This window comes from Sus scrofa, chromosome 1 (assembly GCF_000003025.6).
Source record: "Sus scrofa isolate TJ Tabasco breed Duroc chromosome 1, Sscrofa11.1, whole genome shotgun sequence".
Lineage (NCBI taxonomy): Eukaryota > Metazoa > Chordata > Mammalia > Artiodactyla > Suidae > Sus > Sus scrofa.
In genome coordinates this window covers 81,593,091-81,714,986 of record NC_010443.5, presented here as the reverse complement: position 1 = coordinate 81,714,986, position 121,896 = coordinate 81,593,091, and the positions used below count along the sequence as shown (strand labels likewise).

Below are 121,896 nucleotides of genomic sequence, written 5' to 3'. Positions count from 1 at the left end.
TAGTAAGAATTAGTGTAGATCTGGAGGTCAAAGTTGAACAGAGAGAGCCTTCACAGCAGCTCACACATAGCCCTTCCACTCTCTGCTTGTCACCTAGTATATGTGTGTGTGTGTGTGTGTGTGTGTTTTAGAAACAGTACACGATGGATAGAAAATTGAATATCTCTGTGGGAAAATGCATCGTTTCAGGTTCCCAGCATTTTAGTCAGCTGCTCTTGTATTTTTCCAGACTGTAAATGTACTTTGAGGCTTTTAACATCTATTCATGGTGATGAAAAAAGGTCGGGACTCAATGGTTCTTTCCCAATTGCCCTTTGTCCAGTAACAAATACCCAGCCACTTTAATTTTCCTTCTTATTCCTCTTTGTGGTGGCAAAATGATCCAACTCATCTTTATGGAAGAAAAACATTTCTGCCTTTAGTTTCTCTGCTGGTAGCACAGCAGGATAAAATGCTCCCCGGGGCTAGCGGTACAGTCCAGGAGCATGGATTTTGGCAGCTGCTTTAAGAGTTTGGCTCCCTGGTGAGGGCGCTGGTCTCTTGGTGTGGGAAAAGGGAGAGGTAGAGAGGACTGCTGGCCGGCGGGGAATCCCATTTAGCTCACAAAGAAACCAGGAAGTAAGAAGAAATTATTACAGTCTGTTCATTGCTCAGGATGTTAAAGGCAATAGCCTGGGCAGCTTGGTTACTCATTAGCAAAAGAGAAAGAGCACTGCGGGTCTGGACTGGCCAAACCGCAGACACGGACTTGAAGCTGGAAGACAGCTGCTGGCTAGAGGCAAGAATCCCTGGGGATCCTACCTGGAGTCCATCTCTTTGTCTGAATAACTTTTTCTTGGGACAAGAGACCAGATGACTCTTTTCTCTTCTCAGACTTTGGTCTAAATCAAGCCCTCTGCATTTTACTTTTGTTGTGGACGAGAGGAAAAAGGCACCTTTCCCACCCACCGAGTGGCTGCCTGGTTCTCACACGTTTCACTCTGGGGCAGCAGCTACGACCACAGAAATCCAGCTGGTGACCTCAGAGCAGGTCTGCTGTTGTGAAACAGGGCTTGGCACCCTCTCCAGAGCCTGGTGGATTGGTGCTGATTGCAAACTTTCTCAGTGGAGGAAGAGAAAGTGGATCTGCAAAGAGCAAGGGGAGAGGGAGGAGCCCCTCTCCCCGACTCTCCACTGGGCCGCCATGGGTAACTTTTGCCTGAGGCTCCGGGCATACCTGGAGCCCTATCTGCCCTGCTTGTCCCGGGAGGGAGCAGACAAGCCTTTGGGGATTAGAAATCCAGGGGCTGTTTGCCCCCCTGACCCTCCCCCTCCAGCTCCAAAGCCTGTGACAAGCCAGGGCCACTACTTTGTGGCTCTGTTTGATTACCAGGCTCGGACCGCTGAGGACCTTAGCTTCCGAGCAGGCGACAAGCTCCAGGTCCTGGATACTTCCCACGAGGGCTGGTGGTTGGCAAGGCACTTGGAGAAAAGGGCAGACGGCTCTGGCCAGCTGCTGCAGGGCTATATCCCTTCTAACTATGTGGCCGAGGACAGGAGCCTCCAGGCAGAGCCGTGAGTAGTACACATTTTATTTCTCAACTCTCCCAGGGCGGGTCATGAATTTTCCTTCTCACGTATCTGCAAAACACTAATTTTCAAAGAGCTGCCTAGAAAGTATGAGGAAGTCCCGGCAAGGACCTTCTAATTGAAACATACCTCCCCTGATAGGTGAGAGTGAAACTGGAAGGTAATTGTTGTTGAGATGATTTCTATTACAGTTTGTATACCCGCAGGTCCTGGGTACCTTTCCATCAACAGAAACAAGTGGTGCATTTAATATTCTATCTTTTCTTTAACTGTAAAATAAGTCATGCCTTGCTTCAACACAAAACTGTGTTTCATTTGCAGGTGTAGCTTAGATCTTCCTGAAACCACACTTTCAAATCTAAAGTCCAGCTCTCTCTTTTTTCAATTTAAACTTTGAAGCATCAACTCCTGTCCTGATAGGCACACACATTTAGAAGATGCTACATGTTCCCAGTGACATCATGGCGAGATATTTTTCTTTGAGTCCTAGACATGGAGTTATGCTACCCAAATTATGATATCTTTTTGTTTTTGCTATGATTAGAAACTGGCTGGCTACAGGTATTTAGGAGGTTTTAACAAGAAAAATAATGGTATTATTTCCCCAGAGGAGGAGATAAAGACTTTACCCTTATATTTGAATAAATCTTGTGAATTGTAGTAGAACCAAGGAAGAAAATTTTATGTACTTATGCATTTATCTATCCAGCTGTCCATCCATGCAAGTGTCTGGTGTTATGGTGGAATGGTGAGCGGGGAAGGGCAAGGTTATGCTAGTGGTGGTTGAATATAAAATAAAGTCAAGTCTTGACCGTGGCTGCTTGAGGTCTGACAGATTGAGAAGCAAGCTCAGACTGTTACTTGCTCTAACCTTGTTCTTGCCTGGCTCCAGTGAAACCCAGGACTCATTTTATTTTATAGATTGGATCCTTAGTCCAGGAACCTCTGGGGATTCACTCATTTTTCTAATGTGTTTCTTCTTTTGATGTGAGCTGTAGCATCCTTTACTGACCCAGGAAATTAAATGATGGGAAGAGCCGTGGTGCATTGTTGCCGCTTTCCAAACTTAAATTCAAATACAACTTGGGGGACTTTGGAAATTCTTTCCAGCACCAAGTGCCTGTAAATATTAAGAAGCATCCTATTTTATCTAGATAGAAATGAATTGAAATATAGACTTTTGGAGTTCCTGTCATGGTTCAGTGGTTAACAAACCTGACTAGCATTGATGAGGATGCGGGTTTGATCCCTGGCCTCGCTCAGTCGGTTAAGGATCTGTCGTTGCTGTGAGCTGTGGTGTAGGTTGCAGACTAGGCTCAGATCCCATGTTGCTGTGGCTGTGGCATAGGCCGACAGCTGCAGCTCCAATTTGACCCCTAGCATGGGTACCTCCGTATGCCTCAGGTGCAGCCCTAAAAAAAAAAAAAAGACTTTTGACAGCTGGAATTGATCAGTTCTCAAATGAGAAAAATCACCTGTATGAACATTTGTTTTTATGATAATCTATAGGAAATGTCTATATTTATTCACTTAGTTATGTGCATTTTATGATATGATTTTCTCTACTACATGATTGCCATGTAAGGCATGGTGTTATTTGTGTTCTATGTTCAGTATTACACATGTAAACTATTACATAAATACTATTAATACTAGTACCTTCAAATCAGTCTACTAGTTTGAAATATATCCAATTGATTTAATTGCTGCAGTCCTGGTCTCTGGGGTTTTCTAGACCCCTGGATGCTTTGATTATCTGGCTACATGACCTCCTATGTTGCAAATGTGTTTTTTCAGCTATATTCATACTTGACAGAACAGCAAATGCTGAAGAAAGCAGGTGAATTGAAACAAAGCAAGCAATTCGAAAGGGGTAATGTTTTGGGTAACAGCATCCAGCACAGTGTACTTAACTTATTTAGATTCTTTTTTTCCTAACCAGCACAAGGCAACTAGATATTGTGGCTATTTTTTAATTCTCAGGGGCTGTCTGGAGCCAAGAATACTCTTTTCCTTTCTGTATTTAACTCCTGACCTTTCCTCTTGGAATTGGTTTCAGCAGTGTTCCCATGTGGCACCACCATCCTATATGGCTGTAGTGGGCTTTTCTTGGGATCTTCGCATCCACTGGGCTATAAACTTGATGCTCAGGTGCTGCTACTCCCCCTGGTTAGCATGAGGTTCTTGTTTCTTTTTAACTGAGCACCGTGGCCTTCACCTGTGAACCTAGGTTGCTAATGAGTGTTCTTGCCACTAAATGGTTGGTGCAGGTGACTAGAATTTCACCCCATATTAAGTAGAAGCGATGTTAACAGTCTCCTGAGTGAAGGTGTCCAAGTGGCCCACACAGTGCCTTAATACCTATGCAAAAAAACTTCTTTCAATATCTTTCTAATGTGTTTTCAAACTTAAAATTCATTTTTTTTCCTTTTCAAAACTATAAAAGTTAATGTTTATTTTACAATGAGCTGGTATATAGTATTAAGTAAAGATTATTGTTGATATTCACATGTGTGAGATGAGAGGCAATGGGAAACCAAAGTTGAGTTATCTAATTTATTATTTGCCTAGTTTAGTGGATTGCATTTTAGTATTCATCTTTTCGTGTTTTTAGTGTTTACTTGCGTTAATAAGAAGACAGTGAAAATACTTTTGGAGTTTTTGGTGACAGGGAAAATCAGTTTCAGTATTTTGTTTCTCCTTTTTAATACTAGGAGGTAAAGATGTTAAAAAAGACTAATGGTTATTAAAAGATAAACCAATTTTATAGTTGATTATTAAATCTACTTAGACATGCTTTACCTTTTCTGAATATTTTGCAATGGGTGATGTAATAAACTGATTCTTAATTATTTGCCTCTAGGAAAAATCATTATTTTATGTTATCTTATTTGAATTCCTCGATCTTTTCATAGAGATGTTTTTCTTCTATATCTTCAACATAGAAATCCTCAAAAACCTTACTCTTAGGGTCTGATTATTCAGAAGCCTCTGTACATTTTTTTTAATTCACAGTGTTTTTAGAGATATAAAGTTGACCCAGAAAATAATGGTATGGAAATTACATATGAATCTTGGAGTCACTGGAACTTTAAATTCCATTGCATTTATTATGAAAAAATTCAGGTAATGCAATACATTGATGAAAAGCAGAATGATCATCAGTTGTATAATTTACACAATGCATCTCTCATCAACAAAGAGTTTAAAAGTTATTTGCCTGGGAGTTCCTGTTGTGGTTTAGTGGTAATGAACCTGACTAGTATCCATGAGGACTTAGGTTCGATCTCTGGCCTTGATCAGTGTGTTAAGGATCCAGCATTTCCGTGAGCTCTGGTGCAGGTTGCAGACACAGTTTGGATCCGGCTTTGCCATGGATGTGACGTAGGGTGGCAGCTAGAGCTCTGATTTGACCCCTAGCCTGGGTACTTCCATATACCCTGGGTGACGCCCTTTTTTAAAAAAAAAAAAAGATAAAAGTTGTTTGTCTAATTGTTTAAGTGTGCTTTAGGTGGTTCCATGGCTTTTATGCTAAATTGGAGTAGGCTCAGAAGTACTTTGTGGAAAGATTTTCCTACTCCCGTATTCACCATTTTATGTGCTGTGCTGAAAAAGAGCCCATGAATAAATATTTGTAGCTTGTAATTTTATCAGTAGTTTATGCTTATGGCATAAAAGAATTTTATAAAATTTAGAGATAATGGAGTTTCTATTTGTTTAGGAGTATTTTCCTAATTATGCTTCTCTTTAATGTGTAAGTCTACTATTCTATCAAGATTTTATCTAATTTAAGGTCATTGTCTGGTTTGAAGAATGTAGCATGGAGAAATAAAGTGATATATACTCAGAAAGAGAATTCCCTTACACTACCATCTAAAAATAGAACTGCAGCTTTACTATTCGGTGATCTGAATACTGGTGACTTTAATAATTATCCAATATAATTTACACACAGTGTTCCTAGTTATTTTCAATGTAGATGTGAGTACATTTCTTTCTGTGCTGGGATATGAAGCCAGCTTTTGAATCTCAAGTCAGGTAAAGATAATGGAACCACGTGGTTAAAATTACTATTAATAAATAAAGAAAAAAGCATCAGAATATTCACAGCCCAGTCTCACATATCTGCTTTGAATAGTTTAAATCACTAGAAAATCACCTACGGGTAAGCTGTCCCATAAGTTTTTTTTTTGTTTTGTTTTCTTTGTTTTTTGGCCTGCAGCATGCAGTAGCTTAATTTGGGATGTCAGTTCCCAGACCAGGGATTGAACCTGGGCTGTAGCAGTGAAAAGTGCTGAGTCATAACAGCTAGGCCACCAGGGAACTCCATGCCATAAATATTCTTAATCTAGATCATTTATTTCTTTTCCTTTGTTTTCAGGGAAGACTAAATACATATACGTATAAATTGAAAATAATTCATTTCCAATTTCTCCCCTTTAAGACAAGGTGTACTTAGATTCACAGTTTTAAAAACTAAGTAAAAAAGGCATTTATGTATATAACTAAGTGCATTATAAGAATACATATCACTGCATATCAAATTAAATTGTTTGGATAAACCCAAGATAAGAATTTTAAGACAAATAATATAAATCAACAGAAGCGCATTTATATGCCATGAGATTAGTTAGAATATTCTATGATTAAATGACTGCATTACTTATAGAATTATGACATATAATTTTTTCTTTATCCTTTGATATAAAATAATATGACAAATATGTAGCTAAAATAATTTATAAAAAAATTACATCTCAGATGCAATGTTATATGATTAAGTGATTACATTTATTTATTTATTTATTCACTTTTTAGGCCTGCACTGGTGGCATATGGAGGTTCCCAGGCTGGGGGTGGAATCAGAGCTACAGCTGCCGGCCTACACCACAGCCATAGCAACACAGGATCCAAGCCACGTCTGCAACCTACACCACAGCTCACGGCAATGCCAGATCCTTAACCCACCTCATGGTTCCTAGGCAGATTCATTTCTGATTCACCACAATGGGAACTCCTTTTTTTTTCATATAATGCATTTTTATATAGTCACCATTTGTAAGAAAATGATAATTAACTGCTAAATTTAATACATTTTATAAGAATAATGATAAAGTCACAGAAGTGAGGAAAAGTGGAACCAACTGAACTTCATTAAAATCACAAAGTATAAGTGTAATTAATTGTGGTTTAAAATAGTTGATTAATAGCAGTAAAACTTGACTACATGCATCTCAAAATACCTTTGAGAAGAAATGAAGTACCATAGTATGGAGTCAGTAAAATGAGCTAGGAGTTATGTCATTCTTGATTTTTTCTAGGAAAATTGATAAAATTGATAATACTTTGGAAGTTTCAATTGCATTATGCCATTCAGAGCCACTCTTTCTTAGTAAAAGTATTGATTTTTTTTTCTTTTCAAGTTTTCGATAAATTACCACTGATAGAAAAAAATTTATGTGACTGAATCAACTCTATTATGCTTCAGTCCTAAAGATCAGAACCTAAATCCCAACTTGGCTGAATTCTCTCTTTGTGGAAAAAAAAAAAAAAGAAGTGAGAGAGATAAAGAAAGGTCTATTGGTTTGTTTCTCCAACTTGGTTTGTTTTCGTCTAGGTGGATTTATTTACATGTTTGTTTTCTCTCTGTAGACACATCCTGCTGTTACTTTTTAAAGGATTTCACCAAACTGATGTCAAAATAGACACAACATTCTCTGTAGTAATGCAGGACTGACTTTTATTAAGCAACTACTGTGTTCTATGCACTAGGTCTCCAGGCTCCCCAAAGACAAACAAATAAGACTTTGCCTCAATGAACTGTCTGGTTATAAGCTCTGAAAACTCCATGTTTTCCAGTTGCCAATACCACAGTGAGAATCTGCGAGGTAAATAAAACCAGAGAAATTTTTGGTCTCTTCTGGTGGATATTGAACTAGGTCCCCACATTAGTGGTATATAGTTTTGATTGAGATGTAATGCTGGTCACCCTTTTTGATCCGTCCTGTGTTGTGCTTAAAAATACAGGCTTTGAACCCCAAAGATCTGAATTTGAATCTAGCTCTGTCATGACTTAGCTGTGTGATCTTGAACAATTTATATTAACTAGGAATAAAAATGACCCCTATCTCCTAGGATTGATATGAGACATAAATGAGATTATTTGTGCAGAAATCATGCTCCGTAGAGAATCTGATACATAGTAAGACCTTAAGAAATATTATTGGCTATTTAGGCTGGACAGCTCTTCTTTTATCTCTGCCTAAATGGATCATGCTTTGGAGTTGGCATATGCACACTGAGGTATAGGAAATAATTGGCCAACGGGGACCTACTGTATAGCACAGAGAACTCTACCCAATATTCTGTGATCATCTATGTGGAAAGAGAATCTGAAAGAGAATTGACGTGTATACATGTATAACTGAATCACTTTGTTGTACAGCAGAAATAATCACAACCTTGTAAATCAACTTCATTAAATTACTTCAACAACACTTAAAAAAGGGATCATACTTTGCAACCCCCCACCGCAGCCTCAGCTCACAATATTCTTCCCTTGTAACAATTGTCTCACACGCTGAGCATCTTTCTGACTTTCTTTTGCCCCCTCTTCACCTGCAGTCTTGGGCTTCAGGGGAGTAGGCTCTTCACCTGCTCACAAACCTCTCTCCTGCTTTTCCTGACCAACTCTCATTCATTCTTCAGGTCTGACTTTGTTGGTTCCTCTCTCTCTGAAGTCTTTCTTGACATTCTCAACTACATTTGGTCCTCCTGCTCAGAGCTTGCAGCATCATTTGTCATCATTGCTTGTTTATATTCCGGATGTGGGAGGTGGGAAGAGGGGCTATTTCCTTGGGGTCCCAGAGCCTAGGGTGGTGCCTGTGTATAACAAGCACTCATAAATGTCAGTTGGATAAATGGATAATTAAATGATGATTGTTTAATTGACACATTTCAGGTCAGTTTGTTTATTTATTTATTTATTTATTTATTTATTTATTCCTGTCTTTTTAGGGCTGTACCCATGGCATATGGAAGCTCCCAGGGTAGGGGTCAAATTAGGGCTGTCACTGCTGACTTATGCCACAGCCACACCAGATCTGAGCTGCATCTGTGACCTACACCACAGCTGACAGCATCGAACCTGAGCAAGGCCAGGATTCGAACCTGCATCCTCATGGATACTAGTCAGGTTTGTTACCACTGAGACACAAAGGGAACTCCTCTCAGGTCTTTTAGAGAAGAGCCGTCAGAGCCACCTCTTTTCTTCAACTTTTCCTCTCTGAGTTGCTTTTCTGCCTACGAGGAAAATCTACTCAGTGTCCTCATTAAATGTATGGGCTGTTTTGCATTCTTGTCTCAATAAGTTGTTATGCTATTGTGACTATGGGTTAGACTCATAGTCACAATAGAATAATTTCCAGGAATTAGTGGCTCTCATTCACCCCAAAGGGAAAAATACTTAGAGGTCACAGACGATTTGAATATTCTTTGTACTGTACAATGAATATCAAGCCAGGAGCTAATTGTGAATCTCGTTGAAGTGATACCTGAAAATCACATATATACATATTAAACTATCCTATGATTATATTTAAAGTAAAGGAGATCACTGGCCTGAGTTTTTCAATGGATAGAAAACCAAAATCCAATTTACAAAATTAATACTGTGGGGCCAACGTTGTTATGCTGAACAGACATAATTTCAAATTAGCATGTATATGAAATATTTTTCAGTTTGTGTGTGCTGGAAGTTTGACTCTTTCTGAATATTAGTAGATTTTCACTCTTACATTTTAAAACATTACCAAACCAAATAATGACATCTTCTTACTAGTTTTCTTACTAATTAGCTGCTATTTTTTCTGCAGCATTCTTTGACTCCCATTTTTAGTGGAGGCTCTCAGCTCTTCTTAGTACTGGAAGGACTGGGCCAGTTTCTCTGGGGAAGGTTGTTTTGCAGGTTAATAGCAGCTCGAGTAATATTTCAGACCTCCTTGTGGTTATTTTCCCGAAGCCTGCAACTTCAGCAGTTAATTTATGTGAATGATTCTTTCAAGATTCAAGTAACAGAAGAATTTTGCTAAAATGCATAGACGCAAATTAAAACATGTGAACTGTATTTCCCAACTTCTTGCTTATTTGGCTAATTTCGGAAGCTATCATTGACTATCCCTTGTGTCATATCTTTTTGTCATGTCACTTTTTTCTACAAAGTTTTTCAGTTAGATTTTTTCCTATATAAAAATTGAATTAATTTGAGTGTGAAATTCTGTAATTTTTTTCCTTCATGTTTTATTTCTTCTCATGGCCATGCCTGTGACATATGGAAGTTCTTGGGCCCTGGGTCGGTCAAACTGGAGCTGCAGCTGTGACTACACCACAGCCACGGCAACACCAGATTCAAGCTGCACCCGTGGCAATGCCGGCTCCTTAACCCACTGAGTGAGGCCAGGAATTGAACCCACATCTTCACAGAGACAACATCAGGTCCTTAATCCGCTAAGCCACAATGGTAACTCCTTTTTTAGTTATATAGCATGTTTTATACTTCCTTTAATTTCAGACTCAATTTCTCAATTAGACTTTTTTTTCCATTAATTTTGTGCCTTAAGGGTAATAAGAGAATGCAATTCAAGAAATGTTATTACTGATAATTTTTAAGCCTTATATTAGGTTTCCGATTTGAAAGGCATTTAGAAGCCTATTTCAAAATAAATGTTTCCATTAACACAAATGCTGCATATCACATTGGCAGCATGATTTAGATGATTCAGAAGAATCTTATCTAGTTCCAACGAAAGGCCAGCATTTCAATAGATTTAAAGTCAGTCTAGTGCTATTCCAATATTACACACATCTCTTAGTCATTTCTGAATATGAATCAATTATGACATACCAAGATTCCCATTACAGGAGGGCCATGACTCAGCAAGTCCTGGAATTGTTCTGCTTGCAAAGTCACGACCAAGGAGTCATCTCTAGAGGGTTCCTGTGTCATTTCCGTGAAGTAGGTCTCTGGATACTTTCTCCAAAAATCTTTTCATCATTTCTACTCATTGGAGAAGATAGTCTGTGGGATTCAATAAACTTTTTGTATATATTCACTACATTGAAAGTACTGTTTTTTGAACAGTGGGAGACACCAGAATGAATAAGACAGTGCTTTTTCTCTAGAGAATTTTACAGTTTCTGGAGGTAAGACTAGTAGACCCAGAGTGTGCCTATTAGACAAAGGCTATGAGGAACACAACTGCAGTAAATTATTACTCATTTTGGAGAAGAACACACACCATGGACTACAGTGGGCCATCTCAGTAAGAGCATGCTGGAAAGGATGCATTATAGGATTAGGGGCAGTGACTTTGGGGGAGAATTTCAGGAAGCAAGGCTTTGCTCTGAAGTAAGGGTAATTGGATTGATCTTAATCAATTTTGTTGATAAGGATGGAAGGGCAGTTACAGCAGTCACTTATGTTCACCAGGATAGGAAGATGTTTGGTCATTTTTGTGGTTGGACAATGTCCCTGTTTTTGTGAGTGTTCAGACATGATTAAGAGTGACCTGTCTGGAGTTACTGTTTTGGCACAGCAGAAACAAATTTGACTAGTATCCATGAGGATGTGGGTTCGATGCCTGGCCTCGCTCAGTGGATTAAGGATCTGCCATTACCATGAACTGTGGTATAGATTGCAGACATGGCTTGCATCTGTTGTGTGCCTATAGTGTAGCCCAGCAGCTGCAGCTCCAATTCAAACTGTAGCCTGGAAACCTCCATAGCTGCAGGATTGGCCCTAAAAAGCAAAAAACAAACAAGTATACAAACAAAAAGACAGTGACCTGATCTTGTTTTTGTCTTGATCCTCATGGTCACAGAGTGGCCTTGTCTGATGTTGGTGTTTGATGAGGTGTTGTATGTTCAACAGGAGAACACCCAGGTCTAGTCATAAGCACCAGGCCAACTCCTGGATGCCAGGGACTGCTTTTCTCTTTGTCAGCCAGCATGAGACAGATGTTGATGAATGTCATAGAGTAGCACAACTGCCTGCCATATAGCATGCCCTTAAACATAACAGTTTAATTGATGAGTGAAGAAACAAACACATGGGTGAATGTGTGTAGAGAGAGAATAGCTCAGGCTGGGTTTGGGGAAAATCACAGCTTGCTGTCAGGATTCAGCATGCATGACGCCCTTCCAAGAAGGTTTTCCTAACCTTCCTAGAAAGAATTCATAATTTGTTTTCCCAGTGATTTTGTATATTGTAGTAGAGCAATGGTTAACAGAAACTGATGTTTGCTGAGAGCTTACTGCTCTGCTACTTGTCACACAAATGATTGCACTTGCATTATCTTATCTATTACAACCTGCTGAGGTAGATAATTTTATTATCTCTACTTACAGATGAGGAGACTGAAGCTGTAAGAGTTGAAACTGCTCAAAGCTACACAGCTAATAAATGGTGGAACTGAGACTTACTTGCTTCCAGCCTGCCTCTGGAACTTGTACTTTTATCATATAATGGCTAGTTGTAAAACTTTTACCTTTCATATCAGACTGGGAAGTTTTTGAGGGCAAGAGATTTGTGTTTCCTGTATCAGGCCTGGAAAACCTAAATAAGACAGTGTTTCTGCTCCAGAGAATTTATCATCTCAGGAGGTGAGACATCTATTTCCTTCTGAAATAAATTCTCTGCAGTATAAGCACTGTCTTATTCAGTTTTACTCAATGCTTATTGATGGGACAATTAAGTACAAGTTGGCTGTAAGAGAAGGGAAGTAAGAGTGTATTCAGGGAGTGGGATGTTGCATAGTGTAGTGGAAGCATTTACAGAGAGAGCAATGAGAAATCTGGAAAAAGAGATTGGGATGAGGTTTTGGAAAAGACGGTGTGTGCAAGGCTATAGAGGGTGGGTTTTGGAAATAGACGGGAAGGAGAACTTTGAGGAGAAGTGATAATGTGGGAATGGAATGGAGAGAGAAAGGATAGGCAGGGTAGGGAAGTGATACCAAATGTCCCTGGCAGGAGGTTATCAGGGTTTAATTTCTCTTTGCAGTACTATTAAAAAAAGTAAGAGTAGGTATATGAGCAACCTCATGAATGAAAAGACAAGAGGACTTAGGGGAAGGGAAATAATATTTTAAAGTACCTTCAATGTGCCAAACACACAAAACTACATACATGAGCTAATTTAATCTTTGTAATAGCCCCACAAGGCAAGTTTTCTTTCTTTGTCGTTGTCATTGTTCTTCTTTTTTTGGTCACACTCACAGCATGTGGAATTTCCTGGGCCTGGGATCAAACCCATGCTACCGCAGTGACAATGCAAGATCCTTAATCACTAGGCCACCAGGGAACTCCAAAGCAAATTTTCTTATCACTGTTTTTAGGCTGAGAAAGTTAAAACTCAAATTTAAATAAATCCAAGGGAATTCGTATCTGATAAATTGTTGAGGCAAAACTACAAATTAGATGTAGGAGAAGAGAGAGAGAAGATTAAAAAAATATGTTATTTGGGAACCATGTGAAATATTAGGAGAAATATACATTTCATAAAATACTTTTTATTGGAGGGTGTGGTTGAAGCAGAAAGGAAGACAATGCATTTACTTTTAGGCATGCTGAATGTGAAGTACTGATAGGCCATCCTAACAGAAATGTCCAGAAGTATGGAAATATAGAACTCTGGCAAGAAAGACAAATCTGTTTTGTAAGGATGGATTTTTAGAGGCATTCACACTGAGGTGTTACAGATATTACAGGAATATAAGAACTGCAGGGCGCTGTAGGCTTTATAAGGATTATGAGAACCATAGTGTGAGAGTGTAAGAAACAGGAGAAGGGGCCAAAGATCACCTCCTTTTTCCCCCCTATTTTTTAAAGTTTTATTGAAGTATAGTTGATTTACAATACTGTGATAATTTCTGCTTGTTCAATACACATATACATGCATCCCAAAGATCAGCTATTTAGGAATGCCTGTAGTTTAGGTGAGTAGGTGCAGTGAGTAGATTGTACTAATGGCCCTGTTGTTCACACTTCCTTGCAGTTGGCTGAGTAACTTGCTCTGGCCAAGGGGACGATTGTAAAAGTGACAAAAATAGACAGTGAGAAGGCCTTGCATGCTGGGGCTTGCTTTCTCATTGCTCTTGGGTTCTGTAACTACTATGAAAAAGCTCAAGTTTCAGACCTCTTGGAGGATGGAAGACCATGTGAAGAGAGGCCCTATTTGTCCCAGCTGACTTACCAGCCCAGTGGAGACTCCTGATCAAGCTCAGCTAAAATCAGAGGAGCCCATCCCACATTGCTCACCTTTATATTCCTAAGTTAACCAAACACAGTCAGCTATTCCATTTATCAATAGGTTCTATATCTGTGCAGTCAGTCAAATGTGATAGAAAATATTTGAAAAAATTCAGAAAGTTCCAAAAAGCAAACCTCTAATTTGAACCACGTTGGCAACAGTTTTCATAGCATTTACATTAGGTCTCATAAGTAATCTAGAGATGATTTAAATTAAAGGATGCGTGTAGGTTATATGCAAATAACACACAATTTAATGTAGGAAACTTGAGCATCTACAGATATTTGTGTCTTGAACCAATCCTCCTAAGATACAGGGAAGATGGTAGTTGTTACAAAGCAAAACCTAACTAATACAAAGAAGGAGAGACCTTGAAGGAAACAATGAAGAATATATAAAGTAGAAGAAAACAAAGAACATTTTTTTTTTTTTACATTTTTGGGTTTTTTTTATTAACGTATAGTTGATTTACAATATTGTGCCAATATCTGATGTACGGCAAAGTGACCCAGTCATACATATATGTACATTCTTTTTCTCATATCATCCCCCATCATGTTCTATCACAAGAGGTTGGACACAGTTCCCTGTGCTATTCAGTAGAACCTCATTGCCCACTCTTTCTAAATGTAATAGTTTGCATCTCAAAGAGAGTCTTATTCAAAATAAGAAGATAAAATGTCAAGAGGGTCAAATGCTAAAGAAAAGTCAAAGTCATGAGGAAATGAGTTTTGCTGGAAGATTACTGGTGACACTAAAAAAGCAGTTTTATGATGTAATTATGGATGATGTTATGCAGTAATGATAGAGAGTTATAATGAGGAGCCTCATGCTCTGTCTAGGACTCTGCACTGGGATGTTTAGGCTGGGTTGAGCCACAGAAGAACTGTGTGATAGGGTTCTACACATGGGGTTTGGGTCCATCCTGAGAATCAGAGTGGAGGAAAAGCACAATCAAAAGAGGTCACGGAACTTAGTTGCCTCCATCTCTCAGCAGAGCATTTAGGATCCTAAGGACTGTGTCTGTTGGATGGGAGTTAACAAAAGTTTCACCTTCTCTAAGAATCAAGGCTGGTGATTTTTCAACATTCTCTGGTAGGTTTAGATACATGGATTTGGAGTGAGAATAAGTCAAGAGCTTCAACTTTATCGCAGTTTGACCTTCCCAAAATTGTTGGAAAAAATAAAGAGTTTTTCTCTTGGGTGCTATACTCCCAATTTTGGGGTCATGTGGAAAGACTGAGTTTAGTTCAAGGTCTTAAAGTAGAGGCAGCAAATACATATAACTTTTAAAGAAGTTAGTCTGTGAAGGACAAGAGAGGTATAGGACCATGGAGACGGCCCCTAACTTTACAATGGTTTGACTTTATGATTTTTCAACTTCACGCTTGTATGAAAGTGATATGCATTCAGTAGAAACTGTACTTCAAGTTTCGAATTTTAGTCTTTTCCTGGGCTGGCGATATGCTGTCCTAGCCTGGCTTGTGATGCTGGACTGTGGCAGGGAGCTGCAGCTCCCAATCAACGATGCCATCATGAGGTTATAAACCATGTGTTTTTCATTCACAATACAATATTCAAAAATTACATGAGATATTCAACACTTTATTATAAAATAGTCTTATTAGATGATTTCACCCAACTGTAAGCTAATGTAAATGGTATGAGCACAGAAAAGAAAGGCTAGGCTAAGCTGTGGTGTTCAGTAGGATATATGTATTAAATGCAGTTTTATAGTTATAGGATATTCCTCAATTTAACTTCAGGCTATTATAATACAATGAATACAATGATGTTTCAGATAAAAACAGTACAAAAGTGACTCAATATCTTGTATCTGTGTTATGCAGTAGTTTGTAGGAAAACAGGCATATACTGATTTTGATGCCGAATCACTTCAATCTTCTGTACTACCTCTTATCAAAAGCCTTACTTAAAAAAGCAGTAGTTTAGAGAAATGGAAAATCATGCTATTGATTTAGTAAGTCCTGTTAAAATGGTAGAAAACAAAATAGTTACCTGGTAATTAATGAGCATCAAACGATCCCCACAGATGATTTTTTCCTTATGATAATTTTGGTGCCTAGTGAAACCCTTGATATCTTTTAAAGCATAATTGTCCATTTTCCAAAAAAATTCATATTATTAAATATTCTAATTTACCGATGGCTTTTAAAAAACTTTATTTTTTAAAAAAACATGTTTGGTAAATACAGGGGAATATGTGCAACTTTAAGGTTAGATTTAAAACATGATGATTAATGAGCATCCATTTAACCAGCTAGCTTATGACCTAGACTGTTACTAGTAATGATCCTATGAGTTCTTCCCCTCCCCCATCTCCATAGTAAAACCTTTTCCTGAAAGATACTGATAGCAATTCAATATGCAATAGAAAAAGACTGGAATCAATCCAAATGTCCATTAATAGGAGGGGGATAAATTGTGGTTTATTTATTCAATGATATATTATACAATAATGAAAATGATGAATCGAGTGGCATGCAATAGCATGGGTATATTTTGGAAGTATAATGTTGAATAGAAAGAAAATTTCAAGAGATTGTACAGAAAATATAATTCAATTTTATGAAGTCTACAAATAAAACCAAATAATATACTGTTGGCCATGTGTGTTAGTAAACTATAGAATAAAATAAGGGAATGATAAACAGGTATTTGATTTACTTAGCTGAGTATTGTGGATTCTATGCTTCTGTTGAACCTTTAAAGAACTGATTAGAAGAATGATTTTCATGATTCATCATGAACAGTAAAGGTTACAAATATGCTGGCCAAAAGCTATTGTGATTAATCATATATAGTTCATGACTCTATCTTCCTCACAAAACTATTTTCACTGAATTATCCTCACACAAATCCTCCTCACATAAATGAGACGTACAAACATAGCTTTCGCAATTACCATTGTCACTATTCGCTGTGACTTTTGAGATACCCCTTCCCCAAATTCCAATGACTTGTAGACCATGGCCTCTTAAAGGTTCCAGAGATGGCTTGAGACAGCCCATGAACCCTCCAAAATTGTATATAAAATTTGTATGATGTATATTTGTGCATTTTTTAGGTAAGAGGTTACAGGTTTTATGATATTCTAAAAAGAGTCATCTTTAAAAAGTGTAAGAACATGTTGTAAAATTAGCACAGGCAAAGTTTGTTTCTCTTGAAAACTTAATGTACTTCCTTATAGCAGATAATAAATTCTTAATTTATTACGTATCACATTTTCATTCTTAGCTACCAGGAAGCTCAAAGTCCAGTTAAACGCTTTTCCATAATAACCATATTTGACCTTAAGTCTGGCTTATTTTCTTCTTTCTGTCTCTCTTTCTTCTTTTTGAATTCTTTTTTATTTCTATCCTACAGAACATGTGTTGGGTTCTGCAGGGATCTGTTGTTACAACCTACTTTAATATGTAAATAACAATCAGTCTAGACATGCTTTATGTTTCAGGATCTTAAATGATAAAGAAAAATAAATTTATATTTTAATCTATATACTAATTAAAGAGTACTTTGAAAAACTGTCTTTCTGAATATGGTTGAGGACCTAATTCTAAGCCAAATTAACGGGTTATTTATTAGACAGAATGCGATTAATGACTATTGGCCAAAAACGCAGACGTGGCTCGGATCCCGCATTTCTGTGGCTCTGATGTAGGCTGGTAGCTACAGCTCCGATTAGACCCCTAGCCTGGGAACCTCCCATATGCCGCGGGAGTGGCCCAAGAAATGGCAAAAAGACAAAAAAAAAAAAAAAAAGGCAGATGAATTTTTAGTAAACATCAAAAAAGAGAGTAAGGAACAAGCAGAATATACATAATTAAAAATAAAATAAATCTGATGGCATCCCATTGTGACTCAGTGGGTTAAGAATAGTGTCCATGAGGATGTGGGTCCCATCCCTGGCCTCGCTCAGTGGGTTAAGGATCTGGCACAAGCTGCAGGGTAGGCCGCAGATGCAGCTCGGATCTGGTGTTGCTGCGGCTGTGGTGTAGGCCTGCAGCTGCAGCTCTGATTTGACCACTAGCCTGGGAACTTCCATATGCTGTAGGTGTGGCCATAAAAAGAAAAAAGAAAAAAAAACCCGTGGATATTTAAGGAAAGCAAATTAAGTGAATGTGTGAAAAATTAGAGAAATAGCAAGAGGGATTGGTGAGCAGATAGTAGCATGGCTTGATTTGTATTTGAGGGAAGACTAGGTAAGGATACTATGCTGAGAATGGAAATAAGTGAGACAAATGCGGGTGTGTAGAGAAGTTCACGATTATAAGCTTATATTATTTTAAACTGTATTTTAAAAACTATCCCTAGAGTTTTTGCATTTGTGTTACATAACATTTTTACTAAGGAGACTTTAAACTGATGCAACTTTCCTAACTCAGGCTTTCTGTTGCGTCCATGGTGAAGAAAATTAAATGCTCATTGTTGTCCTTGAAAGTTAAATCCTTTTCTCCTCTCATTCTACCATCTTTCTCTCACCCAAACGATATGTTACATGTTAGTGTTGATGATCATCTTTCACGATGTCAGAGGAAAAGAACCCACAAAGATTCATATACTCATCGTTATAGAGAATGAGACCAAGCAAATGATTTCAGGGACCTGTGAATGACTTGACCTCCTGCCTGTACTGTGGACAAACAGGGTTGAAGCAATTTGATAGTGATATAAGAAGCCTTTTACATCACTGATGAAAAACTGGCTGTACAGGAAAGGTAGTAAAACAAAAGACTTCTGTAGCAGTGAGAGGAAGCTGATAGCTTTGCTTGCTCCCATTGATTCAGAAGGTCTCACAGAGAATGTGCTGACGTTTTCAGGTGTGTCTGACATTCTCCATTAGGGCAAACATGAAGGATTAATTATTTGCCGACTTAATAGTCAAAGAAATACTGTGTCCATAATAGTAAAAGCAACTTTTGTTCTGATGACATGTTCACAGGTAGACTATGAAATCTTTGAATAATTAAAAGAATTTATAATTGGGAGTTCCCGTCGTGGCGCAGTGGTTAACGAATCCGACTAGGAACCATGAGGTTGCGGGTTCGTTCCCTGCCCTTGCTCAGTGGGTTAACGATCCGGTGTTGCCGTGAGCTGTGGTGTAGGTTGCAGACGCGGCTCAGATCCTGCGTTGCTGTGGCTCTGGCATAGGCTGGTGGCTACAGCTCCAATTAGACCCCTAGCCTGGGAACCTCCATATGCTGCGGGAGCAGCCCAAGAAATAGCAAAAAAAAAAAAAAAAAAAAAAAAAAAAAAAAAAAAAGACAAAGAAGAATTTATAACTGAACATTTATCCCAGCAAGTTTATATAAGTTTCTGCACAGTTCCAATGATGGTTTTTCCTAGGACAGAACTCACTTCGCTCACCTTATCTGTACATTTACATTTGCAGTTAAGAAAACTGATATTTATCTTGTAAAGCCATGTCATTTATTTAATGGACAAAATACTATTTTTTCCTTTTCAAAGGGACGTTTTCAGTTGATTTGACTTTGAACTTAATAGAAGCCAATTTTCAAATGCAAAGGAAGAACCTCTCTCAGGAATCTTTGTTCAGCAGTTCTGAGAAGATAAAATATTTCAAAAAGCATTTTAACATTCTAATTGCATTATTGCAGCTTAAAGAGATAATTGAACACAATAAATTAGTTTTGTACAGGGGATATTGTGAGAAAAATGATCCCAACTTGTTTTTCAAACTTCTTTTTTTTATCCATTCGATATATTTAAGCAAATTTTGGTTGCTATAATTTTGTGCCACTATAAAGAAGTAGGAGTATAAAGAATAGATGGTTTCGTTTGAGCCAGTTGAAGAAAGTTAAGCATGTTTGCAGAGGGCAACCCAAGTAGTTGGCACGGTTTGCTGCATTCCTGGAGCTTACCTTATCTGGTGGATTTCATCCCTGCTGAAAGAGGGGAGCAAATTGTCCTTGTTACCTGAGGATTTGTCATGGGGAGAGGCTTTGTCCAAGTAAAGAAGGAAACTTTGTCTTTTCTTCTTAAATTGCTGATCTACTTTTAGAAACCAAGTATTTGGTCAAACTTATTAAAAAGAGCAGACAGGGAAGTTCCCTTCGTGGCTTCGTAGTTAATGAACTAGACTAGGATCCATGAGACCTTCCATATGTTGCAGGTGCAGCCCTAAAAAGCAAAAAAAAAAAAAAAAAAAGGGCAGATAGCTCTCCTACTGCATGTCCCTGAGTGGACAATTGAAGTGAAATCAAGTTTAATGGAACTTGGAGGGAATAGTCATTGAGAAAGAGAGCCAAGTGAAGAGAAAGGAAATAGACAGAATGAAGACAAGGGGGAGGAGATGAAGGAGAGGAATAAGGAAGGAGAAGGCAGTATTTAAATTTCTACTACAAAGGAAAATAAATGTCAATCACAGTGAATGTTCTTCTCTACTGTAAATAGAAACCATAGAAACAGAGGTTCACCTGCTCACTGTTTATTCATGAGAAGTTGTTGCAACACAAAAACTCAGTTCCTGTGAGTTTAGCCACCAATATTGCAGAAAAAAAAAATCAGTACAGTGGAGTAATAAGGAAAAACTTTAATAAAAACTCTACTAAGAGGTCACTAATTTGGAGAGCTTGATTTTAAGGAGTAGCTACATAAATTGTATGAAAATATTCCTTGCTTCTACCTTTGGTGATTTAGTCATTTGTTACATTTAATTCAAATTCATTAACTATCATGCACAATATTTTGCTACTCAAATATGTTAGCAGATTAGAACTTTGAAATGGAAGTTTTGCTCAATGTTATTAGGTAGAAGGTTTCTGGAAGTATGTTTCTGATGCATGGATAGGAGTGAATAATGGCTGTGTGCCTATTGGAAAAGAATAAGCAAGTTGAGAACGTGCCTGAATCTTAAGCAGCCTGTTCAACTGAAATTGAATCTATAGATATTGACTTATAAAAATTCTTGACTTCTCAAGCTTGACACTATAATTTAAATCCTAATTAGTAAAGAATTAAGTTATTTTTCAGAATAAATTTTCTCTTGGAAAGCCATGTAGCAGCAAGCAAATAAAATCAACATTTTTGACTCCTAAAAATAATTTGTAACTCCTCTTTCCCTCTGACTATTGCACATTAACCTCCTCTCTTACACAGCAAATCTGAAAAGTTGACTTTACTCTGGGTCTGTTTCTCTGTCTCTCAACTCACCCCCCCATACACCTAAACACACAGTTAATTTTTTTTTTTTTTTTTACTGTGGACATTTTCAAGTATTTACAAACTATAGAAAACAGTACTCCATGTCTCATCATTCAGCTTCAACACATATCCTTATACTCCTTCTTCCCACCCATACCCCCACCCTACCACTGGGTTATTTTGAAGCAAATCCTAGACATCATGTAATTCTATCCCTAAGTTCTTTGGTAGGTATCTCTAAAATACATGAAATACTCTTCACAAACAAATAAACATAATTACAATATAACGATCACCCCTAAAAAATTAAAATAACCCTCATATCACCAAACATGTCGTAATTCCCATAGTTTTAGAAACCTTTTTTAAACTTTGTTTGAGCTGAATTTTTGTGGTTTTTCTTTGTGGTTTGTGAATTGGTCGATTGTAATCTCCAATTGGTCGATTACAATTGGTCGATTGTAATCTCTTTTTTAATCTCTTTTAACATGGATCCCTCCTCTGTGTTTATTCCTTGAAATGTATTTCCTTTGCCTGTAGAGTTTCCCACAAAAGGATTTTGCTGACTGATTCTCCCTTGAACTGACTGCAGTTGGAATTTTACCACTCCAGGAAGCTGCTCTTGCTAAAGGTCATCAAGGAAATGCCACTTTGCAAAATCCATTGGTCAGGTCTTTGTCTTTACCTTAGTTATCTTACAAAACTACTTAACGCCCTTGGTAACTCCATCATCCTTTTTTTTTTTTTTTTTTGCATTTTAGGGCTGCACCCGTAGCATATGGAGGTGCCCAGGCTAGGGGTGTAATCAGAGCTACACTGCCGACCTACACCACAGCTACAGCAACGCCAGATCTGAGCCGCATCTGCGAACTACACCACAGCTCATGGCAATGCCGGAGCCTTAACCCACTAAACGTGGCCAGGGATTGAACCCTCACCCTCATGGTTCCTAGTTGGATTTGTTTCTGTTGTGCCAGGGTGGCAACTCCAGCTCCACCATTCTTAATATACCTCTTTTCATCGATCTTCAGGACATCCACTCACCTGTTTCCTCCTGCATCACAGACTGAGACATTTGTGTTGGCTCCATCTCATCTCACTGTCCGCTGAGTATCAGAGTGCCCTGTCCCCATCCTCTAAGCTTGATCCTCTTTTCTGTCTGGCCTCATTTTTTTGGTTGTTGAGTTCAACTTGGGACATGTATATTCAGTGATCTCTTTGACATCACTCCATCCCCATGGAAGTTTCCAAATGCCAGGCATTTCTAATACTTCCAAAACTGAGCCCCAACATTCCTCCTCTGAACCTCTTCTACAGTCTTGCCCGGCTCTGTCAGTAGCAACTACACCTCCACCAGCTCAGGCCAAATAGCTGGGAATCTCCTTGTCTGCCATTTTCCTTTCATAACTTGTAGTCAATCATAACTTGTCTGCCATTTTCCTTTCATAACTTGTAGTCATCATTCGGTCTCCACCTTCAATAAATAGTCTCAAATCAGTATCTCACCAGCTCCTGTCATCATCTGGTCCAACCCACCTTGATCTTTCTTTTGTTTGTTTTTTTCTTTTTTGGCTGCCTCCCTCCCAGCATTTGGAGTTCCAAGGATGAGATCCGGAGTGTCTGAACCACAGCTGTAGCAACATGGATCCTCCAACTTACTGGGCTGGGCTGGAAATTGAACCTGCCTTCCTGGAGCTGCAGAGACACTGCCAATCCCATTGCACCACAGCAAGAACTCCTTAAGCTGATTTTTTTAATCTGATTTACTGGGATTAGCATCGTAACTGGCCTTTCTGATTTAACCATTGCCTTAAATATAATCTGAGCTCAATCCAACAGGCAGTGACTCTGTTAAAGTGCCAGGAAATTAAAATGACAACTGTGCTTGCAATTCTCCAGCAGCTTCCCATCTCACTTAAAGTTAACTCCCAGTCTCCCTCCAGTGACACCCCCCAGCCCCATCTTCACCATTACATCACTGACTTCATTCCTTACTTCTCCTTCTCCCTTTGGCTTCTACTGCTGCCACAGGACTTGTCTTGAGGGTGGGGGTGGGGTGGGGAAGGGTGGGTCTAGCCAAAAATGATTTTGTAAAACTTTTTTTAGAGTTTGGAATTTGAATTGTTCTGACTCCTTAAACCTGTAAGACATAGGGAGAAATGAAGAATTTTGCAGGTGGTCTCACAGATGCAATACCTTACTCTACTCTGAACCTTTGATATATGAGTGTGGCGAAATTACTCCTAAATTATCTATTTTGATACTAATGGAGAAGAAGTTTTCCGTGGTCCATGAAAATGTACATTCATTCGAAGATTATTGGAGCACATAATCGTTTTAGGTCTGTTGATGGTTGGGAAAGACTATTATTTTCGCTGAGATATTGGAATTGAAGATAGCTTTTTAATTAGCTTGTGCTGATGTTTTCTCTGTGTCTGGCATTTCAAACTGATTCTTATCAATAAGGGGCAGCCTATGTTCCATTGTACAGGTTTAAGAGCATAGTCTTTCTTGCTCCCAACGCTGAGGGCAAGAAGGAAAATCTAGGAGTTGAACAAATTGGTTTCTTGTATGTATAACATCAATAAAAAGCTGTGTTATTAATAAACAGGTATCTAGATTTCAGTCTTAGGCGTTTCAAAATCCTTGACATTGCATTTGCTTTTCTCTTACTTATGTCTTTACAGAAGGATTTTTCTTAATGAATTCAGTGCAGTGTAGGCACATCTAAAAATAGCTCTAAACAGGAGTTCCCATCCTGGTGCAGCAGAAACGAATCCGACTAGGAACCGTGAGGTTGCAGGTTTGATCTCTGCTCAGTGGGTTAAGGATCCGGCATTGCTGTGAGCTGTGGTGTAGGTCCCAGAGGTGGCTTGGATCCTGCATTGCTGTGGCTGTGGCTTAGGCTGGCAGCTAGACCTCTAGCCTCGGAACATCCATATGCTGGAAGTGTGGTTCTAAAAAGAAAAAAGACACACACACACACACACAAAAGAAGAAGGTACCTGAGCCTCTGATGACCTCTCAGCCCAGAGCTGCCACATCAGCTGGGAGTTTCATAAGAGAGAGAAATAAACTTCTGTCTAAAAAAAAAAAGCTCTAAACATAAAAATAATATGAGTCAATTCTGTGTTGTCATCATGTAAAATTACCCTCTGCTTCTCAAATATGTTCTGCCTTCCCCTAAGAAATTAAACACAGGCATGAAATATAAATGAAGATGTGTTTGCTGTGATGCTCCTTGACATTTTAGGGATAATTAACAGGACTTCGAATATTAACCAACATTAATTAACAATGTAAAGTGCCTTAAACGTGAAATGTAATAACAATGCTGAGTAGATTAGCCACATTCATCAATACACCTCATGCTTAAAGATTTGTTTTTGAATGCTGCATTATTAAACAAGTTGATTGTGCCTACCTCATGAACCAGGGGTTTCTGCTGTATTCACTGTAGATATTACTCTGTTGAGTCTGTTGTGGTGCTGAGAACAGGCTCCAGGGTCTGAGTAGGCAGGGTGACAGGATGATGGAGGTGTGGTTCTGGGAAAAGCAAGAGGGGGATGGGAGCGGGGAGCAGAAAGGAGAGAGAATAGTCCTTCGGGTATCCCACAAAATGCAGTTTCTTGTGGCATGGAAATCCTGGCCACTCTATGATATTGCTGACTTACTTCCCATGAATCCAAGAACTCAGCCAAAAGCATGCCCCTGGTGGTGCTATTTGTGGATTCTCTTCACTCATAATATCTATACCATTCATTTTCATGCAAGCAACTTGTGGCCAGAATGGCTTTTTGCCTTAGCAGCCCATCCTCTCATGACAGTGTTGCATGGTTCCTGCCTTGGACACTTTTTATAAATACTACTACGATGATTTTCAGGTTTCCTTCCTTGTAGATAGTGGCTGGCTCCTTCTGTAAGCCCTGATCCTACCTCTGAATAGTTCTTTTTTTTTGTCTTTTTTGTCCTTTTAGGGCCGCACCCACGACATATGGAGGTTCCCAGGCTAGGGGCCTAATTGGAGCTGTTTGCTGCTGGCCTACACAGCAGCCACAGCAATGCGGGATCCGAGCCGCATCTGCGAGCTACACCATGGCTCAAGGCAATGCTGGATCCTTAACCCACTGAGCGAGGCCAGGGATCAAACCCACAACCTCATGGTTCCTAGTCAGATTCATTTCTGCTGCACCACAATGGGAACTCCTGAATGGTTCTTTTTGACCATTGTCTCTCACTACCCTGCCTCATTCCTGTACATTAGCATTTCTTAAAAAAACCCTCAAAGTTCTTAATTCATTTTGGTTTTATTCTAATGTTTTTTATCTTAATCTTTTGAATCATTTTTAAAATCCATTAACTTTTTTTTGTTTATTGAATCTGTTGTCGACCTATATGACACTGGATTAAAAATCTTTTCTTTTCCCTTTCAATTTCAGATAGTTCTCGTTTTATGTTACTTTCATCTATCCTATTTTATATATATGAACATACTTTAATTTTTTAGTGGGAATGTATTATACCTTTATTCAACATTCAAATGATCTCTGTGAGTGAATAGAGCAGCATGCTTTTATTTATTTTTTTAGAGTGCAGTTGATTTATAGTGTTGTGTCAATTTCTGCTGTACAGCACAGTGACCCAGTCATACAAGTATATACATTCTTTTTCTAATGTATCTTCCATCATGTTCTGTTCCTAGAGATTGGACATAGTTCCCTGTGCCGTACAGTAGGACCCCACTGCTTATCCATTTTAAATATAATAGTTTGCATCTACCAACCCCAAGCTTCCTGTTCATCCCACTCCTTTCTACCTCCCCACTGGCAACCACAAGTCTGCTCTCCATGTCCATGATCTGTTTCTGTTTTGTAGATAGGATCAATTGTGCATATTTTAGATATCACGTATAAGTGATATCATGTGGTATTTGCCTTTTTCTTTCTCACTTCGTTCAGTTAGTATGAGAATCTCTAATTGCATCCACGTTGCTGCAAATGGCATTATTTTGTCCTTTTTTATTCCATTATATTTATGTACCATATCTTCTGAATTCATTCATCTCTCGGTAGACATTTAGGTTGCTTGTTATAATTGTCAATTACAATGACTTTTTCTTTTTTGTCCTTTTAGGGCCACACCCACAGCTTATGTAAGTTCCCAGGCTAGGGATTGAATAGGAGGTGCAGCTACAGGCCTATGCCACGGCCACAGCAAGGCCAGATCCAAGCCACATCTGTGACCTATGTCACAGCTTGCAGCAATGCTGGATCTTCTTCCCAGTGAGCGAGGACAGGGATCCAACCTGCATCCTCATGGATACTAGGTGGGTTATTAACCTGCTGAACCACAACAGGAACTCCTACAATGACCAAATTTTTTATTTTGATGTTTTAAAAAAACTCCAAATGCCAATTTTTCTAAATTAATATTGTTTTTTCTAGATTAAAAAATTAAATGGATAAGTACCTATCTAATATTTTACTTTTATTATTTCTGTATCTTTCTACCTTTGTGCCCCAAATAATAAAACATGCACATAAATTTGATCTTTTAAACCAGTCTTAAATTCTATGACTTGATGGCCCATTTAGGCTGCTGAATATCCGTTATTCATTATATAACATTCATTTGCTTATATGGTATTTACTGTTATAAGTATTCTCCTTTATCATCCTATTTGATACTTCAAAAATTATGGCTCCTTGTCTTTTCTATAGCGGCTCTTTATTTGGGACTTTTTGTTTTGCTCTACTACTATGATGTACGCTTGTGGGAGCACATGCATAAAGCAAATGGCCATATCCAAGACTTTTTGGGATTTATTATGAACTCCTCATCATTGCTTCCCTACTCCATACCCTTATTCCTTGCCCTATTTTGACATAGTTTCTCTGTTTCTCAAGGTCCCAAGTCATGACTTCATTTACTTACAGGCTGCATGTCTTTCCTTCTGATAAATCATTCCTGAGGATTATCTCTATAAAAATTCATGTTTTGTCTTCTCAAAACCTTTTCTTCTCTATCTTGAATCCCTAAGAACTTGGCTCCTTGACAGACAGCTTATCCACATTCCTGACACTTTTTCATCAGTGAAAACAAATCTATCTATCTATCTATCTATCTATCTATCTATCTATCTATCTATCTATCTATCTATCTATCTATATCTATCTATCTATCTATCTATCTATCTATCTATCTATCATCTATTATGTTCTTATATTAGCTGATGTTTGAACTACTTTAGCCCCTATAATTGCCCCTATTATGCTGTGGGAACGTGGAATTTACTTAAACAACAACAACAATAACAACATTAAATTTCTGGGCACTGTAACTGAAGAATTACTCTAGGTGCATCTCTTCAGTCACTTAGCATTTCCTTACTAATCAGTATGGTTTTTTTTCATCATCTCACTGACTTCAAACAATTTACTGTAAACCTAGGGTACAGGACTTTGTGCCCTGTGGCTTGGTTCTCTGTCATCTTTCTAGAAGTGATTGTTTGTCTTCTCTTTGTTCCTTTTTTCACTTTATCAATATATGCTATTTTGCTTGCTATTCAAATTTGGTTCATTGAGAATTGTAGCAACTAAAATACAGCTAATAATTTGGATACTTTTAAGTACATGATACAATTGATATTTTGGCATCTAGTGCCACAGTAACTTGTTACTGCTACAACCATTAATGCTTACAGCATAGATAAAATAAACTTGAGCTTCTTCTTTCTAGTGCTATTATTTTTTAAACAAGAAAGCATATTAAATTATAAGCAAGTGGGATAACTGAATTTTAAGAGAGTGTGCAATTTGTAAGTGTCAGTTTTTTAAATAAAGATTTTATTTTGAGATAATGGTAGGTTTACATGGAGTTAATAGAGATAATATAGGGAGATTCAGTGTATCTTTTACCCCATCTTTCAAAACTACACTGCAGAGTAACAATTTCAGAACCAAGATTTTTGCTTTTCAGGACCACACCAATGGCATATGGAAGTTCCCAGGCTAGGGGTCGAATTGGAGCTACAGCCTACACATAGCCACAGCAATGCGGGATCCACACTGCAACTGTGACCTATATCACAGCTCATGGCAACGCTGGATCCTTAACCCAATGAGCGAGGCCAGGGATCGAACCTGCCTCCTCATGGATACTAGTCAGGTTTGTTACACTGAGTCACAAAGGAAACTACCCAGAACAAAGATATTGATATGAATGTAGCTTTAGATGCAAGCAATCCCATCACCAACTTCTTACTCTTTACCAAGAATCCCTCTTCTCACTCTTCCAATCAGCCACTGCCCTGCTTCTCACCACCCTAGCTCTGGTCCCTCCAACCCTTGGCCCTGACCCTTGAAAAGTACTAACTGCCATTTCTTCAGTTTTATTTCAAGAATGTTACACAAATGCAATTATGCCTTTGGAGACTGGATTTATTTTCTCAGTTAGTATAGTTCCCTGGCAGTTCATGCAGGTTGTTATAGGAATTGAAAGTTTGCTTCTTTTCATTGTTGCATAGGATCCCACGATGTATGTGCACACAGTTTGTTTAACCATTCACACACTGAAGGGTATTTGAGTTATTTCCATTTTTTGGCTCTAATAAGTAAAGCTTCTATAAACATTCTTATTCAGGTTTTTGTGTGAATATCAGTTTCATTCCTCTAAGATGAATGCCCAAGAGTATAACTGCTAAGTATATAGTAGTTGCGTTGCAGTTTTATAAAAATCTGCCAAGCTGTTATCCAGAGTGGCCACAACATTTATATTCCCACCAGCAATGTATGAGTGATCCAGCTGCTCTACATCCTCACCAACATTTAGTATTGCCATTCTGGTTTATTTTAGCCATTCTGATAAATGGTAATGGTATCTTTTAATCTGCATTTCCCTGGTGGCTAACATTGAACGTCTTTTTATGTGTTTATTTACCTTTGGCATATCCACTTCTGTGATGTGTCTCTTTACGTCTTTTGTTCATTTCCTAAAAGGACTTTTTTCCCTTCTGTTGAGTTTTAAGAATTCTTTCTATATTCTAGACACTAATCCCTTGCCAGGTATGTGGTTGGCATTATTATTCATGTTTTCTTTCAGTCTGTCGGTTGTCTTTTTGTCTCCTTAATGATGTCTTTCACAGAGCAAAAGTTTTTAATTTTGCTGAGCTTCATTTTGGCATTTCCTATTACGTATCATACTTTTGAGGAAAATTTAAGATCTCTTTGCCTAGCCCTAGATTTAGAAGATTTTCTCTTTGATTTTACATTAGTGCCTTTTAAAGAGACTTACTTGCTTCACTCTTCTGAACTGAAATCAGTAGTCTTGATTCCAGGGTCAAAATCTATTTAAATGAATACATGGGTGAATTAGCCAGAGTCTATATAGCTGGAGTCTTTCAAAAATATTGTTGATGGCCCTAGCATTTTGAAGAACACGTAAATGTCTCTACTGTAGTACTGTCATGAAGAAGGAAGAGCATGGAAAATTAGACCCCTGCTCTCTATGCCTTTTCGAGTTACTGGTAGATTATTCAAATGACGGGCATCTACTGGGAAAGGCCAAGAAGACAGCTGAGGTCAGAGGTCAGGCAGCAGTTGGAACATATTCATTTCTAGGGAGTAAATGGCAGACTTTGGAGTCAAGCATAAACCTAGAAATTTAGCCTGTTCTCCTAAGTGTGTTTACCACCCTGGATTACAGAATCAATGCTACATGACTCACAGTATTAACAAAGGATTATAACACATGGAAGATTAGTAATAGGTAAGAACATTGCTGAGAAATTGACTGTCAGAGAAAGATGCAGTTGCATACCTTGGGTGTCTAATAGGCTTGGTCTTCTAAAAGATCAAAATTATAAAGGTATGGCTTCAAGCTTTACTATTTCTAGAAAGGGTTTGAGTACTTTGAGAATATGTTCATGATTCAGGCATAAGTTCACCATGACTTCATTAGAAGTGGTAGTTTCCTTTGGGAACTGAAATTCAAAATGATTTTTTGTTGTTAAATACATATAGCATAAAATTCACATACAGATGTTAAGACAGTTGAAGGTCATTTTTCAAATAAATGCAAACATGAGTTTTTGTTTACTTCCTGGTCTTGATATTTCCTCAAACAAACAAACAAACAAACAAACAAAACTAGCTAACCAGAAGCATAGCTTTGCATAACACATTGAAGATAAGAATATTTACTTTCCTGACTTCAGGCTTTGAGCACCAGTTAGTCCTCTCAAAATTGTGAGTATGTCTATACTGTTATAATCAAAGAAACTGTGGCTGTCTTTGTGGTAATGTCTGACAGATGTTATGGGGCTGTACTAAACCCAATTTCTCCTTTTCATGGAAGCTGGAATTTTTGCTATCTTTTGAGTTCATGAAAGCCTTCTCTCCAGGTCTTTTTTCAAAAGCTAAATATCTTACCAGGAAAACAGTTTTTTTTTTTTTTTTTTTTTTTTTTCCCTGCCGTATCTTCAGCATGTGAAATTTCCTGGGCCAGGAATTGAACCTGTGCCACAGGAGTGGTTTGAGCCTCTGCAGTGACAATGCTGGATCCTTAACCCACTGCGCCACAAGGGAACTCTGGGAAGCAGACATTAATATCCACAAGTGACTCATATTTCTATCTCCCACCCCTTACCTGAGAATAGTATCCTGAGGAAGTAGAAGCCAGGACAGTTATATTCACACAGGGCATCTAAGAAGGCAGGTGCTTTACTTTATTTATTTTAATAAGGTAAATAAATGCAATTTGTTAAAGAGAGATTTCTGAACAGGACCAACTTTCTAAGTGCATCTTTTCCACAAACATCAACCTAGTTATTTTCAAGTTATTTCCTGTCTTGTCAGCATTTGATATTCTCAGTCTTTTTATTTTAGCCCTTCTACTGGATATAAATATCTCATTGTACTTTAAATTTGCGTTTCCTTAATGACCCATGATTTTAAGTACCTCTTCCTGTGGGGCTGGCCAGTCTTATGTCTCCTTTTGTGGAGTTTGCTCATATCTTTTGCCCACTTTTAAACCCAATACCTGGACCTACTTGGGGTTAATTTTTATTGACTGTATTTTTTTCTTGAGTGTGGATCACATTTTCCTGTTTCTTTGCAATAATGCTAATTTTTGGCTGAATAAAGGACATTTTTGTAGCTACTCTAGATTCTGTCAGATTCTTCTGAGTATTATTGGCTTTATTTTCTTTTTTTCTTTTTAATGGCCTCACCCACAGCATATGGAAATTCCTAGGTGGTGATTAAATCTGAGCCACAAATGTGACCTACACCACAGCTGTGGCAATGGCAGATCCTTTAACTCACTGTGCCTGGCCAGTATGGAAACTACACCTCTGCAGTGACCCAAGCCACTGCATTTGGATGCTTAACCAACAGCCACGGTGTGAACTCCGACTTTCTCTTTTAGCAGACAGTTAAACTGACCAGGCTCTAGCTCAAACTTTGCTTCCCGCAAGGTGTATAATTGCTTGTATCTCTGTCCTATTCTTATTTTACCATTGAGTGTGATAATAGGTTAGGTTATATTGGTCTTGTTTTTCTCCATTAACATGTTCAATTACATTGACTTTATATATATCAGCTTTCTTCCTGGTATAAACCCCACTTGATTGTGATATACATATATTTTATTCCAGGATTTAATTTACTAGTATATTTTGCATCTGGGCTTATGAGGGATATTTATCTGTAGTTTTCTTTTCTTGAAATGTCCTTGATTTTGATATCAGGGTAATTCTGGCCTCATAAAATAAATGGGAAAATATTCTTCTTATATTTTCTGACAGAGTTTGTCTGTAAGATTTCTTACTTAAATTTTGGTAGAATTCACCCATAAAGACCTGGGGGCATGGAGTTTTCTTTTGGAAGGTTTTAAATTACAATTTCTTTAATGACTGTAAAGGTTATTAAGATTTTATAATTCTCCTTGTTGTTTGGGTAAGATGTATTTATCAAGGGACATGTCTGTTTCATCCAAGTTGTCAAATTTATTGGTGTGTAGTTGTTAACAATACTCCTTTATTGTTATTTTAATGTTTGTGAGAATCTATGATGGTCTTTAATTGCAGATATTTATAATTAGTTTTTGATTTTTTTCTTGAACAATATTGCTAGAGGCTTATACCTTTTATTAATCTTTGTAAAAAAATCAATTTTTGTCTTGTGGGTTTTTTTCCTATGTTTTGTTCTTTCCACTGTTGTTTTTATTATTTCTTTCCTTTTATATCTTTAAAGTTTAATTTGTTCTTCCTTTTTTCTACTATTTTAAAGGGAATATTTGGTATAGTTTTGAAAAATCACTAGAAAGATATGTAGATATATGCTTAGAAAATCATATTAAACAGATTTTGCAATCTTATTTTTGTTATCAGTGATTTTTTCCAAGTGAGATGACTATTGCTGTAAGTTTAATTCCAGTTAATTATTTACAATGGGCATGAAGGTTATTGGTAGCATAGAGAAATCATAAAGCAGAAAATTCCTGTTTTTCATTTATCAACTAAATTCCTAAATATAGCACTTTAATTTGAAGGTAGAAATATAGTTATATATTTCAGGCAAGTATACTGCATAGGCCTTTTTTTTTTTTTTTTTTTTTTAAATGGTCTCTGCCTTGTCAGCCATTATATGTAAATTTTGTCTGCACCATTGACAGTATTGGCCATATGTGTCAATTATGAAACATTCCCTCACAATATCTTTCTTTTAAAATGTATTTCTCCAAACATCAGAGTAATGCATGATATGGTTAGGTATCATATATTTTTTTGACTTTTTTCCTTGTTTATGCTGGTCTACATGTGTGTTTTTCCAATAGTAATGTAATCTTATAAGCAAGTGTAGTCTCAGAATAGGCCTCAATAAACATTTACTTGTTTTAATGTTTTTCCTTTAAGATATTTCTCAGCATTTAAAACATGTTAAAAATCTCTTTTCATTTCTAAAGAACAAGAACAATCTGATTTCAAAAGTTAGTTGATCATAAAATGTCACTTTAAAAAACTAACATAAAACCGTTGAAATTTTCGTAGCTCCTTTTTTTTTTTACTCCAACCTTCCAACCAAATTTTGGACACTGTTTGTATTCAGATCAGTTAGATATATACAGCATGCCTCATTTCATTTTGCTTTGAAGATATCACATTTTTCACAGATTGGAGGTTTGTGGAAACCCTGTGTCAACCAAGTCTATCAGTACTATTTTTCCAAAAGCATTTGCTCATTTTGTGTCTCTGTCACATTCTGGTCATTCATGCCCTATTTCATACTTTATTATTATTGTTTCATTTGATATGGTGATCTGTGATCAGTGACCTTTGATGTTACTATTATAATTGTTTTTGGGGCTCCATGAACCACATATAAAAGCAGAGAATTTAATTGATAAGTGTTGTGTCAGTGACCTTTGATGTTACTATTATAATTGTTTTTGGGGCTCCATGAACCACATATAAAAGCAGAGAATTTAATTGATAAGTGTTGTGTGTATTCTGACTGCTCCACCAGCCAGCTGCTGTTCCCCCGTCTCTCTCCGTCCCCTCTGGCAGGTCTCGCTCTTCCTTCAGACATGACAGTATTGAAGTTAGGCCAGTTAATAACCCTGCAATAACCTCTACATGTTTAAGTAAAAGGAAGAGTCACAGGTCTCTTGCTTTAAATCAAAAGCTAGAAATGATTAAGCTTAGTAAGGGAGGCAAGTTGAAAGCCAAGGGAGACTGAAAGCTAGGCCTCTTCTGCCAAACAGCCAAGTCATGAATACAAAGAAAAAATTCCTGAAGGAAATTAGAAGTGCTGCTTCAGTGAACACATGAATGATAAGAAAGTGAAACAGGGGAGTTCCCATTGTGGCTCAGCAGGTTAAGAGCCCGACTAGTATCCATGAGGGTGCAGGTCCGATCCCTGGCCTTTCTTAGTGGGTTAAGGATCTGGCATTGTCATGAGTTGTTGTGTAGGTCGCAGACATGGCTCGGATCCCATGTAGCTGTGGCTGTGGCGTAGGCCAGCAGCTACAGCTCTAATTTTACCCCTAGCCTGGGAACCTCCATATGCTGCAGGTGTGGCCCTAAAAAGCGAAAAAAAAAAAAATGTGAAACAGCCTTATTGCTCATGTGGAGAAAGTTTTTGTGGTCTGAATGGAAGGTCAAATAAGCCACAACCTTTCCTTGAACCTTCCCTTGAAGCCTAATCCAGAGCCAGGATTGAACCTGTTCAATTCCATCAAAGTTGAGAGAGGTAAGGAAGTAGGAGAAGAAAAGTTGGAAGCTGGCAGAGGTTGGATTGTGAGGCTTAAGGAAAGAAGCCATCTTCATAGCAGCAAGGTGAAGCAGCAAGTACAGATGTAGAAGCTGCAGCAGATTATCCAGAAGGTCTAGCTGACATCACTAATGAAGGTGGTGACACTAAACAACAGATTTTCAATGTAGATGAAACAAAACGGGGATACTGAAGCACCTGTTCTGACTCCCCCAGATTTGTCATGAGAACGAGTGCCCTGATGTAGGTGATGACACTGTGAATTGAAAAGTGAAATCCAAATGTTATCCTTATCACGATCGGTATTACTATCCCCTTATTTATGGGACTATGATCATCTGATTGGCTAGGAGGATATTCATGACTGGTAAAATCTGACTTGTTTTGCTCTCTGTTCCAAAACTTCAGATGATTTTTTTCTATATTAAAGTCCTCTTTTTGTCAGTTATTTAGTCAGCTTTCACTTTTAACTGACTCACATCTCCAAATAATCCTTTGTTCATTCATTCATTTATTTCATTATTGAGCATCTATTTAATTCCAGGTGCTATGCTCGGCTCTGAGCATTGCAGTGATGATCAGAAAGATAGGGCTTTGTTCTCTTGGCAGTTACAAGGATAATGGGGAAGTAGGAATGAAATAATATATACATATATATTTTTGTCTTTTTGCCATTTCTTGGGCCACTCCCACGGCATATGAGGGTTTCCAGGCTAGGGGTCGAATCGGAGAGATAGCCGCCGGCCTACACCAGAGCCACAGCAACGTGGGATCTGAGCCGCGTCTGCGACCTACACCACAGCTCACAGCAACGCCGGATCCTTAACCCACTGAGCAAGGCCAGGGATCAAACCTGCAACCTCATGGTTCCTAGTCGGATTCATTAACCACTGAGCCACGATGGGAACTCCATGAAATAATATTTTTAAAAAAGACAAGGCAAGGGATTGTGATATGATGTCACTTATATCTGGAATCTAATAAACGGCATAAATGAAATTTTTCACAGAAAAGAAAATCATGGACTTGGAGAACAGACTTGTGGTTGCCAAGGGGGAGGGGGAGGGATTGGGATGGACTGTGAGTCTGAAGTTAACAGATGCAAACTATTGCCTTTGGAATGGATAAGCAATGAGATCCTGCTGTATAGCACTGGGGACTATGTCTAGTCACTTATGATGGAGCATGATGGAGGATAATGTGAGAAAAAGAATATACATATATATTATATATATATATGTATATGACTGGGTCTCTTTGCTGTATTGTAGAAAACTGACAGAACACTGTAAACTAGTTATAATGGAAAAAATAAAAATCATTAAAAAAAAAGACAGGGAAAGGGATTGTGAAGGAAAGGAATGTGATACTTCAACTGACTTGGTCTGGAGGTAAGTTTTCCTAGCCGGAGACATCTGAGTTGCAATCCAAAGGATGAGTTGGACTTAAGTGGGAAGGAAGTGTCTTATATAGTAAATCTACCATCACTCAGCCATGCAAAGACCTGATCCTCATGCCTACTGAGGGTCCTAGTCCTGAAGCTCTGGACTATTTCTGTCTTGTGCTCTCATTCCAACAGCAGGTCTTTTCAAATCTATACTATTTAAAATCTCTTTCCTGGGTTACAACTGACAGACCAGAGTTTACCATACTTTGTATTTCACTGAGTCCTTCAGTTAATCCCAGGCTAAGAGGTTAGCATAGTGTTTAGTAGCTGGAAGTCTTTGTATCACCAAAGTGATGAAACAAAACCTGCTTTAATTGCACTTAGTTAATCAGTCAGGTGGCGCCCCAGGCAGGGCATGTTTTAGTTTCTTAGAACACAAGCTTGCATACAAAGAGCTTCCATGCTCTTTACAAGCAACATTTATTTACATTGTGTATTGTTAGTTTATCCCCTTATGAGACATTTTGAGAGCGCAAATATTTTAACCTAGTTCAAGAAATTCCTTGTTTTAATAAAATTGTGTTTAAGGCATAAATGTAACTGGAAAGAAACTCGGCCCCTTCACCCTTATGCTTGGGTGTGTCCTTCTCCTTGACAGCAAGAATATGCATAACTGTGTTGCCACCCTCTGCTGTGGACTGTGGTGTGCCCAGCTTGAGGATTTGATGTGCTGAAAAAAATTCTGTTCAAGTTTTGTCTGTTGATACTGCTGAGAATCAAGACCTGGAGTGGATAGCCTTTATTAGACAGAATTATGTCTGCTGGTGTATACAGAAGGAATCCCAGAACTGAATTGCCTTGCATACAAAAGCTGGGGTATTTTATTGTAAAAGCATGTAAAAAGCAGGGTGCCCTGGACCTGTGGGGTGTTGGGAAATTCTCTCTTCAAGGAAAGGGATATTGACTTTCTAAGAACAGAGATTTCTGATATGTGTTTGATGCTCATTTCCTATTCTAGATTGTCCTCAGATCTTTATTCGTTGCAAATTTGCACAAAATTTGGACTGACTTTATAACTTGTTGGATGGGTTGAAAATAAGAGAGCAAGGTCCCCCATGGAGCAGAGTGGACCCAAGAGAACAAGGGTTTGGGGTCAATGACAGAGAGAGAGAGAGAGAGGGGCTCTCTGCCCTCAGAAAACAGGGCTGTACCTTTCAGACTGAGGTACCCAGTTCCCTGTCTCCAAAGTCTGTGCTGCACTAGGGGAACTGCAGCATCCCCAGCCCCACCTCCAGTCTGGGGTCATTTACCTTGACACACCCTTTGGCTTTCTTAGGCAAAGTGGGGTTGGAAACAGGCCCTGGAGGAAGTTAAGTGGCCCAGGTGTGTTTGCACCAGGGTGGGTGGCTGGTGAGTGACACTTTTCCTTCTCTCAGACAGTCTTTCCTCATAACTGTTCCCAAGGGTGAGACTTTAATATATTCATGCAACTACCTTTCCTCCAACTCTAAACAAAAACAAGCTGAAAACCAATTTTCAGGTTCAGAGCAATCTACCAGGACTAGCAGAGCCTTCCTTTTTGTTTCCTGACAAATAGCTTGTTGACACTGAAAACAAAAGGTGTATTTTCTGGCAGTGCTTCTGGCTTTCATTTCAATAAGAACCAGCTGCTTCGTGGACGTGTCCAACATCTACTATTTCAAAGTCCAGTGCGTGGCGTTTATGTGGGTTATAAACTTCAGTGATTCATGCTGGTGTTATTATTGGTAATTATTAATGATAGCCATCTTTAGTGGGTAGCTGGGTACCCAGGGTCAAATTATTAGAAGATTAAAAAAATAAGAGAATGTGTGTGCCTATTGTGACTTTTAGCGAACTCTCTGTTGCACTCCTTATATGCCTGGGAACACCTGCTTCATTTAAACTTCTAAAAAGGCAGTGAAATTAGTGCACATTTGTGATGGTAGCTGCAGACCCACACTCATACATCCACACCCACACATGTGTGTGTCTCTGTCACTCTTATGATTAAGATTAGACAGAGAGATTTTATTCTTCATTTTATGTTTGCCAAATGTGAAAGACAGTTTCACCTAAACCTTTTGATTTTTATATGGACTTAAGAGATACCTATGGAGAAATCCTATCTTATTTATCCCATTAGAATCATAAATATTATTTCTATTTTACATACAGTTATTTTTTCATAGAATATTACATTTCCTGTTAAATGGATTGCTCATTTTTCTTTGGCTAAAGAATCATTGCCCCCAAGGAGACCCTTGGAGGATACTCCTAGCTTTCTGTGTTTTGCGTTTCCTTAAATGTCAGTGATAGAAATGAGTGAAATTGATGGACATTGTTTATTCCTTAATAATAATAATAATAAACTGCTGATAGATCTGGGCCAAACTGCAGTTGAAAAATCTGGATGTTGGCCTCAATCCTAGAGCGGGTTATGAATCTCACTTAAGGGATTACTCTGCTCAAAAATTCTACCCATTTCCTCCACGGCTCTATTTATTCTGATTACTTTGACTTTAGGAACATTTAGGAAAACCCTCTGGGATTCCACCTGCCACTTCCTGCTGCTTGTTAACAGTCATTTTTAAAATGCACTTTCCCAGAGTTCCCATTGTGGTGCAGCGGAAACGAATCCAGCTAAGAACCATGAGGTTGTGGGTTCTATCCCTGGCCTTGCTCAGTGGGTTAGGGATCTGACACTGCTGGGAGCTGTGGTGTAGGTCAAAGATGAGGCTCAGATCCCAAGTTGCTGTGGCTGTGGCAAAGGCTGGCAGCAGTAGCTCGGATTGGACACCTAGCTTCCATATGCCACAGGTGTGGCCATAAAAAGCAAAATAAATAAATAAATAAGATAAAATGCACTTTTCCTCCTTACTTTGCTTCTTTACTCTTTCTCCTTTGTGCTTATCACCTTCAAACTCATTGAACTCAGTGACTTACTCATTTGTTTGCTGTCTGTGTTTCCTCATTATTATGTGAGCTTCACAAAGGCAGGGTTTTTGTTTCCTTCCTTCACTGCTGTAATTCTACCAACCAGATCTGTGCCTGGCGCAGAGTAGGTGCTTGAATGAATCATTTCATTCAACGTCATTGCTGAATGAAAAATGAATGAGCGACTGTATTTTATGGTGGTAGGCTGTGGTTACATACAGCTTTGTCACCAGTTCTTGTGTGAACCTGGAACAAAAACACTTAGCCTTACTGAAGAAGATGAGTATTTTCTGTCACAGGCATCATTGAGAATTTAATGAAACAATGGATTCTCTTCCCAGAAAAATGTATGTACTCATTAAAACACACTTACAGTAAGTTTCAGAGATTTACCCACGGATCACATAAAAATTTCTTTCCAGCTCTAAAATTCCGATCAGCTCTCCTGTGTTCCTCCCAGAGAAGAATTCTTCCTTGCCCCCACTCTCTCCTTACTTTTATCTCTTAAATTTGTTCATTAAACAGTTTTTAAAGAACAAGTCAAATTTTTAGGTCTTTTTTGCTGATGTAGCCAGAACTTAATATTCTCTAATGTGTTAAATTTTAAATGGAAGCTCCTAATATACTTTTTTTTCTTTTTTCTTTTTTTTTTTTTTTTTGTCCTTTTAGGTTCTCACCCATAGCATATGGAGGTTCCCAGGCTAGGGGTCTAATAGGAGCTATAGCTGCTGGCCTACACCACAGCCATAGCAACGCCAGATCTGAGCCGTGTCTTCCACCTACACCACAGCTCACGGCAATGCCGGATCCTTAACCCACTGAGTGAGGCCAGGGATCGAACCCACATCCTCATGGTCCCTAGTCAGATTTGTTTCCGCTGAGCCACCATGGGAACTCCTAATGCATTTTTTAAATTTTGCTGAAAACCTGCTTCTTCTATGGAGTTAGTGGTTTCCCACATGGAATTACCTGTAAACATTGAAGAACTTGTTTTTTTTTTTTTTTTCCTTCTTTCTTTAATGGCCCTTCTTCACTCACTGTTGCTCACCAAACCAGTCTGCTCTAAGACACCTTGTTGGTCCTTCCCCTGTGCCTGTACCCTTGTCTTTCATTTCTTTGGATTTCTCATCTTTTCCAAATCCTTATTGAAAATGTCTTTTCTTTAAGAGGCGTCCATCATTGACGCACTGTTAGCTGTTCATATCTCTGATGGTACATCCTTGAGATTAAATACTCTTTCTGTTTTATCACTTTCTTTTGGATTTATTCCTCAGTTAATATGGTCTCTTGTTCCTCCCTTGATACTCTAAGATACTCAAAAGGAAAAGAAGTAGATCTTCTTTTTCCTCTTTTGGTTTTTCATCTGTTATTAGGAAATAAATATTACTGATATTTTCAAGCACGTAGAAAATTATATTGGTATTACCCTGTAGGGTCATAAGAAGGTTAAGGTACTTTTAAGATGTTTACTATCTTTTATTTGGGATAAAGGATTTAATGAAGGGAAGTGATGACGTGGTGCATCACTTAGTGTTAAAATGCTAAGTACCACGGCTGAAACTTAGACACGAGCCTCTGGTTTCATTGGTGTCCATTCTAATAGTGGATACAATGCTGTTATCAGTCATAAAATGCTTATCACCGCTGGTATTAGCAGAAAAGAAGACAGATACTCCTCCTTTTTCCTTTTTTTGCATGAGAAAGCTGTATCTAACCAATGCAGACTGGACTGCCAAGTCCAAAGCATGGTATTATTAACCCATCTAGAGCAGGTGCATATAGGGACTCCCAGTTGACTAGACTAAATGTTTGGTCTTGTTTATTTCATGAAGATAGTTCCCAAAGAACAAGTTATTTTGTAGATTCTAAAAGAATACTCAGTGGTTTAAATAAAGTGGGAAGGAAATAATATCATTCATAACACCGAGAATAAAATTCTTTAAAATTAAGTGAATTAAAAAGCTCCTTGGGAGTCGTGGCGCAGTGGTAACGAATCGACTAGGACCATGAGTGCGGTTCGATCCCTTGCTCAGTGGTTAACGATCGGCGTTGCGTGAGTGTGGTGTAGGTTGCAGACACGGCTCGGATCCGCGTTGCTGTGGCTTGCATGGCTGGTGGCTACAGTCGATTGACCCTAGCTGGAACTCCATATGGGACGAAAAATGCAACAACAACAAAAAAAAAAAAAAAAAAAAAAAAAAAAAAAAAAAAAGCTCCTTGGGAGTTCCCATTATATATGTATACAGTGTTTCTTATCTTAAAAAGAGAAATCAGTTTTAGCTTCTATTTCCTTTTACACAAGTGGGGATGGTTGTGAAGCAAAATCACTGCCTTGAGATTGAACCCCTAGTGGAACTTTGTTGTATTTTTCGTTAACTTTTTATCAAGAGTTGTATACTTCTGATGACTAGACTCAGGGAAGTGGATTCGGGTTACAGTCAGATTCTTTCACAAACACACAGCACTTCACCTTCCTCGTGGGGAAAGTACCAATTACTTCACCTTACTTCCTTTTCTTGAGAAAATTCCTTCAAAAGTCCCCTTTAATGATGACTACAAAGGTGAACAACAAAAGAGCTTTATCGAGTGACCCAAGCAAGTAGCTTCCTGGTACCTCTGTGACTGCAAGTCCTACCTCAGATACTGGATGTGACAGTGACACTTTATCACACATGCTTTTTGTGTGCACAGCCCTGATTGGCTTGTGTTTTGAAGGACAGACAAGTCAGCCTCATTTTTGATTTCTACGTTCCTGTGGAAGCATTCTATTTGGCAGAAGATAGTGGTCAGATTGGAATCTGTTGTCTGAAGCCAATTAACATTCAAATCTGTGCTGCAACTGGCCCGGAACAGATAAAGGATCCCCACAAGAGCTTTTCAGTCTGAGCTATGCGGCAAGCACAAAGAACAGATTACATGAGAAGGCATGTGTTATCTAAAGTCCAACGTTCAGTATAAACCAAAAGACTATATAAAATGCCCATGGTGACGTACAACGTGTTAACCATTTCATGGACATGAATTGCTTGAACTGCTCCAAAAGGCATGTGTGGTGTTATCAGACTCGGTCTTTGTTCCAGGGAGGACTGCAGCCTCCAGTGAATACAGGGAGCAATTTAAAATTAAAAAGTAAGATGACACAGCACTAGCTTTGGTGTGTGTGCAGAGGGGGTAGTGGCTGAGTACTATGAGAATTCTAGGAGGCAGGCTTAAATAATGCTACTGCCAATAGCAGTAAGAGGATGTGTGTAGCTAAAAGAGAGTTGATGTAGGGAAGATAAGCTTGTAGAAATGGCTAGTGTCCAGAGGGGAACCTGTAATTCCAGATCAATGAGGGTTTTATTCCATAAGCAAAAGGAACCCTTAAAGCTTTTTTATGTGTATGTACTGGTGAGATGTACCAGGCCATATTTTCAGATGATTAATCTAGGGGCAGTGGTGTGAGCAAGGGGGAGAGAGACTTAGATGATGCTTATACAACTTGCAGCAGCACTGCCTGGCTCCATGTAGGTGATCAGGAAGCAGAAGCTATTAAGGCTAAAGAGAATAAATAGTAAAATATTGCCATAGTCCAAATGGCAATGATGCAACGGACAAAGATTATGGTGGGGGAAGTGGAAAAGAAGGAAAGAATAAGAAAATACAGATGTGCTTTATTATTATTACTTCCTTTGTCCTTATCATGCTAGAAGAGTGGGGAAAAGTGGCAGGATTCATATACTGCGAGCCAAGGCGGATGCTGAGCCTCAGGAGATTTTATAGAAGGGGAGTGTCCTGATGACCTGGACCACAGGAATTTTGATAGAGGTTCTCCGGGCTGTGTTGCTGAAACATGAATCAATGCAGGTGTCCTACAGAACCTTCAGAGCTCTAGGGGCTATGATGCCAAGCCTTGCATTTAGACACGACAAATGGCTAACTGTGATGTGATGATGAGTGTTCCCTGAAAACCATAGGTCTTTTGCAAAAAGGTTAGTGTCAATGATAATCCAAAACCACACTGGTGAGGACACCAGGTGGTTTTATCCATTATGGCCCATGTAACTGTGATGATAATGATAAAATACCTGTCACCTGGCATTAGGCCAGGGGAGTCAACCCCGGGGACTTTCTGCATGGTGACTATGCCAGGTTGACCTACCCACTTTCCTTTTTGCCATTCCTGGGAGGATGTAAGTGTTTTTCTGGGACCGTTTTTAGGAGCTTATTTTTTTAGGGTCTCTCGTCTGTGGTTTAAGACCAGCTGTCTCGGTTTTTGGGGAGACACTGAAAAAATAAATTATTCATTAAACCATGTTAAATTTTAGTCAGCAGTTACTGAGGATGGGTTTTCTCTTAAAAAAAAAAAAAAAAAGGCTCAGGAAATGACCTCCATCTGATTGGGATTATGAGTGTCCTACCTTGTACCTGTCAGTGAGGTAGCAGCAGAGTGGATAGAAGACTCTAATACATAAAATGGGGAAATGTTAATGGAGATGCCACATCTATTAATGTGTTGATTTCCCTAAATTTTGATTGTCGTCTATATTATTTAAATGTTGATATTCAGTAGTGCTGCATACACTTTGCTGCTTTTTAAATTTTTTTATGTATTTTCTCTTTTTACAGACACACCTACAGCATATGGAAGTTTCCAGGTTAGGGGTCACATCAGAGCTGCAGCTGCTGGCCAACACCACAGCCATTGGAACTTTGGATCTGAGTGGAATCTGTGACTTATGCCACAGCTTGAGGCAACGTCAGATTCTTCACCCACTGAGCAAGCCCAGGGATTGAACCTGCATCCACATGTACACTGTGTTGGGTGTTTTTAACCCACTGAGCCACAATGGGAACTCCATTTTTTTTTTTTTTAATTTTTTTTTTTTTTTTTGGTAAAGAACATCCAGTTAATCACAGGGCAGCATTTGTTTGCCTTTTGGAATGAGTAAAATGGCCTACTGCCACCTGGTGGCAGCATGACCTAGTCCAGACTGGCAGGCACGACAGCCAGCAGTCACCTGGGGAGAAACCTTCAAAATAAACACAGTCAGAGAAGTGAGATCATGCTCCCACATTCATTCTTCTTCTATCATTACCTTAAATCTACCATGTCTAAAACCATGCTGCTCCCTCAAAGCAGTTCTCTTAAAATAGATGCTACTTACTGAATGTGTGTGTGGCCAGGGATCAAGCACTTTACATACTTATTTTTCTTAATCTCCAAACAAGCCTACGGGTAATGATTATGAGTTCCACTTACACATGAGGAAATCCAGGCATAACTTTACCAATGAGAGGATGCAGCTCTTACTTCTTACTACACTCTGTCTTCTGATGTGCTGCCAAGCACAGTCTCCTTCAGTCTGCAGACTTGAAACTCTGGTGTTATGTTTACTCTTCCATCTGTTTCACTGCTTATCCATAATCACCAGTCCCATGTTCCTTTGAGATTTTCCTTGTATCTATCAACTCCTTTTTTTTTTTGGAATTGCATCTTTAGTTTAATAAGGCAATTAAAACATATGAAAAATTACACAAATGCAAATACTTTAGAGCATAATTTATCAAATTAAAATAAAGTCTTTGTTATATGGATAATTTATTATGTATGATTTATTTTTCATTTGCAGAAATGTGTATCTATTTTTTTTCTTTTTCTTTTTTTTTTTTTAGGGCTGCACCCATGGCATATGGAGGTTCCCAGGCTAGGGGTCAAATTGGAACTAAGCTGTCGGCGTGCACCACAGCCACAGCAATGCCAGATCTGAGCCTCATCTGTAACCTACACCACAGCTCACAGCAACGCCGGATCCTTAACCCACTGAGCGAGGCCAGGGATTGAACCTGTGTCCTCATGGATACTAGTCAGATTCGTTTCCGCTGAGCCACGATGGGAACTCTGTAGCTATCTATTCTAACTGCTGGAGTTTCTAGTCCACATCTTTGTAACAGGTAGAATTTTGGAACATATACCTTATTGATTTCTTTTAATTTTTTCGTTTAAATAAATTTTCCAGTAATCCAAAGCTACATCTTATTGTCAACATCCAAATTAGAGAGAAGAATGTAGGCTGAGAAGGGGAAGTCCTTTGTCATCATTTTTGTCATCTCTCCCTAATCTCCAGAGAAGTAAGCACATATAATTTTTGGTTTTTTGTTTTTTAAGATATAAATAAAACTAATATTCCTGGTATTCTGCACTTTACCCTTTTTCATCCAGCAATATGTCTTGTAGACCTTTCTATGTCTATGCAGAATTTATACACAGGGGACACTCAAATGTTTGCAAACTCAGACTTCATTTGTATGCTCCTTTCATCTAAAACAGACATTGTACCTTTTGATCCATTTTCATCTAACTGAAGCATTTCTTTCTCCAAGGTTATAACTTATTATGGTATCCTCTCCTTTTTGGTTTTTCTTAAGATTTCTTTTATGGCAGCTATGGCATAGCAAGAATATTTTCATTATCAATAAAATGTACGTGTGTGTGTGTGTTAGGGTCATTTTATTGGATATTTTTTCACAAGTGCCGAACTAACTTATTCTCAGATGTCTTCTATAAATTTCTACCTTCTTTACTATTTCTATACCTCAGTAACTCAAACTGTGGTGTGCCTCAGATTTACCTGGGGACTTACTGAAACCCAAATTGCTCAGTTCCACCCCCAGGGTTTCTGATGAGGTAGATAAGGCATGAAGCCTGAAAATTTCCACTATGGTTCTCATGTGATGCTGATACTCCTGGTCCAGGGAACACACTCTGAGGATCACTGACCCATAAGACTCTCCCCTGATGCTTTCTGCCTCCTAAGACACCCTAATCCCTCCCCAGTGCTCACTTTACAGCACTTTAATCTTAGAGAGAGCATTAAAAATGGCTGTTGACAACCAGCCCTGGGGCGTGTGTGCCCTTCCAAAACAGGGTCGACAGGAACTCTAAAAGGCAGAACAGAGGAGAGGTTTGCCTGCCACTCAAACCACAAATTAAGGAAAAATTTTCACGGTGCAGAGGGTGGAATGAACTATCAGTTGCCCATTAGTCTGTACAGCAGCATCTGCTCTGGTGAACACAGTCTATAGCAGATGCATCATCTGTGAGTATGAAAGATGGCATCATAAATGCCACTACATCTAGAAAACAATTTTTTATTGATTTTCTTCATTTGTTGATGATAGCTCAGCTAGGTAAAATTTCAGGCATTAAGGGAGCTGATGCATCCAGTCCAATAGTTACATGTATTTTATTGTTACTATAGATTCAATATTGGTGAGATTAGCCTGGTGAAGTGATTGTACCAATATATTATGCAAGAATCCAAAATTGGTGAGATGAAATAATTTTTAAAAAAATTCACCAAGGAGTTCTTCTCTGCAAATGCAGTGAAATTACTATATCTTTATCATTTGATTTTTAAAAATGGCTTGCTTATACATATATCAGATGAAAAAATTACAAAATTAATAGACAATTATTTAAAATACAAATATATGTATGTGAAACATATAATAAAGTATTTATTCTTTAGAATAATGAGATATAAGAGATATAAATATACTTCTAAGAATTTAATTTGCTAGATAAATTGTAATTTTTGTAAAGGTTTAATATTTACATTTGGACCAAACATTTTAATTTTGTTGCATAATTAATGCACTGGAAATCAGGAACATCCATGGGTTGATCAGTATATTTGATCTGTGCTGCTTCTTTGCTTGAAATATTTGTGCAAAGGAATTTTGCCATTGCTGGAAATGGAGTCTAGAAAAATTGCCTGAGCAGTTTGACAATTAGTTTTCACTAAGCATGCATGCATTCATAAAAATGTACAATATTTTCTATGTTTGCTTAAACTATATAAATGACATTATAGTAGCATGTATCATTCTTTGACTTCCTTTTGTCCCTCAACGATTTGTTTTAGCTGCCATATAGTATTCCACTTTTTATCTATAATTATGTTTGTTTATCTATTTCCCTATGATGGACATTTAGGCTGTTTATAGTTTTTCAATACTAGAATTTTTCAGTGAATGATCTTGTGATATATATCCTTAAGCAATGTAGTATATGATCTAGAAATGAAATCGAGTCATATACCAATATTCAGTTTTACCGGATATTGACAAATGCTCTTTGAAATAATTGTACCCAATTACAGTACTATCAGTATTGCATAAATGTTCTTGTTTCACATTTGTCCCAGTGCCTGAACGTGAGGGTTTTAAATTTTGTCTAGCTTGAAAAGTGTAAAATTGCATTTCATTGTTTTTATATTTATTATTCTTAGTATTCCTAATCACTGGCAATAGATAGAGGCTGTAATTCTTTCCTTATTTTTATTAATTATTTGGTTTTTGTTTCTGTGATCTGTCCAGTTATACACTATGTCAATCATTATACTGTGTTGTCTTTTTTAAAATTGATTATAGGTCTCTATAATCTGAATACTAGTTTTATTCTTGGTTATATGGTCTGCAAGTACTTCCCCCAGGTCTGTGGCTTTTGGTTTAATTTTTTTTTCTTGATAATTTTTGTGTTGCAAATTTTTAATTGTGGTATAATAAATATTATCAGTCTTCCTCTTTAAGGCTTGTCTTTTTCTTTTTGTCTTGTTGAAGAAACTTTTCCTAATCCAATATCATCAGACATTTTTAAAGTTTGCCTTTTACATTAAATCTCTAATCAATGTAAAATTATTATTGTGCATGCTATAAGTAGCATCCATTAACTTTTTTTCATATGGATTATGAATGGTACCAGAATCATTTATTGTCTGACCCATCCTTTCATCGCTAATTTGTGTATTGGGTCTGTTTGAGTTTTTTATTATGTGCCATTCTTATATTTACTTATTTCTGCAGGAGGAGAAAACACATATTTCTGTCTTTCTGTGAATGTATTACATGGTCACCTTGGAATGTTTCCAAGCCTTCCATAATTTCGGTTGGATAAACAATGGTCTATGGGCATCAATTTGGCCCTGATATTGAATCAGTGTGGCAGTCACTAGTGCACTTTTTATATTTTAATGTCTCTTTTCAGTTTCTTCCCCATCTTCCTTCCAACTGTGTCACCCTTACTGAATTCATATTCCCCAATTCCTACCCCCTGTCAAACTAATTGGAACCAATTAAAAAACTTTAAAAAAATTTTTTTTTATTTTTTTGGAGCCAATGTTGGATGGCCTTTCCTAGCCTGAAGTTCTTCACCTGGCCTATATATCTTCTCTCAAACCTACATTTCTTCTCTTTGAGTATTTACATCTTATTTTCTTTCTTTCTCTCTCTTTCCTCCCTCCCTCCCTTCTTTCTTTCTTTCTTTCTTTCTTTCTTTCTTTCTTTCTTTCTTTCTTTCTTTCTTTCTTTCTTTCTTTCTTTCTTTCTTTCTTTCTTTCTTTCTTTTCTTTTCTTTTCTTTTCTTTCAGGGCTGCATCTGAGGCATGTGGAGCTTCCCAGGCTAGGGGTCTAATCGGTCCTGTAGCTGTTGGCCTACACCACAGCCACAGCAAAGCCAGATCCCAGCTGCATCTGTGACCTACACCACAGCTCACGGCAATGCTGGATCCTCAACCCACTGAGCCAGGCCAGGGATCAAACCCACAACCTCATGGTTCCTAGTTGGATTCATTTCTGCTGCACTACGAGGGAACTCCCGAGTATTTACATTCTTAAAGTTGATACCTGAAAGAGAAATGTTTTACCTAAAGCCTTTAAGGGTGAAGATCAACCTTATGACCCTCTGGTGAAAGGTCTTTTTAGTGAAAAGCTGGCTGCCTCAGTTTCCTCTGATTATCACATTAGTGTCTGATATTTGTTCCAGACTGGCTTTGATATTAAAATCCATACTTCTTTGTTGGAGTTGGCCATATTCATGTTAACTGACTTGTAGAGTTCTGGAATGTTAAGGATAATGTGTGAAGATAGGAAGTGGAGGGAACACTAAGAAGATACATCCCGGGCAGAAGCATCCTTTTTTCACATAATCTCTCCAGTGATGAAAATTTCCTTCTAAACATACACAATCATCTGGGAGTGAGGAGGGGACTGGATAGGGATAGAGGTGGGGAAAGATGGGAATTGAGGCCCAGAGAACTGCATTTGTAGTCACGTTCACACTGTTTTTTTCTTTCTTTTTTTACAGCCACACCTGCAGCATATGGAAGTTCCCAGGCTAGGGGTTGAATCGGAGCTGCAGCTGCTGGCCTACACCACCGCCACAGCAATGCGGGATCCTTAACCCACATCTGTGACTGATGCCACAGCTCATGGCAGCACTGGATCCTTAACCCACTGAGTGAGGCCAGGGATCGAACCCACATCCTCATGGATCCTAGTCAGATCCTTAACCCATGGAGCCACAATCAGAATTCCCTGTAGTCATTCACACTTTGATGTGAAATATATGAATCCTTGGATTGGAATATTTGCTCCCTAACACTTAGAAGGTGCTAGGGAGGCAGCAGACAGTCTGATGGCGAGTAGTTTTAAAGTATGGAACACAGCAGACTCACCTTGTGGTGCTATGCCCAGCCCGGAAGCCTTGGATTTGACAAAAGGAGAACACAGGATTTCCCAGAGAGAATGTGGGAGTGAGAAGGGATGTGGCAGCGGGCATCAGCCAAATTCCTATTTTGCAATATTTTAAGACTCCTGGAGTGTTGCAGACATCCAGAAAAATCCTGCCAAGTATCAAAAACTACCATTCATACCTGTTATCCTGTCACTAAGGACTATCAAACCTTTCCGGTCCTGGATCCTTTCTGGCCAAACTTCTTTCTCCTTAAAAAAAAAAAAAAAAAAAAAAAAAAAAAAAAAAAAAGAATGTTGACTTGTTAATTAAAGTTTGTATCTCTCTCTTTACAGGTGGTTCTTCGGAGCAATCAAGAGAGCAGATGCAGAAAAACAACTATTATATCCAGAAAATCAGGAGGGTGCTTTTCTAATCAGAGAAAGTGAAAGTCAGAAAGGCGATTTCTCCCTTTCAGGTATGGGCATTGTTTGGTGTGATTTAAGTATGAATTTGAGAGTCTGTAGTCATGAACCTACTGGGGGAACATACGAATTTTAAATTTGCCTTTTTTGTTATCCTCACAATAGTACCAAAATTAAGTCTACTGAGCTGCCCAAGAGTAATAGAAAATTAGCAAAAAACTTCATTCTATGGCTAGAAATATCTATAAATAGTTTCAAACACTTGCACTCTAGATATGAAATGAAAAATATATGGATCTGCCTGTGTTTTCTCACCTTTGCATTGTCTAGGAGTCTGTCCTTCTAGGGAAGTGAAAAGCAAGAAGCAAAATCTAAGCTGCTGTCAAAATCGATCTTGCTATAATACTTTTTTAAAAATTTAATTTGTCTTCACCTGGTAAATAGAAAATGAATTGAAATGCTGAATGCAAATGTGCTTAATTAATCCATGAGATGTAACATTTGGTCAAGTGTAGTTTTCTAGCTGAGGGTCAGGTACATACTTATGATACCCTACGAAAGAAGGACAGGGGACCTGAGAATTACCTTTGAGAGTCACAGGTGGTTCTATGCATGACTCTGCTTTGGAGAATCTGTTTCTTGGTGCATGCTGCAATGTTGCAGAATACCCTTTCTTAGACTCCAGTCCTGTCCATCTCTCATGTGAGACCTTCTCCTTGGTCTTGCTCTGGTCTTTATATTGTCCAGGCTCATCACTGGTGTTATTGTCCCCTTTAAAGCATGTGCCCTGTTTCTCCAACCAGATGTAAACTTCTCAGGGGAAGAGTTTTGCCTCCTTTATCCCTGGAATAAACATTGCTTACACATCATGCCCTGTGCCACATTGCATCTGCCTGGCTCAATGGCATCATGTCAAATCCTGGTCCTGAGCCCACATGTACCAGAAACTTTGCCTGGCCTGAACTCAGACTGAATTTGGTACCATATTCCTTCCTCATACTTAGTGGTCCCAAATATTAGGGAAGATGGATTGGAGCTGGAAAGAATGAAGGGCAGTGGTGTTGAGGCAGGTTTTCAGAGGGTTTATCTTTCAGCTCCTGGTTATTCTGGCACTGAGTCAACACAGTATTCAAGAACCATTTGGCTTCAACTCCATTCCTACCCAGTTAGAAAATGCCGTTCCAATTATCATTCTTGAAATGTGCTCAAGATGATGACCCCTGACCTTTCTTATTTATACTCAGGGTGATAATCAAAATACTTAATGACTGATAGAGGATGGGCATCAGCTGCTCCGAACTGATGCCCCCCCAGGCTGTGACTTCACACGGGTGCATATGCAGGTGACGTGTGTGAATATTTTTTTATGCATAATAACTTTTTTCTGATAGGAAAGTAATCAACATTTTTATATAAACAGAAAAGCTCAAAGAAGAATGACTTGGGAAGTCACTTTTTGAAGACACACTTTTAATATTGAAATACCTTTCCTGGCAAGCTTTGTTCTATGCTTAACCTATTACATATATTTATTTAAACAAACACACATAGAAAAGAAAGTTGACATCATCTTATAAATTAAATATGTGTATTACTATATATGTGTGTATATATACACACACACATATAAATATATTCACATGCATACACACATACACGTGTGTGTGTGTGTGTATCTCGGCTCCATTTTTTTTTTTTTTTTTTGCCTTTTAGGGCCATACCTGCAGCATATGGAGGTTCCTAGGCTAGGGGTCAAATCGGAGCTGTAGCTGCGGGCCTACATGACAGCCACAGCAACGCAAGATCTGAGCTATGTCTCCAACCTACACCACAGCTCACAGCAATGATGGATCCTTAACCCACTAAGTAAGGCCAGGGATCGAACCCACAACCTCATGGTTCCTAGTCGGATGCGTTTCTGCTGCACCATGATGGGAACTCCCCTCTGGACTCCACTTTTCTTATTCTGTCTTTCAGTATCCTGTGAACGTCTTTGCATGTCCTTTAATGTACTTCTACATCATTATTTTAGAAGACACATAACTCTCCATTGTATGGGTGTATCATTATTAACCTATTTCATATTTTGTACATTTTCACTCTTTTTAGCAAATTTTCTGTTATAAAATATAATGTGGTAGATATCCTTATAGATAAATATTTGAAGATTTCCCTAAGAATATTACATGCAGAGGAAGAGAAGTGAAGCTTTTGGATATTGATATGCTTAATGATAAGAAGGCACGTACGAGAACTCTTTGTTTAAATGCACCCACATTTGTTTATTTGCCTTCACCGATATTTATACATAACATTAGGTACTCACTAGTTAGTCAAACGCTAGATTAAATGTTTTAGATACTAGCATTAACAATACAGAAGAATAATTCCAGGAGGAAAACAAACTAAAAGTAGAATTACCCGAGTCATATCTTTGAATAATTCCCAGGCTACAGTAACTATTCTGAACACTTTCTAAGTAGAACATTATGCAACAAAACAGCTTTGCAGGCTTAGAAGAGAATTACAAGGATATTCGCTGTTATGAGCTGAGAATACTCTAGAGCTTTTTTATGGATTTAGGAAGCTTTGTAGGCGCTACTTGGAGACCCACATGTCGCTATAGATTCTTTTTCAATGAACCCAACGCATTTAGAGTCTTTCAAACAAATTATCGGATGGCTGTGTGTTCACTGGGGGACCAGGTAAATGCAGACTGTTATGTTCTCCTGAGAGGAAAAATTTCTTATTTGCCAGAAGGATGGATGTGTAGGAGAAAAATGGAAAGAAAAGGGTCTTCGATATTTCTCCATTCAAACAAACAAACGAACAACCCAGTTGCTGACTGTTGACTACCACTAAGGATCTTCAGGTATACCACTAATGGATTTATTTCTTAGTACGGTTGTTCTCTAATCAGCCTGAATTGATGGTCTTCAGTTTTGCTGACTGTTGCGCTGCCAAAGGGAGGCGAGTGATCTCTCTTCTCTCTCTCTCTCTCTCTGCCACATGAGTTTCCTGAGAAGTATTGTCTCTATTCCTCAGGCAGCAATGGCTTGCAGTCGTCAGGGAAGCATTCCTGAGGAAGCGTGATTTATTGATGCCAGGGTGGGCTCAGCAAAGCAGCAGCCTGTGGTTGGGGTGGATGCTAATTGGCTTTTTGTGATCCTTGCAGGGCTGTCAGCTCTTGTGAGGTCTGAGTAGATCTGGAGAGAGAGTTAGGGCCATGACACCTCTCATAACGGCAAGACACTAATTAGCTGTGAATTACAGCAGTGCTTTTGGATATTACATGCTATATGTGGTAGCCAGAGGATCTGTCTTCATTAGATGCGTGACAGGTAGTTTTTGTGGCCCTACGCTTATTTGTCATGGGTAGAGACTTGTTTTTCTGATGAAAAACATAAAATTCTGAAGGAATGTCAACTGGTTTGGCTATTTCTGGATTTCAATCAATGACTTTAAAGAAAATTATTGTTGTTGCCATTGATATTAATTTCATGTTTGGTGTCCCATAAACATTTATATTATTGCTTAAAGTGTACCTTAAGCAAAATACACCTTGAGGGCTAAAGGTGAGTTTCAGGGGAGTTTTTTCAGAAGAGATTCTGCATTGAACATTGTGATTTTACTTTAGGCAGCTCTACATAAAACAATCTCCAGAGTCGTAGAGGGAATTCCAGATTCATCCTCAGCAAAACATTTTGAAGAGCAAATGATAAGGAGTTCCTGTTGTGGCTCAGTGGGTTAAGGCCCCGACACTGTCTTTGTGAGGATGTGGGTTTGATCCCTGGCCTTGCTCAGTGGGTTAAGGATTTGGTGTTGCCACAAGCTGTGGCATAGGTCACAGATCTGGTGTGGTTCCAGCATTGCTGTGGCTGTGGAATTGGCCCTCAGCTACAGCTCTGATTCAACCCCTAGCCTGTGAACTTCCATATGCTGCAAAAAAGAAAAAAAAAAAAGAGCAAATGATAAAAGACTGAAGATAGTTGAAAAATGACTACACTGAGGACATGAGGCCAAAAAGTCCATCATTGTAGTCAGGGTGATTCATCTCATAGCTGACACCACTTATTTATGCAGCTGTTTATTTCTTGAACAAACATTTGAGTGCCTACTCTGTGCCAGGCTCTGCTAGGTCAAGGGCAGCAAGGTGAGCAAGGCACAGTCCTGGCCCAAGTCTTCCAGGGAGACTGTCTTGTTGTGAGACCAGAGCCGGCAGGGGCTGAGTCACCGGAGTGGGGGTCGAGTCACTGGGGCGGGGGTATCAGGAAGGTTTCATGGAGGAGGCAGGACTTGTGTTGAGTTTGTGTCACAATGTAGCCATGTGGGAACAATAATTCCTGCAAGGCAAGGGCACAGAGTTGTGAGTGTGTCAGGTGTTTTGTGAAGTGTAGGTGTGTGTGTGTCGGGTTCAGGGATAGAGGTGAAGAGGATTGACCCACAATGAGCCTGGGAAGGGAAGTTGGAGCTAGACTGTTCGGTGCCTTGTATCCCATGCTGGGGAATTTGGACTGTATCCTATAGGTCCATTAAAAAAGGGAGTTTGAGGCAGAAAATGACCTTTTCTGACCTTTGATGGCAGTGTGGAGAACGGATAAGAGATGTATAGATGCCAGTCTGAGGAGGAGTGACAGGGACAAATACAGAGGCGTTACGTGCTGCAGCCTGAAATTGCAGGTGAGAGACAGCAGAGTTTGTCAGCAGTTCTGTGGAGCGGGGCTCAAGGGGATAGCACTCACCTGACTGTGCTAGGGCTCTGCTGGTTCTAGAAGCAACAGGGCCCCCTGCTTCACTCCTTTCTTCTTTTTCTTTCTTTCCTTCTTCCTTCCTTCCTTCCTTTCGCTCCATGGCACATGGAGTTCCCAGGCCAGGGCCTGCAACCCAAGACACAGCTATGGCAACACGGAGTCCCCAACCCACTGTGCGGGGCTAGGGACTCGAACCCACATCCCAGTGTTTCCAAGAGGATGCTGATCCTGTTGTGCCACAGCAGGAATTCTTCTCTCCCTCTCTTATGGGGCAAATGTGGGAGTGGCCTTAGGATTTGGGGTAGCAGTCTTTGCTTTGGTAGCAGTCTGCTGCTCTTCTCAGTAGCAGACTAAGCAGCCTGAGTCTGGCTACCAACTGTTTGCAGGGTGGTTTGGAGAGCCCAGCACCTCAGGGTTGGGCACGCACCCCCGCCACCCCTAAACTGCAGCTCCTCTTTAGGGGAAGAGGAAACTAGAGGAAAGCAAAAGTGAGTTCAGCTGCAGCCCTTCTTGGCAGGTGTAGGGGGCAATGGTGAACCAAACCCAGGGGGCCCCTTGCCAGGTAGTCTAGAAAGAGCTCCCGGGATTCTTTACTAGTGAGGTCTGTTTTTCTCTGCAGTGGCAGCCTCAACCAGGACAGAGGTTTGGCAAATAGACATTAGGGCAGGGAGGTGAGAAATATTTAGAAGATAGAACCAACAGGGATTTGTGGCTGCTCAGAAGTGGGATAAAGTAAGGGAAGATGCAGCATCTAGGATGGCTCGGATCTCTGACTTGAGTGATTTGGTTTAGCAATGCCTGTCGCCAAGGTCCTGTTGGCGACAGGCATTGCTAAGGAAGAGATACTTCCAGGGACAGAGGGGAAGAGACCAAAGTAAATAAGCTCAGAGGTGTTTGAAGCACTTGCAGGAGGACATACAAGTGGCCATTATCTCTTTTTTGACATGTGTGCTGATTTTGAGCTCTTGCTATCGAAAGTGAGGTCTGATTGCTTGCCGATCTAAAGCCAAGAAAGAGGCAATGTTGGTGGGAAGGAAAGCTTGCTTTATTTTGGAGGTCAGCAACTGGGGCGGGGGAGGAAGGGTGGGTTAGGGTGAGGAGTGAACAACCAGTGGGCAAGAACTTTAAAAGAGTGTTTCAGGGGGTGTGTAGGTAGAAGGAGGGGGCTACATGCAGAAATAGTGCAGTCAGCTCTGTCAGTCCTGTTGAAAGTGGTTATCAGTGGTCTGATCAGCGTCACTTTGATTGTTTTAAGTACAGTTAATTTTCAGTTTCAGGGTCAGTTTATTCCCATTTCTTTGAGGCCATTTCTCAGAATTGGGGTGGCTTATGTCATGGCTACAGTCTGGTTACCATGTAGTTAACTTCTTCCACCTGGAGGGGGTTTCAAGTCTCCACAAGACAGCTCTTAGGATACTACTCAGAATGTTACCTATAGCCATTGAGGAGGAACTAAAGACCCTTGACTTTGCTCAATGACTCAACTATTATTATTTGGTCTTGTTGGATTGTTTTCCTTTGCTTCTGCATTTTCCCACTTCTCTGGGGAAACATTCTTTGACAAAAGTTTTTCTATAGACAAAAGTCAGGTAGAGGACATGGGTGAGGGAGGAACCATAGGGTCCCGCTTTGTTTCACTCACTATGGTACATTTCCAATATGGTGAACACAAATGAATATGGGAGCATGGAATATGCAAGATTTTCAAAACAGTACTTTGTGATGGCTATGAAGTCCTTTCTTGAGAATATACGATAGATCTCAGTAGCAACATAATTTAATTTTGAAATAAATATGCTAAAACTTTTAGAACCAAAGAAATGTTTTATCCTTCAGAGGAATAGATTGCTGCTGTTCAAAGGATTGTACAAATGGTAGAACCATCTTAATAGAACAGACATCACTTTATGCTAAGGCCTTAGCGGGGGCAATTATGTATTTACTAAGGGCAACTTTGATACTTGGAAGTGGCTAGAATTATCTGAAGCAACTTTTTGAATAATATGGATGATTAACCTGAGTGATGCCATGAGGCTTATAACTTGGTAAATATTTCTGCATGCCTTATAAATTAATTCCAAAGGCAATTCAATGAGTAATGAGAACAAGAGCAGCTTTGTTAAGGAAGATGTGTACACTTTCATATTGACCTTGTGTGTATCTTTCATGTTGAACTTTCATAATCAAAGAATCATTTATATTTAGGACTAACACTTTCACAGTAGGTACAAATGTGCTTTTCAAACTAGGTTATACACTCCTTGAGAAGAATCCTACTTGTATTTCTTATATTTCTTATTTCTTCTCTATATCCATAGTTTCAAGAACTATTTGTAAAGACTGTAGATGCTCAAACACTCATATCTTTACCCTGTTTGCCTACCAGGAGCAAAGCTAAGTGAGGCCATGGTTTCTTTCTTAAACCTCTAATGTCTGGACCATGTAAGATCACAAATAATCCTATTTTCTGGGTTTCAGACTTGTTTTAGAAAGACAGTTTGTCACCTTGTCAGGTTAGTTGTTTCTGGTAATAAGAAGAGGTGTCAAAATTGGGTGTCTTACATTCGGGGGCGGGGGGGATGTCCAAGGCATGCAGAAGTTCACAGGCCAGGGATCAACACAGGCTAGGGATCAAATTTACATCACAGCAGAAATCAGAGCCACAGCAGTGACAATGCCAGATCCTTAACCCACTGAGCTACTGGAGAACTCCAGGAGGAGACAAAATTGGACTTGGAGTGTGGCTCTTTATCCTTCTGCCTGGCACAGGGTTCAGACCCAACTCACTTTATACCAACTGCTGAGAGTTTTTAAGACATGCTGATTCATTCCGATCTGATGCTGACCAATGGCAAAAAGCTGTGTGTTTCATTATCAGTCCCCTGGGCCTCCATTTATTCTCCATTTAAAATTAATGTGAACATAGTGGCCACAAGAGTGTGTCAGGAATTCCATTACTACTAACCATGAACATAAATACAATTATACATACCAAGGAAGGGCAAGTATTAAAGGGTTGGAAGAAACTGCTCCATGAATTTATTATGCAATGAAACGTCTATGGATTCTGGGAGCATTTTGATATTGGTTAAAGCTGTTTTGCTTTTTAAAAAGTGCCCATGCTGCAGAAAGAAATTTTTATGTTAATAACTCCAGTATCTCATATAAAATGTATTAAATTTTAAACATGTTGGTGCCATCTTAGAAAATGCCTTTTAATTAAAGTCATAATTTAGTCGTGTTTAACTTAATTGCAAATATCATTGCCTATAATAGCAAGTGGCTTTTTGGGTGAGTTATAGTATATTCTGGCTTTTTTATAATGTTACTATTGATAGATTATATTTCAGATGTTTTAAATACTCTATAAAGTTAAATTAACATTTTATGACATAGTGTCTATAGCTGTGTTTGTGTCTATACACACGCATACATACAAAGATGCACAGGTAAAGAACTTGTTACTCTAGGGCACTGGGTCATGGAGAAATCTTCTATCTTGTCAGCCCATGACTAGCATTTCTTGAAGTTGCAGTGTTGTTTAGGGGGCTTGCATTCTTTTTTTTTTCTTCTTTTTTCTTTTTTTGCTTGTCCATGAACACCACATATTGACTCAGCTAACTTTTCTCTTCTGGTTTGGCTTACTTTATTTTGTTTATGAAAAAAATCTTTTTTTTTTTTTTTTGGCATCAGTTAGTTTGAGCTATTTGGAAGAAAGTGTAACAAATTAAGGATGCATGTTATTGGCCTTTGAATATACCTTTATAATAATCGATTCCAGATATTGAATAAATAAGAGGAAAGTTGATAAGTTATGTGGTGGTTGATGAAACTGCTACCTTTTTGCAATTCATGACATATTCCATTCCGTTATTTGCTTTTCATTTTCTTAGCTGCGGAATTAAATTGATCCTTTGTTTACATTTTGTCCCCTGTGGTCCTCCTAGATGAAGATGGTGGCAGGCAAACAATCATTTGAGTTAGCATCCTCCTACATTCCATTTAAGAATGTACTTAAGAGTTTGTGGCTCAGTGGTTAACAAATCTGACTAGTATCCATGGGAATGTGGGTTTGATCCCTGGCCTCGCTCAGTGGGTTAAGGATCCGGCGTTGCTGTGAGCTGTGGTGTAGGTTGCAGATTTGGCTCCGATCCCAAGTTGCTGTGGCTGTGGTATAGGCCGGTAGCTGTAGCTCTGATTCGACCCCTAGACTGGGAACCTCCACATGCCGTGGGTGCAGCCCTAAAAAGAGAAAAAGATAAAAGAAACAAACAAAACAAACTAAGAGATACAGAAACAGAGTAGCCCTGTCAACAGAATCTATCAATTAATGAATGATTTGTTAGACTCTAGGTAAGTATCCTCCAACTTCAGTGTGAATGTAGGTGAATTGACACATGGGTGGCTGGTGTAGCCTTTGACTTTGGCATCAGGCTGGGGCTGGTCATAAAGAAGGTGGGAGGTGGCTTTGACTCCTGCTCAATGGATACCAGGAAACCAGGCAGCCACTGCCCTCCTGTGTAGAACCACCTTAGTGATTTGGGTCTTCCTTGGGCATCCGCGTATGATCCCCTTCTTTTCTACATCCAAGTGAGACAGCAGCTTCCAACAGAGTAAATGTTATGAGGGTGGAAGTTGACAGGTGATGATGGTGTGTCGCAAACTAGGTGAACTTAACAGGATAGAGAGAAGGAGATAAGAACTTTGTTTTCTTGCAATTGTGTTTTTTCCTACCTTCCTCTGATTAAACAAACTCAGCATTACTATCTTAGTCACTTTGGGCTGCTGTAATGAAATAACATTAAGCTGGGTGGCTTAAACATTTATTTCTCATGATTCTGGAGTCTGGGAAGTCCAAGATCAAGGTGCCAGCCGACTTGGTATCTGGAGAGGGTTCTCTTCCCCACGTGCCTCCTTGCTGTGTCCTCATGTGATAGAGAGAGAGAGCTCTGGTCTCTTCCTCTTCTTATAGTGGGTTGGGTACCATTCCTATCATGAGGACTTCACCCTTGTGACCTCATCAAAGCCTAAGTATCTCCCAAAGGCCCACTCTTAATAGCATCCCATGGTGGTTTCTGGCTTCAGCATAGGAATGTGAGAGGGAATACAGACGTTCAGTCCATAACAATGACTGAGGACTTAATTCTGTTTCCTACTGTCAGCGGGCATGCTAGGTGAGTAGGAGAAGGTCCACCTTTCCTCTGGCAAAGCCACGGGGGCTGAGCACGCGCCAGACTTTGGCAGTATGTTTAGAGGCTTGGTGCATTAGCAGCCCTACCATGCATGTGCTAAAAAAGAGAAAGGCCAGGTACATGTGATTTTTTTTCTTGAACATCAAATTTCCTTTCATTCAAGGATGAGTATAATAAAAGAAAAAAGTCATGAGACTCTGGATGCTCAATAACAAAATTTTCCAACTTATGGTCTAGAACATGAAATCTTCGATAAGACAGAAGCATTCCATAGAACCAAGGGTTCAGGAGTTCAATGCATTTGAAAAAGACTTCATATTACATCCTTTCTGCTCTGACTTAGCAAAAACATAATGATGTCTCAGAAGTCCTAGAGCAAAGAAACTTAGCTTTTCAACTCAGAGTTTTCTAAATTACTTGAATCATTTATTTTTCTATAAAGTGGTTTGGGAAAATAATAGTATAATAGATGATAAACAAAAATCTGAAGATGAAAACTCATGCTTTTGAGAGAGTCATAAAAGGCACAGAAGAAAAAAGTTGAACACATTTGATTTGAAATGTTATAGAACAAGAAAACACAAATTCCAAGAAAACAAATATAAGCAGCAGCATGAAAAGGCAATATATGGGAAATAGAAAAATTGTCACTCTAGGGCTGTAAAGAGTAGACTTGGAAGCTCGCTGGAGAGAGAAGAAAAATAGGTGAAAATATGTGAGGGCAGATAATGCACGATCAGGAGACATTTGTTTGAAATTTATTATAATAATTAAATGCAAGCAACAGTTAAATATGTTGTAGAAGAAAACTTCCCTCAGCTAAAAAAAAAAAAAATCTGTCCTTGTAGATTAAAAGGACTTCTATTTGTTCCAAGTAAAATGAATGAAATACAATATTAACTAGGATAAAGGAAAAATTCTGTGAATATCCAGGAAAAAAAGTAAATGCAAAAGAATGAAAACTGAATGGTCTCAGAATTCGCCACACCATTAAAAAGCAAACTAGTATAAACATATAGTCTTTTTTTGTTTCCCCTCTCTTTACTGATAAAGTTGAAAAGATAACTACCTTCACCTAATTCATCAACTGTCAACACTTTACGACTTTTCCTTTCTCTCTCCATCCCACATATCTATATATGTCTCATATACATAATTTATATGTAAATGCAGATATGATGTCACTTCACTGTTAAAAACTTTAGTATTACTATATATGTCCCAGGAATAAGGACCCTACATTATTACAATACCGTTATTTATACCAGATTTCACACTAATGCAATAATGTTATTTATCATAGAGTGCCCACTCAAATCTCTCCAAATGTCCATGGTAATTCTTTATTTATTTGCTTTTTGATACAATAAGGTATTATGCATTGCATTTGGTTTTTGTATATAAAAAAGCAATTTTCTAAAATACTGGGAGGAATATTTTGAATTATTTTTTGATCTTTCATTTATTAACTGATTCATTCATTCACGCATTCATCACAGAACTTTCATTTGTGTTTGCTATATGGTACAATTCTGTAAACACTGAACAGCTCACACTATAACAATTATTTGGTTATTATGCATATAAAGCCCTTATGTGTAAAGTGCTTTAAGAATCCAGAAAAGAGAACAATGATTTTCTGAAAGGGACAAATAAAGGAAGGCATTAGAGGGAAATGGGATAACAGTTAATATTATCCCAAATAGTGAGTAAAAGTAAATGGAAAATAGTGTGCATAATACTTATAGTTTTCTGTTCAAATAATGTTCATTCTTAAGAATCTTCTTACTTTGAAAAAAATCAGGTGATACTCCTTGGATTAAAAATGAATAATTTTCTGTGATGCATTTTTGAACCCTTTAAAAAATAAGGTGGAGATCTGTAAATTGTTCATTCATTGCCACTAATATGCTTGAATAATTTACAAGTTCTATTCTTGATTGCATATGTTATAAGTCATGATAAATTCAATATGGGTTATATTTTTGGATAACATGACATTGCCAGATCCGAGATTTAAACACAATTCTGTCTGGATCTTGGGCTCTGATAATATAAAACTCGATGATCTCAAACTGGGAAGAGGGGTAAGGAGGAAGAGCTGATCCGTGAAAGACAGAAGAAGGCAGAGCTAGGAAGAACACTAGAGCATTGTGAAGTTTTGGATTGAATGGGAAACTAAGACATCTTGGCTCTGGAACTGAAAGTCGGAGACCCGCATCCCTTCCAAATCCTTCTCCTTTGCAGGAGCCTTGAGCAATTTAGTCCAGTTTATACTTCATAGAAATAGTATCCAAAGAAATATTTATATTTCAATGTCACCTGATCCTTAAAGTATCTAATCAATTTCTTTTTGTTACTCTAAGAGGCAAAAATGTGATACAAAAAAAAAAAAAAAAATACTGTAAAATTAAGCCTCACCAGAATATTTCACATGGTGTTTATATAAACGGGGGGGAATTGTTTATAATGTTGAATGCTATATGTGTACCTTATTTTAAAAACAAAACATCATGCTGTCTTCTGGTTTCTGCTCTCCACTCTACAACTGCAGCCATCGAGGGCTTTCAGTCAAACATGCGGTCCCTCTAGTGGCAAGTCAAGAAATAGCATGCCATTATGGAAACCATACGGGGGGGGGGGGGGTTGTTTTATTTAGCTTTTTGTTTTCACGACCCATTAATTTATAGGAAGGGGAAAAATATCTGATTTTAGTTGAAAAAAGTTTATAATTTTAAAATATCTCTAGCAACTTGTGCTATAAAGAAAAACACACTGGCAGTAATTTTACTTTGTTAATGTCAAAATTGATCAAGGTTTACATTTTCTTAGTGAGACAAATATCTGGTTTATTTATGGTTATATAAGATGTGTTCATGATGTAAAAGGTGAATGAAATAAATACAATCAAATTTAATAAATGAGTAGCTCTAACTTTAAACCATGAATTTAAAATGATATGTGCATGTTAGCTACTTTATAACTATTTGTCAGCATTGCATCAATCATGAAGTCATTTCTAATGCATTTTAGAAATGTGATTTGCATTAAGTTATTAGACACTTTGGCACAGGAACTAGAATCTAACAAAGTATTCTGTTGTCTTAAAAGCCTGGGTGTGGCAGGGACTAAATTTATTTTCCTATTTGTTTCACTGGGGACTTTCCTTAAATCCTTTCTCTGCACAGCTATCTCCTTGTCACCTGCAGATGCTTTTAACATGTTTTGCCAGAAGTAAAATGTGGAGGAAGCAAAAACATAAAAGAAGAGAAAAAGCAAAAATTATATTCCTATTTTCATATAATTTTAGTAAGCATTATTTTCTGTATATCTCTTATGTGTACAATCCTGAACAAAATGAGGCTACTTATTCATCAAATTCTTATTTAATGCCTACCATGTGCAGTTAGTATTCAGAAGGCTGGGTTACAGTGGTAAACAAGACAGTTCCTGCCCTCATGAACTATACATTCTTGTTGGCAGAGGAGGGAAGATGCCAACTAAATAGAAAAGACACACTCAAATAGGAAAGATACCTACTTATTCACTGTATTAGTCTGGTTTTCACAAGAGTAAGCAAATAGTTGAAATCAAGGAAAACACTTTGATTTTCTGTATAGAATAATGACAGATTAGAGTAGAAATGAGGATTGCTGTCTTGCATTGGAAATGTGAGAGAAATCTGGAAGCAGAAGTTTATGTTAATTATGTTCAGAAGATGAGGTCATCAGTGCTTCAGCTGGATTCTCCCATTTATAATATTAAACTCTGGGAATTCCTGTCGTGGCTCAGTGGTAATGAACCCAACTAGTATTCATGAGGACGTGGATTTGATCCTGGCCTCGCTCAGTGGGTTAGGATCTGGCATTGCTGTGGCTATGGTGTAGGATGGCAGCTGCAGCTCTGACTGGACCCCTAGCAGAACTCTGCAGCCTGGTTGCTTGGGTCTGGCTTCTTCCTCTTACTAACAGTGTGGCTTTGGACTCATCACTTAGCCTCTTCTTGCCTCAGTTTCCTCTGTTGCAAAATGGAGATTAAAAAGTGTCTACCTCCTGGTGGTATTGTTTGCATTCAATGATATAATAAATGAAAAGGGGCTTAGAACCCTGCCTGGCACAAAGTAAGCAATATAAATATTTGCTCTTGTCACTAGCATTCAAATCTGAGCAGTAGTGAGCCTTTGGAGAGCTTGTCCCATGATCCTAGCTTGGTATCACAGCATAATGATGGGGCTCTGGGTCTATGATAAATTTCTGTGTGGGATGGAAGAAAAAAGACACTGGTTTTGTTCTTTTCTCTTTGAGCTTGGTGGCATAGCTTCAGCATTTTGCTGTGTTTGTGTTGGTAATTTAGGTCACAGAAAATGAGGTTTAGGTACATTAATAGACCTGCTATTGGGGCAGGAGGGGTGCCCAGCCCACAGGGCAGAATTCTAGGTGTCAAGCATGTAACTCTGTGTCTAACCCACCATGTTCCTCAGGAGGTGTCTGTGTCACAGTGATGAGGCTCCAGAATGTTCAGGTTCCCTCTAAATGTTTAAGTTTGTGTCTTAGTTTTTTACTTTGGAAAGCCAGAGTCGTAATTTTTCTCTCCTTCATTTGAATGTTATGATAACTATATTTATTTCCTTGCTAGAAGAGTAGAACTAGAGCATCTGAACTGGAAAGGACTTTCTAAAAATTTAGTTTATAATTGAAGGAATTGAAGATTAGTCAAGGTCAGTTGCTCATCCAAGGTAACACAACTAGATGTAAGCTAGCACCAAAACTGGATCTTTTGACATCTTTTAAATCTCATTCACAAGTCACATGGCTTCCTTTAAAATGTCTGTTATTAATCAGTTTTTGCCTCTAAATCTCAGTGATTTACTCATGTGACATGTTGCTTGGTTGGGCTCAACTTGACTCTACCTAAGGCAGTAATCCTGGGTTCATCTCTGTGTGTCTTTCATTTTGGGACCCAGACCAGAGGGGCAGCCACTGTCCCAGGTATGGTACTCTCCTAGTGGGGAACAAAAGACTGTGAGGGGCATCAGGGGAAAGGGAGCACTTACTCTTCAGACTTTTTAAGGCTTCTGCTAGGATGTGCTGTTGTGTTTGTACTCATCCAAAGCAAGTCACATAGCCGCATCCTAAGTCAGTGGGGTGGGGAAGGATGATCCACCTACTGGAGGCCGTGGCAAAGGCGGAGAGAGAATGATTCACTGACCTCATGTCTCACATGAGTAAATGCTATCGAAGGGCTCAAAATCCAGGAGGAGAGAAATGGTGTAAATACATGGAGCAATGTGGTGGACTGATTTCAACAGCACAAGTCCACGTACAGTGAGATGTGAAGGACCAAGTAAGTTGCTCACTTGCATAGGTCCCGAGGCTTACGGAGGAGGAGAGCCTGAGCTGGGCCTTAATAGGGGAATGTGTCTATAACATGTCAATAGAATGAGGTTCTAGTTGGAGTAGATGGTTTGTGCAGGTGCCCAGAAACAGGAAATATCACGGTGCATTCTGGGAACGATGGATAAGCATTTGAACCTTGAGGGTTGGGCGCAGCAGAGAATTCTGTTAAGGTCCATGAACGTTAGGCAGTGGGGTGCATGTGAAGAGCTTTAAAAAGGAGAATGACATTTTCAGATGTGTGTTTTAGAGGATAGCTCTGGTGACTGTGGAAGATAGACAGTGATGCTGTGGACAGGAAAACAGAGCTGATAGGGTGGCACAGGTCAGAAGCATTATTAGGGAAAGAGCAGATGGAGAGAGAAGCCTGACACCTAGTATGGTTAAGAAAAGCAGAATCATGTTGTTAGATGGAGGAAGGTTCAAACTATGTTTCTATTGAAAGGTGTCCGTTGCAGAAATAGACCTTCTCTGCAGCATTATCCTCATCTCAGTGAGCCTACTTGCTCCCAGAGCTGTGAGCACTATCTTGTGAGAGTTGCCTAAAAATACTTGCTGTTTGGCAATAGGAGGAGACAGTTGGTGGAGGGATTAAGAGTGTGGTATGACATTCGGAGTCTCATTGCCTGGCTTTGAATCATAGATTGAATCTTCACCTGCTTCGTATCCAGGGGAAAATTCCTTAATATCTCTCTCTACTTTAGTTTCTCCTCTTTAAGATGATGAAAATAATATCTCTATGGCTTAGGTTTGGTATTATAATTAAGTAAAATGCTACACTAAAAAAGCACTTAGTGCAGTGCTTGCTTATGTTGAGGCACACAGAGCACAACTTTTTGCACAGAAAGTTGGAGGTATGGGCACATCTTGCATTGGAACATGTGCTTTGAACTGTTTTATTGGGGGGTAGTGATGACTCGTGCTGAATAGCCACAGCTGTTCACCTCGTTCACCCCTGAACTAGTAAGAGTCATTAAGAAGATGGTTAGCCAGCCTTCAAAGTGCAGCCTGTGACTAGGGGATTACTTGTCTTTATGTGTTTACCTGAACATGCCCTAAACTATGTGTGCCATAAGCTAAGACAAACGAAACCAACTCTAAACAGACTTGGGTAAACTTCATCTAATACTTGTCTGGAAGAAACAACAGGAACATATCTTATATCAAGGGTTCTCCTTCAATAGGAAGATATTTCTCATGGCTTTCATGTTCACTCTGTTTAACATGTCTGCTAATTACTGAAATGGGGATGCAGAGGAGGAGAGGAATTCAATTCTCCTTTGTCACGGGAAGAGAGTTTGGGGAGACTTTGACAGGGAAGGGAGAGATGGCATTTGAAAAGATCTAAAACATTATGCTGAGATATTAGTAAATTACTATGTGAAAAAAAACCCAAAAAACAAAACAGGAAGCAGGAAATAAGTGTTTAAAGGTGTCTACTGTTTCTACTGTCAATCACAGGAGACCCTGGATGACAAGGCTGGGACTCCAGCCCTGCAAACAACTAGAGTTGGTTTTGAAACTCCAGACTTATCAGGAAAAGAGGCATTTAGACTAAGGCATCTTTAACATTTCTTGTCATCGACTGTATATGTATATACATAGTCTTTCTGTTGATAGAAGAGTAGAATTGGCATAAACCGCCTAGTCTAATAGTCCTCTTTATGAGAAACCTTTTTATAATATGAACCACCTCAGGGGGAGCATCAAACCTCCCATGAACAGAAAGCCCAGAGAACCAGCTTATTGTCTTCCAGGATAAGGCAGTTCATTTCACTTCATTTCTTTTTTTTTTTTTAACAATGATTTTTATTTTTTCCATTATAGCTGATTTACAGTGTACTGTCAATTTTCTGCTGCACGGCAAGGTGACCCAGTCACACATACATGTACACATTCTTTTTTCTCACATTATCATGCTCCATCACAAGTGATCAGACATAGTTCCCAGTGCTATACAGCAGGATCTCTTTGGTAATCTCTTTGGTAGTTTGCATCTATTAACCCCAAATTCCCACTCCCTCCTACTCCCTCCCCTCTTGGCAACCACAAGTCTGTTCTCCATGTCCACAATTTTCTTTTCTGTGGAAAAGTTCATTTGTGCCTTATATTAGATTCCAGACATAAGTGAGATCATATGGTATTTGTCTTTCTCTTTCTGACTTACTTCACTCAGTATGAGAGTCTCTAGTTCCATTCATGTTGCTGCAAATGGCATTATTTTGTTCTTTTTTATAGCTGAGTAATATTCCGTTGTGTATATATACCATATCTTCTTAATCCAATCATCTGTCGATAGGCTTTTAGGGCATTTCCATGTCTTGGCTATTGTGAATAGTGCTGCAGTGAACATGCGGGTGGATGTGTCTTTTTCAAGGAAAATTTTGTCTGGGTATATGCCCAAGAGTGGGATTGCTGAGTCATATGGTAGTTCTATGTATAGTTTTCAAAGGTACCTCCATACTGTTCTCCGTAGTGGTTGTACCAGCTTGCATTCCCACCAACAGTGCAGGAGGGTTCCCTTTTATCCACACCCCTTCCAGCATTTGTTATTTGTGGACTTATTAATGATGGCCATTCTGACTGGTGTGAGGTGGTACCTCATAGTGGTTTTGATTTACATTTCTCTAATAATCAGTGATGTTGAGCATTTTTTCATGTGCTTGTTGGCCATCTGCAAATCTTCCTTGGGAAATGTCTATTCAGGTCGTTTGCCCATTTTTCAATTGGGTTGTTGGCTTTTTTGCTGTTGAGTTGTATAAGTTGTTTGTATATTTTAGAGATGAAGCCCTTGTCAGTTGCATCATTTGAAACTATTTTCTCCCATTCCGTAAGTTGTCTTTTTTTTTTTTTTTTTAATGGTTTCCTTTGCTGTGCAAAAGCTTGTTAGTTTGATTAGGTCCCACTGGCTTATTTTTGCTTTTATTTCTGATGCTTTGGGAGTCTGACCTGAGAAAACATTTGTAAGATCGATATCAGAGAATGTGTTGTCTATGTTCTCTTCCAGGAGTTTGATGGTGTCTTGTCTTACATTTAAGTCTTTAAGCCATTTTGAGTTTATTTTTGTGCATGGTGTGAGGGTGTGTTCCAGTTTCATTGATTTACATGTAGCTGTCCAGTTTTCCCAGTACTACATGCTGAAAAGACTGTCTTTTTCCCTATTTTATGTCCTTGCCTCCTTTGTTGAAGATTAATTGACCATAGGTGTCTGGGTTTATTTCTGGGTTCTCTATTCTGTTCCATTGGTGTGTATGTCTGTTTTGGTACCAGTACCACATTGTCTTGATGACTGTGGCTCTGTAATATTGCCTGAAATATGGAAGAGTTATGCCTCCTACTTGTTTTTTTTGTTCCTCAGGTTTGCTTTGGCAATTCTGGCTCTTTTGTGGTTCCATATAAATTTTTGGATTGTTTGTTCTAGTTCTGTGAAAAATGTCATGGGTAATTTGACAGGGATTGCATTGAATCTGTAGATTGCTTTGGAGGTATGACCATTTTTACAATACTAATTTTTCCAACCCAGGGGCATAGAATATCTTTCCATTTCTTTTAATCCTCTTTAATTTCCTTGATTAATATTTTATACTTCTCAGCATATAAGCCTTTCACCTCCTTGGTGAGGTGTATTCCCAGGTATTTGATTTTTTGGGATGCAATTTTAAAAGGTATTGTATTTTTGTACTCCTTTTCTAATATTTCATTGTTAGTATACAGAAATGCAGCTGATTTCTGTTAATCTTGTATTCTGCTACCTTGCTGAATTTGTTGATCAGTTTATAGGGTTTTCTATATATAGTATCATGTCATCTGTGCACAGTGACACTTTTGCCTCTTCTCTTCCTGTTTGGATGCCTTTTATTTCTTGTTTGTCTGACTGCTGTGGCTAGGACTTCCAATACCACACTGAATAAAAGTGGTGAGCATAGCCATCCTTGTCTTGTTCCAGATTTTAGTGGGAAGGCTTTCAGCTTTTCTCCATTGAGTATTATATTTGCTGTGGGTTTTTCATAAATGGCTTTGATTATGTTAAGATATGTTCCCTCTATATCCATTTTGTTAAGAGTTTTTTCATGAATGGATGTTCGAAAGGCAGTTCATTTCATTAGAAAGTCTTTCTTGTGTTTAGGAGGTGAGCCATTTTATTTGAATATTCATTGTTTCATTTGTGAATGTGTTTATTTTCTTCTGTGAAGGTTTTTACACTGCTGAAGCCCTATAAAAGAAAGCCAAGCATAAAAGAGACAAATCTATGAAAAGGAACCAAGAAATGGATCTTGCTGAGCCTCTAATGGAGATCATTATCACAGTTTAAAAATCGGTTCAGCCAGGGGTTCTTCGACAGGGAGGGAAGGGAACCACGTCATGCTTCTCGCTGGGTTATGTACGACAAGATGCATTATGATTGTAAGTGCTAAGTTCAAAGAGAAATGAGTTCGTGGGGATCTTTATATAAAGAATACCAAGTATCATAATAGACAGTGTCTTGAGCGATATGTGTGGACATTGTCTTAAGTGGTTAATTCTTATATTTTCTCTCTAAAGAAGTGGGAAGCATTATATATATGCTTTTAATTTCACTAGACCTTTATTACAGTTGGTTGGGAAAAACAGAGTCAGTCAAATACTCACAGATCTGCCAGTCTAACACAGCTATTATCATGTTGGCAAATATAATCATCTTAGCCCTGATGCAATTACGGTTTTTACAAGGAAACTCGGCTGGGTTCCTTCAGCAGGAAAGGGCTCCATGACATGTGAATGACTGGATGTGTTCTCATGTCTGCAATTATACTATTCTCTTAATTTTGTACTTTACCTATTTCGCTAAATGCCTTATATATTTTTTCTTGTTACTACATAATTTTTATGATGATTTTTTTAATTCTCAATTTTCAGATTTGCTACAATTTAACAGTCATCAAATGCTGTAAAAAGGCTGCAGTGAACATCCTTATCCATCTCCCTTTTCCTGTTTCAGATAATGAAGTGTTTAGTTTCCCATACCATTGCTTTTATTGAACTTCATGTTGGAAACAGGCCCACATTCATGAACATAATAAGAACCAGCCCTTTGCAATATCTTGGTGCATTTCCTATTAAGAATGTGGCCAAAAAAAAAAAAAAAAAAAGTGTTCTTCGTGGCTCAGCAGTGAACGAACCTTACTAGAATCCATGAGGATGTGGGTTTGATCCCTGGCCTCGCTCAGTGGATTAAGGATCCAGCATTGCCATGAGTTGCAGTGTAGGTCTCAGATGCCACTCAAATCCAGAGTTGCTTTGGCTGTGGTGTAGGCCAACAGATGTAGCTCTGATTCAACCTCAAGCCTGGGAAACTCCATATGCTGTGAGTGTGGTGCTAAAATAGCAAAAAAGAAATGTGCCAGTGAGATCCTGCTGTATAGCACAGGGAACTATATCTAGTCCCTAGTGATGGAATCTGATAGGGGATAATGTGAGAAAAAGAATGTATATATATATGTGTATGATTGGGTCACTTTGCTGCACAGCAGAAATTGACAGAACATTATAAATCAACTATAATAAAAAAAACTTACCAAAAAAGAAGAATGTGGCCAGTGATATTGCTGATTACATTTTCTGTTTTTCTTTATGAGGACCTATACGAGAAATTTCTCTCCTGTTTCTTTACCAGGAATAGTTGTGTGGGTGTTTTTTTTTTTTTTTTTTTTTTGGAACAATTTATTAATCTTTTCTTCAGGGAATCAGGTAACTAAATGAGTTTGCTTCATGGTTGTGAGCTGCCAAAAAAGGCAGAGCCAAATCTCTGGCTCTCATCTTGCAAACATGGAATGGGATCTAAAGAACACCTTATATAAGATACAGCAGCCTTGTTCCTACAGTCATCATCTTTCCCTTTCTTTTTTATCCTATTCCCTTCATCCACTTATCTTAAATATTATTTTATTTTGATGATTTATGCAAGCCTTTGGATCCTTCTGTAACAAAACAGAGCTATCACTAAATAAAGCTTGTAAATACTTGGAACTTTTCCTTAGGGTAAGTTGTGAAATGGAGAAGCACTGGCTTTCATGTCACATTAAAACTTAATCCAGTGAAATCAAGATAATAGAATCCACGGATGTAAGCTCCTGGTGATTTATTGCAGGTATAATACTGAATGAGAGTTACAGTCCTGAGAGGAATAAAGAGTCAAGTTGGATCCCAGGGTGTTTCTCTTCAATATCAGATGCAGCAAACCCTATTTTCTTTCTTTCTTTTTTTAATTTATTTTTTTCTTCCTTTTATGGTTGCACCTGTGGCATGTGGAAGTTCCTGGGCTAGGAGTCGAATAGGAGCTGCAGCTGAGTCCTACACCACAGCCACAGCAGTGCCAGATCTGAGCCACATCTGTGACCTGTGCCAAAGCTTGTGGCAATGCTGGATCCTTAACCCACTGAGTGAGGCCAGGGATTGCACCTACATCCTCACGGACACTATGTTGGGTTCTTAACCCACTGAGCCACAAAAGGAACTCCGTGAATGCTATTTTCATGTCAAATTGTGGTGGATGCTTTTCAATTAAATTATCTGACAAAGCATTGAATGTTACAATTGTGTATTAATTTAAAGTGATGCTAATTTTCATGAAATATCATGAATAAACAGCTAAACTGACATTTTATCATGAAAACTGAAGAGCGATAAATAGGGGATTGGCCTGTTTTTATAAGGATCTTGAGGATAAGACCAACAGTTTTCTCAAAACTATTCTAAGTATTTCAATGGATATATAGTTCAAGCTCATGATCTCCATGCTATATAATATGGCAGAGATGGTTGATATTTTGCATGTCAAGATTATTGATTATCTTGTCTTTGACAATAAAATTACTTCTGCTGCTCTCTCTCCTGGACCAGTAAAAATCCTTAAAGATCTCAGAATATGAGAGCTCTCTGATGTATCCTCCAATAGTTTTTTAGTAAGTTTTTGAGTCACCTAATGTAGACATTCTCTTAGTCTTTTCTTAATCCAGCAGTTTAATAGTCACACTCACTGGCTGATGTCCACAGCCCACCGAATATGCCTGGCAGGAAGGCAGGTGTCCGTAGGGACCCACTAGTTGAGTCTTACGTATGAAATGAGTCAATTCTATTTGCTCTTTTTGGTTTTAGTGGATTTTTATTTTTTTTACCAGAAAAGGGGAGAACAATTCTTCTACATGACACACTTTAATATTTTGAGACAGGTGTACTTTCTCCTTTCAAAACTACTCATACTGGAATCCTCTTGCTGCAGGGTAACATGGATGTGTGTTTTGGATTCTATTTTAATGAGGGATACATTATAATAACTTATTCAATGTTATATTCTTACTGGTGTAGAACTGTCTCATCATGATTTCTGAAGCAATGGTATAGAGGGCATTCTCATGCATATCTTTATAACAGTTTTGAAAAATACAAACAAAGCTTCTATAGAGAAACCAAATAAACAGTTGTTTACATGTGTAGGAGTTCTCTCACACAGAATTAATATCAATTTCTTCACGTAATATGTGTGTTAGCCACTATATTAGGTAGCTGTGATTGTGCAAAGAGTGGAAAATGTTCATTTGGAAGTGGCTCTCCTTTGTTGACAATGCCATTTGTTACAATACTGATATTCTAATACAGTACTTACACATTGCACGTTTAGAAATATCTATCATCCTTTGTGAATAATGTGTGAATAATGACACTCAAACTATCCCTATGGGAGTATATAGATAAGACCATCATTCTCATTTTCTAGATAAGGAAACTGAAATGAAATTCCTTGCCGAAGGTCAGAGAACAAATCACTGGCAGAATAAGATTAGCGCAGTGAGTTCTTGATTTTCAATCCTTTGCTCAATCATCTCAGTCATATTGTTTTACTCAGTATGGGAATAGATTATTATCAGTCAGTGGGAATAAGGCTGTGCCTGGATGATCCCAGAAGACCAGCTAAAAAATGAAAATCTGCTCAATCAACCATTTGTTTATCTATAAAATGTCACAGTCCTCATCAGACTGATATTTTTCACTGAGCCTAATAGGTTGTCTACATGTCTTGTAGACCCAGCCTCTAACTGAATGTTCATATTGGTTCTAAAATTAACTTTTGGAGGTTCTTGGACTTCATAGTTATTTAATGTGCTCTGAAGAGTGAGCCATGTAGTAAACTGGGAGGAGGGGGAACTCTTTGAAAGTGCTTTTCAATGAAAGCTCACTCCTTTGGGCAGTGAAAGACAAACCGTTTTCTATCATGAGAGACTATAAAATAAGATCTCACCATTAGGAGGAAGCTGGGCTTCTGTGTCTGCCACCAGCTACTCCTAAATGCATTTGGGCCAGGCATCTAGGATAGAAATCATCAGACTCCATCTACATGGCATGGATACCTACGGAATCGGTTACCCTGGATATGAAGGTGGCCACAAAATCAGGTGACCAGTGCTGTGGTCCTTATAGAAGGTCAGGGGCAGAGATGGTTGAATTCTTTCAATGTTCAACAAACCTTTATTGGACTCTCCATACATGCTTACCTACATCTCTGCAATATATCCTAATTCTTGGACATGTTCTGGGAGACAAATTAGTTGACAGGTAAAACATTTTCTTCTAGGTCAAACAATATAAACAAGAGTCAAGACATAAACTCAGGATGCCTGGCCTTTTAGTAGTTCAATTCATTCAGTCATGATGCCACTGAGTTTGTTGATGGATGATTCCATTGTATTTTACAGTTAGCGTTATATATTTTGTAGTTGAATTACTAAAATGCTTAACTAATCTCATCCCCTAGTAGTTCCCATTAAGGATGGCACAAGCATAATCATTCACTTATAGTCTGTAAAATTTGGATAGGTTTAGTTCAATGATAAAGATCGCAGTGAACCAAAAAAGGAATAGAAAATTCATTTCCCCTTAGTTCTGAGACTTCTTGAATTCAGCCTTTAGGAGGAATAACAATTTGCAAATGTGTGGACTCACTACCAACAAATTAAAATCACTTAAAAAAAACCAGATATATATTTTGGATTAGATTAGTCAGGAATACAGTATCAAAAGTGCCTTCATCCTGCCAACAATATATTGAATTTCCTTTTTGTGATCTAATTTTAAAATTACATATATCTGTCAGTCTTGGCCAGACTGGAAACTCGAATGAACTACATATAAATATCTATGAGGCCAGTCAGATGTGGAGTAGTTATTGCTGTGTTATTTTGCAAAAATCAAGAAATTAGAAGTTCCCATCATGGCTCAGTGGTAGTGAACCTGGCTAGTATCCATGAGGACATGGGTTTAATCCCTGGCCTCCCTCAGTGGGTTAAAGATCTGATGTTGCTGTGAGTTGTGATGTCGGTTGCAGACACGGCTTGGATCCTACATGGCTGTGGCTGTGGTGTAGGCTGGCAGCTACAGCTTGGATTCGACCCCTAGCCTGGGAACTTCCATATGCCTTGAGTGCGATCCTGAAAAGACATAAATAAATAAATAAATAAATAAATAAATAAATAAAAATAAATAAATAAAATTCCAGTGTTCCTACTGTGGCACAACAGGATCTGCTGCATCTCTGCAGTGCCAGGATGCAGTTTCTATCTCAGGTTTTGTCCCTGGCCTGGCACAGAGGGTTGAAGGATCCGGCATTGCCACAGATGGGGTGTAGGTCACAACTGTGGCTCAGATCTGATCCCTGGCCTGGCAATGACCAAAAAAGTAAAAGTAATAATAATAAAAAATAAAAATAAAATTCTAGGGAAGTCTTGACTTGAAAGTATTTGTTTAATTACCTATTTAATATTGCAGCAGACATTTCAGAAACATATTTCACTTCAAATCCAAGAGTTAGTGACAGCATTTGTACATCGAGCAGATATTTTAGCTTTTACTCGTGTGTCCAGCACTGAATAGGTATTCATTAGAGGCAGCAGGGTCCTTGTCCTTCACACAGCCTCCTCTGTGAGATAAATACCATCACAATTAAACTGGGTGATGTGAGAGAAAGGAACTGGGGAGAGGACTTATAGTAGGGTGACTGGGGAAGGCTGGTTCTGAGGATTTAAACTGAGACCTGAAGAGGGGTTGGCTACTTGAAAATTCGTAGAAAAAGCATTCAAGTGGTGTTCAAGGCTCCGAGATGAGAATTGCTTAAATTCTGTGAGAGACCTGCAAAAAGAAATGAGAGTGCAAAGAGAGAAAGCAAAAGGCATTAGAAATGTTTGAGCATTATGGTGGAAATATTTGTAATTTTGGAGTTATTTTTAAATTTTCTTGTCTTTTTGTCCTTTCTAGGGCGCTCCTGCGGCATATGGAGGTTCCCAGGCTAGGGGTTGAATTGGAGCTACAGCTGCCGGACTATGCCATAGTCACAGCAACGCTGGGTCCTTAACCCACTGAGCAAGACCAGGGATTGAACCCGCAACCTCATGGTTCCTAGTCGGATTCGTTAACCACTGCGCCATGATGGGAACTCTGGAATTTTGGAGATTTTTAAAAGCCTGCTCTTTTATTTTAATGATGAGGAAACGAGCCCAGTGGCATTGCCATGTTTTAGTCACATACTAGTTAAATTGTAACCTGGGTCTCCTATCTCCCTGTCTATTGAACAAAATTATTTTTATTGTGCCTGACAGCTCTAGATGTATTGAAAGTATTGGTTTTTACAGTTGAGAGTTTAAACCTTTATGTACAGATAGTTGGCAAACATTTATTTAGGCTTTCTTTCAAATCAATAGCAGTTGCCAGAGCCATAGAAAATATTGGGATTTGCATCCCTTATTAAGAAAATCACAGTGAGTATTTTAACCCTGTCATCTATTGACTTTAGCATCTAGCTTAGAAATCTTCAGGTCTTTTGTGGTTCATTAAAAAGAAATTCCCAGGTTTAATTTTCATGTAGTTCACCTCAGCTTGGAACCAGATATGGTCCATCTTGATTAAAAAAGGAAAATTTTTTTATTGCTTCCCATCATTTCCAATTATAGACCTATTGGCTTGTTGGACATCTCAGCAAGTTATAAATTGCAGTTATAATTTATACTTAGCTACCTTTCTACTTCTAATATTTTTATTACTTTGTGGAGAAATGAATTGGGTTAAATGAATTGTTTGCAGCGAAATGAATTGTTTACAGCTCTCTTTGATTTTTTTGTTAGCCTTTTAATCCATATATAAGAATCTGTTATGAGCTTAGCTCTATAGCCTAATAAAACCCCTCTATTTGGTGATGATTATATGAGGCAATTGATAAGAGTTATAGTCAGTGGGCATGGTAATTTGGCAGAAGGGAGAGTACTAGGATGTGTTCCAGAAACTCAAAACATTGTAATTTTAAAATCTTATATGACTTTTGAAGGAGCTAAATCTATTTCCTCTCTGCATTTTAGTATAAAGAACTGAAGGTGAAATATTTTTCTGTATGCAGATAATGTTTTTTCAGCTTTATTGAAGTATAATTGACAAATAAAATGAAAAGATATTTAAAATGCACAACATGATGATCTGAAATATATACATTGTGAAAGGATTTCCTCTCCCCACATCAAGTTAACATATGTATCACCTCACATCTTTACATCCTTTTTTGGTGAGAACACGTAAGCTTTACTCTCTTAGTAAATGTTATTGATAGAATACAGTGTTAGCAACTATGGTAACCATTTATACACTAGATGCTCAGACCTTATTCATCTTCTAGCTGAAATTTTGAAACCCTTTTACCAGTTTCTCCCTATTCCCATTACCCTTGCCCCACCCCAGCCCCTGGCAAGCATTTTTCTACTGTTTCTGTGGGTTCAATTAAAAAAAGATTCACAAATAAGTGATACTACTATACAGTATTTGTCTTCCTCTGTCTGTCTTATTTGGCTTAGTGCAGTGTCTTCCAGGTTCATCCATGTTGTTGCCAATAATAGGATTTCCTTCTTTTTAAGGGCTGAATAATACTTTTTTCTCTTTTTCTGTTTCTCTCTCTCTCTCCATATATCCATATGTATATATCTATATATAGATTTTGTTTTCTTTGGTTATGTACCCAGAAGTGGGATTGCTGTAGAAGTAGTTCTATTTTGAGGAACCTCCATACTGTTTTCCACAGCAGCTGCACCAGTTACACTCTCACCAGCAGTATATCAGGGGTTCCTTTTCTTCTCTTTGTTGCCAGCATTTGTTATTTCTTGTCTTTTTTGGTAAGAGCCATCCTATCCACTGTGTGGTAATATCTCATTGTGGTTTTGATTTGCATTTTCCTCATGATTAAAAATGTTGAGCACCTTTTCATGTGCTGGCCCTTTATAGGTCTTTTTGGAAAAAAAAACCTATTCAGTTCCTCTGCCAATTTTTTAATTGGGTTATTTGCTTCCCTGCTGTTGAGTTGTATGAATTATTTGCGTGTTTTTGATGTTAACCCTTACCAGTTATGTGGTTTTCAAATATTTTCTCCAATTATATATGCTGCCTTTGACTTTTGTTGCTAGTTTCCTTTGCTGCAGAAGTGTTTTAATTTGGTGTAGTACCACCTGTTTATTTTTTGTTTTGCTGCCTTTGCTTTTGGTATCAAATCAAAAAAATCATTGCCAAGACAGTTTTCCCGCTATGTTTTCTTCTAGTTTTATGGTTTCAGGTTTTACATTCAAGTCTTTTAATTCATTTTGAGCTAATTTTTATGAGTGGTATATGATAGTGGTCTGGTTTCATTGTTTTGCATGTGGCTGTCTAGTTTTCTTAACACCATTTATTGAAGAGGCTATCCTTTTCCCATTTATTTTTTTGGCTTCTTTGTCATAAGTTAATTAACTGTATATGTATGCATTTATTTCTGGGCTCTCAATTTTGCTTTATTGACCTTTGTGTGTTTTTATGCAAGTACCACACAGTTTTGATTGCTATAGCTCTGCAACATAGTTGAAACCAGGAAGTGTGATGCCTCAAGCTTTGTTATTCTTTCTCAAAATTGCTTTGAGATTTGGGGTCTCTTTTGGCTCCATATGGATTTTAGAATTATTTGTTTTATTTCTTTTTTGTTTGTTTTTGTTTTTTGTTTTTGTAATTTTATTTTTATTTTTTTTTACAGAATAAAATACATATATTTAAACACAATTACATTCACATAGATTATTATATCATGGATCTTAAGAAACAGATTAAGTGACTCCCTCTGGATAAGTGGAATGGAAAATATGCTGAGACAAATAGGAAATTTATTCTATACTTTATCCCATTTTGTATGGCTTTCATCTTTACTATTTAGTATTATCTATTACATTTCAATTTTTCTTTAAAATTAGCATTATATTAAAATTGTGTATATTATGCAACTGAAATTTATAAAGAAGAAAGCCTTATATACCATTAACTATTTTATACAGCATAATAAAAAGAATAACTTGACTGGTAAGAATAACAAAAATAATACACCCTCTGCAAATAAGTAAAATATAAAATGCATAAATTGGTTAAAAAACAGTGTAACTATATAAATATGTCCTCACAATTTGTTACATCTTGTTGATTCTTCAGTATAGGCATTACACCATTCTAGGTGATGTGATAAACAAGACATTATAACCTTACATTGTACCATGGAGAGAAATGGTTATTAATAATACAATTGTAGAACTGTATTATTTAATTGTACAGTTATGTTATTTAATTATAATTATCATAAATACTTTGATGGAGAGGAAATCAGAATCAGATGTAAGAAGACTTCAGCATTCCAAGAATGATGTCAAATGACCCCCTTCATGGTGGATTATGCACTTATTTACTATGAGTGCATATATTTCTTCTCCAGAGATTCCTTGTTTGTGTATCAATTGTAGATTTTTGGCTTGTGGTTATTCTGAAGTTTTGATAGAAGAGTCTATATGTATATGAGATTGTTTTAAGTTTTTATTCTCTTAATTGCAAGTTCATCTCCAGTCCTGCATTTGTACCACCTCTTCTCATGATTTCTGATTTTGGTGGTATAATTGTGCATGGATGATTTTGTATCTTTACTGTATATATACCTTTACTGGTGAGCCTTGTCATTTGTGGAATTTTTGTTTCCTGTTGCTGTCTTTTCTTTTCTGCCTAAAGAAGTTCCTTTAGTATTTGTTGTAAGGCTGGTTTAGTGTTGCTGAATTCTCTCAGCTTTTTCTTATCTGTGAGGGTTTTGATTTCCCCTTCAAATATGAATGAGAGCCTTGCTGGGTAAAGTAAGCTTGATTGGAGGTTTTCCCCTTTCATCACGTTAAGTATATCATGCCACTCCCTTCTGGCTGCAGTTTCTGCTGAAAAATCTGCTGATAACCTTATTGGGGTTCCCTTGTATGTTACTTGATTCTTTTCCCTAGCTAGCTTTCAAGATTTTCTCTTTGTCTTTAATTTTGGTCAGTTTGATTAATATGTGCCTCGGTGTATTCCTTCTTGGGTTTATTTTATATGGTACTTGTTGTGCTTCCTGGATTTGAGTGAGTGGTTCCTTTGCCATGTTAGGGACGTTTTCAGCTATTATCTCTTGGAATATTTTTTCTGTCCCCTTCTCTCTCTCTTCTCCTTCTGGCACCCCTGTAATATGGATGTTGGTGGCGTTTAATGTTGTCCCAGAGTTCTCTGAGACTCTCTTCATTTGTCTTCAATCTTTTTTCTCTTTTCTGTTCTGCACCCGTAATTTCTACTAATCTGTTCTCCACCTCGCTTATTCGTTCTTCTGCCTCCTGTATTCTGCTGTTGGCTGCTTCTAGTGAATTTTTTATTTCAGTTATTGTATTTTGCATCTCTTCTTGTTTAAGTTTTATACCTTATATCTCTTTGCTCAGTGTTTCCTGTAAGTTATCCATCTTTGCCTCCAGTTTATTTCCAATGTCTTACATCATCTTCAGCATCAACAGTCTAAAGTCTTTTTCCTGGAGGCTGAGAATCTCCTCATTGCTTAGCTGATTTTCTGGGATTTTGTCTCTCTCCCTCATCTGAGTTATAGTTCTCTGTCTTTTCATTTTTATAGTTTTTTTTTGTGTGGTGACCGTTTTACAGATAATAGAGTTGTAGCCTCTCTTACTTCTGGTGTCTGCCCCCCTTGTGGCTGAAGTTGGTAGAGGCGCTTGCTGTAGGCTTCCTGATGGGAGGGGCTGATGCCTGCCCACTGGTAGGTGGAGCTAATTCTAATCCCTCTGGTGGATGGGGCTTTGTCTCTGGATGGATTAGAGGCAGCTGTGTGCCTGGGGTGTCTTTAGGCAGCCTGTTTACTGATGGGCAGTGCTATGATCCCACCTGGATTGTGGTTTGCCCTGGGGCTTCTCAGCACTGACTGATGGGTGGGGCCAGATTTTCCCAAAATGGCCACCTCCAGAAAGGCAGCTGCTGAATATTCCCAAGAGCTTTGCCTTCAGAGTCCCTCCCTCACAACAAGCCACATTCACCCCTGTTTTCCCAGCATGTCCTCCAAGAACTGCAGTCAGGTTTGACCCAGATTCCTATGGAGACCTCACTCTGCCCTGGGACCCAGTGCCCATGAAAGTCTGTGTGTGCCTTTTAAGAATGGGGTCTCTGTTTCTCCCAGTCCCATGGAGCTCCTGTGCACAAGTCCTACTGGCCTTCAATGCCAGATGCTCCAGGGGCTCTTTCTCCCAGTGCCAGATCCCTGCATGTGAGGGTTTGATATAGGGCTGAGAATGCTCACTCATGTAGGTGAGTCTCTGTGAACCAGTTAGTTTTCAGTCTGTGGAGCTTCCCACCTGGGAGGTAAGGGGTTGTTTATATTGCAAAATCACCCCTCCTACCTCTTGATGTGGCCTTCTCTTTTTCTTCTGGAGTAGGGTATCTTTTTTAAGGTTTTCGGTCCATTTGGGTGGAGATTGCTCAGTCTTTAGTTGTGAATTTTGTTGTTTTTAGGAGAGAATTTGAGCTCCAGTCCTTCTATTCCACCATCTTAATCCTTTTCCAATTATTTGTTTTATTTTTATAAAAAAATGTCATTGGACTTTTGACAGCATTTCTTTGAATCCATATCTGATCATTTTTGGGTAGTATGGACATTTTAATAATATTAATTTTTCTAATCCTTTAACATGGAATATCTTTCTATTTATGTGTCTTTTTCAATTTTCTTCAGACATTTACAGTTTTTAGTGCACAGGTCTTTCACCTCCTTTGTTAAATTTATTCCTAAGTATTTTGTTCTTGATGCTATTGTAAATGGTACTGCTTTTCTTTTTGTCTTTTTAGGGTTGCTCCTGTGGCATATGGAGGTTCTCATTCTACCAGTTGAATGGGTGCTATAGCCACTGGCCTATGCCGCAGCCACAGCAACATGAGAGCTGAGCCACATCTGTGACCCACACCACAGCTCATGGCAATGTTGGATCCTTAATCCACTGAATGATAACAGGGATCAAACCTGAAAACTCATGGATAATAGATTTGTTTCCACTGAGCCACGATGGGAACTCTGTGGTACTGCTTTCTTAATTTCTCTTTTTGATAGTTTGTTGTTGGTGAACAGAAATACAGCTAATTTTTTTTGTATTAATTTTGTATCCTGCAACTTTATTGGATTTATTTACTAGTTCTTTTTTTTTAATGGCTTCTTTAGGGTTTTCTATATATAATATCAACAAATGATGGACTTTATTGTCATGAACTAGAGGTGTCTTATTAGATAACTGGATCTACAATCTGAAAACTCTGGTTATAAGGAACTTTATATTCACAAGTTTCCAAGTTTGAACACAGGCAGTACCACCTGCTTGCTTTTATGAATTATCAAATGAGCCTGCTAATACCTACCTCATATAACTATTTCATGAGGATAAAAATATATAATGTAATATAGTGATTAGCATAGTACTTAATAAATGTGAATACAGTAGAATGTTAAATGTAATATTTGACTAAAGCCATGAAGTTACAACAGAAGTAAAATTCCATACTCAGTGTTTACCCAAACTTGGGTGGAACCCCAAACTTAGTGAGAAGGAGGTTTAGGAAGGCTCCTTTGAGAATTTGTTCTCTGCTGTCTGTGGTTGGGAGGGTAGAACTGTGGTGTCTGATTCAGGCTAAGAAGGCTAAAAGAGCCTGTAGCAGTAGGACATCAAATTCATACAAGAATGTGTGAATATTATCTCAGAACTGTAAGTGGAGCCCTTCTGTTGACAAAAGTGCTAAAGGGTCATAGACAAATGATCTAGAAGATTTGCGGGTTCTGCTCAAGACAGGTTCTTCCAGAATTTGGGTGGAGTCCTGTAGAGGAGAGAGAACTGCCAAATAAACAGAAGCTGAGAAACAGCTAGGTGTAGGCAGCCTAGGATGCACCTGTACCTGCACCTTAGGAAGTACAGTGAGTGGTCCTCCAGAGAGAGGAAAGCTCCAAAGGGCCTGCACAAGAGAAGCAACTTGATGTTGGCCAAGCTGAGATTTTAAAGCTAACTTTGGTGCTGGTCCCACCAAGATATTCCCCATCCTTTATTCCCCTCCTGTCTTTGCTGTTGTCCTGATACTCAGAATCTGGCTGGCAAGAGGAAAGGGAAGAAGCAAGTCTAGGCAGAGGAACAGAGGAAGCCAGCCACACCCACTTTTCCCACTGCTTCCTTCAGCCTGAAGCAGGCCTGAGCTGTGGAAGGTGAGATCTGACATTAACTCAAGGAGTAGAGTATTTGGATTAATATCTTGGATTGGGCATTCAAAGTTTGAGTTCAGACTGTTTGTGATCTTAAATAGGACTGTCTCTTGCCTAAAAGTGAGCAGAAAAGCTTTGCTGGAACTTTCCTCTAGGAGCATGCTATCCTTACTGAATGCTATTTAAAGAGCACTGGGAGGAAAACAAAAGTGTTATTACATTATTAGTCTGGTGTATTGGTTATATTATTGCTGCTGCTGCTATAATAGAAATGCTATCTTCCAATTCAGTACTGCACACTCAAGTCTCCATTTTTTTGGTTAGTCCTCTGTATTTTTCTGGCTTATCACAAGTAACCCTATACCCGAAGTCAACCCACTCAGTTATGTAAGAGGACATTTTGTAACCAGGTTTCTTACAACACTCAACAGAGAATCATTTTGCCTAAGGTTAATGTTATATGAATACTTTAGGAGAAATTTCAATATTCAGTGTGAGAATTGGTAGCGTTTACCCTAATAACTTTACAGACTGATATAATTCGGCACGTGCTATAATGTAGCACCTTGGGGACTTGATCTTCTATTTGTCCCCATGAACTGGAGCAAATAAACATGTTTTCACATCCTCTTTTTTTTTTTTTTTTTTTTTTTGGCTTTTTAGGGCTGCACCCACAGCATATGGAGGTACCCAGGCTAGGGATTGAATTAGAGGTGTAGCCGCTGGCGTACACCACAGCCATAGCAACATGGGATCCGAGCCTTGTCTGCAACCTACACCACAGCTCATGGCAACACTAGATCCTTAACCCACTGAGCAAGGCCAGATATTGAACCTGCATCCTCATGGATGCTAGTCAGATTCGTTTCCACTGAGCCATTATGGAACTTCCCTCACATCCTTTTAAAGTGATGTATGACACATAATAAAAGTACACAATTCATAAGAGTTTAGTTTGATGATCATTCACAAAGTGAATACCAGTCAAGAAATAGAATATTACCAATATACCATTCTGACTCCTAATGTCAATAGTTTTGCTTGTTTTGAAGTAACGGAACTATATTTTTGTGCTCTGAGGTTCACTCATTTTATATGCATATTTATAGTTTGTTTTTTACAAATCTGTATAGTATTTCACTGGACAAATATACAGTAATTTATTAGTCAATTTTACAATTGCTGGACACGGGTCATTTTTATAAATAATGCCACTGAAAGCATTCTTATACATGTGTTTTGGTGAATATATTATGCATTTTGTTGATTATATACTTTAGAGTGGAATTACTATATTATAGCATGACTGTGTTCAACTTTAGTAGGTCATAACTGTTTTCAAAGTGACTGTAAAAATTGTACTTCTGTCAACTGTGCGTGAGAGTTCCAGTTACTCTCTTTCCTTAACATTTGATATTGTCTGTCTTTTGTTTGTTTTGTTTCATTTTAGCTTGCCATTGGCATGCCCTCAGTCAGTATCCACGCTTGGATTCAGATGTTTTCTACTCAACTGTCTTTCCTTTCATGAGAGCGTAGTTACACTTTGATTACTGAAGCCTAGGAGATTTCTACATTTAGCAAGGAATTCAGAATATCTATATTTGGGTACATGCTGCTCAGTACTTTTCAATGACTTTACTAAGCTAAATTATGGGTTATGAGGAGCTCCTGCTGTGGTGCAATGGGATGGGCAGTGTCTTTGGAGTGCTGGGATGCGGGTTTGATCCCTGGCTCTGTACATGGATTAAGGATCTGGCATTGCTACAGCTGCAGTTTAGTTTGTGGCTGCAGCTCAGATATAATCCCTGGCTTGGGAGCGCCATATGCCCTGGGGTGGCCAAAAAAAAAAAAAAAGAAAAGACTGGGTTATTCAGTGCATTAGTCAGTATTTTGAACACAGGTGCAAAAAACCTTATTCGAACTAGTTTAAGCAAAAAAGGTAATTAGGGAGTTCCTGTTGTGGCGTAGCAGAAATGAATCTGACTAGTATCTATGAAGATCCAGGTTCCATCCCTGGCCTCACTCAGTGGATTGGGGATTCTGCATTGCCATGAGCTGTGGTATAGGTGGCAGATACGGCTCAGATCCCATGTTGCTGTGGCTGTGGTATAGGTCAGCAGCTTCAGCTCCATTTCGACCCCTAGCCTGGGAACTTCCATATACTGCGGGTGTGGCCCTAAAAAAAAAAAATAAAAGTAATTAATTCATTCTTATAGCTAAAAAGCCAGGCTTGGCTGGGTCCAGGGGCTAAGCTTCACTTTCCATGTTAAGTCTCTGCTTTTCACCAAGCTGCCTCTCTTTTGGCAAGTTCTATCTTTGCCTGGGGTCAAGGATTTTGCTAGTAGCTCCAAACTCCCACCAATTAAACAAAAACCAAACAAAAAAACCAAAACAATAATGACAACAACAACAACAGACCCTTGCTGTCTTTCTGGAGCTCTCTAAGGCAAGTCTTAGAATTGAGCCTTCTTGGCTTTGATTGTGCCTTCTTCAACTCAGAGCTGGCACCAGGTTACTCTTGACCACCTACTCTTAGGGGACCAGTGATTATCTGAGGAAAATTGAGTGCCATCACCAGAAGGGACAACAATGTCACGTAAAAGCAACAAAATATCCATCACATATCAGATAACTTGAAAAGGGTATACAGTCTGTTTATTCTTCTAGATGCTACAGGACTTGCACTTGGATTAAGTAATACTGCTGGGAAGTTGCATACCTGGACAGCATGGTTTGGGGCTCTGTAAAATTGCTTTTATTGCACTGTGGTCAACCTGCATCAAGAGACAATATAATGAACCACCCTGTAGAAGTACTTATATTATTTCTAGGATAGTACTGAGAACACTGTTTATTTTATTTCAGTGTCTGTTTTATAGAATTTCATGGGAGGAAGATTCTCCTTAGTCTCTATACCAGAAAGAACTGTTTCTAAACATCTTTTGAACATCTATGTTTCTATGTTTCTAAACATCTTATGAACACTATGATTTCTGAAACTGTTTCCTCTTTACATGCTAGAGTTATGGAGGCAATTTTATAGCTTGTTTTAAACAAATATACTTAATCTCAAGGCATAGGTTTTTGTTTGTTTTCTTTTTAGGACCAACCTCACTCTTTTATTTTTGTCTTATATTTCCTTTAAATTATGATTTCCCTGTTCTTTTCCATTTTTATTCTGCTACATGTCTTTTGTGAGTGAAATCTTTTCTGAAACAAGGTCGAGAAATAAATAGAATTTGTTAAAATTTTATCCCATGTACTGAAGCTGTCATCACAAATAATGTAATGTGCCTTGCTTTGGCAAGAACTTTATTAACAGAACTTATTTTGGGTTCCAGTTTTACACGAAGGGATTGTGAAACACTACAGAATCAGAAGACTGGATGAAGGGGGTTTTTTTCTCACCCGGAGAAGAACCTTTTCAACATTGAATGAGTTCGTGAGTCACTACAGCAGGACAAGTGATGGCCTGTGTGTTAAGCTGGGAAAACCATGCTTAAAGGTGAAATAATTTCAAGCTGTGTTCCTTTATTTTTGTAGTTTACTTTTTTCCCCTCAGATATCAGAGTTATTTGTCATGTGGCATGTCAGTTCAGAAAAAAAGGTGATTGAATACCTAAGGTGTGGACAGGCAAACTATAGCCCATGAGCCAATACTGCCTCATGCTTATTTTTTTAAATAAGTTTTGTTGAAATGGAGACATGCTTATTCATTTACAAATTGTCTTTGCCTTTTTTGCTTTAATAGCAGAAACAGAGGCTGTATGGCCCACAAAACCTAAAATATTTACTATCTCATCTTTTTTTTAAGATTTTTCTCTCTCTCTCTCTCTTTTTTTTTTTTTTTTTTTTTTTTTTTTTTTTTTAATGGCAGATGGCACATGGAAGTTCCCAGGCCAGGGATGGAACCCTTGCCTCTGCAGCAACACGAGCCACTACCGTTGGATTCTTAACCCACTGCACCACAGTAAGAATTCCTACTAATTCATTCTTTTCAGAAGTTTGCCAAGTCCCTATCTCAAGCAATCACTGAAAGCAGAAAATGTTTATTCTTTGCCCTAAGAAACTAATCTGATATCCTGCTATTGGAGTGTTTCATGATATGGCTGGTGGAGGCAGAGAAGTGCCAGAATATGATCTATGTTCAAGAATATGAACATGAAATGACCAACCTCCTTATCTGGTTGAATTGTCTGCATATAGATATTCAATGTTCTAACACTTTGTTTGGCCTGGCCTGTTTGATGGAAGTGATAATGTTTATAGAATTTATCTATATCTGACATTAAATTCGGTTGTTTACATATTTTACCTAAGTATGTTTAAGGTTAGGTATTGGTCACATACTTTAGAGGGGCAAGCCTTCAGCTCTTCATCAGAGTTTAGGTCTCCTGTACCTTGGTGGTATAGCCAACCTTGTGGTTTATACATGGATGATTGGTGAAAGCTTCCTGGTGATGCCTGATTAGAATTATATGGACAAGTAGAAGCTGAAGAATTTTGTCCAAAATGTAGGGAATTTGAGTTATATCCTGCCAAGTTGAATACACAATTTTTGTATTAAGGATGTCCATCTTAGCTGGTACAGGAATGACTTCACAAGAGGATCTAAGCTTAAGCTAAGAAAAAGCTCACATGTTTTAAAAAATTCTTAGTTTAACAAATATTGTGGAATGTTATGGGGAAAAGAGTTTATAAAGCATAGGTGACCTTCTGTGCACTCAAGATGCTGATGGCAACTTGGGACAATAAGCTACATTTTTCATGGCAGATGGCAAACTAGACTATGAACTCTAGGAAAGCAGAGGCTTTGCCTGCTTTGTTTACAGAATAGAACCTAGTTGATGCTTGAAAAATATTTATATATTAAATGAGTAAATGAATGGACAAATAAGTAAATGAAAATTTGAATTTATGAGAAATTTTGTGATACATACGGTAAATGCTGAAGGCCAAAAAGTTGGGGAAATAATTGTGGATGGGATGGACCTTCCACTTGGCCTTGAAACTTGATTTAGGAAGGCAAAGAGAAAGAGAGAACATCCACTGGTTGGGTGGGAGGGAGGTATTTGAGTGTGAGACAGAGGGACAGTAAGGTGGCTGACTTAGCAATATTTGGGTGGACATCAACTGAAGAGGTAACAATACAGATACTACCACAATTGCCTTCCATCTTGAAGTAATTGGAATAATATTTACAACATTCTTTTTTTGTCTTTTTTTTTTTTTTTTTGGGCTGCACCACCCACGGCATATGGAGGTTACCAAACTAGGGGTTGAATTGGAGCTGGAGCCGCCAGCCTATGCCACAGCCACAGCAACATGGGATCTGAGTTGCATCTGTGGCCTACACCACAGCTCACAGCAATGCCAGATCCTTAACCCACTGAGCAAGGCCAGGGATTGAACCAGCGTCCTCATGGATGCTAGTCAGATTCGTTTCTGCTGAGCCACGACAGAACTCCCAACATTTTGTTTTAAAAATGGTCTCTTTTAAAAAGTATTTAGATTTTCAACCATCCCCCTCCCCAAATCGTTATATCACTTTTTTCTTACCGGCATTTTAATTATTCTGTGAAACAGATACAAGTCCCGGCTACCATTGATCTGTCATATAAAACTGCGGATCAGTGGGAGATCGACCGCAACTCCATACAACTTCTGAAGCGATTAGGATCTGGTCAGTTCGGAGAAGTGTGGGAAGGCCTATGGAACAATACCACTCCAGTAGCCGTAAAAACATTAAAACCAGGTACGAAAATGAGAATGGCAATGGTTAAATGGCATAGGTTGATTTTTATTTTTTTTTCTTTGCTTTTTTTAGGGCTGCACCTTGGCATATGGAAGTTCCCAGGCTAGGGATTGAATCAGAGCTACAGTTGTTGGTCTACACCACAGCCACAGCAACGCAGGATCAGCACTGTGTCTGTGATTACGCCACAGCTCACGGCAATGCTGGATCCTTAACCCACTGAGTGGGGCCAGGAATTGAACCTGCATCCTCATGGATACTAGTCAGGTCCTTAACCTGCTGAGCCACAGTAGGAACTAGATGTTGCTTCTTAGAGTTAGGATTCATCCCTCCAGTGTACCTCTTTCCTTTCATCTCCAGCCTTAGGTAAAAATTACTAACTTTACTGAAAATACTTTAAAAAATCTGCGGAACCTTGGAGCTGTTCAGGGAATGACTATTTTATTAAACACTAATTGTGTGTGGTTTAAAGGTAAAATGGTCTCTGGAGAAGACTTCATCTTTGAAAATGGTGGGGCTATTTTTTTCTTCCATTTAATTTTCCCTGTAGTGGAAATGAAAACTATGCTAAAATCTTTATTTATTCAGCCAGGCCTTATGCCTTCCATTTTAAAGGTAGGGTAAGAGAATTTAGAAAGATTAAGTAGCTTTCTTAAGATTTACTAGTCATATGATCTTGAACAAAGTTTTAAACAACTCCAAACTTCAGTTTTACCCCTTGCAAAGTCGAGAAGGGTTATTATGAAGATTAAATTATTTTATTAGTGAAAATGCTTGGCATAATGTCTGATTCATAGTAAGTAACTAATAAAAATGAAAATAAATATTGTTATTATTATTATATTACTGTTATAAAGTCAGTAAATGGCAAAGTTAGACTTCGAACTCACATTGCATCACGCCCCAAGGAGGTGACTTTATAAAAAAGTGCATTACTGCAGTAGCCTCATATCTATTTCTAATACATAGTAGCCAGAGGCTAGAATATTGTTCTCTGGAGGACCTCCATTGTTTACCTAGTCCTGTATTCATAGAGGTTTAGAAAGCCTCGTGGTGGCAGAACTTGAGCATCTAGTGCTACTTGTTAGCAGTCTCAGGTAGTACCATGGTTCCCAAACCATGGACCAAGGCACATTGGGGCATCACAATAAATTCATAGAGGTGAGGCTTATATTTAAAAGTTTTGAGGTAAATATCTTGAATACTGTACAGACTGCCATACAGTAAGATGATTTTCAGTTTTATCATTTGACCACGTTACATTCCTTTTGCTGACATCATGTCTTTGTGAAGCTGGGTTTCTGTTGGTTGTTTTGATCAACACAGGGTCCACACCAAAATCAGTGTGGAACAGGTGATGTGGGTGGCAGTGTCCTGCTTCCAAGACTTGAAATATTGTGCGGTGCCCAGTAATTACATTTATCGCAGTAGTAAGTAATTGCAGTTAAGAATGAATTACAAAATATCTTTTCTTTCATTTTACTTGTATTACTTTCCAAAATGGATGTTCTTCATTAGGACACAACGACTTCATTTGCTTGGATTTAACCAGGTAATCAATGGAACGGTTACGTATTCATTTCAGCCCGGGGCATTGTGAAAAAAGTTCCTGGGACAGTGGGGTGCCCTGAGCCGAGAAGTTGGGGACCTTCTGGTGTTAAGTGCATAAGTTTGGTATAAGATAAACCCTGGTCCAAATTTGGTTATGCCCTCTGTGACTTTGGACAAGTTATTAAACTTTTTGAATCTCCTCATCTGGAAGTAAGAATTATACTAGTTGCGACTTCATGGTATTTTATGAGGACAGATCGAGTCAATGTATGTAAAACATAGGCACTGGGTTCTTAATAAATGTTAGTTTCAATGGGGCTGCAGACAGGTGAGCACTGAAGTGAAGCTTTGCTCCTGCGGGAGTCCAATCTCCACGTGAAACAACGAGAAGCCCTTTTAAGTGTCCAGATGCCACACAAATCCTCCAGATGATGATGATCTAGTCCAGCACCTGAGATTTTCACTGTTACTGCATATATATGATTTCAAATCCTAATCTTGTTGACAACTGAGACTAAATTTTATTGTCCAATCTCATCTTTTTTTTTTTTCAAAAAAGGAACTGCTAGCTATCCATCCTAACATTGTTCTCTAAGGAGGGCCTCTTGGAGGTCAAAAGAGACCAAAAATCAAATTTCTCATATTAAAAAAAAAGCACCACAATAGTTTTCTCTGCAACAGGAATAATTATTATTGATTTACAGTGTAATAGCAGCAAACAGCTTTGGTGATTGCTTAAATGTCTTCACTTCACTGGGGCCATTAATCAATCTTCTCAGCTATTTATTGCTTAGCAGGCTACCACGCAATAAAGACGAGCTTGAAATCAACTCCCACAGTAGCTTTGACAGGCAAAAATTAATATTTAATGTTGCATTACTGGCTGAGTGGAGATTGGGTTTCTTTTGCTGTGCATCTTGTCAGTGATCACTGGTGTTGCCATGGAAGGCTCTGAGCAGGCTTCTCTTGCAGAGGCTCCAGGTATACTGTGGTTTCAACTCTAGTGGATGATCCAATTTGGCAATGATTTTTTTTTTCTTTTTAAGGATGCACAGCTGCCTATGGAAGCTCTCAAGTTAGGGGTAGAATTGGAGCTGCAACCAAGGCCTACACCACAACGAAAGCAACATCAGATCTGAGCCACATCTGTGACCTCTGCTGCAGCTTGCGGAAGTGCCTGAATTTTAACCCACTGAGTGAGGCCAAGGCTTGAACCCACATCCTCATGGAGACTATGTTGGGTTCTTAACCTGCTGAGTCACAGCAGGAGCTTCTGGCAATGATTTGAGTGTCCTACATTCCATGAATCTAATGGATACCCAAAGCATCGACGTAGAAACATACTGTAGATAAATTGTCTGAATGGAGATTGCAGTTGCTGCTTTCACTGGAAACTCCATGAATCAGATAATTTTGGTGTGGGGGAGGATCCCACTATGTCCATAATTGACCACAGGCCGAACCAGTTGTAACAACCACAATTTTTTTTTTTTAATCATGGTAGTGGTGCCTCTTTTATTCTTAGCTCCATTTTGTTGCTATGGTTCAATCGTTCATTGAGCTGGAGAGCGCTCAGCAAAAAGGGATGGAGAAAAGCACAGACCATTTCCCCCCATTCTCCCTCTTGAAGTCCTTGCCTCTTCCCCTCAGCCTGTGAAGAAATACTTACAGTTGATCTGTTTAGTTTTCTTAAGAGTACACACATTGATAATAATTCAAATATGAACAATGCTCATTGAATACATATGTACGAGACAATGCTCTTATCCTGGTAATGATTTTTGATGTCAGTAGGATTAATAGACACATTTCAGAGATGAATAAACTGGAGTTCAGAGATGCTTGGTAACTTGTTCAAGATCACACAGTGAGCTAGGATTTGATTGAGCCTGGGTAGTGAACTCTCAAAAGACATACCAAAGGATGGATTGCCTAAATGCTTTACCTGAAATGATCTGTAGGTCACATGTAACTCTTCCTAACTGTGTATTAATAAACAAGGCAGAGTGTTAGCTTAGAACGTCAAAGCTTATCCTGCCTGGAGTTCAAATATTAGCTGTAGAGTCTTCAAAAGGAGAGGATGAGGAATACAACAGACTCTTTGAGCATCAGTGGAAATGATATTTGCACTATCCATAGTGAATATTGAGATGGGAAATGACAGTATTTCTTCAGTTACAGCAAGGCTCTGAGACATCATATCCTAAAAGAAATAAAGGATTTTAAAATGACTAATGAAATGGAAACTCTTTTGGTCAAGCTATTAAAATTCTGACTGTGGAGATATTAATGCAGGAGAAAATGTTGAATATCAGCTTTAAGTGGTTAAAAAAAACACCAAGTTTTGGGGGTGACCCTTGAATATTTTCTACTTGGCCTACACTGTATGTCCCTATGGAATTAAAGACATAAATATGGTAGCATGTCATTGCTTTTTAGGATTGTTTTCCAGCTCTTCCCACAGTGGGTACCAAGGATAACTATTAGTCTTCCCTGGATCCTGGACAGAAAAGCTCAGGCTACAGTAATTAAATATTCAGCATCTTCCAGTGTTCCTGTTAATAGGATGTCTTCTCTTTGTGTTTCTAAGATGCCTGCCTTGTTTTATCAGTTAGGCTGTTAATCTCTCCTTTTTCCTTCATTTTTCATATGGACCTGAATCAACCTTTTTTCACCTACAGGTCATAATACATAAGCTGCACAGCCCTGATGTCCCAACACATCAGTTATTAGGTTGCCCTGTTGAACTGATTCTCTTCTTGGATAAAGATTTGTGACACTGATGCTATTACTTTACTGAGAGGCAGGAAGCAATCTTGGTGATTCCCACCAGGCTGCTGTTGAGGATAGGAATGCCTCAATAACATAAAGTGATTTCCTTCTCTTCTTGTTTTTAGGTTCAATGGATCCAAATGACTTCCTGAGGGAGGCACAGATAATGAAGAATCTAAGGCATCCCAAGCTTATCCAGCTCTATGCTGTTTGCACTTTAGAAGATCCAATTTATATTATTACAGAGTTGATGCGACATGGAAGTCTGCAAGAATATCTCCAAAGTAAGCTAAAGACTTAATAAACAGAAAAATAGGAGGAATTAAGTTTAGCTAGTCCTATAAATGTCAATTTAGCAAGCCTTCTATAAGCCAAAAGATATTTACTATGTGTATATCTGGGACAATGAATGCCTTAACATTGAATTGCTCAACTATTCTTTAATAGGATATATACTATGTACTCAAAGGGAGGAAAAATATTTATGTGGTGAAAGAACAAATTGTTCACCAGAGACATATCAGAGTACTTAAATGTAATGTGGAAAATAGAAGAATAGATGTTCGGCATGATACTTTGTTTCCTGCAGTAACTAGTTGAACGTGGACCAATATTTCTATGGCTTTGAATTAGGGGTCATGGAATACTTTCAGGGGAAAAGAGGGAAAGGTACCTTTCTTTTTCTCTTTGCCAGCACATTATGCCTGGTGGTGTTTGAAATACTGCCAACTGCTAGGCAACAATAGAATATTCAAGCTAAAAGGCAGAAATATACTATTACTTTAACTTTATATCTGCTTCCTACAGTCTGAGAAGACTTAAGGGCATAGTGGAATTTTGATGTTTATTGCAAATGAATAATTTAATAAGCAACAATCTAATAAGCATTAAAAAGAGACGTTCAAAAGAAATGGAGATCAAGTACTGAGAGAATAATTCATGCTTAAAAAGAGTCTTTTTCTATACTTTCTCAAAATGTCAGAGTGGGGCTGATAGAGTGCATAAAGGTAAAGGGAGATGAGAATAATGAAACAAAGGTATGGGGAAGATAGGAGTATTCGCTCATTTCAGGGTGACTTGTGAAGCTGGAGAACTAGGTTGCAAAATTGGATAAGAACAAAGAACATAAGGCCTGCTAAGTGCTGTTAAAAACAAACAAAAAAACTAGCTCCCTTGCATAAAGATATCAAATTTAACAGTATCATATTGTGTTACCTACCATATAGGTTAACCTCAGCTGTTGACCCCTTTTGCTTTATTCCCAGGAACAATAGTATAGGAGCCATTTCAGGACTTCTCTAACAAAAATGCTTTATCCAATTATAAATATTCATGCAGTTAAATCTAATGGTCAATTTTCAACCCTGAGACCTATCAGCAGAATTTAATTCAATGGACATTCTCTCCTTCTGGAGACACTACCTTCATTTGGCTTCTGGGACGCTTCATCCAATGTCCTTTTCTCTTTTTTCTCTTATCTCCCAGACCTCAAGATCTTGGAATTTTCCAAGACTCTTTTGCATGGTCACTGGGTTCTTTATCTCAACCAGGCTTCTGGTTTACTAACATTTATGTATTAACAACTCCCCAAATTATATCCCTCCATTACTTTAGAATTGTGTATCCAGTTGCCTTCTTAACTTTTCCACACGAACACTGTATCAGCCTGGACAACCTGAGTGTGATGCAGTAACAAGCCCCTCTAAATCTCAGAGACTTAACACACGTGTTTATTCTTGTTCATACTTCACGTGAAAAATAGATTGGCTATTTGCCCAGGTCTTTTTAATCACCTTGGCAGGAACAGGGGATATAACTAATCTCATTATGGCTCTTAAAACTTCTGACCAGGAGTGACAGGGGTAACTTCCATGTCCTTTTCATTTGGCTAAATCAAGTCAAAGGGAGCAGGGGAGTACAGCCCTCAAAGGGAGGAAAACCAGAAATGTTTATGAGCAATCTCATTTCTACTACATATGCCTATTAGACATCTCAAAATAATATAGCCAAGGGAGTTTCTGTCATGGCTCAGTGGTTAACAAATCCAACTAGGAACCAACTAGGTTGTGGGTTCGATCCCTGGCCTTGCTCAGTGGGTTAAGGATCCTGAGTTGCTGTGAGCTGTGGTGTAGGTTGCAGATGTGGCTCGGATCCTGTGTTGCTGTGGCTGTAGTGTAGGCCAGTGGCTACAGCTCCGATTCGACCCCTAGCCTGGGAACCTCCATATGCCGTGGGAGCCGCCCTAGAAAAGGCAAAAAGACAAATAATAATAATAATAATAATGTAGCCAAAAACTGACCTCTTATCCCCTCCTCAGGAACCTGCTACTCTTGAGGTCTTTCCTTCTCTGACACTGTCAATACACAGGCCTGATATCTGCTTCTCACAGCCTCTATCCGACCAGCCAGCAAATCCCATTAGCTTACTTTCCAAATAAATTCAGGATTTTACTACCTCTCAACATGCACACTCCTGTCCCAGCCAACTCCCATCAGCTCTCTCCTGGATTATGCAGTAGCCTTCTAATTGGTGTCCCTCTTTTGGTTCTTGACCCCTTCTTCTCCTCTCAACACAGTGGCTGGAGAGACTGTGTTAAAATTTGCAGCAACATGGATGGAACTAGAGAATCTCATACTGAGTGAAATGAGCCAGAAAGACAAAGACAAATACCATAGGATATCACTTATAACTGGAATCTAATATCCAGCACAAATGAACATCTCCTCAGAAAAGAAAATCATGGACTTGGAGAAGAGACTTGTGGTTGCCTGATGGGAGGGGGAGGGAGTGGGAGGGATCGGGAGCTTGGGCTTATCAGACACAACCTAGAATAGATTTATAAGGAGATCCTGCTGAATAGCATTGAGAACTATGTCTAGATACTCATGTTGCAACAGAAGAAAGGGTGGGGGAAAAAACTGTAACTGCAATGTATACATCTAAGGATGATCTGACCCCCTTGCTGTACAGTGGGAAAATAATAAAAAAAAAAAAAAAAAAAATAAAATGGAAATCAGATAAATCTCCAAACCTTCACTGACTCTCGGTTCTCTCTGTATAACCTGCTCTGACCACACCTCTCGCAGCTGTCCCCTGGTTCACTCCATCAGCTACTCTGCCCTTCTTTGCTGCCCTTCACATCTTCCAGATGTGCTTTGCTGTATGCAGGCTCCTTGCACTTGCTGCTTCCTCAACCTGAAATTTTTTTTCCCATTATTTATCCACACAGCTCACTTTGTTTCTTCCTGAAGTCTTTACTCAGACATGCCCATTATGGCCAGTACTTCATGGGTCACCCTCTAAATTCTAATATTTAATCTCCCTTTATCAACTCTTTGTGTTCTTTATTCCTGCTTTTTGTTTTCTCTTCCTGGCTGATAATCATTGGACAATGCATGGCTTACTTATATAGCTTATTTTTAGTATCTTCTAAAACACAACTCAGAGAGGATGGAGATGGTCTTTGTTTTAGTGCTAGAACAGTGTCAGGCACATAGGAGGTATGCTAATTATACACTGACTAACTGAATGAATAAATTAATGGATAGATTAAGTTGGGGCTATCCTGAACTTAAAACAGTTGGGACTTGGGGTTGAGCTTATTTTGGGACTCTTGGTATCAGCTTGAAAAGATCCACTTATTACATTGCAAACTCCTTTGACATGGAGGATTTCTGTTGCTTTTTGATGTGTTTTGCTCTGAGTTGAGCACAAATTCTGTCGTCTTCTGGGTTGAGCCATCAGGGTCAAGTTTACAAAGGTCTTCAGTTTGCCAGGATAAATTGGGAGCCAACAGGAGTAATGAAGATCTGCTCATTACAGACAATCCTTTCCCAATCAAGGGGGTTTAGATTTAACAAAGTGATCTTAAGATGAGTCTGCTATTCTTAAACAGCCCATCACGATAAATATTGTTAAGCTGAAATGCTCTTGAGTAATGGAACATAATTGAAAATATTTCCTTGATGCAGATGTAAATTGTCATAGGTCTGTGAACCTTTATATCAGTTTTGACATCCGGGTGTTGTATTAGAAGTGTAGGCTGAAGTCAACATATGCAGTTCCTAGGCCACCGCACTCTTTCAGGGCAGGAACATGTGTTATTACTCAATTTCCTTCACTACTGTTCCTGTCAATGAAAACCTCTTTATATACACTGTAATAGGATTAGCTGTTGTATTTGATAGTTGAACTAATGCACATTTTTTTTTTTAATAGAACCATCTTTGCAGTTTCTAAGCTTGGCTGAATTTTTTTTCTTTTTTTGTAATAAATTTCTCCAAAATGGGAGAGGCTCATCAAAGAACTTGAGCACTGAGAGTAGTTGAGACCTGATGTTTCTTGCTAGAATTTAAAAGAGGATAAATATCTGCATTAAAAAAAATTTAGTTGCATTTGCTTTCTTTCAAATAAGACTTATAGAGCATCTAGTATATGTCAGTATATTTTCTTTTTTATAAATCAAGTCCTAGCATGTTGTTTATCATTCTCATGGTCAGTTCACTTACGTGGATTGAAATAGACAGGAGTGTTTTCACTGAGATACCCCTTATTTATCACAACTGCATGACTATTTGCTGTTGTGTGAATGCAAGTCTCTTCAGAGACCCTGAATTTTGGGTGCTCAGGAGCATAAGGTAAATTTTAGGGAGATAGTACTGAATAAGTTCATGAGGGCATGAGATTTCAGCCTCAAATATATCTTTGATTTGAATCTCCACTCTACAAATTATTACCTGTTCCTCTGAGCAGTGGAAACTCCTAGCAAACAGGGCAAATAATAGTACCTACTTCATGTAGCTATTCTGAGTATTAAAAGAGGTGAGTTACTGGAAATCAACCCTATGGGATAGTGATATGAGAGGAACATATATATTTTTTTTTTCTTAAATAAACCCCAGTGTATTGGAGTTCCCTGTGGCTCAGTGGGTTAAGGATTCAGCAGAGTCACTGCTGCAGCTCAGGTTGCTGCTGTGACACAGGTTTGGTCCTTGGTGGATTTCCACATGCTGCATGTGTGGCCGAAAATTAAAAACAAACAACACTAAATAGCACTTACTATGTGCCAGGACTTTTTCTAGGTCCTATACAAATATTAATTTAGTTCATTCTTCTAAAGCCTCATGAATTAAGCATTATTGTTATCATCCCCATTTTGCCATTGAAGAAACTAAGGTGTGGAGAGAGGAAGTGACTTCTTCAAGGTAGTTGGGCCAGAATTCAAACCTAGGAAATCTATGGTTCATGCTTTTAACTGTATAGATAGCACTGCTATTATTTTCCTAATATCAATCTATTATTTATTGCTGCTCAACAATTTACCCCCAAAGAGAAAACATGTATTATTTCACAGTTTCTGCCGTCAGGAATCCAGGTGCAGCTGAGCTGGGTCTCCTGGCTCAGAGTTTCCTACAAGGCTGCAGCCATGGTGTCAGCAGGCTGCAGTCATGGGAAGGCTCTAGGGGAGGTTGATCTAGTTTCCAGCTCTCTCATGCCATTGCTGGCAAGAGTTGGCTCCTCTAGGACTGGTGGGTTGAGGATGTCTGTTCCTTTTTGGTTGTTGGCTGAAAGTGGTCCTGTGTTCCTTGTTACATAGATTTCACCATGGGGCCATGGTGAAACAACATGGTGGCTGGCCTCATCAGAGGGAGCAAGGAGAGAGCCAGAGCGTGGAGAGTTCCAGCAAGATGAAGCCACAGTCTATTCTAACTTATCTGGGAATCTACCCCATCAGTCATGCCATATTCCGTTTGCCAAAAGTGAGTCATTAGGTCCAGACAGAACTAGAAAGGGGAATATCACAATGGCATGGATACCAGAGGCAGGTTTCATTGGGAGACTTTTTAGAAGCTGCTTAACACAGCCTAGGTCTAGTCACCAGTTTAACTTTTTAACATTTCTTTTCTTATTGAGTGAATTTGATGTCAAAAGGCCTAGCTATTTTGGCCATCACAGCAGCATCGCTTTGCTTACATTTTATCTTATATTTTACTTATACACTATATTTTATCTTACTGCTTGTATATTATTCTTGAATGAATAATTAATGTTAGTGGCTATACCATACAATTCAAAAATCTCAATGACATAACACAAACATATGCATTTTTGATATGCATCAGACTGCCCTTCTAGGTGGCTTTTTATAAAGCAGTGACATGGGAATTTAGACTCTTTTCATCATGTGGCTCTGCCGCTTCAATATTCATCCCTTCTGACTACAAAGATGTGGGAGTTTTTAAGGATTAGGTCTGTAAGTAATGCACATCTTCTCTGCAACACATTGCATTACGCAGAACCAGTGATATGGCCCCTCTTAAGTGTTAGGGAAGATGGAGAATAAATTCTCTGTGTATGCCTGGAAAGAAAAGGACAAACGGATCGGGGAGCAGTTAGACTCATCTCATATGCTGTCTGTCTGTCTGTCTGTCTGTCTGTCTATCTATCTATCTATCTATCTATCTATCCACCTATCTATTAGAGGTATAGTCGACTTACATTGTTATATTAGTTTCAGGTATGCAACATAGTGTTTCAGTATTTTTATAGATTACACACTCTACAGAGCTATTAAATATGACTATATTCCCTGTATTGTATGCTACATCCCTGTGACATTTATTTTGTAACTGGTTGTTTCTTTTAATTTCTTCAACTTTAATTTCCCCTCTTTCCTTACCCATCTTCCCTGTGGCAACCACTAGTTTGTTCTCTGTATCTGAGTCTGTTTCTGCTTTTTATATTTGTTCATTTGTTTTGTTTTTTAGATTCTGCATTTAAATGAAAACATACAGTATTTGTCTCTGATTTTTTTTTTTTAACTCAGCCTGATACCCTCCAGGTTCGTCCATGTTGTCAAGAATCGCAAGATTTTATTGGATTTTAATGGCAGAGTGATATTTCACAGTGTGTGTGTGCGTATAACCTTTTTTTTTTTTTTTTTTGCTTTTTAGGGCCACACTTGTGGCATATGGAGGTTCTCAGGCTAGGAGTACAGTCAGAGCAACAGCCGCTGGCCTATACCACAGCCACAGCAATGCAGAATCTGAACCGCATCTGCGACCTACAACACAGCTCATGGCAACACTGGATCCTTAACCCACTAAGCAAGGCCAGGGATCAAACCTGCAACCTCATGGTTCCTAGTCGGATTCGTTTCTGCTATGCCATGACAGGAACTCTCCTATAACCTCTTTTTTATCCATTGATCTGTTGATGGAAATTTAGGTTGCTTCTTTCTTTCCATATCTTGACTATTATAAATAATGCTCCTATGAACTTTGAGGTGCATACATCTTTTGAGGTAGTATTTTTATTTTCTTCAGGTAAATACACAGAAGTAGAATTGCTGGATCATATGGCAGTTTTAGTTTTAATTCCTTGAGGAACTTGTGTACTTTTTTCCAGAGTGGCTGCACCAATTTAAATTCCCACCAGCAAATCACTAGGGGTTGCCTTTTGTCCATATCCTCACCAACACTTGTTATTTCTCGTCTTTTTGATGATAGTATGAGGTAATGTCTCAAGGTTCTGAATTGCATTTTCCTGATTATTAGTGATGTGAACATTTTTTCATGTGCCTGTTGGCTGTCTGTTTGTTTTATTTGGAAAAATGCTTATTCACATCTTCTGCCCTTTTTTTGGATCAGATTTTTTTTTTATATTGAGTTTTATGAGTTTTTTATATATTTTTAGATATTAACCCCTTTTCTGACATGTCATTTGCTAATATCCTCTCCCATTTCAGTAGGCATTCTTTCCATTTTGATGCTTTTATTCACTGTGAAAAGGTTTTTTAATTTGATTTGGTCCCATTTATTTATTTTTGCTTTTGCTGCCCTTGCCTGAAGAGACAGATGCCAAAAATATTGCAGAGATTAGTTGGTAGAAAGGTTTCTGCCTATGTTTTCTTCTAGGAGTTTTATGGTTTCAGGTATTCCATTTAAGTCTTTAATCCATTTTGAGTTTATTTTTGTATGCGGCATGAGAAAAGGGTTTTGTTTCATTCTTTTACACATAGCTGTTCAGGTTTTCCAAGACTGCTTATTGAAGAGTTTTTCCCCCATTACATATTCTAGCCTCCTTTGTTGTAGGTTATTGGCCATGTGAATGCAAATTTATTTATGGGCCCTCTATTCTGTTCCATTGATCTATGTGTCTGTTTTTATGCAAGTACCATAATGCTTTGATTACTATAGCTTTTTAGTGTAGTTTGAAGTCAGAGAGTGTGATATCTCCAGCTTTGTTCTTCTTTCTTGAGGTCACTTTGTCTGCTCAGAGTCTTCTGTGCTTCCATATAAAAATTAAGATTATTTGTTCTATTTCTGTGAAATATTCTGTGAGTGTTTTGATGGAGATTGCATTGAATCTATAGATTACTTTGGGTAGTATGGATATTTTAACAGTATTAATTATTCCAATCCATGAACACAGAACATCTTTCCATTCATTTGTATCATATTCCATTTCTTTAATTAATGCCTTATAGTTTTCAAAGTATAGATCTTTCATCTCCTTTGTTAAGTTTATGCTTAGATATTTATTCTTTTTATTTGCTTGTAAATGGGAATTTTTTCTTGTTTTCTCTTTCTTCGTTATTATGAATAGAAATTATTATGTAGAGAAATGCAACAGATTTCCATATATTAATTTTGTTTTTTTCTCAATAAATTTATTACATTTATACTTGTACAATGATCATCACAATCCAATTTTATAGGATTTCCATCCCAGAACCCCAGCACATCCCCCCACCCCCCAAACTGTTTCCTTTTGAAAGCCTGTGAGTCAGTATCTGTTCTGCAAAGAAATTTATTGTGTCTTTTTTTCAGATTCCACTTGTCAGTGAAAACATTTGATGTTGGTGTCTCATTGTCTGACTGACTTCACTTGGCATGATAATTTCTAGGTCTATTGATGTTGCTAAAAATGCCAGTATTTTGTTCCTTTTGATGGCTGAGTAATATTCCATTGTGTACAGATACCACATCTTCTTGATCCACTCCTCTGTCGATGGACATTTAGGTTGTTTCCATGTCTTGGCTATTGCAAATAGTGCTGCAATAAACATTGGAGTACATGTCTTTTTGTATCTTACAATTTTACTGAGTTAATTTATTAGTTATAACAGCATTTTTGTGAAGTCTTTAGGACTTTATGTATGTAGTTTCATGTCATCTGTCAGAAGTTAAAGTTTTACTTCTTCTCTTCCAATCTGAATGCCTTTTATTTTTTTTCTTGTCTGCTTGCTGTGGCTAGGACTTGCAATACTATGTTAAATAGAAGTGGTGAGAGTGGGCATCCTTGCCTTGTTCTGAATCTTGGAGGAAAAGCTTACAGCATTTAACTATTATGATGTTAGCTGCAAGTTTGTCATAAATGGCCTTTATTACACACATCCTATTTAAATATGTTACTTGCGTTAAAAATACCCCCACTCACACATACACTCTCACACACTCAGTGTTTAGGTCTTTCCCATTTGAAAGTATCCCTTGGCTCTATTTATTTCATATTTCTAATTATAAAAGATAACATATATGTAGAAAGGACACATATAATTTAAGTCCTTTCTACACATATATTTAACACGCAATTATAAAGTGAGCAAGTAAACAACTGTGCAGCCACTGCACAAATCAAGAATGAGAACATAGCCAGATCCCAGAAACTCCTCTAGTATATTGTCAATGACAGTTCCTCACTATCCTGAACTTCATGATAGTTGCTTTCCCTTGACTTACATTTTTTTTCTCTGCTGGCACCTTATTGTCTTCCTTTCTTGGCTTGGGTTTTGGAAATTGACATCTCCTGGTGCTATCTCCAAGACCTCAACTTCAATTCAGCCCTTCAATCAGACTCTCATATTGCCAGCAACATCATTGATGACTCTGTAATTATTATATTTAAGTCCTTATCTTGCTGGATTTATTTGACAATGGTGGTGACTTTCTCTTTTCAAACCCTTGAATGTTTTGATGTTCTCTTGTGGTCCTCTCATTCTTTAAGCTGATTCCTCTCAGTTTTCTTACAGGTTTATTTTTCTATACTCACGCTAAAAGTTTGCATTTCTTATGATTCTATCACTTTCTAGGAATCTCGCCTGCTTTTAGTGCTTAACTCCCCCTCATAAACAAGGATTGTTAAATCCTTGTCTCTAACTCTCCATGTTCTCCCCTGAGCTTCAGAACCAGATGCTTATCTTCTTTTAGACATGTTTTAGACATTTTCACTTGGGTGATCCATATGCATCTCTAGCTTAACAGATCCTGAATTGTTTAATTCTGATCAGGCAGCAGCAATGACAAATAACAATAACAGGAAGCATTTATTGATTTCTTCCTGGGTGCTAGGTACTGTTTTAAGTGCTTTATATGTATTAACTCATTTTAGTTCTCATTTTAAACAATTATCATTTTAAGGTAATTATAATTATTGCTGTACCTATGGAGAAATTGAGGTACAGCAGTGTTACGCAACTTGCCCAAAGTCAAGAAGAAGTGTAAACCAGAGCCCTGATTCAAATTCTGGCAATCTAACTTAAAACCAATTTTCCTAACTCCTATGCTGTACTTGCCTCTCAAGTCAGAAGTTGTGTCTAAGTTCAGTGCATTTTGGAGGTAACATTTGGCTTATTCAGACAGGATAATGATAGTTTGGATTTATATGAGACATTTTCAATTCTCCAGAAATTTGAAGACATCTACTAACAGTATGGCAGCTAAAACAGTAGCCAGGGATGGATGACTTTATTTCACAAAATCACCACAAAGTAACACTCACCTTTCTCGTTATGATCAAACTGACTCTATTACAGAAATCTCCGACACTTAGTTATACAGAATCAGCAGTAGGAAAAACTATATCTATTAAAGGTTTACATGCCTAGAGGGATGAGCAACCTATTCTTAGAATAACAGGCTAAGAAAGGAAAATGTAATACTTGTATCAAGCTTCACAGATACAAATGTAATATACATATTTTACAACTATAACTATAAAAATGAAGAATATTGATCCTTCATTTTTATTAGTAAACTAGTTTTTAAGGACAATATGATGTAAGAATTAGAACTTTTCATTGACTCAGCCATGCAAATTAACATTATTTTTAGGCTCAGAGATTAAAACAAACTATGAAATGTTTGAAAGAAATCCAGAGGCAACCAAGTAACAATTTCCATGAAGAGATGAGTCAGTGATGTGTGGGACTCAAAATGGTAATAGCTGGACTCTTTCAGATATTTACAGCTGTGATTGGATCACCTGGTACTGCTGTTTCTTCCTCCCAATAATGTTTATTTAGGGAAGGAGGGGCCTCAGCTTTGAAATGGTTGAGCTCCGAAAATTGTTGCCTCATTAACCCTTTACAGGAAATAAAACGGTTTGTACTGATTAAAATTATTTTCTCAACAGATCAGTGCTATGGCATTTAATCCCACTGATAGCTCATTCATCAAAATTCTTAGAACTCACTTCAATAGTTCAAATGTTCTCCAAAGCAAATATCTTATTTTCTCTCTCTCTCTCTTTTTTTTTTTTTTTCCTAGATGACGCTGGATCAAAAATCCATCTGACACAGCAGGTAGACATGGCAGCCCAGGTTGCCTCTGGGATGGCCTACCTGGAGTCCCAGAACTACATCCATAGAGATCTGGCTGCTAGAAATGTCCTTGTGGGTGAACATAATATCTACAAAGTGGCAGATTTTGGACTTGCAAGAGTTTTTAAGGTGGATTTGGCTTTTTTCTTTTGTCTTTTGTCTTTTTAGGGCCACACTTGCGGTATATGGAGGTTCTCAGGCTAGAGGTCTAATCAGAGCTATAGCTGCCGGCCTATGCCAGAGCCACAGCAATGCCAGATCTGAGCTGTGTCTGTTACCTACACCACAGCTCATGGCAACGCTGGATCCTTAACCCACTGAATGAGGCCAGGAATCGAACTGGCAACCTCATGGTTCCTACTGAGATTCGTTTCCGTGCACCATCATGGGAACTCCCTGGCTTTGTTTTAATTAGTTCGTCATGGGTCAAAAGGCTAACAGACCAGTAGATGAATAGATTTACTGTTATTTTTTGAAACAATATTTCTCCAAGTTCAGGGGGCCATAAACCATTTCAGGATCCTAAGGCCCTACAGACAAACTACCTTCCATTTCTCTTTCTTCACCAAAGAGAAAGAAACAGAGAAAATGATGACCCACCAGATGGGGAAGTATGTAATTAAGTTGATGGTTGAATTAATGATCTGTTTTTTCAGTCCCAGTAGCCTGTGTTTGTCTGTCTCTATTTATTTCCCTTACAAAAGGCAGCAAACTCTGTACAGAGTTACCCTATCCATCGTTGCTCACTTTATGCCAGGCTAATATGCATGCTGCCAGGATTCTGAAGAATTCTAGAGTCATTCACTTTCAAAATCCTGCCCATCAATTCTCCATTTTATGACATTAGCCCAAAAAACCTTGATATAAGAGCTAGAATATTAGGTGTTTTTCTCTGAATTTAATTTTTTATTTCTACATGGTACCCTAAAAAATAGGAGTATGGGGAATGAAGCACAAGTGAATGATTCCTTTTGATCTTTATGAATTTATCATCTTTTCTTTTTATAAATTAATTAGATCCCTAGTGAGTTGATATGTTAATTTAAATCATTTAGATACTACTTTTTAGTATTTCAAAATGGTTACATGGTAATTCTCCAAGTCAGTGGCTCATCAATACCAGCAGGGAATCAGAAAAACAGGCTTTGCTTTCACTTTTTCATTTGCTAAAGACCAGGTGTAAAGCCAATATCATCACCATATGAATTTTCTCATATGTGGTACAGTTCTCCCTCCCAGGCTACTTTTAGCACGTAGTAGGCTCTCAAATAATAGTTCATTAATGACTTCCTACAGATTTTTCAGCCTTGTGTGCCAGATTTGGAATTTGCTATTGTAATTACCACCTGAACTAAGCTCATCGGAAATCTTTCCCTCTAAATTTTAACGTGAAGCAGGTTACGGATGAATCGAAGGTGGCCAAAAAAAATATCACTTTAACTTGGCTTGATTCCTTAATGCATTAACAGGTAGATAATGAAGACATCTATGAATCTAAACACGAAATAAAGCTGCCGGTAAAGTGGACTGCGCCTGAAGCTATTCGTGCTAATAAATTCAGCATTAAGTCCGATGTGTGGTCATTTGGAGTCCTTCTTTATGAAATCATTACTTATGGCAAAATGCCTTATAGTGGTGAGTAATTAATTCTGAAGTGAGCCCTTCTGCTGCAGGTCACTTACTTAGGTGTGACTTTAACTGCTTTGCTCAGACTTAGAGGGCAGAGTTATGAGGCTGACCACACCATGTGCCTGTGGGAGCATAACAGATAAAATTTGATGATGATGATTTGCATTAATGAGGTGGTTTATTGCCTCCTCCTCCTTCGCTCTTGAATTGCAGCCTTATAGGCATTACTTGCTGTGGGATTTAGTTTAGTTTCTGCAGCCTGGGAAGGGGATGGTAGACTTCATAGTTTCTTCAGGAATATCAGTTTGCTTTATCCTCCAGGGTATCAGTATTTAGGAATTTAAGACTCCAGTCTTCAATTTGTGTTTTTGTTGGTTCCATTCTGTATTTTGCAGGTATGACAGGTGCTCAAGTAATCCAGATGTTGGGGCAAAACTATAGACTTCCTCAACCAGCCAACTGTCCACCGGAATTCTACAACATCATGTTGGAGTGCTGGAATGAAGAGCCTAAGGAACGGCCAACATTTGAGATGCTGCATTGGAAATTTGAGGATTATTTTGATATAGACTCTTCATATTCAGATACAAACAACTGACCATGATGAACACTAGAGAACATCAAACAATGCAGTAGCAATAAAGTCCAGTAATCAGTTCAGAAATGCAACCTTATTAACCAACTGCAAAAATTAGTTTATCTTGACATACTCAAGCAATAGGGTAAATTTGGCCATATATTCTAAAAAAGATTATATGTGCATTTTGTTGACTGTGCAATACTGCAAGATAGTCAAAGATGAAATATCATTTCTCCACTGCCTGGCTAAATCAAATGCACTAAACAAAGTTATTTTTCTTTTTAAAAGATACTTACATTTCTATTTATTGTTTGAAATGCCGATCAAGAGGATCAACAGATGATAGTCAATTTTTACTCAGTGACTGTTGTAGCATTTTCCTGTTTACTGATTAAAGTGGTTATTCATTATTCCTCGGATTGCTGAATCCCATCAGGCTGTTATTATGAAGGAATTTGATTGCTTTGCTGCACAGCAGGACCTGTGCTTCGAGATTTTTTTTTTCTCTTTTAAAATATCCTGTAACTACAATGATGGCAAAGCCATGTTAAATGACTTGATTGTACTTGGAGTAATTGCACATATTTTTTTTTCTGATGCATAAAAAAATGAAGCAGCTGTTGAGAGAAAGAATTAAAATCTCTCTCATTTTGTAGAAGGAAATGATGGAATTTTTCTATACCTCAGTATGTGTCATCTGAGATTCATCTACATTAGTTTTAATCTCTTAATGCTAAGAATCAGATTGCAAAGCTGATGAGTTATTATCTATGGAAATATGCAAGAAACCCACAAGAGCCCACGAGATCTAAGAAACAAGTATCAAAATAGTTTAGGAAAATAGGGGGAAAGCAGTAGGTTTGCTATGAACTAGGATATCTGAATAATTTAAATGATGTACCTTTGACATAAAGGCCAGACTTTAAAATTGACTACAAAACAGATCAAACTCTGTTTCAGATCTAGAGAATAGGAATGATGCCTGACATTCATTACGAAGCTGTACTTTTTTTCTGGTAGGACAAGAGAGTTTTTACTTATCCTAAGTTTTCATTAACCTTTGTAAGAATATTGCTGTCTTCTTAAGTAATGGGTATATCAAATTTTGTGTCTCATTAGTGATTAAGGAGTGTTCTTGAAGGGTTTTTCAAAATTAAATATATATTCAAAGATCTTCTAATGTAAAGCAATATGAAATAATTCACAAGAAAATTTTGAGTATACTGAGGATATTTTGAGTATATCCTTCATCTTTCTTTAAAGGAGAAGAAGAACATTTCTCAACAGTTACAGAAACCCCAATTCAAAGTGGATTAAGCACTAAGTAAATCTGCAAACTCTCTAACTGGAAGACAGAAGTTGTTAAACCAGGAAACAGGCCCCAAATGGAGTCACTTGTGTTAAGCCCTATGTCAGCATCCTGAAACTTAATACTTGACCTAATTGTAGTTTCAGCCTCTCCCAGGAATGTAACATTTAGCCAGTCAATGTCTAATTACCTGGCCAGCACTAGGGAGGTAACCCACCTCTTCCATCTTAGAAGGGAGATCTTGTCCAAAATAACCAGTTATTTGCTAATTAACTTCACTTTCCCATCCCTTTTATGCCCCCCCCCCCTTTTTAAGTGATTGTACCTGCAGCAAGAAGTTACCGGGCTAGGGGTTGAATCAGAGCTGTGGCATCAGGCCTTTGCCACAGTCACAAAACCACCAGATCTGAGTTGCATTTGTGACCTACACTGCAGCTTGCTTGCAGCAACACTGGCTTCTTAAGCTATGGAGTGAGGCCCGGGGTCAAATCTGCATCCTCCCAGAGTCAACGTTGAGTCCTTAACCCACTGAGCCACAATGGGAACTCCCCTCTTTTCTGCTTTTTTAAAAAAACTTTCCTTTTCTACATCATGGCTGAGCTGTTTTCTATTTGTTAAATGGATTGCTGCCCAATTCATGAATTCTTGAATAAAGCCAATTTGATCTTTAAATCTACTCAGTTGAATTTTTGTTATTTAACAAGGTAGGGAAGCCTCCATGCACAATACTATTAGCAATTCAATGATGTTAACAAAGACCTACATACATCCCTCCCTCCTCTTCCCTCTACTATCTGCATGGTCCTTCCTCCCATGGTCACAGATAGCCATCAGTAGCAACTGGGGTTCCCTGTTCTCTTCATTCAATAGAAGAAAATGGGAAACCTCTCTGTTTGTAATTTCAGCTTGTATAAATATCATTCTCTTTCTGTACAGGCAAGTTAGGGTCATATGCCCAGCCCTAGACCAATAATAGACTTAATGTGAATGTTATGTGCTGATTGACTTAGAATTAAGTTCTGCCACTGAATCTGGAAATATGGTTACCTCTTCTAGAGACAAGTTGGAGGCTGGATTATCTGAATAAAATTAGGAAAGATTGGGTCCTGGGTAGATGTCCATTAAGGAGAAAATCCGCTGAGATGAAATAGCTATAGTGTACATATATAATAGGTAGGTATGTGTATATACATGCAAACTTTTCTGAAACTAAAATGTGTTGGGTGGAGCTAACAATTACAGAGCTCCTCAATTCTTTTAGGAACAGCAAATGCTTGTGAGGAAAGGCTGACGCTAATCTTTCTAATTGGTCGACTATGTATGGGATGACAAATTATTTATTTAAAGTCATAGAGTCCAATGTAAAGAACAAATTATAAATTACTGGTTATTAAAAATTAAAAGAAAACAGCTCATTTTCTTTGAGTTTATTTCATGGAGTTCAATCCTGCTTAAGCATATATTGGAAAGGATTGAAATATTCCCAGTTCATTGTGAAAATTTCAACTATTATGTAATTTTCTTTTTGAGGCAGCTAATAATAATAAACTTTTTAGGAAGATCTGATTTTGAAATGTAAAAAGAAGGTTATCCTTTCTTGTTTTTATACTACCTGAAACCCATTTGACTTACCACATTTGATTTTTGGAGACGTTTATGTTCAAGTTTCTGTCAAAGCAATCTATTACTCTTGTTTTTACCTGATGGATCATAGAGAAAAATAATGGATTCAGTTATGAGAAGCAGTAATAGATTTTTTTTTAACTGACATAAATTTCTTTCCCTGTATAGGATAAAAGGATCTGGAAAAGATAAGTTGAATTTTCCTACAATGAGCCAGCTCTTGTTAAATTTACCTCCCATAAATTGTAGCAAAGCACTTTCTATGTAATGTTTTATTTATGTAATTCAGTTATTTAGAGGTTGTGGTGAGAGATGTGAGTACATCATTTCATGTGGTATTTCAAATCTCTTTTGACAAAAACCTGAGAATTTTTACAATAGAAAAAAATCCAAAATTCCATTAAGCCTCTCTTAAGGTTAGGAATAAGATAGGTTTACATTGCCTAAGGTCAAAAGCAGCGCACAGTGAAACTTCTAGTAATTTTGAAACCTGAATATTGTGTCATCAAAAACAAAGATAATGTCTAAGTGACCAGTAATCTGCAAACGGAGCTGTGGCAACGGGATGTCTTAAAGAACAAATCTTGGGGGACTGTAAGACTGGGCACATTCACTTACACATTTTGCTCACCAGGTGTCTGCATAGTGATTGCATGGATGACTGAACCATGGGGGGCCCAAACTCTTTGTATTCTCTGAGGGCCCAAAGGGAGCTGCTAGTCCTTGAAAGGATGCCAACTGTTCCCCAGCTGGTGTTTCCTGGAGGAAGCAGGGCTCAGCTGGTGATCCATGCCTTTGCCAAGCATATGTTCTGTCTGCAATAATGTTTTTCATGGTGTACTTGAGCGTAAGGTTTCTGGTCCAAACAGCCTGGTTGGTAGTATGTATTGTGGTGACTTTTAAAGACTCTTTGCAAAGATATATTATGTGGACAACAATGGTGATAGTTTGGGTGCTTATTCAGATTATATCATTGTGTTCTTCCATTGAGAAATGCTACTTTTAAAAAAACAAGTAAATAAGGTTTGCGTACATGAGTGTTGGATTTGCCAGTGGGTTCATCTGGAAATGTTCAGTTCTTGTATTTTGGCATCATTGCAGAAAAGTTTTGATCTATAATCTTCAACTTGACCCCAAAATTCCATGGAGTAGGATTTAAAAAATGCTGGCAAGTTTGATGGGGGAATACTTGCAAATCTTTTAAATCCACAACCCCAGCAATATTTTCATTTTCAGAGTCATCCTTTGACTGCCTACACTGCCCCATTAAACTCCTTCAGATTTTCTTTTTTTATATTAAATAACTCATGGTAAAATTCTTAATTTATTATATTTAAAAGTGAACTGGAGAATAAAAATTGTATCCAAATCCTGAATTTCAGAGCTTTTGACAAGTTTAGCTTCAACCTGCATTCAGATGACACTATCTACATAGGAGTTAGAAGATTAAGTTATAAGAGACACTCAGTTATGTCCATTTACTCTTCTTACCTGGACAGTTAATTTATTAGTATCTAAAACAACAAACTTTAATATAACATATTTTTCATCCCCATAGAAAAATAATCAGCTCTTTTGGAAAAGGGTAGCAAATCTCTAATCTGCCTTAAATATCTAGTTATGTGTATTGCTGTGCAGGAGATTCAGATCATATAATCATTTATAACCATGAAATCGTTTGTTAAGGAAAATGGTTAAAATAAACTAAAATTGCTTGGTTTGGAAGAAGCTAAACATTGTATAATAATAACTTTTGGAAATTTATAGTAGAGGCTTTTGTTGTAGTATTTGTGAAGGATAAAGTTGTTTGATATCAGCCAAATTATGTCTAATTTTTATGGTCCACACAATTTCAAGAAAAAAATATCATAGCTTTAAATCATTCTTCAAAATCTACATTTTTTTTTTTTTTTTTTTTTTTTGCTTTTTATGGCCACACCTGTGGCATATGGAGATTCCCAGGCTAGGGGTCCAATCAGAGCTATAGTTGCCAGCCTATGCCACAGCCATAGTAACCTCAGGTCTGAGCCGCATCTGTGACCTACACCACAGCTCACGGCAACTCCAGATCCTTAACCTACTGAGCAAGACCAGGAATCAAACCCACAACCTCATGGTTCCTAGTCAGATTTGTTTCTGCTGCGCCATGATGGGAACTCCAAAATCTACATTTAATTATAGATTCAGAAAGTGGAAAATAAAGCAGATTGGCCAGATTAATATATTTTTAAGGTACCATGGTGAGATTTTTGTCTCTAAAAAATGTATATTTCTATATTGTATCCTTTAATAATGTTTATATTATATAATTACATGTGAATATATATTACACATAATTTATATGTGCAGCAAAAAGAATAAAAAGGCCTCTTTTAATTGTGTCACTTACTATAATACTATTACTTTGGTTCAAATGCAACTATTTAAAAATTTTTTTTTTTCTATTTCAGTTTTTTCTTAAAATACTAAGGCAAAGGCTTTTCTTGAAAATATATTATACCCTAAGTGTTCTATCTTCACTCACACTGGGTTTGTTTTTAATATTAGTTATTTCAAACCAATTATTTTTAACTTGCCTTATAAAAGTTGACTTCACTGCTTCAGAGGTCAAATTGGTTGTGAACCCACTACATAAATTTCATGTATTTCATAGCAAGTAAAATGTGTCCTCTGCTGACTGTATTAAAATAATTTACGTTTGTATGATGGAGAAAGTAAATCTCTGAGTCCTGGGAATATGGTCTTGCTTCTGTCACATATTCATTGCAGGTTGAATTCTTTGTGTCCTCTTTCTCAGAAGCCCAAGCTAATGGAGAAACTACTAGCTCTTATGTTGTTGATTGTTCCGGCAGTGAGAATAGCAGCCATTTTCATTGTTGGCAATTAAACACTGGGTCTTATGTTGGCAATTACATCCTTGGGCTTACAATTCATGGCCACTATTACATGGCTTCACCCAGACACAAGAGGTTCTGAATGTACAATCCTACCATGTACCCAGAAATAGGGCACCAGAAATACTTGGGAAATATCACTAACACTATCATACTGCATCACAATGTAGAGTACATTTTAAGTGATTTGAGTGGTAGAAGATCCTATATACTCATTTATTCATTTCTTTTCCTTATTTTATTCATTTATTAAGCAAATATGTATTGATTGCCTATAAGTAGTGAACACTGGGCTAGATGCTTGGATAAAATTGTGAATAAGAGAGAAATAAATCCCGCTTTCTCTAAGTTTACAATCTCTCAGGGGAGGCAGATTGAGGTATGTGACTCTCAACTCATAAACCTATGAGTACAATTTCACCTTCTCATTTTCAGCCCAAGAATTAACTTATTGTCTGCAAGCTGCTACCCCTGTATCCATTCTCTTCTTGTTCCTTAATAGCAAGGATCTCAGCTATAAGAGCACATCTTTTAGCATCTTGTGAAGTGAGAGTTACCTAAGAGATGTAAGAAAAAGTTGTTTGGTAAGACTTCTAGGTAGATCACATTTCAGTAGACAGAGAACTAGAATGGGTCTTTTCGTGGTTTTTGGTTTTTTCATTTGTTTTTTGTTTTTGTTTTATTTTACTTTGTTTTCACCCATTTGATCTGTTTTAGGCCTGGAACTCAGTAGCCATCTTAGATCATGAAGAAATGTGAGAGATGGAAGTCACTTTTCAGTAGGGTCTGGATCTTTGATAAGAGGGAAGCTGCCATGCCTGCTTAGGACTGCTGACCTCAGAAATTCTGCTACTGGAGACAAACTTTATGCAATTTGAGCAACTGCAATTTCTAACCTCTGTCTCTAGAATTGGAACACTCAATTTCTATACGGCACATTGACTAAGAAATCTTCATTCTACCAGGTACTGGAAAGTAAGTCTCAGTTATTTCTAGGATTTCTCCCCTTAATACTGTCTGCTTATGACATGTTGAAGCTTCAGGTTGGGATTGTCTAGTGCTGATGCCAGGTCATCACCTGTCCATGGGGCCATCCACTGACTCATCATCTTTCCCATCTGAAGTGACCTCTTGGTCTCAGCTCTTACTCATCTATTTCCACATTCTTCTTGGGCCCAAGAGAAGCATTTGTCCCATCGGCCTTGCTGCCCCCATGACCAGGAGCTTCTCTATCCTGCACCACACCACGTGTCAGGAAGTACTCTGAAGCTCTACTTGGGAATACTGCTCTCAGATTTTCCAAATCATCTGGAAGTCTTCCCATTCTGGTGTTTTGTTTTGTTTTGTTTTGTTTTGTTTTGTTTTGTTTTGTTTTTTGCATCTCAACATGGGGCCTTACAAACCTTACACACATTCCTTTGGCTAATTCCTCCCCTGGCCTTGGATGTTTTTGTCTTTTAGAACAGTATGATGGGGTGGGGTGGACCAGAAGAGAGATGATTATGTTTCAAAAGCCCTAGGTTTTAAAAGACAGGAATTTACTATTGTTTTTCTATTTTCTACTGTAATAAACCTTCTCTTAGATAACAGATGCCTAGTAGTCTGATGGTGGGAGGACCAAAATATGACAGAAAATACCAGGAAAAATTAATATGAGAAAGATCAATTCATATCTCAAATAGTATGCTGACACATGCAAATTCAAAACAAATCACACAAATAACTAACTATGGTGGTGCTAAGCATTAGGAAGAAGAAATGTGGGGTGCTGTGGGAGTGAACAACTGTTATGGCAGCTGCCCAGCAGCCCCATGGCCTCAGCCCCTATGGCTGTAGTGTACCAGCTCCAACAGCTCTGTGGCTGTGGTATATCAGTTCTTTTACCTGACGAGAAACTAAGCGAGCTCTCGGGGAGTTGGAGAACTCAGGTTTATTATGCCGGTGCACTCAGAGGAGATGGCTCTCTGGAGTCTGAGACCTGAAGAAGGATTTCATAAGGCTTTATGGCTATCTCTTCTGGGTCTGTGCTTGGTGGACTGGAGTGAGCTCAGGCAAGGTAGTAGATGTGGAAGCAAGCTTACAGAAGCAGGTGTGTGGGGGATGGGTGGTTAGGAGCGGTTGGCTGGACTTTGCTTAGTCATCATGCCTGGGGTCTCTCTACCTTTTTATCAGGAACATTTTCTCCTACGAGACAAGTACCATAATTATGTCCAGGGATTTGGGGGAGTGTTTCCCTAAAAAAATGCACAACTTGAAAGTTGAGAGTTAAGTTTTATTCAGGGGCAAAATTAAGACTTAAGCATCTCAGGTAGCCCTGAGAAATTGCTTTGAGGTGGTGATGGAAGAGCTAGGATATATAGGAGTTTTTGTAACAAAGGGCTGGTAGCAGGAACAAAAGAGGCCTGGGCTCACTGAAATCATTCCTTTGATATGCACCTCCATTATCAGGGCCAGTATCCTGAGTTTTCAAGTCCTGCAGGACACATTGGCTCTCACCCTTTGAGGTGACTGCATTCACAGATGACTGTGACATTCTTTGTTTTATCCTTAACTATCCACTGGGTGGTTGTTATTTCAGATACTTGAGGAAAGGGGGAATATCAGGATATGATAAAGGTGAAGGGAAGGTGCATGCAGCACACACATATTTTACAAAAGTTTGTCACTCATCTCCTAAAGATTACTACCAGTCACAAGGAGCAGACATCACCATGAAGGATTTTAGTATTTTTCTGGATATGAGGAGATGCAAAAATGGGGCACATAAAATCTTCTCTTAAAAACATCTGACTATTTGAAGACCTTTCTTCCAGTTTTCCCAGAGCACAGAGTGCCTCACTCCTGATTTTTACCCTGAGCTCTGCCTAGGGGGTGCTGCAGGTTGGCAGCTGCAGTGGCTAATGATTTAATCCATGTGGAGGCTGATGGCAAGAGTCAAACTTCATTTCACAGGAGAAATGGAGAAACTGATGTTGAACTATGCTCTAAAGGTGAGAGGTTGTTCCTTAGCCCCAAGGGGAAGGTTAGCACTGCACGGACACACTCTGCAAAGAAAAAGAACATGGCACAAATGAAGAATCAAAAGAAATCCAGGTTATTGGAGTGTGTGGATTGAGGGGAAAAGACACAAATTTGGGCTAGCCAGGCAAGTCCTGCCCAAGAGTTATAGGGGGCTGTGCAGTCCAGGTTAGTAATCTTAAACTTAATGAACAGACATTGATAGCCTTTAAATTGTAGCATGATGAAATTTGGACTTTTTTTTGGCCTTTTTTTAGGGCTACACCTGAGGCATGTGGAGGTTCCCAGGCTAGAGGTTGAATTGGAGCTGCAGTTGCCGGCCTATGCCACAGTCACAGCAGTGCAGGATCTGGGCCTAGTCTTCAACATATACCACAGTTCACAGCAACAGAGGATCCTTAATCCACTGAATGGAGCCAGGGTTGGAACTTGCATCCTCATGTGTGCTGGTGAGGTTCGTTAACAATGTACCATGATGGGAACTCCGAATTTGGACTTTTAAAGTACATTATTTTCTCTAATGTATGGAGCCTGGTTATGGGGAGACAAATAGGGAGACAGTTTCGGACTGATTGGTGGGGCAGTGACAGTGGGTCAGATGGATGTATGGCAGAAGATAGAGAAAACAGTGAACACATCTGAGATGTTTGAAGGTAGAGCATTTGGTTATGTGGATGAGGAATAGTCAGGTATCAAGGATGACCTCACGTGTCCTCTAGGAACAACTAGATATGAAATAACAGAAGAGAAGGTAAGGGGGTTGATGATCAGAGGCGCTAATTAGTTGATCAGCTGTCATGAAACAGCCAACTTGAAATGTTCACTAAGAAGTTGAACATTTGTATCTGGAGCTCAGAAGCAACTTTTGAAGCCAACTGTAAATTTAGGAGAACCTAGCATAAGAAAATCAGATGAGGGAAGGAGACCACCAAGGGAGAAAGTGGATAATGAAAAACAAAGATGGTTCAGCATTCATCCCTGGGGAGATGTGGCATTTAAATTCGAGTGGAGGAGAATCTGCTAGAGAAGTGGGTGAAAAAGCAGGAGTGTTATCACAGATGCTAAGAATTAAGAAGACAATTGTACTGAATGTCAATGAGAGGTCAAACACCTTGTAAGTTTTCCATTAGCTTTTAGCAACTAGGTAGGCCTGAGGAAGCTCATTTTCACTGGAGAGGTGGGATCAAAAGTGAGATTGTTGTAAACTGAGCCAGAAGAGATGAGTGGGGACAATGGCTATAGCCCTGACAACTCCCTCTCTCTCCCATATGTGCTTGTGAATATAAGAGAGGGGCTGCAGCTCCCAGTGAATGTGGGATTCAGAGGTGCAGAGGGGGTGTTTCTAAAAATCAGGGAGACTAATTCTTGCTTAAATGATATTATGATGGTTGTTAGAAGTTATTTCAGAGGAATAGAGTCCATAGCGTAGGAATATTTTTCTGATTAAGATAAACCTGAAAGAATAAGTGCTCACTTGATCACTGAATTTGTATGAATTATGTAATATAGTATTTAGTTGTTAAATGAAATGTCTTTGCTTTAGAGGAACTAGAGCTTGGAACCTACCAAAAACATAATTTGAACTGATGCATCTCTTATTCCAGGACTGTTTAGCTTTAATGAATATTTCATGGTAAAATTTTCTTACCTGTTTCTTCAAGATTGATCTAACTTCCTAATATTCAGTGTGTAGATAGGTGGCTTTTCTTTGGAAATGTAAGTTTTATTTGGATTAGAGAAACAGAGCAAAAAAAAAAAAAAAAAAGGAATTCACATAATTCCAAGTAAAATATCTATTCATTTTCCTTGAATATGGGTGTCAGGTCTAATTGTTAAAAATGAAACAATATGGCTCATTGCAGATGAATTATGAAATCCATTTAAGAGCATGTTAAAATAGTGTCAAGGAGGTGATAAGGAGCTGGAGTTTTAATATTTCAAAGAGAAGACATTTGAACCATTCCAAAGAATATAATTATAAGAAAGAATAAAAGGGAAAAAGAAAGGAAAAGAAAACAAAGAAAGGCAAGGTTATTTTTAGAAAATGTATCTCAGTGTCTTTGGAGAAGAAGTTTTTCCTTTATTTTGGTTAATCAGCTTATGAATAATGTAGAAATGTTCTTATTTGGCTCTAAAATATCCTTAGTTCAAAGCCCAAGTTTTAGGATCTGAGTCAGACAGAAGTGATTTTGCAATAAAATCTTTCCTGGGCATTACCTGTATCAATCTATTTTCCTAGAACCGCAGAATTTTAGAGCTGGTAGGGACCTTGAAAATCATATTGTCTCTCAGGAGTTCTCCTCTTCATTTGGAATAAAAAATCAAAAGAAAAAAATAATTAAAAGTAAGGGGTATTGAGAGAGATTTTTCCTTCAAATAAATCTGCTTCATAGACTCTTTAAATCCTTGCAGAATTATCTGCAAATCTTCAGGAAGAGACTTGGCATAAATAAGGTTGTCTCAAGTTAATTGTCTCTTCCCTGTATTTTAGAGAAGCTTATGACACCTAATTTGGAGAATAACAAAGATAAAATTCAAGATTTGATTTTGTGGCTGCACATTCAAAACATTTTAAAGCATGCAAGGTGTGCAATGGTGTGTAAATGAGAATGGGTGCCAATCTTAAGAAGTAACAAAAATCAAAGCAACAAGATAAATTAATTCTATGAGTTCTTGAGTTGACCAGCAGGTGGGGGCCCAGATTGCTGTCAAAGAGCTTATGATTAGAATAGAAAAAGGACCTTAAAAATCATCTAAAATTCTTTTTTTACACCATTTTTTAATTTTTTCTGAAAAAATAAAAATAAATAAAATGTGCTTTCTTAGAAAAATAAAAACAAACAAAAAATCATCTAAAATTCTCATATAATATTCAGTTCCTGTGGAAAAAATACTGGAAATAAGCTCACTTGATCATAAGGACATATGATCGGAACTATAATAAAGACATTGATTACAAGTTACCAATAGTGCTCCCAGTTTTAGAGAAATGCAAAATTACATAGTTCACTTCTTACCAAACTCTAATTATCAAACTAACTTTGCGTGCTCCTCACCAAAGTAGAGCTAATGGCACATAGCCCTTGTGAATGTTTCCTTTTTGATTTATAGGTTCTAACATTTCAGCTCTTATTTTTATATGTATTTTTATGATGAACACTGAATATCTCCCCACATGACCAATTATATTTTAAAAGCACTGAAATACTTTTATATATCTTTGCTTGCTTTCTGTGATTAATCACTCTTTTAACAAAGAAGTCTGAATAGACTTCTGTCAAATTAATTTAAAAAGTTATAGATGTTGGGATTTTTATTAATATAAAAGGTAAAACATTTTCAATACTAACTTATGAAACTAACAACTAATCATAGTTCATTTTTTCAGTCCCAGGAGAGTTAAATTATTACTATGCCAGTGAAAAATTTTGCAGTTTTTTTCCCTACTGTCCTTTTAGAACTTACAGCTTACAAAACAGTGAAAATGATATGTTGTTTGTGACATTAACTCTACTTAATTTGGAACCCTAGAATAATTTTATTTTCTTCCATTAAATCTTTAATGCATTTTCAGCATAAAATTTAAATATATTAATATGTCAGATATTGATTTTATGTTAACACGTTAAGGCTATCTAAATCACATTGATACTTTTGGTGGATCTGAAAACCAGTTGATCTCTATTATCTACTCAATATTATGATTTTAAGTTTATTTGTTGATTGAGGACGAATTATGTCCTTCGGGTTCATTCTATTATGATAATCAGGTTTCTAATACTGTGAAAAAGACTTAGGAAGACATGCTGTATTCCTGAATAAATGGTAAAAGCGCATATTCTTTTTCATTTTTGACATTACTTAAATTCTGGCGGTCTCTTAGGTAGTGAGAAAGTTTTAGCAAAGGAAAGCAGTACTTAATTAATGCTGGAAAATGCCAATGGAAGACTGATTTTATATTTTGTTGGTCTTACGCTTTCTGGCATAAGATGGATGAGAAAAAATAGAATGTTAGGATCCCAGTCAGCTTCTGACAGATTGCTGTGCTAAGAGAAAATTTGCCATTGAGCCCATTTCAAAGAATACAGAGCAAGTTTTCAGTAATGCTTTTATAACTACAAAGTTTTTTTAGGAAAAGACAAGGGTTCCTTCCAGAAAGGAAAGGGTGGATGCTTTCTGAGGAAACTTTTTCTTTATGGATCCCATAGTGCTTGTCCTATTTTCCTTACGACATGCTTCCTGGCAAAGGGTGGGAAGGAGATAAGAGGGAAGAGGAGAAAAAGGAACTAGGAAGAAGAAACCAAAACAGCAAGATGTTGAGCTAGTGAGAAAAACTAGCTCTTCTCTCTTGAGACTGCGTAGTCAGATTTATAGTATCTATTTCAGTCTTAGCTAGAGATTTACTGACAGATCTTTACCAAATCAAATCATTTAATTCTATAAACCTTTTATTTTGTTCTTGGTAAAATATTATTGTTAGCATTTATGAATTGCAATGAGGATTTGCAAAGCCATGAATATTTCATGAAGATCTTGAGATATTTGGATCTAAGTATGTCTTCTCAAACATGGCCAACTCTCAAATGCCACTTGGTGGGTTTTGTGTGGAGAACTTAGTTCTAGACTGATAATCCCCCTGTCACATAATTTATTTCTGAGTTGTCTCCATTCACAAGTTAGTCAGTGTGTAGTTAAGGAAAGCAATCTAATTTAATTTTAGTCTGGGCAGTAAACTCATGCAATGAAGGTTGAGATATTGGGGTGGCGGGGGGAAGTGGTGGAGGAGGAACTGCTTTGGAGTTCCATTTAGTCATCAATCTAACACTTTATTGAGCATCTGCTGTGTGCTAGGTACTGGCTTAGGTTTTGAGAATTAAAAATATAAATCACAGAGGAAGCCTGGTGTGGTTACAAGATAAGACTTTGGAGTTAAGACTTCGAGAAATTGAATTCTAGATTTGGGCTACTAGTCAGTAGTAATCTCTTTTACCTGTTTTCTTCTCTGTAAAATGAAGATATTACCTATATCACAGGGTTGTTTTGAAAATGAACTGAGAAAAGCATTTTGAGTGGTATCTGGCACGTAGCTATGTATTCAGTATAAGTTAGCTGTGAAGGTCAAGTCTCTGTCCTTCAAGACAGTCATCCATGGGGAATTTGGGTAAATAACCAATGGCTACAACACAGTGTGGTAAGTGGTGTCACCCAGACCTGCAGGGGCCATTCAGAAGGCTCAGGAGACACACTGAAATCAGACTGGAGGGTTGATACAAATTGAAAGAGGATGTCAACACCAGGTTTTGAAGGGAAATGCATGCTAAGCTAAGGGCCTATATTCTAGTCTGAAAAAATATTGGTACAACATTTACAGGCTTCTTAGTTTCGAACTCAGGTGATCTTTGTCGGATAAACTAATTAGGATTTTCAACCTGTGACCCCTTTCTTAAGAGGTGAAAGAACTTAATTTTACATCTTTAACTTTTGACCTTTTTTAGCCCATCAAAGATTTGGTTTAATTCTTAGGGATCCTTTCATCTTATTGAAATTTTAAAAATTAGTTTTATGTTTAATCTATTTTTATCAACCTTCATTAGCCACATTTCTCAACTGATTCTTTGCATTTTATTCCTATTTTCAAAATGTAATCTCTCTCTTTAGAGGATTTGGGAATTTCTTGGCCCGCAGAACATATGTTTCTTTGTCTCACATTATCCTTTCAGTCTGGAATATTATCATGGAGGAGAAAGCAGTGATTGGGACAGGTAGTTTCAGGGCAGCAATACAGTATGGAGAGAACTCAGTATGTGGAGAAGCCCTCCTCCCTAACTCTGTGACCTTGAGCTGAGTAATTAATCATGCTAAGTCTCATTTTAAAAACTTAAAAAAATATAGATGTCACATGGAATAATGACTAAGAAAACAGCCAGCACACCAAAGGTTCTGAACAATCTAAGCTGGATCTAGTCTGTGCTCATGAATAGAAGCCCCTTGCAGTTTGCAGTGTCTTCCTTGCCCAAGAGGAAGCTGGCCTCCCATCACCAATGACCAAATCTTAGCACAACACTGACACACAGTAGGCCACCGGTACATAATACAGAAGTTAAAGAGTGAGGCATCCAGGTGTTTCCACTGTGGCGCAGCAGAAACAAATCTGACTAGCATCCATGAGGATGCAGGTTTGATCACTGGCCTCGCTCAGTGGGTTAAAGATCCAGTGTTGCCATGAGCTGTGGTGTAGGCTGGCAGCTATAGCTTCAATTCGACCCCTGGCCTGGGAAGTTCCATATGCTGTGGGTGTGGCCCTACAAAGAGAAAAAATAAATAAATAAAACCAGTTTTTGTCTTCTCAACAGGTGGCAGAGATACCTGAAGGGCATACTGGGTGTGGTGTAGTTTGCTTACTCCTAGATCAGCTGCTGCCTGGTGGTCAAGTGGTATCACTTTTTTGTCTCCGGTTAAGACATCATGCATTTGGTACCACATAGTAGATGTGACTCATGGAGCCTGAAAGCCAATTCAAAAGACATCTTCCACTCATCATCTTCTTACAATTCTGTTTCTACAAAAAATCGGATGAATCTTTTCTTGAACGCTTTCTACAGAGAAACACAGGATAGGGTTCTATAACATTCACTAGAATACCTGCTTT

General features: G+C 38.2%; 1 protein-coding gene across 1 annotated transcript; it reads left to right on the top strand.

The window, feature by feature from the left end:
- On the top strand, positions 444-108,388 carry FRK (fyn related Src family tyrosine kinase). The gene is made up of 8 exons (XM_001925792.5): positions 444-1,554; positions 49,520-49,641; positions 85,856-86,019; positions 88,101-88,269; positions 92,718-92,876; positions 104,142-104,323; positions 105,664-105,829; positions 106,219-108,388. Exons 1-8 carry the CDS (start codon positions 1,184-1,186, stop codon positions 106,419-106,421), a joined length of 1,536 nt encoding a protein of 511 aa, XP_001925827.2. The 5' UTR covers positions 444-1,183; the 3' UTR covers positions 106,422-108,388.

Bases quoted from the DNA above. Each gene is read 5' to 3' on its own strand.
- FRK (XM_001925792.5), top strand. From the start codon at position 1,184: ATGGGTAACTTTTGCCTGAGGCTCCGGGCATACCTGGAGCCCTATCTG. The intron at 92,877-104,141 runs GTAAGCTAAAGA...TTTTTTTCCTAG, and splicing joins TCTGCAAGAATATCTCCAAA to ATGACGCTGGATCAAAAATC. The intron at 105,830-106,218 runs GTGAGTAATTAA...TGTATTTTGCAG, and splicing joins TGGCAAAATGCCTTATAGTG to GTATGACAGGTGCTCAAGTA.